Source organism: Arvicola amphibius, chromosome 6 (genome assembly GCF_903992535.2).
Source record: "Arvicola amphibius chromosome 6, mArvAmp1.2, whole genome shotgun sequence".
NCBI classification, from domain to species: Eukaryota; Metazoa; Chordata; class Mammalia; order Rodentia; family Cricetidae; genus Arvicola; species Arvicola amphibius.
In genome coordinates this window covers 19,430,500-19,548,431 of record NC_052052.2, presented here as the reverse complement: position 1 = coordinate 19,548,431, position 117,932 = coordinate 19,430,500, and the positions used below count along the sequence as shown (strand labels likewise).

Below are 117,932 nucleotides of genomic sequence, written 5' to 3'. Positions count from 1 at the left end.
TGAAGGGACACAGCTGGGCTTTGTTCCCACCATTGGTCCTCCAGAAGAGTTGAAATGCCAAGTGTGTTCCTGTGTTCCCTATGTCTGAGTTCTCCCATTTGCCTGCTGTCTATCTGGGCATCCCCCTGCCCCGCCCAGATGCTGTGCCTCTCCCACCTCTTCAGCACCTCCATCTCTAGAACTTTAAAGATGTATTTATGTTATTTATGTGTATGAGTGTTTCGGCTGTATGTATGTATGTGCACAGCATGTGTGGTTGGTGCCTTTAAAGGTCAGAAAAGGCATGGGATACCCTGGAACTAGAGTACAAGCAGTTATAGCCTACCTTGGGGATGCTAAGACTCAAACCCAGGTCTTCTGAAAGAGCAGTAAGTGTTCTTAACTGCCAAACCATTGTTCAACGTTCCCCATTTCTATCCTAAATGGGCTCCTGTGGCTCCCAAAACCAGGTTTCCTCTCCCTGAGGAGTTCCACGATAAGCCTGGCCTCCATCCTCTTCCTCTAGATTCCCTCACGCCACCCTAGGACCCTAAGCCTAGTCATTTGTCCTGTGCCCTGTCCATTAGGCCTCAGGGTTCTATGGTGGTTCCATGATGCTAATATTTATTTTTATTGAGGTAGAGTGTCTCTATGTAGCCCCAGCTGTCCTGGAACTTGCTATATAGACCAGGCTGGCCTTGAACTCAGATCGGCCTGCCTTCACCTCCTGGAATGCTGGGATAACAGGCATGTGCCATCACACCCAGCAATACCAATCTTTGAAGCACTCCATAGTAAATTCACAAGCCTTTGGGACTAGAGTACATGACTTCCTTGCATGACTGAAGGAGCCCCTGCTATGTGTTGTCTATCCACCCCAGGTCCTGAGTCTCCCCTATCTCTGGCCCCTACCCCCTCATTTACTATGAGTCACCTATCTGCTTTTGTGACCGACCGACACTCCAGTGTCCCTTCATGTTCCTCTTTCCTTCCATCCTGAATTCTAAATGCTATCTGTATGTTTCCTCCCAGCTTTGGTTAACAGAAGAACTAACCAGATTACTTCTTATTCCCTGACCATGGCCAGTCTGGCTCTCCATTACTTAACTCCACAATGTCCACTTTGGCTTGGTCTTTAGGGTTTTCAGGAACATGTTTTCCCGTGACCCACTTGACATTGAAGCTCTGTTGAGTGTGACTTCCCCCTTCCCTCTTCCTTAGTGACAGAGTGATGTCATGCCCCCACCTTCCCAATACCTGCCTGGGAGAGGCAGAAGGATTCACAGGTCACCATCCCTGAAAACTGCTTCCTCTGCTGGGTGTAAAAACCATCTGCTACACAGCCCCCCTCCACACAGCCTCAAGATGCAGACCTTGGCCTACCCTTCCTGCCTGCTGTGGAGAGACAACACCCCTCTCAAGCTGACAGTCCCCTGTGGAGCTGGAAGTGGGGGCAGGAAGCAGTAAGACCTGCTGAGAGGTCAGGTCATGGAAGGGGCTTTCCAGAGGAGAAAGCTTTTTAAAAGCCACGCCTAGGGTGGCAACAGAAAACTCAGTGATTTCCAAAGCAAGAAGACATGTCCAAAGGCCAGAGGTGGGAGAGGATAGCAGAAGGCGGAAGCCCCGGGGAAGGCCTAACTTCACTCGACAGGACTCGTGCTTGGGAGAGCCTAGTGGAAGACCTGGCAAGGTCACTCAAGCAGGAGTGGAGAGGAAAATGGTAGAAATGGATTGGGCATCAGAAAAATGCAGACAAGAACTGCATTATTTAAGTAGCTCAGTGAGGGAGTACAGGCCCGGCCCTAGGTTCAATTCCCCACTCCAAAACAAAAAGCAAAGTCACTCTAGGACTGCTGGGATAGACCAACCCCAAAGAAGCCTTTTTGCTGCCTGAAGAGAGAAAATGCATGTATTAGTGGCTGCTGAGGGGCAGAAAAGGGGAGTCTAGCCAGGTGGAGCTGGCAGGTGAGGGGGGCTGGGCTGAATGGGCATCTCTAGCAGTCAGGGTTTATAGTTAGAGGGTGAGAGCTCGGCACAAGATGGATCTCAGGGAGAAGGGGGGGCAGTGAAAGGTTGTGTATATAGTAACTAAAGGAACTGGAATGGGGAGGCCCTCAACAATACAACAAAAAGAAGTATCTGTGGGAAGGAGGAGCTAACCAGCCTGGGTAGGCTCTGCTGCCCAGCAAGGGCTCCAGGGTGTGTTTCGGAGGTCTGGAGATGGAATGTCTTTCAGGCCCTAGAATCCCCGAGGAAAGGGCAGCAAGAGACCCTGCCTAGGTAAGTGAGGAGTGATGGAGATCACCCTGTTTTGTTCTGTTTCAGAGGTTAGGGCTTCACCACAGCCAGAGCACCACACCTGGTTCCAGAATGCATCCAAACCACATGATTCTTATTTGGGAGAGTGAGACAGGAGGATCTCAGGTTCAAGGCCTAGGCTATAAAAGAATTCAAGCCAAAAGGGCAATTTAGCAATACTTAAAAAAAAAGTGGCAAGGTGACTTGCCCGGTACAGAGATGCTTGGTGGCAAGCCTAACTACCTGAGTTCTAGCCCTGGAACCCATGTGGTAAAAGGAGAAAACCTATTCCTAAGAGTTGTCCTCTGGCTCTCACAAACACACCATGGTATAAATAAATAGATAAGGGCTGGGACCAGGTAATGGTGGCACATGCCTTTGATAGCAGCTCTCGGGAGGCAGAGGCATGCAGATCTCTGTGAGTTCGAGGCCAGCCTGGTCTACAAAGTGAGTTCCAGGACAGCCATGGTGGTTACACAGAGAAACCCTGACTCAAGAAACTAGAAAAGATAAAAGATGGGGACCAGCAGAATTACAACATAAGCATGAAACCCAAGTTTCATCTCCGGAAGACATTTGGGGAGATGTCAGTGGGGGTGGGGGGAATCTGAGCACAGTGGCACATGCTTGTCATCCCATCATAGAGGGACAGGGAAATCCTTGGGGCCTGCTGACCTGCCAGTCAACCCTACTTGGTGAGTTCCAGGCCAGCGAGAGGATCCTGTCTCCAAAACAAGATGGATGGCACTGAAGAGAGACACCTGAAGTCGCTGCCTGGCCTCTAGAGACAGATTCTCAGATGCAGGCACACAGGAATACCCGGGAAGAAGAATGGGAATATAATGTAGCTCAGTGGTAGGGTGCCTGGCAGGCGGCCTGCGTTCAATAACCAGTGCCAATCAAATAGAAAGATGGTGCCTGCATGGTTTGCACTTGGCTGCCATTACTAACACTGCTCAATAACCAGCACCAAATAAAACAATGAAGACGGTGTCTGCACGTTTGCATTTGGCTACCATTGCTAACACTTGCCCAGGGTGTCCATTCTTCATGGTAATCTGGAATTGAGAAAAGATCTTCCCATCATTTATAGATGACAAGACAGATTCTCAGTGACTTGCCCAAGGTCATAGGGAAAATGGCAGAAGTAGATCAGCCTGAAGACTGACCAAGCCTTTGCTTTTTTGTATAGACTTAATGAAAAAACAAATCTGAGCAAGCAGTGGTAGCACATGCCTTTAATCCCAGCACTCGGGAGGCAGAGGCAGGCGGATCTCTGTGAGTTTGAAGCCAGCCTGGTCTACAAGAGCTATTTCCAGGACAGGCTCCAAAGCTACAGAGAAACCCTGTCTTGAAAAATCTGTTCAGCCCCGAACATAGGAGGACACATGGTTAGTATGCATGAGACGGGGCCAGGGCTTGAGCCACAGTACAGGGAAGGGCACGTTTAAAAACTACAAATTAATCCATTCTATAGTAAAAGGTTTTAGGCCAAGATACAACTTAGTGATGAGCTGATAAAAATTGAGTGTGTGTGTGCCAGCTTTTCTGAGTATTTATATATATACACATGGTTTCCATACAGTGCCATGAGGTTTCACTGTGTGTCCCATCTTAAATACAGGGTAGGGTATACCTCAGCCATATAGCTCTTGCCTATGCACAAGGCATAGGTTCAATAAATATAATTTTGAAAATAATGGTAGGGTTAGACATATCAGCATAATGCTTCCCTTGCATGCATGAAGCCCTAGAACAATTGCCAGCACCACATAAACCCGGTGTGGTGTCACATGCCTGAAATCTCAGCAGTCAGAAGGTTGAGGCGGTGATCCTCAGATGCATAGGGAATTCGGAGCTCGAGGTCAGCCTGGGCAAAATGGTCGTGGAAAAGAAACCCAGGCCAGGGAGATGGCTCAGTGGTTAAAGGCTTCTGCCGCCAGGGCTGACAGCCTAAGCTTGATCCCCAGGATCCACATGGAAGGAGAGACAACGCCTGCGAGCTGTCCGCTAACACCTTGACAAGAATGTATGTACCCAAGAAACCCTCCAAGTACAGGGACGTAACTTGCCACGGCCAGGCAGAAAATGGTGGCAGCAGAATTGAGCGATCTGGTGGCTCAGGAGTCTACAGTTCACTGTGCTCTTAAAAGTGAGAGCCCAGACGCTGGCTCTTTCTCATTAGCAGAGTGCTTGCCTAGCATAAGCAGGGCCCTGAGTTCAATCCCCAGCACGGAAGAGGCCCCCAGACTGCTCTAATTAGACCTCTCAAGACTATCACCGTTCTCCAGATCAGTGTTTCTTGACCACCTTTGAGAGAAGCCACCTGGAGAACATAAAATGCTGATTGTGCTCCTCCATATAGGGGCTGGTCTGTAATACTAGCACTGAGGAGGTCAGAGGCAAGGTGATATCAAGTTCAGAACCACTGTGGGCTGGTTTTTTGTTTATTTGTTTTTTGTTTAAATGAATAGCAAAAAATGCTGGTGGTCCTCAGAACTAAGAGACACTGGATCTGTTTCCCTGGGGTAGGGTCTGGCTGGGCGTGGATTTTCTTTTTTTAAAGCTCCCCCAATATTCTCAGCGTGCACCAGAGTTGATAGCCTCTAGTCTAGCTATTGCACTGAGTATTTGCACAAGCATTCACCTGTGCACACACACCCATACTTAATATGTATTCCTATGTGTGTTCGGTGCTCTCCTGTGTGTACATGGTCCAGAGCATCCTTCACTCTTGAGTTCCCGGACACTGGCTGAGGTTCTTTTTTTTTTTTTTTTTTTCTTTTTGAGACAGGGTTTCTCTGTAGCTTTGGAGCCTGTCCTGGAACTAGCTCTTGTAGACCAGGCTGGCCTCAAACTCACAAAGATCCACCTGCCTCTGCCTTCCGAGTGCTGGGATTAAAGGCGTGCACCACCACCGCCCAGCCTACTGGCTGAGGCTCTTAAGGACACAACACACAACAGTCAATGAGACAAATGGGTTTTTTTTCCTTTAAACATACAGTCTGGAATCATTATGTTTAGTGTTGTCTCTTCCTATGAATGGCAGGAATTTAGAATCCCATAAGGATTGACTGACAGAGCTTTGGACATGAGAGATTTGCTCTTGTGGCTGTGTTCTGCCCATTGTACAGATGTGAAGAGCAGGATGTTGTGGTGCAGAGACAGGTGGATCTGTAAGTTCGAGGCCAGCCTGGTCTATATACAGCAAGCTCCAGGCCAGTCAGTGCTACACAGTAAGACTCTGTCACAAAGCAAACAAACATGTGATAGAGACAGGCACTTCATAGTGTCTGCCTGGGTTTGACTGAGCGGCTCTGTGGTGTCTGTGCGTGTGAAGGTGTGTATAATCTGGACCCTGTAAGAATGTGGATAGTGGGGAGGGGTGGTAGAAAAGGCACCAGCCTGGAACACTACAGATCACACACACGCACACATACGCACCTGTGAGGAGGCTGGGTTCCAGTCAGAACCAGGAGAGCTATGCTTTGGGTGTGTGGGGGAGGCATAGCTGGGGCTGGAAACTGGAGAGTGGGAGGGAGGAAGGGAGGGAGGCTGGGGAGAGCCATATCCTTGATCTCTGTTCTGTTTCAGTAGTTCCAGACTTGTGCTCTGGGTCTCTGTGTGGCTCTGGGTGTCCCTCTCTGTAATGTCAGGATCTTGGCATCTGTTTCTCTTCTGGGTCTTGGGCTAGGAGGCTGATCATGTGACTGTGGGTCTCCACCTCTCCAGTCTACTTGGCTCTGTGTTCCCCTTCTGTGTCTCTGTCTCTGCCTCCATGTCTGCCTCTGTCCTTCCTTGTCCTTGCCAGGTTGGGGGGAGGGGCCCAGTACTCAGAGAGCAGGTGTGGGCTCACTCAGGCAGCAGGGAGAGAAGCCCAGGAGGGCCAAGAGCCAGCCAGCAGCCCCTGGACACAAGCACACTCCAGGGTACATATTCTGAGTGCTCACGGGAACACACAATGACCTATAAGTACAAGGATGGTTCCTGAGGACTTTCACAGGTACAAAACTAAGCAGTTCCTTTCGGAAGCACACAAGGATGCCAGACACAGTGGGTCACATGCAAGCTATCAATGGCTCACACAGACATGCTTCATGAAAAACCCTCAAGGCAAAACCTCATCCAGACACACAGAAAACCCCAGAGCCACAGATAAGCCCAGGGACCCAAACACACACAAAGACACACAGATAAAGAAGATGCAGGCACACGGGCTCACTCAACACTCAGAATCACACACTCAGGAATAAGGAGGGAAAAGCAAGGGTTTATGCAACCCTCAAGGGCAATCAGAGACAGAGACACACCAAGGGACCCACGAGGGACCCAGACAGAACAGTCTCAGGTACACACTCCTCCCCGAGGGCTCACTTTGAAGTACTTGGGGACACGCCCATAGGTGACAGGGGGTGACATGGGCCTTAGCGCACCTGGCGCCCTCGGCGCGCCCCCAGGCGCCAGGCAGCCCTAGCGTGCGTGCCCGTGCCTGCGTGCGTGCCCGCCCCTGCGCGCCACCACCTGTGGGAGAGGTGCTCACTGCGTCCCAGGCCGCGGTGGGGGGAGCGGTTGCCATGGCACGCCGAGCGCGGCCGCATACTAATGGGCGGCCACGGGCGCTGCCCCCCACTGGCCGTTCTCTCCTCCCACTCCTTCCTCCAGCTTCCGCCGTCACTCGGGCGCGCGCCCTCGGCCCACGCGCTCCACACGGATCCTGAGCCCTTGGTCCCAGGCCACTATCGCCTCATCTCTCCGGCACTGAGTCAAGCCAGACCCAAGGGCGAGATGGCCTGACTACCTGCCTGGGCGGGCGCAGGCATCAAGCAGACTTTGCCACAGGAGGAAGCTCCGGTCAGCCTTGGAAATAAGGCGACCACCCTTAGGGAAGGCAGGACAGGGCAAGAGAAGGGGAGACTCAGGCCCTGCAACCTGTCTTGCCATGCGACCTGATTAAAGGCCAACCATGTGGCACCTTTCCCCTGCTTCTAGCTCCTCTCCAAGTCATGCGTGACTTTGGGCTAGGGGGTAGCTAGTTACCACCACAACTGGGTAGGTCTTCCATCTCTCAGGACCAGCCCCTCGGCCCTCCAGTTCAGCCCTAATAGGGCAAGGTGGGAACTGAAGAGAGCCAGGGCCTGGGCAGAAAGCACACTGGAAGTATCACACCTCCTGCTGGATTCTCCTCCCAAAGCTGCTCTGACTCTCTACCCCACTGTGTTAACTGCCTTGGGGGTGACCGGAGGCCCTGTGGGGTGGGGGTGCCGGCAAAGAATTTGCAGGTAGAGGCAGTGATAGGGGAGCCTGATTTGGGGGGGGGGGGGAGAGCCAGGCGGTTGCCTAGCAACCCCACAGCTGTCTGTTGACCTAGAAGAAGCTGCGCTGTCTTGACACAGCTGGTGTTTACATGTAACCGAGGCTCTGGCTTAGCGCTTGCTTGGAGCAAAGCTGAGGCAGGGCCCTTGCGGCAGCCTGGCCCCAACCCTGCCTGTCGTGGGTTCGTGGGCTCCATGACTGCCTGCCCTGTTTGCTTCTCTCCCATCTCAGGTCTCTGGTCCCACAGAGAAGGAGCAGAAGAAATCTCAGGGCTGCGAAGGGCAGAGGTACTTGCAGGTTCACAACCCTGAAGCCTCCAACCCAGAACAGGGAGAGACTAAGGAAAGCACATTGGGGCTTCAGGTATAACGCAGCAGTGAAGAGCATCTGGTGCTCGTCCAGTGGACACAGGAGGGATAGTTCCCAGCACCCACATGGCAGCTCACAAATGCCTGTAATTTCAGTTCCAGGATGTCTGACGACCTCTTTGGCATGCCTTCGTATGCTGCAGCTAAGAAACGCATGGGCGCACACATGGTACAGATACACGCATGGTGTGCAGACACACATACACACACATTTAAAAACATGGATCTTTAGAAAAGAAAAACAGAAGGAAGCTGCATGCCAGTGCCGCAAAGAACACTGAAATCCACGGGGACACCTGGTCACAGCCTCTCCAAATCGAAGTGATACAAGCACATGCCAAGAGGTGGCATATGCCTGTAAATCCTGGCATTTGGGAGGTGGAGGCCGTAAGGTTGGAAGTCCATGGTCAGCCTTTGCAATATGGAGGATTCAAGGCCAGCCTGAAGTACGTGAGACCCTGCCACAAAGCAACGTGCAAAAAGTGTGGCATAGGAAAACAGCCCATCACAGAAACGCCTATAGGCACAATGACACACACACAAACACAGGAACGCAGTCATCAAGTGGTCGAGACATGGACGTAGAGATGCCTGCACATATCTTCACACCATGTTCACACCAGCAACTCCCATGTGCACACAGCTCATAGTGTCTCTGGGTCTGTGTACCTTGTCACCCACATGTGCACACCAGCACCCAGGGAAACACGACCCCCAAACGTTTACTGCTTGCCCACAGCGCCCAAGACGGACAGTGACTGACACCACTGACACAGGAAGACACACCCAGGAGCCAAGCGTATGAAAAGACATGGTCCCCAAAGGACCACAGGCCCCGACACGTCCCACCTGCACCCACACAAGTCCTCAAGGCACAAACATGTGCCAGCCCAGGGTGTGGTGTGGACAAAGTTGAAGCTCCTCCTTGCCCACAAGCTCTTGGTAGCAGCACATCTGCCTTAAAGTCAGAAGGTTCTGGTCCCAGGAACAGGGCTGGATGAACTCATGTATTGACTGCTGCACCCCTAATCCTCAGCCCTAGGGAGCAGTGACATCAATTCCCTTGGGGGCCCCCTATCGGGATAAGGAGGCACAACCATATCCTCTGAAGTCCTAGGACTGACAAAGGAAGCCTGGAGTCTGAAGAAATCATATCTCCCTCCTGCATAGCTTGGGATACCTCAGAGAGACACACATGTGGCCGTACTGAGCGCCCAGAAGGGCTTCCTGAAAGAGGTGAACTTGGGATCTGACTTTGGAGCCTCAAAAGAAGCAGGAAGGATGAGTACTCTATTGAAAGGGCCTCCTGTCCTTCCCTGCCCCAACCCCTCATCCAGCAGTTCCTCCTCCCCCAGGGCCCAAGGGGCCGGCTGGGGCCCCACAGTCCCATCAGCCCCAGCAGTGAGCAGAAGGAGGAGAGAGGATATTTTTAGCTTCTCTGCCACTGACATTTCACAGCCGGCGACCTGGGGTGAAGCTGAGTGAGTGCTGAAGGCTGGGAGAAGCCGACAGCGACTTCCCGCCCCCACGCACAAGCACACAGAACTGTGCACACACAGCCATATCCCCAACACTAGCAGCGCTCACGCGGCGGCACAGCTACAGGGATGCAGTCCACTTTGAGACACACAGAGGCATCCGAGCACAGATTTGGTTCACACGCCACACAGGACAGAAACCTCACATATCTGGACACCTACAATGAAGTGGCAGTTCACACACCCAGACACACAGTGCGTGTGTATTTCTCACACCTAGCCAAGCACATGCTCCATCATCCTCATCCATTCAAGAAGTTTGTGCTCAGTGCCTACTATGAATTGGATGCATTCAAGAGTGAGTGAAATGTTAAAATTGCAGTCCTCATAGTCTGAGTCGATGATAGCGGGAGGCTGACAGTAAAAAATAAATAAACCAGAAGGTGGTGGCGCACGCCTTTAATCCCAGCACTCGGGAGGAAGAGGCAGGCGGATCTCTGTGAGTTCGAGGCCAGCTTGACCTACAGAGAGAGTTTCAGGACAGCCAGGGCTACAAAGAGAAACCCTGCCTGGAAAAAACAAAATGAATAAATGAATAAATGAATGAATAAATAAATAAATAAATAAATAAATAAATAAATAAAATATGGCTTTAAAAGCCATGCATATGCCAGGTGGAGGTGGCTCATGCTTTTAATCTCAGCACTCGGGAGGCAGAGGCAGGCAGATCTCTGTGAGTTTGAAGCCAGCCTGGTCTACAAAGGGTTCCAGGACAGCTGGGACTGTTACCCTGTCTCAGAAAACAAAGAGCCATATCTGTGCCTGACCTGGCAATTCAGAGCTGTAATTCCAGCTCCTTGGAAAGCCGAGGCAGGGAGACGGCAAGCTGAAGGCCTGCCTAGGTACAGAATGTGCTCCACACTACCCTAGGCAATTTCGTGAGACCTGGTCTCAAAATAAGAAGTCAGTCTGCTGGGGAGCCAGTGAGATGACTCAGCAGGTAAAGACACTTACCACCAAGTGATGACTAAACCGGATCCCAGAACCCACATGGTGAAAGGAAAGAACTGACTCCCGAAACCATCCTGACCTCTCCTGATGCCCAAGAGCACATGCGTGTGCACATACACGTACACATACACACAGAGACACACACATGCACACACATGCACACACATGCACACAGACACAGAGACACACACATGCACACACATGCACGCAGACACACAGAGACACACACATGCACACACACGCACACACATGCACACAGACACACAGAGACACACACATGCACACACATGCACACACATGCACACAGACACACAGAGACACACACATGCACACACATGCGCGCACATGCACACACACATGCACACAGAGACACATGCACACACAGACACACACATGCACACACATGCACACACGCACATAAATGCACACATGCACAATGCACACACAGACACACATGCACAGAGACACACATGCACACATGCACACACATGCACACACATGCACACGTGCACACACATACACACAGACACACACATGCACACACATGCACACACATGCACACACATGCACACGTGCACACACATACACACAGACACACACATGCACACACAGACACACATGCACACACATACACATGTACACACAGACACACACATGCACACACGCATGCACACACAGACACACACACTTTTTTTGGTTTCTGAGACAGGGTCTCTCTCTCTATGTAGTCCTGGTTGTCCTGGAGCTAGCTCTTGTAGTCTAGGCTGGCCTCAGATTCGCAGAGATCCACCTACCTCTGCCTCCCATAGTGTTAGTATTAAAGGTGTGGGCCACCTTGCTCTGTCTACATGAAAACAAAAAACAAACAAACAAACAAAAGTTGCTGTGGTATAGCTCAGTGATAAGAGCACTTGTTTAGCGTGCCTGAGGTGCAACAGGGAATCCACAGGACTACAAAAAGAAAAGCGCCACATGTCCACACGTGACTCGGACCTCCAATATACAGAGCCATGTGTGTGAGCAACTCCTTTGTACTCAGTACCCCACAAACATGTATGAGCTGCATTCGCGGCCCATAGTCAGGAACTACAGAGCGGTGGGTGAAGAGGCTGGTGGGTGAAAGCATTTCTGGGAAAGTCTGAATACCTGAGTTGGATCATCACATCCCAGGGAAGGAGGAGCGAACCAGCTCCCAAAGTTATCCTCTGACCTCCATATGGCACGCAGTGACACAGGCACAGGCCCAACACACACAATAATAAATAACATACTTGAAAAAGAAATGTAATGACTCACATTGACAACACATGTGTACCTCAGACTCCTGTACACCACCACACGCATACACAATTGCATGCTTTGCATGTACTCATGCAGGAGACGTGTAGACCCAGCCACGCGTGCACTTTTGTAGATGGCTTTCCAAATTACTCGTGCACAGCAGGAAAACACACAGCCATTCCTCACCTGTTACCAACAGTGCCAAAGTTTTCCTCCCTCCTTTGTAATCCCAACCTGTTTGTCCCATGCTCACAGATGTACACAGAGTTCTTTCTTTTCCGTATATATAATTTATTTAAATGTATTTTATGAGTATTGGCGAGCTGTCATGTGGGTGCTGAGAATTGAACCCGGGTCCTCTGGAAGAGCAGCCAGTGGTCTTAACCACTGAGCCATCTCTCCAGCCCCACAGAGACCTTTCAAAGTCCCCACCTCACATTTCCATGACCAGATTCCAAGAGGCCACACCCCTAATCAGCACAAGCCCACCACAGCCCCCCTCCCTCATGGCAAGTGGTCAGCATACAGCATAGGTGTATACCCGGAATCCTGCCCTAAGATTCTAGCTCTTCTGTCCCTAGGACTTAGGGAGAACTCCCCACCCCCAAGAGGATGCTCTCAGAAAACAGTGTGATCTGGTGACTGGTGGGAGAGCCTGCTGCTCAGGTCAGCCCTCAGCTCCTCTGCTCCATCCTCCTCCCTCTCTTCTTGAATTGCTCCACCTCCTTACTCCACCCCCCCCCCCAGTAACCTGGGTGCAGCACCCAAGCTTTCTGTTTAGAAAGTCTGAGAGCCACTGTGATCAGCAGATGGACGAACAGCAGACAGACAGACAGACAGACAGACAGACACATCACTTGATACAACAATAACAGCAAAGTCATTGCCATAACCTGGAGACCCGAGGGGGAGAACGAACTAAATGAGCCATGAGAAGAGTACACAGCTCCATTGGAGGAGCAGCCCTGGGTTCCGATCCTGCTTCTGTGGTGCGACCCTGGGATCAGTTGCTGACCTTCCCTGGTCCTCTCCGCTTCAGTAAAACAGACAGTAACAGACAGTTCCTGAGGCGCTGGCGTTCTGAAACAGTGCAGCAGTTGTATAAGCAGGGGGCAGGGCTAGGAGCCTGGCTTGAGCCATAAAAGCCCCCTCCCCAGAGACTTCCTCCAGCACTGAAAACCCCCACCAGGCCTGCTGGTTTAGGTTAAAGCACCAGAGGCCAGCAGCACCCCCTGTTCCCCAATACACATAAACACATGTACTCTTCCAAGATTTAGCCACTTCCTCTGCTCTCTCTGGACCTCCGTATCCAGGCTTGTGTATTTAGGGGCTCGGGTTTGGGCTCTGTGCCATGGAGCCAGTCTATGTGTGCACTGTCTGTCTGTCTGTCCGTCTGCCAACAGCCTTCAGGCGCCAGGAGGGGAGGCAGCAGCAAGGAGGTGGGGGCAGGGAAGGAGGTAGCGTTGACAAGTTCCAATGTCTGGCTTTCCCTCCTGGAAACCCCAAGCTGGGCTGCCCCCCCCCCCTTCCCTTCCTGTCTCTCTCGCTCAAGCACGTCCCTTCTAAGCCCCTCTCTGCAGACACCCCCAGTGGAACCAAGCCCAGATCTGCTGCCAAGAAGGCCGACATTTCTTAGACTTGCCACGTTAAAGGGGCCCGCACAGGCACACACTCAGGTCCTCCCACCACCATGTCCTCCTCCTGTGCAGATTCAGGCAACCCGAAACACACAAAGGCACGGTTGGACACAGCAGCCACCTGTGCACACAGGCGGTAGGAGCGAATCTGACCTCGGGCGCACAGACAAATACAAACCCAGGCATGGACTCCCTCCTTCTCCAAGCTCAGCTCACCACAGACCCACGTGGTTTCCATCACACGGTACATAGAGACTCGCACACACAGGCAGATACAGGCCCTGCCATACAGAGAAACAAGTGCGAATCGCCCAGCAAAGCACCACCAACCGTCATGCCCACCACTGCCATCACTACCGTCCTGCCTCCTAATCTTCTCTGCACAGAGCCAAATATATACAGACATCTAATGTTCCCCTATGCCGCCATCAATAGCCACAGAGATGCTGCATACCTACCCCTGGACATTTGGTCCAGCCCACACAGCATTTCTTAATGCAGACATCCCGGCCATGCCTTGTGCATAATTACCTCATTATTCTCTTGTCAACTGTAATGAGTTTGTAGGGACGCTGACACACCCTGACATGGCATACATAAAGTCAGGCACATGTACTGACCCCTTTGTGTGCACACCTGGATTCCTTGTCGCGATGTGTTATACACTGGTTTGGAGGGACACACGCTGCTAGACACAGCATTTCTTTGGACATAGCCCGAATTCAAACTCAAGACACCCACGACTTTCCCTTGGGCCTATACAAACACACAGTGGGTCTCTGAGCAACACAAATGTACACACAGCAGAACATGCACACTTGAAGCAAATAAATTCACCTGCAGTGTGCTTTTTTATGCTGTATATGTGTATGCGTGTGTGTGCATGTGTGCATGTGTGTGCAGGTTCGTGTGCATTTGTGCAATGTGTGTATGTGCTCCTGAGGGGACAGACCCAGCTGTCTGAACCTCATGGTCAGATACTCCAGCCTCCTAGCCCCCAAACGCAGCCTTCTACCTCCCTCCCTTGGCTGGTGAGAGCAGAGGACTCAGCTCTTGTTCCCTCCCTCCACTGGCTGCCTCGCTCCCTCCCATCTGGCAGAATCAGCCAGTCCTGCCCCAGCTCAGGCTCAGGCAGCCCTGGCTGCTCTGGGCAAACTCTCGGCTGGTTGGTCTCGGCTGATGCCGCATCAGCAGCAGCAGCAGGGGCGAGAAGGCTTCAGGCGGCTGCCAACGTGGCAGACGGCGGGCAGGGCGGCAGGAAGGAAACTGGGCCCATTCTGCGCCCACTCGCTGGGGGAGACAAAACCAAGGGGCTGAGTGAGCAAGCAAGGCAGCTGGGCAGGGGACCTTGTGCACAGCTTGGGCTCTGGGCCCACATTGGTCTCACAATGGCTGTGTGACCTTGAGCAACTTGTTCCCCATCTCTGGTCTCGTTTCCTCCTTTAGCAAATGAACAGTTTGGACTGGACAAATCCTTGCCTTCAATTCTACAAAGGCAACTCACAGGATGAAGGTAGAGGCTCACTCTGTGACCTCCAGCTCTTTCAGCCCCCAAATAAAAATCCCTTACCTGCCAGGCGGTGGTGGCACATGCCTTTTAATCCTAGCACTCGGGAGACAGAGACAGGCAGATCTTTGTGAGTTCGAGGCCAACCTGGTCTGCAAGAGCTAGGTCCAGGACAGGCCCCAAAGCTACAGAGAAACCTTGTCTTGAAAAACCAAAAAAGGAAAAAAAAGAAAGAAAAAGAAAACAAGTTCAAGCAGGCATGGTGACTCATGCCTGTAATCCCAGGACATGGGAGAATGAGGCAGGAGGATTGCCATGAGTTCAAGGCCCAGTCTATCTCAAATAAAAAGGAAAAAGGGGGCCGGGCGGTGGTGGAACACGCCTTTAATCCCAGCACTCGGGAGGCAGAGGCAGGCGGATCTCTGTGAGTTCGAGGCCAACCTGGTCTACAAGAGCTAGTTCCAGGACAGGCTCTAAAAGCCACAGAGAAACCCTGTCTCAAAAAACCAAAAAAAAAAAAAAAAAAAAAAATGTTTTAACTAAAAAAGGAAAAAAGAAAAAGGTTACCTGGCCAGTGCTCAACAGAGCTGAGACAAGATCTTGGTGCCCCTGTTTTGGTCTTCAGAATCAACAATGTTCGTTATCTTCCAACCATCCCATGCCCTTCCTGCTCACTCTCTATCATCCCCTAACCCCCACCTCCTCACCCTGGGCCCCAACAGAGCCACCTGGTTCTGCCCTGGGGAGTCAGGGTGTAAAGGTCAGACAAGGCCTCCCACCAGCATTCCAGCTGCTGCTGGGAACACAGCTGTCAGCAGGGTCCAGAGAACCAAAAACTACCTCCTAAGCAGGCCCACATTGTCAGCTTCAAAACGAAGCTGCCGTGGGATCATGGGCCACCCTGAGTCTTGGGTTTTTTTTTTTTTTTTTTTTTTTTTGGTTTTTCGAGACAGGGTTTCTCTGTGGCTTTGGAGCCTGTCCTGGAACTAGCTCTTGTAGACCAGGCTGGTCTCGAACTCACAGAGATCCGCCTGCCTCTGCCTCCCGAGTGCTGGGATTAAAGGCGTGCGCCACCACTGCCCGGCTGAGTCTTGGGTTTTCATCCTGATGGCTGCCATGAACTGGACTAGATGAGTTCCCAGGCCCCTTTCGGCTTGCAGTATCACCGAAGGAACGAACATGGAAAACCACGGTGTGGGGAAGTGGCTGTATCCAGGACCCCAGCCAATCGTGGGATGCCTGGTATCTGGGAACCTGGCCTCTGCTCCGTGGGAGACTAAGGTGGTATCTGCATCTCTGAGGCCCCCATATAAAGGAGGGGTTCAGTCTTTGTTTGTGGGAGGAGTGGGTAGACAGATTGACAACAGTATGGGGGGGAGACGGAAAAGAGGCCTCCATGGAGTGCTTAGCGGAATGAAAGGAAGACAGAAAAAAAATGTTTAAAAGGCGAGAGAATGTCCCTTCTCCCTGCTTGCTTATTTCACCAGTTTTGTCCCTGATGCTCACTCTACCCAGCCCAGTCTATGGGGACCACAAATGTGGGACAGTTACAGGAGGGTGGAGCATCTGTGGATCGTCCTGGGAAGAGTGGAAGAGGACCCAGATGGTCCATGGTGGCAAAGAAAGGCCTGGAGTTGCCAGGCGCAGCAGCACAGGCCTTCGATCCCGGCACTTGGAAAGCAAGAGGATGTTGAGTTCAAGGTCATTCTTAGCTAGCTCAAGATCAGCCTGCGCAATGTACCCTGTCTCCAAAACATGTTTTTAAGAAGACAGAAAGGGAAGAAAAGAAGAGGTAATAGGAACGGCTCGTGGAGGGGAAGGCACCGGGTCTCTAGGAAACGTCCGTAGCATTTCCTGCTGTGCACGTAGACACTTGCGATTATCGTCCCCATCCTGCAGATGGGGAAATCAATGCTCAGTGGGAGGGACGGAGCCAGGCTTTTATACCCAGGCTGGGCTGGCCTGACTGCAAAGCCAGTGTTTTGTGTGCTAAGCCGTGCTGCCTCCTGATGGAACGAATTGCTAATGGTGGCATTTCCGTTGTAGCGACAGTGCTCTGGGAAGAGGTTCTGGACAGATGGTTCCCAATTGGGCCCCTGCCTCAGGCTAGCGGAGCAGAGGGTTGCTGGTGCAGGAAAAACTCATCCCCCTCCGTTCTGCTGTGTGTGGGATGCAGGCAGGTCCCCTCCGGACTCCTCACCATCCCCCGCCAGCCCTTTGGCCTTGCCTGGGTGACCTGCATGAGCTCAGCTTCCCAGCAGCCCTGCGGAGGAGTCAGCCAGGGCAGAGACTGCCTCTGCCCTAGCTGTTTGGCAGTGCCAAGGGAGGCGGGGCCGCAGAGGGGTGCAGCATCTCCCAGCCACCAGACCTCCTTCCTGTGCCCCAACTCCGGCACCCCTGGGGTCTTCTGCAGAGGCCCAAGCTGGGATGAATGGTGCAGAGCTGGGCACACTGGTCAGGCCCGTCCCCATTGCTGCAGCCTTGTTGAGTTGCCATTAACAAGTGGCCGGAGGTTGCCGTGTCTCCATGGAGACCAGACAGTCAGTGCAGCTCTGGGGTGAGGGCCGTGATTAGTGAGTGTCAGTTTTGCCAGCCCTGTCCTTCCCACTGCTGCTCAAGACAACAGGCTTGGGGGGTGGAGGGGAGGGTTGGGAGGGGGTTCAGAGCCTCACAGGCAGGGGGCTTTCAGGCCTAGCCTCAGGTGCTGTGTCTTTGTCTCCCCCAGTGGCTCCTCAGTTCCTCCTCCTCTTGTCGCCTGCCTTCCCTCCGCAATCCATAATCCATCTTACACACAGCCACCAGGGTGAGTTTTCTAAAACACGAGCTGAATCCTGACACTGTCTTGCTTAAGAGCATTCCATGGCTCCTGACACCCTGGAGGCTGAGTTCAGTGCTCTCTCTCTCTCTCTCTCTCTCTCTCTCTCTCTCTCTCTCTCTCTCTCTCTCTCTCTCTCTCTCTTAAAAAAAACAACAAAACCAGGATCCTCTGTGTCACAGTCACATAGTATCCCACGATGTCCTTGAACTGGATATGTAGCCAGGGATGATCCTGAGCTGTTTCTCTTGCCTCCCTCTCCCAAGCGCCTAGAGTCCAGTCACTTTAGGCTAAAGATGTACACAAACACTCCCAGTTTATGTCGTGCTGGGGATTGAACTCAGGGTTTTGTGCATGATAGGCAAGCACTATACTAACTGAGCTACACGTCAACAAAGGGTTTTTGAGCATCCTACCATGGGTCAAGGAGCCTGCCAGGTGTTCAAGGTCAATGAGACAAACAAGTTCTCTGTTTTTATGGAGGAAGGCAACCTGTCAATCTTGTGAAGGGGATATATTATAAATAAAATACAGGGCTGGAGAGATGGCTGAGCAGTTAAGAGCCTAACCGTTGCTGGGTGAGGGTGGCACATGCCTTTAATCCCAGCATTTGGGAGGCAGGGCAGGTGGATCTCTGTGAGTTCGAGGCCAGCCTGGTCTACAGAGCGAATTCCAGGACAGGCTTCAAAACTACAGAGAAATCTTGTCTTTTTTCTCTTCTTCTTCTTCTTCTTCTTCTTTCTTCTTCTTCTTCTTCTTCTTCTTCTTCTTCTTCTTCTTCTTCTTCTTCTTCTTCTTCTTCTTCTTCTTCTTCTTCTTCTTCTTCTTCTTCTTCTTCTTCTTCTTCTTTTGTAGCTTTGGAGCCTGTCCTGGAACTATCTCTTGTAGACCAGGCTGGCCTCGAACTCACAGAGATCCGCCTGCCTCTGCCTCTGGAGTGCTAGGATTAAAGGCATGCACCACCACTGCCTGGCTTTTTTTGGGTGCGGGGGGGTGGCGGTTGAAACCCTGTCTCAAACAAACAAACAAACAAACAAAAAAAGAGCACTAACTGCTCTTCCAAAGGACTCCAGGTTCAATTCCCAGCACCCACATGGCAGATGGCAGCTAACTGTCTGTAACTCCAGGATCCAACACCCTCACACAGACATACACGCAAGCAAAACACCAATGCGCATAAAAATAAATCATGCTTTTAATCCCAGCACTTGAGGGACAGAGGCAGACGGATCTCAGTGAGCTGGAGGCCAGCCTGATCTACAAAGTGAGTTCCAGGACAAGCTCTAAAGCTACACAGAGAAACCCTGTCTTGAAAAACATAATAAATAAATAAATAAATAAATAAATAAATAAATAAATAAATAAGATCAAGAGCTTTTTGCCAGTCCAATCTTTGTGAGTTCAAGGCCAGTCTGGTCTACAGAGTAAAATTACAGGGCAGCCAGGGCTCCACCGAGGAATCCTGTCTCGAACACCCCACCACCACCAAAAGAGCTTTTGGCAAGGTGGCATAGGCCTATAATTTCAGTACTTGGGAAGCTGGGGCAGAAGGATTTTGAATTCAAGACCAGTCTGCGTTATATAGTGAAACAAAACAAAATAACGGGAGTCAGCCTACTTCAGGTGAGCAATATAAAGGAGGCAGTTTTGTATTCGAGTGTATGCATCTGTGTGCCCACACATACATCCACATGTGTGGAGGCCAGAGCTCTGCCTTCAAGTGGCTTTCTCCATCACTCCCCACCTTAGAATTCTTTCCCCCTTTTGGAATGCTTCAAGGGACTCTGAGTGTCATCCTTGCTTAGGGGCGTGCTAATCTTCTCCTTATCATTCCAATTTTAGTGTGCTGCTGAAGCTAACACCGCCTTATTTTCTGACACAGGGTTTCACACTGCGTCTGGAGTTTACCAGTTCACCTAGACTGGCTGGCCAGCAAGCCCCAGGGCTCCTCCTGTCTTCATGTCCCTGGGATTGTAGACTCATGTTGCTCCTTGTGTGGCAAGCATTTTATCAACCGAGCCATCTCCCCACGTCCCACTTTTCAAGTATTTCTCTATGATTGTGTGTATGCTTGTGTACATATGCACCCATATGTACAGAGGTGCCCACAGAGGTGAGACGGGGGCATCAGAGCCCTTGTAACTGGAGACAAAACAAGTTGTGAGAACTGAGTCCTTTGGAAGATCAGTAAGTGCTCCTATTTATTATTTATTTAGACATGTTCTCACTATGCATCCCCTGGCTGGCTTAGGACTACCTGTGTAGACCAGGCTTGCCTCATATTTCTAGACATAGACATCTGCCTTGCCTCTTCCTCCTGGACACTGGGATTAAAATTGTGTGCTTCCACATCTGTCATGACTTTTTATTTTTCTGTTTTTTTGAGGCAAGATATAGACCAGGCTGGCCTTGAACTCAGAGATCCAGCTGCCTCTGCCTCCTCAGTGCTGGTTTAAATTAAAGGAGCATGGCACCATGTTTGACTTGGCAAGTTTTTTGTTTGTTTGTTTGTTTTAGATGTATTTTTATTTTATTGTGTGTGCATGTGCATGCATGTGTGTGTGCATGCGTTCATGTGTGCATGTGTGTGCGGGTATGAATGTTTATCACACCTGTGCAGGTGCCCAAGGAGACCAGAAAATGGTATATCAAATCCCCTGGAACCGGTGACATCCAGTTGTGCGATGCCTAATATGGGTACCGGGAACTGAACTCAGATCCTCTGTAGAACACAAGACGGCTCTTAATCACTGATGTTCTGTATCAGCATGTTGGCCTTTAAGTGCACCAGTAGCTGAGGCTAACCTTCAACTTCTAGTTCTCCTGACTCCACCTCAAGAGCACTGGAATTACAGGAAGACACCACACACACCACCACACTCAATTTAATGATGTGCTGGGGATCAAACCCAGGGCTTCACGCATGCTAGGGAAGCAGGCCACCAACTGATTAGATCCATAATGCTGCAGAGATTTTCAGAGTGACAGGACTGATAGGGTCCCCCACCAGTGAGCAGACAGGAACATTCTAGAGAGCATGCACCAGGGCCCCAGCCTCCTGCCCCTCTGGCTGCCTCTCTTTTCTCTCCCTGGTTGCCAACCCCTCCTTCACGCTTCCTATCTTGGTGAAAGGCAGGGCTTATCCAAGTGAGTGGGGGTGGGGACGACAGGACGACGGGACAACCCAAACCTCTGAGTCATTCTCCGCTCTTTCTCCCCTGTGCGTGCCTCGCCTTAGTCCCTCTTCCTGTCCACCCTACCCCATCTCTTTTCACTGTCACTGCCCACCTTCTCATGTGCACTACGACTGTCACAGCTGTCCCCAAGAGGCTCAGCCACTCATTTCTTAAATCCTATATGGGGTACTGGGTGACAGGCAGTGAGCCACAGCAGGCCGCGTGGATACGGTAAAGGGCAAGTGTGTAGTCCCTGCCCTAAACCAGAGTCCAGTCAGGAAAGCCACAGGTCTGTAAGCGCAGAGGAGGACCTCACCTAGGAGGGGACGTCTAGCAGCATTCCAGGAGGGCAAGCTGCTGAGCTGGGACCTGAAGGGCAAGGAGTGAGCCAGGCAAAGGGAGGAGGAAGATGTTCCAGGCACGGGAACAAGTACACGCTTGGGACGGCAGGAAGTAGGAGAGGTCAGAGCTGAACCAGAGGTTGGGGGAGGGGGCCCCCACCGGGAGTCTGCTCAGATCTCCCAGCATGACCTCCAGCCTCTCCCTTCCGGTTCGCTCTCCGCACCAGCACCACAGTTAGTCCGGGCTCTCAAAAACAGTCGGAGTCCCGCTCTGCACCCACAGTCGAAGCACGGTAGCACGGCCCTTGAAGCATCCGAAAGGCTCTAGCAGCTGCCTTTCTACTTGCTCCTCCCAGCCAGCCACACCCAACACAGGTCATTTTCTTGGTCTCCCGGAATGTCCTCCCCTAAAGGCCCAGCATGGATGCACCTCCCTCAGGAAGACTTCCTTATCCCATTTTGCCTACCCCAGTAAGTTTCTCCTCTCTGCCTTTGCCCAACCAATTGGAGTTATGTGCACAGAAGAGCTGACAGCTGACGCTCACTGGCTGCTTTGCGGGAGACTTTATAGATGTGTTCCACAGAGATGACCTTATTTTAACTCTTCCAGCCTGTGGGGCTGAAGAGATGGCTCAGCAGTTAAGAACGTCGGCTGTCCTTCCTGAGGCCCTGGGTTCAACTGCCAGCAACCACAAGCTAGCAATGGTCTCAAACTCCAGTTTGATCTGATGCCCTTGGCTACCCTCTGTGGGCATACATACAGAATAGATACCCATACACATAAACGGAAAAGTAAAATAAAGGGCTGGAGAGATGGCTCGGAGATTAAGAGCACTGGCTTCTTTTCCAGAGGTTCTGAGTTCAATTCCCAGCACCCACATGGTGGCTCACAACCATCCATAATGAGATCTGGTGCCCTCTTCTGGCCTGCAGGTATATATGCAGGCAGAACACTGTATACATAATAAATTAAAAAAAAAAAAAAACAAAAGTAAAATAAAACTCTGCCTCCTTGTGAGTGTCACCTATACTTTACTCAGGTGACACTGAGGCTCAAAAAGTCTAGAGGGACTCTGCTGGTTACCAAGGATGATAAGTGGCAGAGCTGGGACTTGAACCCAGGTTGACTATTGCCACTAAGACCTGTGGCAATGTTTTCTAGTACCTTCTACCAAACTAGCAGCACTTGGGAGGGCACAGTCCAAGTCTGATGCATTTGGGCTCCTGTTGGTTCCTAAGAGTAAAGAAACACCCTCTGCACCCTGAGTGAATCTGGTCATCATCCTGGGATTGACCCACTGTCTAGCCCAGGATCTGGCCCCTGAGTCAGGCCCCTAAAGACCTGCTGGCATTTCCATCCCGTGTCTAGCAGCTCCTTTGGAATCAGACAGACTTGTTTTGAACTTTAGTTCTGCCCTCAGATGGATGTAGCATTGTAAGTGAGTACCTTCAGCTCTCTGAGCCTCCAGTTCTCCATCCTTAGATGAGCTGGAAAGTATCTGCTCCCCAGGACTCCACAGATGTAAACAATGTAGCCATTCATGCTGTTTCCCAAGTGTCTATGTGCAGCGCTGAGCTTGCGGCTTTTTGTTTTTTTTTTTTTTTTAATGTGTATTAATTGTATTGTTTATTTATTTATTTTCTTGCTTGCTTATTTTGAGAGAGGTTCCCACTATTGTAGATCTGGTTGGCCCAGAACTCACAGAAACTCCTGCCTTTGCCTTTGCTAAGATTACATGTGTGAGGCCTCATGCCCAGCTTATTTCCTTTTCTGAAGTTGTGTGTGTTTGTGTGAGTGGGGATGCACATATGTGAGCACAGCTCTCCATGATGGCCAGGAGAGGGCGTCAGATCCCCGGCAGCTGGAGTTACAGGAAGGTTGTGAGCCTCCTGACATGGGTGCTGGGAGCTGAACTCAGGTCCCCCACGAGAGCAGCGCAAGCTATTCACGGCTGAGGCATCTTTCCAGCCTGCTCATTTACATTTTTTTAAACTAGTTATCGTTATTCTATTCGGTATTGCATTTTGCCTGCATGCATATCTATATGATTATGGCAGATCTGGAACTGGAGTTATAGACAGTTGTGAGCGGCCATGTGGGTTCTGGGAATTGAACTCAGGTCCTCTGTAAGAACAGCCAGTGCTCTTAACCACAGAGCTATTTCTCCAGCCCTTATTTGTCTTTTTAAACAAAAGCTTCAAGTTTATTAATTTTTACGTGTAGAGGTGTTTTTCTTTCATGTGTGTGTGCACCACATATGTGCCTGGTGCTACAAGTTCAGAAGAGGGAGTTGAAGCCCCTGGAACTGGATCACGATCACGTGGGCACTGGGAACTGAACCCGGGTTTTATGGAAGTGTAGTCTGAACCATCTCTCCAGTCCTAATTTTTCTTTTGTTTTGTTTCTTTGTGTAGCCTTGGTTGTCCTAGAACTAGCTTTGTAAACAGAGTTGGGCTCGAACTCACAGAGATCTGTCTGTCTCTGCCTCCCAATTGCTGGGACTAAAGGTGATTGTTACCACTGCCCAGGTTTGTTGGTTTGTTTGTTTTTTGAGAGAGAGTTTCTCTGTGTAACCCTGGTTCCTGATTGATTCTTAATTAGTGCCACCCTTAAGTCCAGGCAATCAGGGACATGGGGCCTCAATACTTCAAAAGGTCACCCCAGCCCTCCTCCCCTGGTCCCTCCCCCACAGAATGAAGAATCAGAGAGGTTTGGAACTCATGCCCAGCCAGAGTCCACCCCCACTCCCTTCTGAAACAGCTCTGGATACCAAGGATCTTAGAAACCCTGAGCCAGCTGACAGGGCGTGGGTGTGCCCTTCCCTAGTCCAAACCACACTGCCAGGGTAGATTCCTGGGCCTAAGGGGTAGCCAAAAGCAGCTGTTCACCAGGAGGGGGTGCTGAGGAAAGCCACTGGGTAGGTAGGCGGGGCCTAGGAGAAGGGCCTCCAGTGTGCTCTCCGCAGGAACACGGTGTCCTTCTGAGTGCCTCCGAAGGCAGGAACTACCAGCTCCATTTTAGAGATAAAGGAACCTGTGCTCCGACTAGAGTCACTGGGAGTCTGTTTACTGAGCTGCCACTGAGCTGGTCCTGCTTCCGTACAGCTCAGTGTCACACACCCAGCTCCTAATGTAACTCTTGCAGTGCCCCGTGAGGAAAGTGAGGAGACACAGCAAGGTTGAGAGACTTGCCTAAGGTTGCAGTTTCTAAGTAACAGCGTCAAACCCTGGCAGTCAAGTTTTTACCTCTCCTTCTGGTACCCAGTACCATTATTGTCGTTAGACTGTCCCCTAATCTGGCTAACGCAGCGGCAGCGGCTGGCCTCAATCATCCGCCTGAGGAATGAGACACAGACATGCCCTGTGTGGCCTCTGTTTGGAATGCCACAAAGGGTCTGTCATCCAAATTGAAGGTGTCTCCATGGTCGCTATAGAAGGAGCTAAGGAGGGGCTGGGGACCAGAACTTAACCCTGCTTCTCACCTTTGTCCTGCAGGCCTAGGACAGCCAGGCGGGGCCCTAGGGCTGTCCAGAGAGAGGCCCCCTCCAGTTCGTAGCTGGATCTGTGGCCTGAGAAGATGGTGCTTTCACAGAGCCCAGGCCAGGCCCTCCCCTTTCCCTCTGTGGCCCAGCTGTGGCTGTTGTCCAAGCTCCCACAGGCAAGCCCCACCTCTCCTAGACCAGGCCAAACTGCTGCTCTGTGGTCACCTGGACCCAATTTCCTTCTTCCTGCCTCCTCCCATCTCTGGGAGGCACCACTGGACTGAAGGCCCTGCCAATTTCAAAAATCTTCTCCCCCAGGAAGCCATTTCTGTCTCTCCCACAACCACCCCTGGGGTCTTCTCACTCAGAACCCCCCAGTGCATCTCCCTTTAGCCCCCCACACTGAGAATCACTTGGATTTGGACCATCAGTCCATTTTCCATTTGGTTCCTGGCTGAACACTGGGTCCCTGGCCAGGCTGCGAGTTCCCTTCCCCTGGGCAATATCATACCATGTGTTTCTCTCCCTCCCCACTCCCAGTTGCCTGGCAGAGTTGAACCCAGAGCCAGAAAGCTGCCCTACCCCAGGAACCAAGCCTTAGAGGTTAGAGGCCTGGAGCCAGCTCAGCCATTCTCCCGTAACCCTGTCTGTGCCAGGTGAAGTTCCCTGGGAGGTCCAGGAAGGGGAAGGGACTGAGCCAAGATCACCCAGAGACCCATCCAGCACTCAAACCTCTGTCTCCTGACTCTCAGGCCCAGGTTCTGACCCTGTACATAGATCAAGTTTCCAAATCCCTCAAGGCCTCATTTTCAAGCAGGAAACTGGAATGACTCCCAATGGTATATGGTCTGAACCCCAGGGGTTAATCTTGCTCCAGACGCCACATCTGGAAAAGCCCTAAGGAGATCATTAGTCCAGCCTCCTTCTTCCCCACACTGAGGCCCGGAAAGCAGAAGAGACCTCCTTGGGGTCACACCAAGCTAGGAGTACAACTGAAGAACACTGGATTCCATGTGGCCTTTGATGAATTGAGTATCAAGGGACCAGGAGTTAGATGGAGTATCTGATAGGCAGACAGTCAGGGCTAGGGGCATGACTAAGTATAAAGATGGTGAATTTCCAAGATGTCTGACTTCTTCTTCACCATCTTGTCCTGAGACAGAGGCTTAGTGGGCTTTTTCTCCACCCAGTAGGGTCACCTGTAGAGACCTCAGCCTATGGGATCAGTCTGTCAAGTTCAAGGCCAGAACAGGATGTGGTTACCACAAATTTTCAGACCTATCACCCTCCCTGTGTTTTTTCAAATTGGCCAATCCTAAATTGGGGAAAGGCAGACTGCACCCCTCCCCCCCCATCCCTTGATCCCTTTAAAACACCCAGTCCTCAAGGAGAGACCAGGCCTTGGCTTCTGTAGTCCCTCCTGTTTGGCAGATTTTCCTGTTTTTTTTTTCTTTTTTTTCTTCTTTTCTTTCTTTTTCTTTTCTTTTCTTTCTTTTTGTTGTTGTTGTTGTTTTATTTCTTGATTTGCCTGTTTTTTAAATTCTTTAAATGGCAGAGAAAAGTTACTGATTCAGATCCCTAAACAGAGAAAGGCATGGTGGTACACGCTTTTAATTCCAGCACTTAGAAGGCAGAGGCAGGCAGATCTGTGGGTTCAAGGCCAGCCTGGTCTACAGAGCAAGTTCTAGGATAGCCAAAGATACACAGAGAAACGCTGCCTCAAAAAACCACCACCAACAAAAAACAAAAGATCCCTAAACAAGGACAGGTTTGGTAGCATGTACCTTTAATCCCATTATTGGGGAGGCAGAGGCAGGAAGAACTCTGTGAGATCAAGGCCAGCCTGGTCTACAAAGCGAGTTCCAGGACAACCAGAGAAACCCTGTCTGGTGGGGGGGGGGGGAGGCGAGGCCCACAAAAACAAAAACATCCCTAAACAGTAACAGTATCTCCAACTCATTCATTCATCCAAGAAACCTACGGAAGACTGCTAATTCCTGGCTCTGTGCTGGTACTGAGAAAACAAGAATGAAAAAGACTGGAATACGGACCAGGCAAAGAGCTTGCCTAGCATGCAGGAGTTCCTGGGTTTAATCCCCAGCATTGCATAAATCTGGCCTGGTGGTTGGTTGCACAGCTTGTCAGTCCCAGACCTTAGAAGGTCCAGGAGGCAGGAAAAGGAGTCCAAGGTCATTCTCAGGTACCTAGTCATTTCTAGGCTAGCCCCGCCTATGTGAAACCCTGCCTCAAAACAAAACAAATTATAAAAACCAAGACAGTCAAAGCTGAAAGGGCATGAGAGGGCTTTTGGGTACAGGAAGTGAGGAAAAGTATCTTGGTCTGGCTTCTGCCTTGAGGTGACAATTCATCAAGATTTGTATTGATGTGTATTTGATGTGTACTTTCTTCTGTACATATCTTTCCCTCAAAAGTGTTTCTGAGGCCTGGAGACTTGGCTTGGTGGTTAAGAGCACTTCCTACTCTTCCAGAGAACCTAAATTTAGCTCCCAGCGCCATATTGGGTGGCTCACAAATGCCTGTAGATCCAGCCCCACGAGATCTGACACCTTCTTCTGGCCTCCACAGGTACCCACACACATGGCATACACTTATACAAATGCACGCACCTTTTAATTTTCAATAAAAATTAAAAATAAAGCCGGGCTGTGGTGGCGCATGCCTTTAGTCCCAGCACTAGGGAGGCAGAGGCAGGTGGATCTCTGTGAGTTCGAGGCCAGCCTGGTCTACAAGAACTAGTTCCAGGACAGGCTCCAAAGCTACAGAGAAACCCTGTATTGAAAAACAAACAAACAAAAAATTAAAAATTAAATCAAGCAGGGTTCAGTGACACATGCCTTTAATTTCAGCACTCAGGAGGCAGAGGAAGGCAACCTCTGTAAATTCAAGGCCAGCCTGGTCTATAGAGTGAGTTCCAGGACAGCCAAGGCTATACAGACAAATCCTGTCTCAAAATACTACAAATCAAGCAGGTGTATGCTTTTAATCCCAGCACTTCAGAGGCAGAGGCAGGTCTGAGTTCAAGACCAGCCTGGTCTATGGAGTTAGTTCCAGGACAGCCAGGACCACAAAGAGAAACCTTGTCTCAAAATAAAATAAAGTAAAAAATAAATCATTTTTTAAAAGGCTTTTTTTTTTTATTTGCAAAAGACAGTTATAGGGGCTGGGTATATAATTCAGTTGAATCGCCTAGCACACACAAAGCCCTGGGTTCCACCTACAGCACTAGGGGAAAAAAACAGGCAACCATGGAAACTGAGCTTCAAGAGATAAGACACTGAAAACTGTCTAATCACAGCTGGGAGGAGGACAGCTGTAGAGAAAGGGCAGGGCGTGTGGACTGTGGAGCCAGGGGACCTGCTGCAGCAGGGAGGGAAGGGGAAGCGTGGTACGGGGAGGTGATGTACACTCAGAGCTTGGAAGAGATGAACAGGTGGGAAGAGTAGGGGTGATTTCCAGCTCCTCCCCACACTGCACCAATGGAAAGTCGCCATGAATCACGGGTGGAAGCGTGATATAGCTGCTACAGGAGAACATATGGAGTCAGGCAAGGTGGTGCATGCCTGCAGTCCCAGCACTCAGGAGGTGAAGACAGGATTCTAAGTTTGAGGCCAACCTGGACGAGATAACAAGATTTCATCTCAAAAACCCAAGGGCTTGGTGATGAGGTCTGCACCTAGCATGCGCAAAAACTTAGGTAAAGGTAAGCGGGGGTGGGGGGGTAAGCTGGAGAGACGAGGGAAGGAGAGAGAGGAAGAAAGAAAAGGGAAACCTGTGGGAGCACCTTCATGGCCTGTAATAGGTAACGGGTTTTTGCAGGTTTCCAACGCACTAACCACAATCTGACACAGAGGCACAAGCCTGCTACAATCTCGGTATGTGGAAGCCAAAGATCATGAGTTTGAACCTAGCCTGGATTACATAGCAGCATCCTGTCTCAGAAAAACAAGAGCCAGGTATGATATCACATGTCTGAAATTCCAAAACTTGGGAGCCCAGGATGCCCCTGAACTCATCTTCCTACAAGAGACCCTATGTCAAAACAACAAACCATCCAGGTATTGCCTTTAATCCCAGCACTTGGGAGGCAGACTCAGGCAGATCTCTGTGAGGTCGAGACAAGCCTGGTCTACAGAGCTAGTTTCAGAACAACTAGGGCTACACAAAGACACCCTGTCTTGGATAAAAACAAAACAAAACAAAAACAAAGAAAATTACATTAAAAAAAAGATGAAGCAGCTGGATGATGGTACACACCTTTATTATAGTATTGCAGAGACCGAGTTCCAGGTCACCTGGTCTATATAGCGAGTTCCAGGCCAGTCAGAGTTACAGTGAAATCCTTGTTTCAAAACAAACACAAGCAAATTAGATGAAGCAAGAAGCAGACCACCCTGGACTCTGAGGGCTGATAGGAGTTGATACTTCATCCTGAGGGAAGTGGGCCATCAGAAAAGGCTCTAAAGAGCTGGCTGGACATGGTGGCTCACACCTTTAATCCCAGCACTGGGGAGGCAGAAGCAGGAAGATCCCTGTGAGTTTGAGGCCAGCCTGGTCTACAAAGTGAGTTCTAGGACAGCCAAGGCTACACAGAGAAAAACTCTGTCTTCAAAAACAAAGAAAGACCTTTAATCCCAGCACTCGGGAGGCAGAGGCAGGCGGATCTCTGAGTTCGAGGCCAGCCTGGTCTACAAGAGCTAGATCCAGGATAGGCTCTAGAAACTACAGGGAAACCCTGTCTCGAAAAACCAAAAAAAAAAAAAAAAACCAAAAAAAACAAAAAAAAACAAAAAAAAACAAAGAAAAGGGTTTAAGAAGGGGTGACAGGAACAGCAACTGAAGCAAAGGCTGGGGCTAAGGTGACCTCACACAGACTTTATGAATTCTCCTTACCTTCTCTGTTGGGTGAAGCATTGCCTAACACAAAGAGTACAAGGAAACCCGCCCCCTTCTCCTTGCTCAGCAGAGACAGGGCCAGGCTTGGGTTCTACCCCTCTGCAATCAAGATGCAGTTTACAACTTGAAAAGTCACTTAATCCAGGTGCCAGGATGAGGTGGGGCACTGGCTGTGAGGCCCGGTCCTGCAGGGCCTAGCCCTGGTCTTAGAGGAGCTGCAGCCTGCCAGCTCCTACCCACGCCCCAACTCCTGCTCCAGCCCCACCTGCTGTGCTCAGCACCTGGGCTCCCCCTCCTCTTCCCCCATCTTCCTCTTAGGGAAGAGAGAGCTTGGCAGAGCCGGGGAGCCGGGAGTTTCCTCCACCTACTCCCACTCCCACACAACAGAACCTGCACCAGATTCAGAGGACACCAGATTCCTGCAGAACCCCCTCCTCTGCCAGGCACTCAGGAACGGCACTGGCAGAACCAGGTGAAGTGGTGCAGGCCTGTGATCCCAGCACTTGGGGTGCTAAGGTAGGAGGATTCCTAAGAGTTCAAGGCCAACCTGGATTAGATAACAAGACCCTGTCACAGAAACAGACACATAAAAAAACAAGGCTAGCAAGAACTCATCCTGGAAAGGTGCTTGCTATGCAAGCCTGGCCAGCTGAGTTCAACCCCCATAATTCACATTAAGGTGAGAAAACCAGTCAGGCATAGTGGTGCACACATTTAATCCCAGGGTTTAGGAGACAGAGACAGGAGATCTCTGTGAATTGAGGCCAGCCTGGTCTCTATAGTGAGTTCAAAGCTAGCCAAGGCTACACAGTGAGACCCTGTCTCAAATAAACAAAAAACAGTAAAGTTAGTGTTTAGATTGGATGTACCCAATCCATCTAGCATCTATGGAGTACCTGCTGCATACCAAGCCCTGTGTCCTTTGGGAAGGACAATACCCACAGTCAGCAACATCCCATGTGTTTTACAGAGGTACAAAGTGGAGTCTAGAGAGCAAGGCTGATTTCATCTGGGGAGGGAGTAGTATGTGGACACCAAGGAGAATTTCCTACACAGGGGGCCATGTGAGCTGGACCATAAAGAATGAGGAAGAGACCAGGCATAATGGCTCACAGCGGTAATCCCCATCAGTTAGGAGGCTGAGACAGAAGGAGCAGTAAGGTTTCAGCACCTACATGGGGCACCTCAATTCTACTTGTAACTCTTGCTCCAGGGGATCCAATGCCCTCTTCTGGACTCTTCAGGTATGTACGCTGTGCGTGTGTGCGTGCACACGCACACACGTGTGTGTGCACACACATGCACACATAAACATATACATACACACAGTTGGTTTTTTTTAATCTTTAAAAAAAGAAAAATGCTCTCTTGGTCATTTTATCGTGGATGAGGGATCGGCTCATGAGGCCACACTTGGAAGGACTTCCGACAATTAGTGGTTGATGAGGAGAGACATCATCTTCTTTAGCAGCATGGCCCCAGTAAGCAGCCTCTCCTCCATGCTCAGGTAAGCAACTCTAACTAAACGCAGTGGGTCACACACACACACAAGTCCCGAGGAAGTAGGGAGGGAACTTTTTAGGGACGGAAGGCCTCAGCAAGAGAGGGAAGGAGAATGAGAGAGAATGATAGTGCTTGCTGAGACCAAGGTAGCCACTGAGTCTTCACACTGACTCTGTGAAACGGTTTGACGTCATCCATGCCCCAGAGGTGGTCACAGTGGAGCAAAAACCCCTAAAGTCATCATATACATGGGCAAAAATGTCAAAGAACAAAAGCAAATAAGTAAATGAAATGTCCTTGCTAAGTCAGGCCCAGTAGTTGACATCTGCGCTCTCAGCGCTCAGGGGGCTGCGGTGGACTACGGTTTGAGGCCAGACTGAACTGCATGGTAAGCTCTAAGAGGTCAGCCTGGGCTACACAGAGAAATCTTGTCTCAAAGAAATAAATAAACAAACAAATGAATGAATGGGTAGGTAGATAGATAAATAGATAAATAGCTGGGCAATAGTGGCACACTCCTTTAATTCCAGCAATTGGGAGGCAGAGGCAGGTGGATCTCTGTGAGTTCAAGGCCAGCCTGGTCTACAGACTGAGTTGCAGGGCAGGCTCCAAAGCTACACAGAAGAAACCCTGTCTTGAAAAGCCATAAATAAATAAATAAATAAATAAATAAATAAATAAATAAATAAATAACAGGATAAGGATGTGCCTCAGAGAACAGAGTGCTTAGTATAGCATAGCCCCGGGTTGGATCCCAAACAACATATGAACTAGACATGGCAGCACTCACCTGTGATCTCCATACTTGGGTTTTGGATCCAGTTTCAGGACAGCATGTGCTACAAGAGACCCACATGGTGGAGAGAAAAAACAACTACCTCAAGTTGTTCTCTGACCTCCAGTCGAGTCCTCTGGCACACCCTTCACAAGCAGACTAAACACATCAAATGTATAAGAAGACCTACTCTTGGTGGCAGAGGGAAGTCTAAGAATATAACGACTCCTTAGGGCTAAAGCAACCATGGAGCCCTCACACTGACCCTGTGAGATGCTGTGCTTTTATCCATGCTCCAAAGGGTTGAAACTACAGTTGGCAGGTTGCTGGAGTGGGATTTGGACCCCACTTTGTCTGTTTCCCTGTTTGTACCTTATAGGAGCTTGGGCAAAGGACGTGTGGAGCCCTGAGGAGATTTGCAGGAGGTAGAGTCAGAAAGAAGAGGAGTTCAAGGTCACCCTCCCTCTGCTACTAGAAAATTTGAGCTGGTTAAGATTTGGGGAGGAGGGACTAGAGAGATGGTTTAGTGGCTAGGAGCACTGGTTTTTCTTCCATAGGACCATGCTTCGATTCCCAGCACCCACATGGCAGCTCACAACTGTCTATTACTCCTGTTCTAGGGGATCTGATGCCCTCTTCTGGCTTCCCTGGGCACTGCATGCACATGGTGCACAGACATACAGGCAGGCAAAACACCCACAAACATAAAATAAAATTAAAAAGGAGGGGGGAAGAGGTACTCTGGGAGATATCAAGCTGACACTGGGGTTCTGGTGGGGACTGGTTGGCTCTGGCAGATGAAATGGAGGGAGGTGTCAGAGGTGATGTCTCAGGTGGCTTCCATACTGCAGAAAGAATCTTGTAATTATTCTTTACAACAAATGGTCCAGAGTGGGGACCCATACCCGCCACCTGCCCAGCTCACCCAGGAAGATGCTTTATTCTCCAGACGTTCGTGCACATCCCACAGCCATTTGTGTATGCATTCAGCCAACTTAATGGATCACTGAGTGGATGCTGGCTGCTGGGCTGGGAGCTGGGGAGACATCATTAGCGGTTCACTGCAACAGCCTCGGGTATGGATTGGAAGTCTGGGTTTGCAGCTGACTTGCCGTGAGTCCCGGCTCGACCTTCAGCTTATTGTGACTTAAGGCGGGTGTTCGGACCTTTAATGGTTTTTTTTTTTTTTTTTTTTTTTTTGGTCATCTGTAAGATGGGAACATTAACGGCACCTACACACCTGGAATAGTGTGAGCACTCGGTGTTAGCTACCCTTGTTTCCCTTTCACGAGGAGCCAGGTCCAATACACAGTTTAACTACTTCATTACAATAGTGATAAGTTATCCTGCTGCAGCCAGGCGGAGGCTGGAGGTGGGGCAGGCTTCCCAGACTGATAACCAGTTGACCTAGGCTAGACTGCGGGGAAAGCAGAAGAAGGGCACAGGTCTGGAGGCAGGAGAGACGGAGAGGAGGTAGGCCCTGGAGGAAGAGCGACAAGGTCAGGGTTTCTGTCACTGTGACTCTGTGAACCTCCTGAGAAGTAGGTCAGGGAGACATCCTGGCCCCATTTTACAGAAAGCACTCTGAGGCCTCCAGACAACAGTGACTTAGCAGGTCTGTCTGTGAGGAGGTGGCTTAGGGGGCCCGGAAGGGACAGGCCTGAGAAAAGGCCTTTGTCCCTGTGCCTGCTGGGAGAAAACCAGCAAGAGCTGAGACTGCAGCTGGTCACCAGCAGCTGTGGTGGCCAGAGCTGCATTCCTTCCCTGCCAGCAGGGCAAGTCCAGGCTTAAGCAGGGGCCTGGAATTTTCTTCTGGTCTTAAACAAAACAAAGTAAAGCAAAAAAGAAAAGCAAGAAACAAAAACAAAAAAACCCTACGTTAGGTTAGTCAACATTAAGTTGTGCTGTGACTTCAAACAGACACAGCTTTGAACTGTCCCTCCTGGCCCCAGAGCCTCCAAGTCCCCGGGATAAACCTCCCAGCCGCAAGTTTCTGGAAATGACAAGGAAGTCTGGAGTCAGAGTCTGGACTTTGTGGTGAGTCTTGGCTCAGCCCCTCCGACTTGCTGTGTGACCTCATACAGGTCACCAGCCCTCTCTGGGTCCTCCAAACTGAAGGAAGGGAGGGTGGGATGATATAAGTAGGGCGGGGAGTCCAGCAACTAGCTCCAGCCAGCTGCAACCAGCCTCACTGCTCTCCAAGTTGGAGGTACTTGGGTTGCGGGTGGGGGGTGGGGGGTGGGGGGCGGTTAGTGGGGGTTGGTGGTGGTAGTAGTGGTGTCTGGAAGCTGGAGACAGGCAGCCTTTCATCTTTAGCTGGCCCAGGGTCGGGGCAGGTTGGCAGGCTCCACATCCCGAGATCACGTTTCAGGCTAGAAGGGGCCTTCCTGTGACCTCAGCCGGCCAGCCTCGTCCCTGCCTTCCTCCTCCATCCACACCAGAGGGAAACAAGCATCATCCCACCCAAGGTCACTGGCCAGCAAGTGGCTGTCCTTCGGCCTGCCCTTCCCTCCCCTCCTACTGGAGCCAGCCCCCACCCCCGCAGCTCCCCCCGCAAAGCCCTGGTCTCCTGGGCCATTAGGAATCTGCCAGGCGAGGCGTGGTCTTTTTCCTCCCTCTTGCTTCTTGGCTGGTTTTCCCAGCTCTCCAAAAGCTGCCTCCTGCAAAAGCCTCGGGTGCCTGTACAGGAACATTTTTCTTTAAAAAAAGAGGAGGGGCTGGGGGGGACCTCAGAGAGAGAGAGAGAGAGAGAGAGAGAGAGAGAGAGAGAGAGAGAGAGAGAGAGACAGAGAGAAATGCAGCTATGGTTTGGGTAGAAAAGCAACCAGCTCCTTAATCCTTGCCTGCAACCTCTGCCTCCCCAGCCAGCCTGTTGGCTCTAGGCCCTGGAAAGAAGCCGGTGCTCCAGCAAGAGGCCTAGACCTGTCCCCCGCCCGCCTGCCCGCATCTGCACCACCCCTCTTTCTTTCTGGGTTTGGTGTGTCTTTTTCAGAACCTGGAGATAAGCTGCAGAGCTCAATAGGGCTGAGAAAATGTGGGAGCTGCAGAGGGGTCTGGTGGGGGAACCTTACTGCCCTGCCCTTTAGGCCATTTTCTGCAGAGCAGAAGTTGCAGGATCTGGATTGTTCAACCCTAGCCACCCCTCCTCTTCCTGCCGTCACCGGTTTTCTTGAATCACTGGTCTCTCCAGTGCAAGCTCCCCCAGGGCCATCACCCGTATCTTCACTATTGACTTGTATAGGACTTGGCTTCTTCTTCTTTTTTTAAGAGCCATTTACTTTTGCATTCTAAGTCTTTATTCATTGGAACCCGCCACAGTGGTGGCAGCCAATGTCCCACCCTTTGCTCTGGCTGAAAAATCTTTAATTATGTGTAGTTCTCATGCCTGCTTCCGCATCTGACCATAGCTTAGCTATGTTGCTGGAAGTGTGTCTTTTTTGGGAGGAGGGTTGGAGACAGGGTTTCTCTGTAGCTTTGGAGCCTGTCCTGGAACTAGCTCTTGTAGTCCAGGCTGGCTTCAAACTCACAGAGATCCGCCTGCCTCTGCCTCCCGAGTGCTGGGATTAAAGGTGTGCGCCACTAGAAGTGTGTCTTGAATGAATGAAGTGTGTCTTGAATGAATGAATGCAAACCATAAACAGATCCCCCAAAATATTGAGAGACATCCCGTGAAGGGCCATTTGGCAATGGCACAACCCTCTTAAAGGCCTTTGCGAGCCAGTGAGTGAGGTCGTGCTCACACACAATCCCGACATTCAGGAAGCAGAGGTGGGATTGTCCAGCCTGCACTACATAGCGAGTAGCAGGCCAGCCAGAGCTACACTAGTAATATTCTTTTCTCAGAAACAAACAAACAAATAAAAAAACAAAACAAAACAAATCAGGCCAGCAGTCTGACTCAGTGGGTAAGGCTGCTTGGGGCCAAGCCTGAGGATCTGAGTTCAATTCCCACATGATAGAAGGCTCCTAGCCACTCCCATTTATGATAGATAAATACATGTGAGACAAAATAAAAACTAAGAGAAATCTTGCACTCCTGCCCATCAGCTCATACCTTCATTCCCTTCTCTCTCTATTTACCAGCCCCTAGGGAGGCTTTCTTTTCCCCTGGAAGCCATCTTTCCTCTTGCCTCTCAACCGCTGCCTATGAAATTCCCTGTGCCGCCCCCGTTGTTGTGTGTGCACCCGTTGTTGTGTGTGCACGTACTAGGGACTCAGGTATGCTAGGCAAACTCTACCACTAAGTGACATCTCCACTCTTTTTCCTTTTTATTTTGAGCTAAAGTTTCATTCAATTGCCTAGGTTGGCTGTGAGCTTCAGCCTGTAACTTGGCCTTGAATTTGCAATCCTCCTGCCTCAACCCTAGCTGCTGGTCTTGAACCAGCTGAGGTTCAAGGCATTCTCTGCTGTGTTGCCTATTTATTTATTGTGTGTGTGTGTGTGAGTGTGTGTGTGTGGAAGGGGCCTGGGTGGAGAGCAGAAGCTACCTTGCAGGAGTCCTTTCTCTCCTCCCACCATGCAGACCCCAGTGATCAAACTGAGGTCCTCAGATTTGCCAGCAGGTCCCTTTGACCACTGAAGTACTCCGTTTGGATTTTGATATGGGTCTCTGGTAGCCCGGGCAGGTCTCAAATTCGCTATGAAATGGAGGAGAATGACCTTGAACTTCCTGCCTCCACACACCAAGTATGGGGATTTCAGGTGTGAGTTACTGCACCCATCCAGCGCCATGTCAGTTTTTATGTATGGCTTCTTTCTCATTAAGAGGCACTTGCGGGCAGAGGCTGGGTAGATTGATCCTAGGTCACTGGTGCCCTGCATCAGCCTCAACAGCAGCAGACAGCAATCTATGCTTATTAAATGAATAGGAGGTTAAGTTCAGGCAGAATTTGGGCTTTTCGGGGAGGGGGGGGCAGGATAGGAACTGGGGAGTGAACTCAGGCCTTGCTGGGGTTAAGTGCTTTGTTTACGCGATAGGGCTGGGTTATACCTCAGCCGCATGCAAGCTTTGGAAGGCAAGAAGAAAAAGCATAGCATGTTGTCGCCAAAGGTACAGAGTCAGGACATGCAAACACACGTCCTCCTCGGCTTCATCAAGGCACGTGTGGACATAGTGTCAACTGCTGTCGCTATTGTTTCCGTCCTGCGCCTTTTGGTCGTGGTCATGCCCGACATTTTTTATCTGCCTTCTCACTTAGTTCTTACCACAGCCCAAAGGACCAGGGTATGTTTGTCCCTTTTCCTAAAGAAATGAGGTAGAAACAGGCCGAACAGTTTGCTGGGGTCACTTCCTGAGTAAGTGGCAGGAAGGGGATTTGAACCCAGGTCTCTCTAACCCTGCCGCCCACCCGTGTTCCCTGACTGCAGCACCTGCCTGCAGGAGGAGGAAGAGAAGGGGGCAGAGTGGCATGGTGGGAAGGCAGGGGGGCTCCGCTGAGCTGGGGCCTCAGAAGCTGAGCAGCAGGCAGCTTCTTTCTAGACCTTTCATTTCCAGCAGTCTGTTCCAAGCAGGTGAAAAACCCTACAGAGGGCCCTTCTCTCATTCCCCACTTCCCACCTCCTCCCAGCTGCCTCTTCCCCCACGCTGGGAGGGGGAGGTCAGGTATGCCGCTGGGGATGCAGGGGGGAGCAGAGTGAGGAAGGTAGGGGAACGTCATTCCAGCTCCTTCCCCTTCAAAGGCGCTCGGGGAGGAGAGAGCATTCCAGGTGGAAGGAATGGCAAGCGCCAAGGCAGCGGATTAAGGATGTGGAGGCGGGGAAAGCCTGTGAGCCAGGCTGGGACCGAGGTTTGGGGCCCCCTGGGATTGCTCAGTGAAGAAGAACTTGTTTGGAAGAGAGAGAGGGAGAGAGAGAGAGAGAGAGAGAGAGAGAGAGAGAGAGAGAGAGAGAGAGAGAGAGAGAGAGAGAGGCTGTGTACCCAGCAAGAGCTGAGGAGCTGAGGATGCCAGAGGAAGGGGAGTGGCAGGGACTTTCTGGCTCTGAGCACAGTACTCTCCACCCACTCCCCACAGATAGGAGTGGGGATGCAGGATGCGGAGAGGTGATTCGTTTTGATGCCTTCGTTTTGTACCTGGCTCTGCTAGCTCGGTACCAGACCCAGGCTCGCAGCTCTTCAAGCTTTCTCATGTTTTCTCTCACTTCCTACAAGATCCATATCATTCGCCCCATTTTATAGACAAGAAAACTGAGGCTCGGCCAGGTTATATACCTTGGTCGAAACCAGAAATCATTGGGTTATCTGGCTGGTTAGGTTTGTGGTTATGTTTTTTTGAGACAGAGTCTAACTAGGTAGCCCAAACTGGCCTCAAACCCTTCATCCTCTTCCCTCAGCCTCTGGGTGCCGGGATTATAGGTGTCCCACACCTAGCTCAGAACTGTTGGAAGAGGCACATCTAGGAATTGATCCCTGGTCTGTTTCTACAGGTGGCAATTTTGCTTGTCAGCCTGATGGGCTGTTCTCCCAGAGGGTTCCTGTCCCCATAGCAACGATGACAGGAACTCCCCGGGTGGACTGCACTTTAGAGTTTGAGCAGGCCTTGTTGCTCGTGTGCCTTGAAGCTTTATCATCTCCCCTCCCCCCCTCAGAGATAAGGAAACTGAGGCTGAGAGAATGGGTGTCGCCACCCAGCTAAGATTGCAGATTCATTAAACTGCGAAACTGGTGTTCTAACGGAGGAGTACGGTTTGAGTCCCAGCACGCACGCTCTTCCCCTCCCCAACCCCACCCCCCACCCCCGAGGAAGAGGGTCTGCTGTTTCGTGTTCTTCTCAGGAAATGGACAGTTGACTGTTGTTTTTGGAGACTGGGTCTCATTAGATATCCTAGCTAGTGCTACCACTCCCGGCCAGAAAGGCTTAGGGTGTGGCCTTTGCAACCTGGGGATCTGCCTCAGGCACTGCATACTTTCAAACAGATTCCCTGGGTAGAAGAGGAAAGGCTTGGCTAGCCCTGGCTGGGTTCAATTCCAGCTAGTGCTTCCTGACTGGATGTCCTGGAGCTAGGCCCTTAGCACCCCTGTTCTTTCTTGACCTGTGGGTCACAGGAAGCTAACAGGAACAAGCCCATAGGCTTGTTGTCAGGGTTGAGTGAATACATACATGGAGAGTATTAGCACATGCCCAGCATACAGTAAGTGCTCATTAAATTGGTGATTATTAATATTTTTAATGTATGTAACATCTTCTCAGAAAGCAAGCTGTCTAACTACATCGCCCACACGGGAGATATTAAGTTTGTTATTGGATTACCTGTCAGCAAGGCCCCAAATCTTAATTTCTAATACAGGTAGAAACTGAGGATGTCAGCATGTTAACAATAATTTTTACTTGTGCCTGAGGCAGTGTCTCATTGTGGAGTTCGGACTGTCCTGGAATTCTCTAGGTAGACCAGACTCAAACTCACAGACATCAGCCTGTTGCCCTCCTCTGACAGATACCAGATTGCCTGTCTCTGGCTGAGTTCTGGGATCAAAGGCCAGCCACACCAGGCTCACAAAGTCTTGCCCAGGTTGTCCTTGAATTCATTCTGTAACCCAGGTGGTGCTCCTGTCTCAGCCTCCCGAGTACAGGGGTTGCAATAATAAACCACCGCACTGGGCTTAGTAACCAGAATCATTGTTACATCCATCGTCGCCCCCAGTAGCTGCTGCTGGATGCCAATCGCTGTGCCAAGTGCTTCACATCTATGGTCCCACTGAAAAGTTTTTTGAGACAGGATCCTGTGACGTCCAGGGTGGAGTCAAATTTGCTCTGTAGTTGAGGGAGACCTTAAATTTCTCATCCCTTTACCTTCAGCTTCTGAGTGCTTGGATCACAGAGGTACCCCCATGTCTACTTAAATTTATTTAATTTTTTTTATTGATTTTAGACACTGTCTTTTTGGGGGGAATGGGGTTTCAAGACAGGGTTTCTCTGTAGCTTTTGGAGCCTGTCCTGGAACTAGCTTTTGTAGACCAGGCTGGCCTCGAACTGACAGAGATCCATCCGCCTGCCTCTGCCTCCCGAGTGCTGGGATTAAAGGCATGAGTGCGCCACCACCGCCGGGCTAGATACTGTCCTACAGTGTAGCCCAGGCTGACCTCAAACTACTGATCTTCCAACTCCAGCCTTCTGAGTGCTGCAATTTCTAACCTAGCTTAACCTCATTTGGTTGGTCTTTGCATCTCTGGGAAAAAGAATAAGAATTATTTTTTTTTACTCAGTTTTTTTGATACAATTATAAACAACAATTTAAAACAATTTACTCAATTGTTTTTTGAAACAAAGTCTCACTATGTAGCCTGGCTAGCTGAGAACTCACTATGTAGACCAGAGAGATCCCAAACTCAGAGAGACCCAATTGCCTCTCCTTGCTCACAAGGCCAAAAACAATTCTAACCCTTACTTTCTGTTTATTCGGAAACAAGGTCTCCCTGTTTACGCCAAACTAGATTCAAACTTGCTACATAGTCCAGGTTGGTGGTACATATTGGTAATTCCAGGACTCAGAAAGCTCAGGCAGGAAGATTGCCTTGAGTTTGAGGCCAAACAAAATAAATGACAATACCCTCAAACAACAATAACAAAATCACAGCAGTGATTTGTTATTTTGCAGTAGTGGCACAAGTTTTTAATCCCAGCACTTGGGAGGCAGAGGCAGGTGGGTCTCAGTGAGGAACTTGCCTGGTCTACAGAGCAAGTTCCAGGAATGTTCCAAAGCCACAAAAGGTTCCAAAGTCTCAAAAAACAAAAATAAGCAAACGAACAAAAAGCCCAAAAGCAAAAAAAAAAAAAAAAAAAAAAAAAACCCAAATCACACAATGAGAAAGTTGCCAAAGAATGATTTAAAGTCAGTTTGTCTGGCTCCAACATCTTTGTTTGCTTGTTTGTTTGTTTTTTTGTTGTTGTTTTGCTTTTTTTTTCCAAGACAGGGTTTCTCTATACATAGCCCCTGCAGTACTGGAACTCACTCTGTAGACCAGTCTGGTCTTGAACTCACAGAGATCCTCCCGCCTCTGCCTCTTGAGAGTGTTGGAATTAAAAGTGCACACCACTACTGCCCTAGTTCCAAAGTCTTAAGATCAGACAGCAACACGATGATGGCGCAGATGTCTATATCAGTTCTAGCCCCTCCATTGACTGGATCTGCTGCTTCAGACTTACCTTCCTGGATGCCGGGCCCACCAAACACCATTTATACAGTCTGTTATGTGCCAAATCAACTTTTCCTCATTAAATCATCACCCTTGACGGGCTGTAGTGGTACACGCCTAGGTGGTACACACCACGTGATATAGTAAATTTAAGGTTCAAACCTAAGAGAGTCTACATTGAGACTGTTCTCTCCGAACAGTGCAGCGATCCTTGGCGAACACTTCCATTTTCAAAGCCAGATTTCCTCCCCTGTAATAAATATCCTTATTCATTTAGAAATAATAGGATCTGAAGGTCCTGTATGCTCTTCCCTGCCTCCCCCTGCCAGTAACCTCATTGGCTTTGCTCCTTCTGTGCCCATCTTTTGACTTGTACCACTTTTTCCAACTCTGAGTTCATTTTTGGACAGACATTCTCCCTTCTAGTTTTCAATTCACCCCAGATACCAGCTGTTCAGGATGCGTCCTCTGACCCACTGTCCTGACATTCATTCTGGTAAACACATTGCTCCTTGCCTTTCTGCTCGTCTATTTAACTCTAAGCTCCGTGAGGATCCCGGCTCCTTTGCTCACCACTGCAGCTGTCCGTTCCCAGGGTGCTCTACATATTGTAGGTGCTTAGCATTTTTTTCCAGAAATATTTATCTATTGAGTGCGTGTGCGTGTGTGAACATGTAAAAGAGCACGGACATACCAAGGCCCATGTGTGAAAGCCAAAGGACTGTGGTTCTCTTCTTCCACCAAGTGGGTTCTGGGGATTGAACTGAGGTCACCAGGCTTGGTGGCAAGCATTTTTACCTGTCGAACCGTTTCAGTAGTGTTTATACTAGTGAATAACTTGCTGCTGGGAGCTTTGTGAGCTCATTAATTCCACCATTAACTCTGAACTCTCACAAATGCTCCATTGTCTACATCAAAACATCTTTTCGTCTTATTTTATGTGTGCGTTTTCTTCAGCGTATACATGTGCGCCATGTAGATGCAGTGCCGTTGGCAGTCAGAAGAGGGCGTCAGATCCCTTGCAACTGGAGTTACGGGTGGTTGTGAGCCATTTGGTGAGTGCTGGAACTGAACCTGGATCCTCTCTCTATAAGAGCAGCAAGTGCTCTTAACAACTGAGTCATCTCTCTAGCCCCTGTTGTCCATGGTTCTGGTCTGTGAGGCACAGGCAGCCTAAACATGGCGGAGTAGAGAACCAGTCGGTGAAGTACAGGCAGACTAAAAGTGGCGGAGTAGAGAACTGGTCCATGGGGCACAGGCAGACTGAACGTGACAGAGTCACGCTTCAGTTTTTGGTCAGTCTCAGCCCAAAGCCTTCCTTCACTTTCTGGTCATAGCGGGATTTAAACAGTCACAAGTCAGATTGAGCGTCCCAATCCAAGCCTGGGAGCCACCAGTGATCACTGAGGCCCTGTTGGCACTGCTTACTTGGCAGTGTTGGCCTTTCTGAAGTCTTAAGCTTCGGGGAGGGAAAAGGACTTGGAAACACACCCAAAGCAGTCCTTGATGGCCAGACCTCTGCTCGCAAGAGTGGACAGACCTGACCTGGAAACACCAGGTGTGGTGGCAAATGCCTTCAATTCCAGCACTGGAGAGGTATGGGTAGGGAGATAGCTCTGTAAATTCAGGCCAGCTTGGCTCACACAGTGTTCCAGGATAGCCAACGGCTACATATAGACAGACCTTCTCTCAAAACAAACAAACAAACAAACAAACAAACAGACACGGACGGCCCCCAATTGTAATCTCATTTGGCTTCTGCTTAAGTTGTTCATCTCTTCTCGCTTGACCCCTAGAATGCTAGGAAAATATTGGCCATATCCCTGGGGTCACTTTTCCACAAGTATATTGTTCTAGCTGGTAGATAGAAGGATAGAAGGGGGCCCAAGTTTACAGCGGCCAGAGTGGAAAGAGCATTGACCTGACACCCTTAGGACTATCCTGGCCTGCCAAGAGGAAAGCTGTCAGGTGACAAGAGTAGGAAAACAGGGATAGATGCTAAGTGATATAGGTTCAGTCCTGGGGTCATTTCTAATTACCTGGTGACTATGGGCAAGAGTTATTTCATGAATTCAGGGTGTTGTGTGAGTGTCTGTGCATGTTGTGTGTCAGGATGTATACATGCAGGCCGGCCGGAGAATCACCTCAGGGGCTGCTGTTCTTGTTTTTTTTTTTTTTTTTTTTTTTTTTTCAACCTGGTTCTCTTATTGGCCCAGCTTGGACAAGGATGCCTGGGCCTGTGAGCTCTAGAGATCTGCTTGTCACTGCCTCCCCAGAGCTGGTTTACAGACCTGTATCTGTGGGTCTGTTATATTTTTTTGTTTTGGATCTGAGTTCTAGAACGCAGGTCCTTGTGCTTTACTGACAGCTGTGTTGTCATCCCTACAACTTCCTCCCTCCCTCCCTCCCTCCCTCCCTCCCTCTCTCTCTCTCTTTCTTTCTTTCTTTCTTTCTTTCTTTCTTTCTTTCTTTCTTTCTTTCTTTCTTTCTTTCTTTCTTTCTGTTTTTGAGACAGGGTTTCACTGTAGCATTAGAGTCTATCTTGGTAGACCAGGCTAGCCTTGAACTCACAGAGATCCACCTGCTTCTGCCTCCCGAGTGCTAGGATTAAAGACATGCACCACCACCATCATGCGAGACAGGGTTTCTTTGTGTAGCTTTGGAGCCTGTCCTGGAACTCTCTCTGTAGATCAGGCTGGCCTGGAACTCAAACAGATCTGCCTGCCTCTGCTTCTGGGATTAAAGGCGTGCGCCACCACCGCCGGGTCACGACTCTCTTTTTTAAAACTTTAAGTTCAGCACACTGCCAAGAACACAGCAGACATGCCAGTAACAGAGCAACTACCTGCCTAAGATTCATTCTTCCGTAAGAGGCCTACACCTGTTACACAGACTTGCTCTAGAACACCAAATGAGCTAAACTGGATCCGTCACATTGTCACCCAGCTGCAGCATTTTGTAGTCACTAAGCCACTGGGCGTGCATCCCCACAGCTCCCACCTAAATGGGCTGGAAGCAGATCTGCTGGGTCTACTGCCTCTATTTTGAAGAACAATTGAGAGCCGGGCGATAGTGGCGCACGCCTTTAATCCCAGTACTCGGGAGGCAGAGGCAGGCGGATCTCTGTGAGTTCGAGACCAGCCTGGTCTACAGAGCAAGTTCCAGGACAGGCTCCAAAGCCACAGAGAAACCCTGTCTCGAAAAACAAAAAACAAACAAACAAAAATGAAGAACAATTGAGAACTAGGCAGGCAGGAGTTGTCTGAAGTTGCAGAGCGAAGTGACAGGTGTCAGTGGCCTCTCAGAACTAGCTTCCAATACCAGCACCCCAGCTTCACCAGGACACCTAGCCTTTGGGGTGAGCTGCAGCCTATGACTCACAGTCCCCACCCGGTTTTCTGTCCCGCCTGGAACAAGGCGTGAAGGGACGTAACTATTTGCGACTTGAGGGGTGTTCATAGAAAGTTCATAGGCTCGGCCTGTTCCATCCACCAAAAAGCCTGGGTTTCTGGACTTTAATAAAAAGAATTCATTTTTTAGAAGATGTTTGACGAGGTCTTGCACTTTCTCAGCTGATGTTTTTCTATTCGGACGTGGGCGTCAATTTCCCTGTATTTCCACCTCCACTTCTCTTGGTTTGCCCTAGCCTCTGTTTACTCCGATTGCGGAAGTCGCTCGGGTGGAGTTCCCGGGACACTACCTTTGAATACGTCTTTTGCGTACTTATTTAATTGGCATTGGATTCGAACCAATGGGATAGCTGGAAGCCCAGGGCGGGTGGGACAGGGAGCCAATCAGAACGGTTGGCGGGGTGTGGCTGCGTCCCGGGGCGGGGAATCACGTAATGGCGGACTCGGGCCGGTGGAGTGCGGCTAGGGGCGTAGCGCTCTGAAGTGGGGCTCCGACTGTGTGGCAGCCCGCAAAGCGGTGGGCTGGAGCGCACTCCGTGGGGACACGGACCGGCCGGCCAGCCCTTCATGTCTCTGAGTGCGACTGCGCGAGGTCAGGTGAGCAACAGGTCCCCCCTGGGCGCGCCCGGCTGTGAGGCGCCAGCGCCGGCCCGGCGGCCCCTGCAGGGTCCCGGGGGGCAGCCAATGCCCGCTCTGGCCGCCGCTGCCACGGTTCGCGTGCTGTCAGCGCTGTGGCGACACTTCGGGGGTGGTGGTGACCCAGAGTGCCCTTCGGACACTTGGGAGGGCCCGGCGAAAGTGTTACGACCTGTGGCCCGGCCTTCGGCACCCCGTGTGCTCTTGGGCAAGTCACGTCCGTCTTTGGGCCTCAGTTTACCATTTGTCAAAAGACTTGGCAGAAGTGTGCGGATTGGGTCTCAGCAGTTTCCCGAGCTCTTGGACAAGTTCTTCTCCAGCCTGAGCCTCAGTTTCCATATTTGGGCCATGAAGTGATTGAGCTAACTCTTGGAGGCCCCTGGCCTATGAAGCTGGGGAGTGGGTTGGGCACTGTGTGTGTAAGTGTGCGCGCGCACGTATGCACAGAATGAGCTGTAGAGAGAGGAGAGTTGGCTTCCGGGGACCACTTGTCCCAGTGCGTGGGAGCCACCAGATCGTGACAGGGTAGGGCCAGGTCCCTTTGATCCTTGGAGATGAGGAAGTTTTATCCAGTCGTTCAGAGATTCAGAGATGACGAGGAAATAAATCCTTGGAGCCTTTGGGGCTACTGTTGGCATTTAAGCCCAGCACTGAAGAGGAGGAGGAAAGCCAAGAGAAACGTTGATGGTTGCCCTACTGTGTGCCAAACTTTAGGAATACATTCTTGTTTAGTTTTCCCAGCTGTCCTTGCCAGTTTGCGGGTGAGGAAGGCAAGTCTCAGAAGTTGAGTAACTTGCTCGGGTCGACACAGTAATATGTGGCCCTTACCAGCGTGAAGGTGTTTCCTCTGGGAAGTACTGGGGCAGGGGGGCAGGGGTAAGTCACTGCTCACTTCGAAGGGAACTTTGCTCTGTCGGAAATGGAGGGAGGGGTGTAACTCGGAGATTTGATTTCACTTCTGGTGTGCGGACAGGCTAGGTTTTGAGCTTAGGGTTATTCGTTTTAAGTCCACCCCCCTTCTCACTCTGGGACTTAGGAAGGGCCATTCCCGAGTGTCACTTCATGTCAGAACAGCAGAGAATTCAGGTTGAGTCCATGCAGAAGAAAGTTCACCAGCTTTTGGTGTATAGACTTGACTTCTGGTTCAGGGTGGTGCCATCCCAGTCCCGTCTCTCTGGAAGAAGGCTGCCTTTTATTGGGAGAAATCACCCATCTGTTCCTCTGAATTTCTTTGGGTTCCTGAGGGTGAGGTTCCAACAGCCTACCTGTGTTTAAGTGTAGCATGTCTCTCTTTGTAGTTCCTTATCTAGCAGGTGAGTGAAGTCAGTGGACTTTGGAGGGAGTTGGGTACCCTAGCCCTTGAGCTTTACAAACGTCGAGAGCCTTGGGTTAATCAAAATAGTCGGTCCAGCTGTGGGTATTGTCCTCATCTGTCAGTGGTAGGGAGGAAAATCACAAGAGGAAGTTGCTGAGAAAGAGGGCGTTTCTTCGCTGTGGAGCCAATATCTATTTTCTTTGTTTGAAATTCTAAAACCAGAAAAGCAGCAGCTAAAGGAGGAAGGAAGGAAAGAACTTCTAAATGCTGCTTCCTGTCAGGGAGCTTTGAGGGCTGTCCTGGTGGTGTGGGAGGCACTGCTTGCCCAGGAAAAGGCAATTGAATTGCCTGGACTTTGAGAATGATCTTGTAGTTTCTAGAATCGAGAATAAAATAACTTTAAGTCTTAAATCCTCTCAGAAGACTGTTTAAAGAACATTTTAGTGAGTTATCACTGTTGATTCATTTGTTCCCACCGTACTTGCCAGTCTTTGGCCAAGTTTTAACTATGATTTAACTCTGTGTTTTAACATAATCTGACTTTGCTATCAGAGGATACAGAGCCATCATCACATGAAAAAATATGATATGTTTCGACATTTATTTATATCTGTTATTATTGTCTCTTTAATGTTACTTATTTTCTGTCAGACGAGTCTGAGTCTTCTTATGTAACTCAGACTTATTTGAACTCAGTATCTTCCTGCATCTGATTCTCCAATGTTGGGATTACAGACTTTGGGCACTACCATGTCCCGCTTGTTTTGTGACATTTAAGTTTTTTTTTTTTAAATTTTTTAATGGCTGTGAATCACCATATGGGTGTTAGTAACTTGGGTCCTCTGTATGAGCAACAAGTGCTTTTAACTGCTGAGTAATCTCGTCGGCCCCTTAGCCTTTTTTTTTTTTTTTTAAATAAGTTACCAGTGTGTGTGTCTGTGTGTGAGTATGTGTAACTCCAGTTCCAAGGAATCTGATTCCCTCTTCTGACCTCAGGCAGCAGGCATGCACATGGTGCATATGCATACATGTAAGCAAACCACTCATACAGTCAACATTGTTTAGCAGAGTGGATTTCAGAGTCCGGAAATCGTGCTCTATGGGAAACTTTTTTCTTTTCTGTTTTATAAAACTTTTACTTCAGTTAAAATATAGCTGCTATGTGTTTTCTTCTAGGTATCAGATATTATCTCTTAGTGCGCTCTCTGTACTTGTTTTTAGATGCTAAATGACCCCCTCCACCTTTTTCTTTATTTATGGTGCTGATAATGGAACTCCTTTGTGTCTGCTAAGCAGGTGCACTTTACAGCTGAGTTACATCACCAGCCCTTTTTGCCCTCCTTTTATAAATAATAGTTTATAGGTTCTCTGCTCTTTGTTTTCTATAGCTATTGAGGGAAACACTCCCCTTTTCTGTACACAGGAGAGAAAGATTTGCTTGCAGGATTTTAGAGCTGATTTTTTTTCCTCAGGGTAGTGCTGAGTGTAATATGGGATAATCACTAGTAGGAGGAATTTGGGTCAAATTTTCCTTTTTTCTTTTTCTTTTTCCAGTGCTTTGAGACAAGATCTCTTTTCCATAGGTTTGCCTGAAACTATCTGAGGATGACCTTGAACTCTTGATCTCTGTACCTCCCAAGTGCTGGGGCTAGAGGCTTGTGCCACTATACCCAGTTTTTGTGGTGCTGGGGATTGAACCCAGGACTTCAGTGCATGCTAGGCAAGCACTCTTCCAATTAAACTACACTTTCAGGCAGGCTATAGCTTTTCTGAGCTACCTCTACTATAGAATGAAGTTCATTGTTTCACAGTGAAGGATTTCTTCTCTTTATAAGAACACCCATGGGAACATAGATTTTAATAATTTTGTCCTTCAGAAGACTATGGGACCACTGTGTTTAAAGGCTTAGGTCATTCTATTTGAATGGCTCCACAGTGTCTGATAGTAGCTCTTTCGCTGGGAGGGTGTGGAATGGTGGGCTGGAGGTTGCAAGTGAAGTAATGGGATTGGACCAGGAAATAGAAGTGATTCTTGCCTAGACCACTATTGAAAATAACTGCAAAATAGCAACCTAGTGTGCTACAGTCTAACATATGCTTGGGATTCTGAGTACATTCTATATGTCAGTCAGGAGTAGTGGCAAACACTGCTAATCCCAGCACTCTGGAGGCAGAGGCTGGTGGATCTCTGTGAATTCAAGGCCAGTCTGGTCTACAGAGGGAGTTCCAGGACAGGCTCTAAAGCTTACAGTGAAGCCCTGAAACAAACAAATAAAACAAACAAACAAAAGTCCAAGCAAACAAAACAAAAAAACTTCACAAACCTTTTGATACCAAAATCCAATCCTTGGATAGCAGAGTGGATGGAGAGAACTAACTTCCAAAGCATTCCTCTGCTCTCCACACCTTGTGTAGTGCGTGCATACACACACACACACACACACACACACACACACACACACTTGAGAGATATATAAACAAATCTATGTATTGACATCAGAGCTCCTGTGCCACTTAATAAGGACATTTTTCATGAAGAATCCTGATATGATCAATTTGAAGCTCTGGTCTTTAGGAATTACAAACACCAAAGAAATAAAAGACACAGTTACCCAACATGAAATTTTTGTTGTTTGTTTTTTTTTCAAACCAGGGTCTCATTATGTCACTCTGGCTGTCCTGGAACTCCTCTGTAGACCAGGCTGGCCTTGAATTCCCAGAGATCCACCTGCCTCTGCCTCCTGAGAGCTGGGCTTAAGCCTGACTTGCTTTTTGCTTATCCTTTAGAGCAGATCTAAGATGTCATCTTTTGCTTTGGGAAAGGCTCACTGACTACTCCCCTCCTTTTTTTGTTTTTGTTTTTCAAGACAGGGTTTCTCTTTATAATAGTCCTGGCTGTCCTGGAACTCGCTCTGTAGACCAGACTGGCCTCAAACTCAGAGATTTCCCCTGCCTCTGCCTCCCGAGTGCTGAGATAAAAGGTGGAACATTACCTTCCCCCCCCCCCCCCCCGTTTTTGTTAAAGCACTCATCAGAGAGTCAAAACTAAGTCAGACAACAAAAACTAAGGAACACTGAGAGCAGGAGAAATGTCTTCTCCAGGGAGGAGCACACCAGTTGGTTATCCAGTGCCAAGTGGTCAGCTCTGAGAACACACAAAGACAAGTAACATGCAGACTGAGCAGATTGTATTTTTATATTTAGGAACACAACACAGGCATACATATGCACACATATAAAGGCAATAGAGAAAAAAAGGGAACACAATAGGAGTGGGTACCTTGGAGAGTTTGGAGGGAAGAAACAAAAGGGGAAATGATGTAATTATATTATATCAAAAAATTGTTAGAAATTCCCACAAAGTCAGATAAGTTAGAAAATTGCTTTCCCTGACTCTGCTGCTGCTGCTGCTGCTGCTTCTTCTTCTTCTTCTTCTTCTTCTTCTTCTTCTTCTTCTTCTTCTTCTTCTTCTTCTTCTTCTTCTTCTTCTTCTCCTCCTCCTCTTCCTCCTCCTCCTCGTCCTCCTTCTCCTCCTCCTCCTCTTCCTCCTTTTTTTTCCTGATATAGGGTTTTTCTGTAGCCTTTGGCTGTTGTAGAACTTGGAGATTCAACTGATTCTGCCTACCAAGCACTAGGATTAAAGGCATGCATCACCATGCCTGGTTTACTGTTCTTTTTCTTTTTTTAAATTTATATTTATTTTATTGGTGTTTTGCCTATATGTATGTCTGTGTGAGGGTGTTGGATCCTGGATTTACGGACAGTTGTGAGCTGCTCTGAGGGTGCTGGGAATTGAGCCCAGGTCCCTTGGAAGAGCAGTCAGTGCTCTTAACCACTGAGCCATCTTTCCAGCCCCTACACTCTGTGTTTCTTAAAGACAGACCTTAATGCTATTCTTTTTTTAAATTTTTTTTAATGGAGATTAAACCATATGTTCTAGGCAAGTATCATGCCATGGAGCCTTATTCCCAGCCTTTTTCTTTTTTCTTACTGTGAGACAGGGTCTCACTATATAGCTCTAACTCTCTAGCTGTCCTGGAACTCACTGTTCACCCAGGCTGACCTCGAACTCACAGATTCACCCTCCTCTGCCTCCCAAGTGTTGGGATTTAAAGGCATGCACCATCACACTTGGCATTCCCTGCCTTTTTTGGTTGATTTTTGTATGGTCAATGTACAATGTACCATATAGGCTTCATAAATGGTAACAATGCCCTTGTTTTATACTGTTCTTGTGGTTTTGTTTTTGAAATAGAATCTCACTTTGTAACCCAGGCCAGTCTTGAATTGTTGATTTTTTTTTTTTACCTCAGCCTTTTGATGTCCTGTACTGCCATGTCTGACTTTTCTAGGTTCATTTGTGTGGGTTTCTCTTAATTCCATTCCATAGTCAGATTAGAAATTTAAACAGCCTCCTGTTTGCTTGCTATCCATCAGGAGCCAATAGTAGTGTGATATCCTCCCCCAGTGTGACACCCAGAAATATCTCTAGACATCGCTACATGGACATTGAGGAGCTGGATTACCCCAGTCGAAGACGCTGATTTAGCAGGGGTAACCCATGGAAGGAAGTGAATGCAGATGTTCTGAGATGGATGCTTGGCTTCTGTTCTTTCTGGTCTCCTGTCTTTGAGGAGAAAAGAAATGGTGGGGAATCAGGAAATGACAACTTTAAAATAGCCATGTTATCTTTATTCTCTTCAGATTTTATTTTATCAAGTTAAAATATATTGGAGCAGTACAGATAGCTGAATTATTTATGCAGATCTACGTAAATTCAATTTCTTATCACTGATTAAGATTAGATGGAGTCAAGAGCTAGTAGACTATTACTTTCCTGACTCACAGAAAAGCTTTAGGCCTACAGATCAACCTGCATTGTTCCTTTAAAGAACTTGCTGGAACCTGTTAGGTTTCTCTTAACTGAAGTTTGAGCTTTATGGTTAAAATGTATCTTTGCTGTCCCTACTTAAATACTTTATAACTTTAAAAACACAGGTTTAGGGCCTTCCTGGGGAAATGCTCTTGCTACCATGTCTGAAGACCAGAGTTCAGCCTCTGAATGAAAATGTTTCATTTCTGTTGCTCTAATGAAATACCCTGACAGAAAGTGACTTAGGAGAGAAAGGGTTTAAATTCCTCTCACAATTCCAGGTCATAATTCACTGGGGCAGGAATTTGAAGCAGCTAGTACATACATAATCAAGAGTAGAGAGAGAATGAATGCATTCATGCTTCTGTTGCTTAGCTCATAGTCTCTACTTTCTTATACAATCCAGGACCCAAAGCCAAGAGAATGTTGCCACCCACAGTGGGCTGAGTCTTTCCACATTAGTTAATGTAATCAGAACTATAGAAGGAGAGAGACTGCTTGTTGGTTCCCGGCCGCTTAGTCCCGAAATAATCACACAGCAACTGTATTAATTAAATCACTGCTTGGCCTATTAGTGCTAGCTTCTTATTGCCTAACTCTTATATTTTAATTTAACCCATTTCTGTTAATCTGTGTGTGGCCACGTGGCTGTGGCTTACCAGCTAAATTGCTGGCATCTATCTCTGCCTCCTTTCTCACAGCATACAGCCTAGCTCCCCCCCTCCCCGCCTAGTTCTGTTCTTTCCTGCCATAGGCTCAAAGCAGTTCCAGAACAGTCCCTCACAGACGTGCTTACAGGCCATCCTAATCTAGATTGTCTTTCATTGAGATTTTCTTCTGAGGTGATTGTACATTGTGTTAAATTGACAATGAAAACTGACTATCACAGGGACCCACTTGGGGGAGAGAATTAACTCCTACAGGTTGTCCTTTGACCTCCACACACAAAAAGCATATAATTAGCTCAGGCTATCCTGTAGACCAGACTGGGCCTCAAACTTACAGAGATCCACCTGCCTCTGCCTCCCAAGACAGCCAAGGCTATACAGAAAAACCCAGTCTCGAAAAAACAAAAAAAAAAAAAAAGTGCTCATTGCTCATCAAGAGGATGGAGAACACAGTTTAATTCCCATCACCCATATCCGGAGTTCATACTGCCTGTAACTCTAGCTCCAAAGAATCTGATACCTTCCTTAAGTGTCTTTGGGTATTTACACACAATTACAGACACATACATACATACATACATACATACATACATACATACATACATGTGAATAAAAATTAAAACTTTTTTTTTTTTTTTTTGGTTTTTCGAGATAGGGTTTCTCTGTGGCTTTGGTGCCTGTCCTGGAACTAGCTCTTGTAGACCAGGCTGGTCTCGAACTCACAGAGATCCGCCTGCCTCTGCCTCCCGAGTGCTGGGATTAAAGGCGTGCGCCACCACCGCCCGGCCAAAATTAAAACTTTTTTTTTTTTTGTTTTTCAAGATAGTTTTTTTTTTTTTTAAAAAAAAGCCTGTTCTGGAATTAGCTTTGTAGACCAGGCTGACCTCAAACTCACAGAGATCTGTCTGCCTCTGCCTCCGGAGTGCTGGAATTAAAGGCTGCGCCACTACCGCCTAGCTAAAAATTAAACATCTTAAGGAAAAAACCCGAAACACTAAGTAACAGATCTCAATCTCCCTCCTTCCCTCCCTCCCTCCCTCCCTCCCTCTCTCTCTCTCTCTCTTGCACGCACACACACATGCACTCTCTCTGATGTTGTAATTGTGTCTGTGATCTTGTGTTGGAATGCTCCCATAGCTGTCCTGGGGCTGTAGACTGCACTCCTTGCTCTACAGCCCTGTAACGTCAGCATCACTCATGCCTTAGTCACCATTAAGGTAAAGTTGAATGAATGTTTTTTTTCCTGTTTCATTTGAAGTTATGAATGGTACTCTAGAGAATTCAAATGTATAGTCATGAATAGTATCTCAGAATAGTTACCATTTATGCAAATGAAACACACTTCTTAACTTAGAAACCAAACAGAATTGAATTAGAAAAGAGAAGAATAGAAAACGAGGATTGTACAGAGGGAATGCTGTTCAGATACAGACGTATCTTAGAACAAATCTGCTTTTCATAAGGATTTCTAGATACCTAAAATAAACAGTTGGAGAATGATGGACGAGGCTATTAAGCTTTGCTTATGATATTTATTTTTGAGCTCTGATTTTCCTTCTCTGGTGAAATATAGGAAAATCTGAAGTGTATTCTCTTAGTTGTAAGATTAATTCCAGTTGAATAAATTAAGTTTCCTATTTTAGGGTATAGATGCCTTTTTTCAGAGAGAGTTATGGTTGATTTTAGTTTCAATTTGGGTGTATGCACACCTGTTTATTACACACATATATCTCGTATAGCTTAAACTAATTTAAGCTCGGTAGTTGACACAATCGAATAACAAGAGCAATTCTTTTGCTCTCCAGTGTTTAGAATTATCCCCTCTCCCCACGATGTCATTGTTGTAGCGGGTATCAGAGACCCTTCTCAAACAGATTTTTCTCTTCTCTCTCTTTGTGGTACTAGGATTGACCTAGAGCCTCATTTATGTGGGGTAAGAGCTTCACTACTGAACTGAATCCCAGCCCTCCTTTTGCTTCTTCATTTTGTGGAGTCACTTGAGTATCCTAGGCTGGCCTTGAATCCACTGTGTAGCCCAGTTTGGCCTTGAATTTGCAGTTCTCCTGCCTCAGATTTCCACAGAGTTGGGGTTAAGGCCTGTACCATCAGGCCTGGCTTCAAAGAAAATCTTTTTCTTTCTTTTTTTTTAAAAATTTTTTTCAAGACAGGGTTTCTCTGTGTAACTTTGGAGCCTATCCTGAAACTCACTTTGTAGACCAGACTGACCTCAAACTCACAGAGATCCGCCTGCCTCTGCCTCCCAAGTGCTGGGATTAAAGGTGTGCGCCACCACCACCCGGCCTCAAAACAAACCTTAAGAAGGTGTCTGTGTAGAAGGTCTTGGGTCATACTTGTTGATATGCCCTTCAGTTCACATTGAGAACTATAGATTCCTAAAATCAAAATTGAATTTTGATTAGAAGATCCACTTTGCCCCTTTCTAGCTTAGGTTCACTGAGCTCCTACTTTGATAAATTTTGTTATGGTCAGTCCCCAGCATTTGAGATAAATTATGTTAGTAGCTACCTTTTATATTTTATGAATAAAGTATATGGTTTAGCGATAAACTTTTTAAAAATTTTTATTTATTTCATGTACATTGGTGTGTGCCTGAATGTATATCTGTGTGAGGGTGTTGGATCCTCTGGACCTGGACAGTTGTGAGCTGCAATATGGGTGATAGAAATTGAACCTGGGTCTTCTGGAAGAGCAGGGAATGCTCATAACTACACCATCCTTCCAGGCACAAAATACATTTTTCAAAAACCACTCTATTCATGAATAGCAATCTTCAGACTGAAATGCCCCTCCTCCCTTTTTATTTTTTTCTTTTCTGACCTTTGGGCCTCATGTAACCAGGCTGGCTTAGAACTCACTGTGGAGCTCGTTTGCTCTGTGGCTCTGTGGCCTTAACTCTCATTTTCCTATTAGCATCCTGAGCAGCTAAGGTTATTAATGTTTTCTACCGTATTTATCTATTATCATCATTATTTGGATTTTTAAAAAATATTTCTTATGGTTTATTTAACTTTATCTTATGTGCATTGGTATGAAGGTGTCAGATCCCCTGGAACTGGATCTTCAGACAGTTGTGAGCTGCCATGTGGGTGCTGGGAATTGAACCTAGGTCCTTTGGAAGAGCAGCCAGTGTTCTTAACTGCTTGAGCTATCTCTCCAGCCCCCCACTTTTTTTTTTTTTTTAATGTTGTAGAAAGTATAGTTAGGATTAGCCACCTAGACTCAATTTAGATGATCCTAGTTTTGCTGGTAACATCCAAAGTGCTGTAGTCAGGAATTCACTGATTGTACCTTTCCACCAGGCCTGATTGACTACTTGAGCAATATTCAGTTTCTTTACAGCCTGCTTGTCGACCTTGAGGTCCATGTGTTACTCTCTGCTGTCTGCTCTGTAAAGGACTCTGTGGTCAGAGTGGACTTGATGGCCTCGTGGTCAAGTTTTTTTTCTCTTGAGTTTGGTCTTCTGAGGATATTTGGAGCCGCATTGCCTTGGGCTGCCGGAAGTGGGTGATGTCCAGATCTTTAATGAGGATGTGGCATTCAATGCCTTGGAGTATATCTTCCTTGCATTTACTATTTTTGTCTCTGCTTTGGGGTGAGGGTGAGGGTGACAGAAGTTTTCTTACTTTCCTTTGGCACCATTTCGCTAAAAATGGAAGACTTCCACTTAAAGCTCACTCTAGGATTTTGTAGGGAAGGCATGAAAATGCCAATTTCAAAAATTAAGGCTTTGTTGCCTAAAGTTCATAATTTCTCTAGGAATTTCTTTTCTTTTTTTTCTTTTTTGTTTTTTGAGACAGAGTTTCTGTGTAGCCCTGGCTGTCCTGGAACTAGCTTTGTTGACTAGACTAGCCTCAAACTCACAAAGATCCACCTGGCTCTGCCTCCCAAATACTGGGATTAAAAGCATGCTGAGATTAAAGTTATGCACTGCCACTGCCCAGCGGAATTTCTTTTGGAAATGTTACCTATGAACTTATGTCACCTTTGAATTATATTTTTCTTACATTCTTATAGACAGAAGTTTCTGTTCTGCCCAGCCCCATAGCTGTTCAGTTTTAAAGAAACACACAGAGGCTTATATTAATTATAAATTGTTTAGTCTGTTAGCTCAAGCTTATTATTAACTAGCTCTTACAACTTAAATTAACCCATAATTTCTTGTCTATGTTTAGCAATGTGGCTTGGTACCTTTTCTCAGTGTAGCATTCTCATCTTGCTTCCTCTGCATCTGGCAGGTGACTACTCTCTGCTTTTCCTTGTAGAAGTTAACTTCATTTGGGAAATAACCAGGCTAGCTAAAAAATAAAATAATTATATTTTAATTTATTATAAGGGGAAAACTCACGAGACAAGAATGAGAAGTCCACGCTCAGCTGTGTGAGGGAACCATACAGAGAGAGGGCACCTGGGTCTTGACGTTTTCCTCTGGGTCCCAGAAAGCCATACCCTAACTTGGTCCCACCTCTTAAAGATAATTGGTTGGCAAAGATTCCCCGTCACCTCCCCCTTTTGTCTAAATAAGAGCAATCTAAACCTGATACAAAACTATATACAATAGGAATAGATATCAAGTATAAAATTACAGCCAATAGAAACAATATTAAGCAAGGAACACATGACAAATGTTTTAGTAGACATTTTATTCCAAAGAGTCTAAGGCTTGCATCAGAAATAGGCTTGGCTAAACCATAAGAGGATGGTATCTATGACTATTTTTTCCTTTTTTTTTTTTTGTTTTTGTTTTTTCAAGACAGGGTTTCTCTCTCTGTAGATTTAGATTTGGGGCCTTTCCTGGAACTAGCTCTTGTAGACCAGGCCGGCCTTGAACTCACAGAGTTCTGCTTGCTTGTCTGTCCCCCCAGTACTGGGATTAAAGGTATGTACCACGGCTGCCTGGCTTGGCTTTGACTATCTAATCAATCTTTAACCCCAGGCCTGAGAAGGGAGATAATATTACTTGAGTAGGCAGGAAGTGCAGTCAAGCAGTTTCTAAAGTGAGCAGTATAAGACAGAGACAACTGGCTACCTGAAGTCTCATTTGCAAAGTGGAAGCAACCAACTTTGGCTAAGATGTAGCATAACTGACAGACCATTATTTAGAGGCAGGAAATTTTTTTTTATATTTTATTTTGTTACATTTTATTATCTCTTAGAAGCCTTTTCTAACTAGAGAAGGGGAGTAGACCTGAACGGAATGGGAAATATAGAGAAGGAGGAGAACCATAATCATAATATATTATTTGAGGAATAGAACAAATTTTCAATAATAATCGAGGCAGGAAATTTTTTAGAACTGTCTTACCCTGTCATGGCAAGGTTTGGCCGTCCTTTTCTTTGTGTCCTATTTATTATCCAGTCCGGACACCATGTACTTTGTCAGTGGTTGAGGCATGGGCAGTTCCTTAAAGGCCAGTTGTGCCAAGAAGAAAACGAACTCCAAGTGGAGGGTCTTCAGTACTCAACATCCTCTCGGGAATAGATTGGTGCTGTCAGGAACAATCATGTCTCATGTCAACAGAACCGTAAGTTATTTAAATGCCGTGTTCTACAGATCCTTGAAGTGGTTGAAGATTATCTATCCAGGTGCTGGAGAGATGACTCAGAGGTTAAGAGCACTAGCTGTTCTTCCAGAGATCCTGAGTTCAATTCCCAGAAACCATATGGTAGCTCACAACCATCCACAATGAGACCTAGTACCCTCATGTATGGCCTACAGGCATACATGCAGACAGAATACTGTATACATAATAAGTAATCTTTTTTGGTTTGGTTTTTCGAGACAGGGTTTCTCTGTGGCTTTGGAGCCTGTCCTGGAACTAGCTCTTGTAGACCAGGCTGGTCTCGAACTCACAGAGATCCGCCTGCCTCTGCCTCCCGAGTGCTGGGATTAAAGGCGTGCGCCACCACCGCCCGGCTCATAATAAGTAATCTTCAAAAAAAAAAAAAAAAAAGATTACCTATCCAGGCAGACTACAATATGTTTCTAAAGAACCTCATTAATCTGAGTATATGTATAACAAACATGAACAACTATGGACCTATAATATTAATACACATATAACTTAAAAACTAAGACTTCATGTCAGAATATTAAATAATCGGTAAACAAATGTGCAGCAAATGAGGACACTGACCTCAAAATGTAAACAATGTATAAGTATCTTGATCAGAATAATATATAATGCAATATGAAAATATATCCTAAAAGTTGTATCAATATACAAAATATCCTAAATAGAGGTAGAAGCATGCATGTATACAGTCTGACAGAATAACTATGCATAGGTGTACAAATATTGTAAACAGAAATAACTAATTTGAACTTGTATTAATATACAAAAAGCTATACCAGTGTAAATTATCCATAAATAATAGCTCACAAGTATTTACTCTATTACCCACTATTATTATTAGTGTGAATAGCTAAAATATAAAACAATTATATTTTTATTTATTATTAGGGGAAAACTCATGAAACAGGAACGAGAAGTTCAAGCTCAGCTGTGCTGCAAGGGAACCACAGAGAGAGGGCACCTGGGCCGCACCACTTTTCTCTGGGTCCCAGAAAGCCACACCCTAACTTGGTCCCACCCGCCTATACTTTCTGCCTGGCTACTGGCCAGTCAGCATTTTATTAAACCAATACAAATCTTTACAGTGTACAAGAGCATTATCCCACAGCACATTCTACATTCCCTACTTCAGCAGCGAGTATTTTACATTCTGAATTGGGAAGTAAACTGTTAGGTTTTTTTTTTTTCCTTTTTCTTTCTTTTGGTTTTTTGAGAAAGGGTTTCTCTGTGAAACAGTCAAGCTGCCCTGGAACTGACTCTGTAGACCAGGCTGGCCCTTGAATTCTCAGAGGTTCACCTCCCTCTGCCTCCCAAGTGCTGCGATTAAAGGCGTGCACCACCACTGCCTGGCCGAACTGTGTTTTGTTTTGTTTTGGTTTAGTAAAAGCAATAGCTATTAAATACTAAAATGTTATCTTAGAATTTCTGTGTTCTCATAGCAGTACTTCAGAGTACCATAGATAAGGATCAAAAACCAGGCATTGAATGTGGTATCTTAAACAGAATCAGGAGTTCCAGTCTATCCTTGGCTACATAGTGAGCTCAAGGATAGTTTAAACTGTGTGGATGGCATCCTGCTTCAGACACATAGAAAGAGAAAGGCAGAAAGAGAAGAAAAGAGTTTAAAAAAAAAAGGTTGCCTACTAAGAACAGAGTTTGGAAATTCTGCATAATCGAGCATGGTGGTACATACTTGTATCCTGCTAATTCCAGGATTAATTCTAAAGCTAGAGGATTTTGGGTTCAAGGCTAGGCTGGGCTACATAATAAGACTTTACCTCAAAAACCTGTTGGGTCTGGGCTTAACCAGCAATGATAAAAATCTAAAAACATTGTTTCTTGCCTTCTGTTTTGTAACTTTTGCGATTTGATATCGAGGTAGGCAGCGGTGGCGCATACCTTTAATCTCAGCACTTGGGAGGCCACGGCAGGGTCCTGAGGATCTCTGGATTCAAGGCCACTTGGTCTATGTAGTGAGTTCTAGGACATCCAGCACTACATAGTGAAACCCTGTCTTGAACGCCCCCCTAAAAAAAAGGATTTGATGTAGAAATATCTTCCATTTATGACTTTACTTCATATTAAAGTTGCTTGTAGATGTGTCTATTCTTTTTAGGAAAAAGTCTTCCTTTCTACAGAAGCATTCTATCCTTTGTTTTTTTTTTTTTCGGTTATCTTCCTAGACTGTTTTTATTTTACCTTTTCTGTGTGGCAAGCACCACTGCATGTTCTATTCTAGGTACAGCCATACTGTGGCTTGTACAGGAAGAGTAATGTGTCCTGTGTTTCCCAGGCTTCCGTAGTGACACCCAGCATTTCGCTGGCCTTTCGCAATCCCTTCCTGTGTTGAGCAGCTAGCTTTAGAGCTCATCTTCTGATAATTATAGTTTTGACTATTTTCCCGTTATTATATTACCTTATTTTTATCTACATGGAGGCTGTTTTCCACAATTCCAAATACATCCAACCTTGGCCCTTCATATCTCTCTAGCACTATAGATTTCAAGCTCAGTTCCAGGGATTCTTAGTCTTGACTTCTGAATAGGCCCAGAGATGATGCCCAGACAGACATACAGGCAGACACCCTACACACAACATAAAAAGTTACAGAAATAAGCAAAGCTTTCGTGTTAGCCTAGCCATGAACTCCTAATACATATTTACTGAATTAATGCATTGACCTCTACCTCTCAGGTGCCTTATAATAGGTGTGCAACACCATGTCTAGCAGTGTTTGTTTTTTTTTTAATATTTATTTATTTATTATGCATACAATATTCTGTCTGTGTGTATGTCTGCAGGCCAGAAGAGGGCACCAGATCTCATTACAGATGGTTGTGAGCCACCATGTGGTTGCTGGGAATTGAACTCAGGACCTTTGGAAGAGCAGGCAATGCTCTTAACCACTGAGCCATCTCTCCAGCCCCAGTGTTTGGTTTTATAAGCAGCTGTCCTGTTGAGTTACCAAGAGAGGGCTAAATTATATTTACGGTCCTCTGTTTAAGAGACAATGGAGCTCAGTCTGTGGAGTGTTTGACCAGCATGCACAAAATCTTGTAAATACTAAGTAAAACTGGGTGTGGTAGTGCATAATCCTAGTCCTTAATCCTATGCGTGAATGTCTTAACAAGCAACAAACAAAAATGTGTATATGCAGTATGTTTTATAGATATAGTAATTAAAAATGGCTTTGGAAAATACAGTGTATAGAGTTGCTCCCGTTATCTGACAGGTTTTCTTCTGTGTAGTCTTCTCCATCTCTAAAAGCAGTTAATGCTTACACTAAGTGCCCGCAAGCTTCTGAGTTTTCTGTCTTATTTACTCTTTAATCTTTCCCACGAATCTCATGAGGTGGTACTGTTATTAATTTCCATTTTACAGATGGGAAAGGTGGTTTTAAAAAAAGAGGTTAAAACCTGGCCGAGAACAGGTGGTTATACATACCTGCTATTCTATCATGGAGACTGTGAGACAGGAGGATTCCTGCAAATTCAAGGCCCACCAAGTTAGAGAAAAGAGTAGTATTTCAGCCTATTATCAAAATGTTGAAAGCAATAAAATTGTGTGTGTGTGTAGAAAACAAGTGTGACTTAGTACTAATCAGTGAACCTAGGAAAGGATGATGGGAGATCTTTCTACTATTTGGAACTTTTCTCCAAATTTGGAATTACATTAAAATGAAAAGTTAATCTGTTAACCCAACCTTTTTATACCCAAAACTATTATCCCATTACTCCTGAGGCAGAGAGAGGCAGGAGGACTAGGCATGCAAGGTTTCATGTCCACAGAAAGATTGAAGCCAACCCTGGCTATGTGAGACCCTGTTTCAAAAAACAGAGTAAACACAATGTATTTTTTAAAAAGACCAAATGAAAACTTTCTTTATGTCACACAACTGTGATTTGAACCCAGACCATTTGTTTCCAGAATCCATGTTGAATGAAAAAATAAATAAATAAAAAGGAAAGGGAAGGACATGATTGCTCCTAGGTATGGTGGAGGAGAAAGCTTATTGTAGGTAAAAGGAGCGCAATAGCCAGAGGCACTATTCATTCAGTTCATTCATTCATTGTGTGTTTGTGTGTGTGTGTGTGTGTGTGTGTGTGTGTGTGTGTGTGAACGCAGCATGGTATATGTATAGAGGTCAGAGGACAAACTTGTAGGAGTTGCCTCTTCCACCATTTTGATCCAAGGGACGGGTGTTGCAAGTGTCTTTACATAATGAGCCAACTCTCTAGTTCTAAGACTTGTTCACTTTAAAATTTTATTTTAAAAAATTAATTTATCTTTATGTTTATGGGTATCTTTCCTGCATGCATGTTTGTGCACCAGTAGATACACTGGTGCCTTCAGAGGTCAGAAGAATGCTTGGGATCCCCTGGAACTGGAATTGCAGGGGATTGTTAACCACTGTGTGGGTGCTGGGACTGGAATCCAGGTGCTCTAGAAGAGCAACAAGTGCTTTCAGCTGCTGAACCATCTCTCCAGCCCTTCGTTCACTTTTAAAGGCAAGAGAGAAGGGGCTGGAAAGATTGTTTAGCAGCTAAGAGCACTGGTTGCTCTAGCAGAAGACCTGTTTTTCTTTCCCAGCACCATGTGGTGGCTCACAACTTTCTATAAAATGTTTTCTTCTAACCTCCTCAGGCACATGGTATACATACATATATGCATGTAAAACACTCATATATGTCAGGCAATGGTGGCGCACACCTTTAATCCCAGCACTCTGGAGGCAGAGGTAGGCAGATCTCTGTGAGTTCAAGGCCATCCTGGTATACAGTGCAAGTTCCAAGACAGACTCCAAAGCTACACAGAGAAACCCTGTCTGGAACCTTTTATGAATATGGCTGATTTGGGACCTTTAACTGGTCCCATGGCAGGCGGAAGAGAAATATGCAGACAAAGCTTGAGTGCGGAGTTTATTGAGAGAAGGGTAAAGGGCAGGGAGAAGGGGAGGAGGAAGGAGGGAGGGAGAGAGGGGTACAGACCTGCTTGCCTCCTCAGAAGAACAGTAAGAAGGGAGTGGGAGTGGGGGGGCTTGTCTCTTTTCTTTTTGGTTTTTCGAGACAGGGTTTCTCTGTGGTTTTGGAGTCTGTCCTGGAACTAGCTCTTGTAGACCAGGCTGGTCTTGAACTCACAGAGATCCACCTGCCTCTGCTTCCCAAGTGCTGGTATTAAAAGGCGTGTGCCACCACCACCTGGCCAGGGGGGCTAGTCTCTTAAAGGGACCTTGTACCTGCATACAGTCAGGGTACTGCTTACCATGCTCAAAGGGATGACACACTGTGCCAGGTTCCCAAACATAAAATAAATCTAAAACTTTTTTTTGTTTGTTTTTGAGACAGGGTTTCTCTGCATTGCTATGTCTATCCTGGAACTCACTCTGTAGACCAGACTGGTCTCAAACTCACAGAGAGCCACCTGTCTCTGCCTCCCAAGTGCTGGGATTAAAGGCATGTGCCACCACTGACCAGCAAAACAATTCTTTGTTTAAAAAAGTCAGAGAGAATACTATTAGGAATCCTACTGGAACCATTGATGTGAACCAAGATGAATGGGTACCCTAGAAGGATACCTGTTGGCAAAGATCAGTTTTAATGTATTTGACAAGACATGATAAGTTTTAATTATAATTGAATTTTGTTTGCCATAGATTCTTGCTAATACAGTACAGATGCTTTTGTTTTTCTCCTGCCAATAGAAGTCAGGCCTTTACCTGATACATTTCATATTTTCTTGTCTCAATTTTGTTAATTCGTTTGCTGCCTATCAGACCACTTGGGAAATACTCTTTGTCAAACTCTATTTCCTCCAAATCTGAAAATATACCAGCAGGAATTTTTGTAACACTTGTCCTGTTTTTTAAAAATATTGGCATTTAAAACTATAAATCCCAAAACATCTTTATTAACCTGATTTCTACAAGTAATGGAGCTGGGAAAATCATCCTTATTACTAGATTGTTAGAGAATTAGTGCTATTGTCAACTTCTCATAGATATTTGGAAATAGCCTTATTGTATGGTTGTGAGACTGTGTAAATGTTTGTTAGAAAGGATTAAACCAGGCTGGAGAGATGGCTCAGAGGTTAAGTGCACTGGCTGCTCTTCTAGAGGTTCAGAGTTCAATTCCCAGCAACCACACGATGGCTCATAACCATCTGGAATGAGATCTGGTGCCCTCTTCTGGCATGGAGGTGTACATGCAGGAGGAACATTGTATACATAATAAATAAATCTTAAGAAAGAAAGAAAGAAAGAAAGAAAGAAAGAAAGAAAGAAAGGATGATACCAGTCTGGAATCTCATATGTGTGCGGTCCCATTGATCTGTCAGCCTAGTGGTGTCCACTGCTATTCTTCTAATCCTAGTTATTTGTAATAGTACTCTGCTAAATGAATTCAATTAGATGTTGACCCTCACTAAGAGAGGAATATTGTGTTTTGGTCAATCACTAAACAAACTTTGAAAATTACTCTAGTACAAAGTACACTGAATTAAAAAATATTATCTTAGGTATACGAGTGTTTTTCTGCATGTATGTATGTATGTATGTGCATCTGTTACCCAAGGAGGCCAGAAGAGGATGTCTGATTCCCTCAACCTGGAGTTACAGATGCCTTGTTTGTCCTGGGAACTGAACCTAGGTCCTCTGAAAGAGCAGTAAGTGCTGAGCCATCTCTCCAGCACCCTTCCCAAGCCCCACTTCACTTTGAGACATAGTCTCATGTAGCCCAGATTGGCCTTAAACTCACTATATATAGCAAAGGAAAACTTGGGACATCTGATCCTTGTGGAAGTGATTACATTTGGAGTAGACAAGGAAGGATTGAAAAATTTCAAGAAACGAGGTTAGAACACACCACAAAAAGGTTAATCGTTCAGGAAATAGAAAATGTTTTGTGTGAAATCACAGACTTGGTAGAGTACATGTGATGGGTAGTGGCTGGAGGGTATGGCTCATGAAAAGTGTGGCCATAAAAGAGGCTAAAATAAGCTGGGCAGTGGTGGCACACGCTTTGAATCCCTGCACTTGGGAGGCAGAGGCAGGCGGATCTCTTAAGTTTGAGGGCAGAGCAAGTTGTACAGTATAGAGCGAGTTCCAGGACAGCTAGGGCTACACACTACCTAGACAAGCTGGCTGTGAGTTCTTAGACATCTACCTGCCATTGTCTCTTGTGCCACTGTGCCTGGTCATTAATTCTTTTGCTGCCTTCCAGATAATTTTTTAAGTTTTATTTTATTTTAAGTGTGTGCCTGGTTTTACACTTACGCAGCATGAGCATTCAGGACCTTGGAGGTCAGAAGTATTGGATCGCTGGAGCTAGAGTTAGGCTGTGGTGAGCTGCAGCGTGGGGCTGGGAACTAACTTGCATCCTCTGCAAGGTAAGTAAATACTTACTATTAACTGCAGAGCCATCTCTCCAGCCCCAGTTTTTGTTTTTTAAAGAAAGTCTCTCATTACCCAGTGACCTGGCTGGCTTGGAAATCTATATGTAGAAGAGGCTGGCCTTGAACTCAGAAATCTACATGATATTGCCTCCTGCATTGGGACTAAAGCCATGTGTCACCATGATCAACCGGTTTTGGTATTTTGAGCCAGGGTCTAGTATAGCCCAAGCTGGCGTCTAGTCTCTGCATGGTTAAGGATGTCCTATTGCTCTTCCTGCTTCCTTTACATGCGGCATATGCCACATATATGTCTAACAATTGTGAGTGTTCTCTGTCTCTGTCTCAATTCTTTTTTGGTTTTTCGAGACAGGGTTTCCCTGTAGTTTCTAGAGCCTGTCCTGGAACTAGCTCTTGTAGACCAGGCTGGCCTCGAACTCAGAGATCCTCCTGCTTCTGCCTCCCGAGTGCTGGGATTAAAGGCGTGTGCCACCACCGCCTGGCTCCGTCTCAATTCTTTAATATCCTGATCCACCACAATTAAACATTTTCAGGTTTGCCCTTTTGTTGGGTTTCAGTAAGATTTAGATTTGCTCATATGGTTTTCCATTATTGTTGAGACCAGATTTCTGGCTAATTATTGGGAGGCAGCTGCTGCCACATTGTCATAGTCCATGACTTTCTGGGTTTTCAAGGGTGCTTACATTTCAGTCTCAGCATTTTGGAAAATTTAAAAAGTAAGTCATTGAAAAAGAATGGGGGGGGGGGGACGCTGGAGAGAGATGATTCAGTGGTTATAAGAGCACTGGCTGCTCTTCCAGAAGACCCGGGTTCAATTCCCAGCACCTACATGGCAGCTCACAACTGTCTGCAACCCCAGTTTCAGGGGATCTGACACCTTCACACCAAAGCACAAAAGCACAAAAAGGAAAGTTAAATAAATTATTTTTTAAAAAAAGAATTGGGGATATCATGCCTCATTAGTTACTAGGGAAGTACAAAATAAAACCATGGAAATGTTGGTCAATTGTATTGGCAAAAAATAAAAACAAAAATTGTTATCTGAAAAAGTGAGCATAAGCAGGAAGATTAAAAATTTAAGGTTGTTCTCAGTTATATAGTGAATTCAAGGCCAGCTTTGGCTATTTATGATCCTGCCTAAATAAATAAATGAATGAATGAATGAATAAATAAATAAATAAATGCCGGCAAACCATCTAAAACCTTAAAAACAGGAGTGTGGCGCTCAGAGATGTATCTCAGTGTTAAAATATCTGCTTAACTTGTGCAGCACACTGGGTTTGCACCTTGGCATTCCATTCCTAGGTGTCTACCTTATGGAATTCTTTCTTTAAAAACTTATTTTGTGTGTCTTTGAGTGTGGACGTGAGGTCAGAGGGTAACTCTTGAGGAGGTTTTCTTCCTCCATCACACGGGGCTTGAGATTGAATGCGGTTCATCAGACTAGGCAGCAGGTGCCTTTACTTGCTGAGCCATCTTGCCAGCCTTGTCTTAAAGAATTCTTATATTATACAAGTGTACCAGGACGTATTTACAGAAGCGTCCGTAGCAACAACTCTATTGGCAATAAACTAACAAAGCTAATAAAAATTGGAAAAAAACCCTGTATATTATTTTGAGATTGGTAAGTAAATCATTGTATGTTCATATAATGGGATACTATATATCAGAAGAAACAAGAAAAGTATAAATTATATAAATTATAGCAACATTATCTCAAGAAAAATTACAGAGTGAAAAAGAATGCATTCATTTAGGACTAGGGATGTGGCTCAGCGTGCAGGAAACTTGATTTGATTCCTATTACTACACAAACTGAGTATCATGGTACACACCTGTAATCCTTGCGTTTTGGAGAGGCAAGAAGATCAGAAGTTCAAGGTCGTTCTTGCCTGCTGACTGTGTAGGGAGCTAGAGGCCAGTCTGGGCTACATGAGACACTGTCTCAAAAGAATAAAGGAATATATACATTAAAATTAGAGATACTTGAAATTCAGGAATGTAAAATAAGTAATGTTTAGACACAGAAATATGATAAAACCATAAAAAAAGCAAGAAAAGAAAACATTTCAGGATAATTGTTATTGTAGGGTAAAAAGATTTGGAAAAGGCATGCAGGGATAGAAGCACTATCTACTATATATCATGGTTCTTTATACCATGTGTATGTATTTATTCATTTCCTACGGTTTATTTTAATTATGTATATGAGTATCTGTGTGGGAGAATATGCACATGACTGCAGCTGCCTGTGTAGGCCAGAGGCATCGGATCCCGCTGGAACTAGAGTCACAGGCACAGGTGGTTGTGAGCTGTCTGTGGGTGCTGGGCACCCAGCTTGAGTCCTGTAAGGACAGTGTGCCCTTTTGATTGCTAAGCCACCTCGCTAGCCCCTTTATTAAAAAAGTGGTGTATATTTGTATGTATTTGTGTGTGTATACAAATATATATACTTTACCTAGCAGGGTAGATATCATGATCACGAAGGTGGTTTCCTTAGGGCAAGGCTCACACACACAAACACAGGCAAATTTTGTCTGTATGTGCATGCTCACACTCAAACTATGGTGTGCAGAGGTCAGAGGACATTTTTGAGGAGTCATTGCTTTCCTTTCTCTATGGACTGAGCTCAGGTCATCAAGGCTGTTAGTGTATTTTACCCACGGAGACATCTCACTGGACCCTGTCATTTTTTTGTTTGTTTGTTTTGTTTTGTTTTGAGACAGGGTTTTTCTGTAGCTTTGGAGCCTGTCCTGGAACTCTGCTGGCCTTGAACTCACAGAGACCCACCAGTCTGTCTCCGGAGTGCTGGGATTAAAGGCATGCACCGTCACTGTCCTGCTACCTGTCATTTTGTTTTTGTTTGTTTTGTTTTTGAGACAGAGTTTCACGGTATAGCTCTGGCTGGTCTGGATATCTTTGTAGACCAGGCTGTCTCAAACTCAAAGAGATCTGCTTATCTTTGCCTTCTGAGTGCTCAGATTACAGTTGTATGCCATTAGGTCCATCATTTATTTGTTTGCTTTTTAAATTATTTTCATTTATATTTATTTATTTTTGAGACAGTCTCTCCATGTAGCTCTGGCTGACCTGGAACTCATTCTGTAGAATGTCTAGAATGCAGAGATCCTCTTGCCTCCACCTCCCAAGTGTTGGGATTAAAGGTTTGTGTTACCACAATGGTTGCTGGCCCTTTAAAAAAGTTTATATCGATAAATAGTTGCGAGTCATTTAAAAAAGCCAGAACTTGCTGGGCAATATTGGTGAATACCTTTAGTCTCAGCACTCAGAAGGCAGGCAGAGGCCGGGCCAGCTAAGGCTCCAGAGAAAAACTGTCTCAGAAAAAAAGAAAAGAAAAGAAAAGAGCCATGACTCTTGACAATACTCAGTATTCTTTCTCATTCTGCTTTCATACATTAGTAAGTTTTTCAGAATATAAAAACTGACACACATAAAAGCATACATGCCTATGGCTGCCGATGTAGTTCAGTTGTTAGAGTGCTTGCCTAGCTTACATAAAAACCTGGGTTTGATTCCCAGCTCTGCATAAACAAACGGTCATAGTGGCACTGCCTGTAATTCCAGTCTTCGGGGAGGTGGACGCAAGAGGATAAAGAATTTAGGTCATCCTCCACTGTGCTGAGAGTTTGAGGCCAGCCTGGCAGTGTGAAGACAAACAAAAAACACCTAAAAATTACTACTCAGAGTAGTGTACTTTAACTGTGAAAGGAAGAGGCTTATCAGTGGCAGAAGCTGGCTTCCTACTAAGTGTGCTGCAGTTTTCCTGTTATGTTATGTAGATCCTATCAGTCAATTAGAAGTGCTTCTGCCTCAGTCTTTCACCCCTTCATGTACATTCTCCACACTGCTGCCAAAGAGAGCTTTCTAAATGCAAATCTGATCATGTCACTCTCTGTCCTCAATTTTAAATAGCTCCCAGTAGCCTTTAGCAGACTCCAAGTGCTATAGCCTCACATGTAAGGCCTTCGTGTCTCTGTTTCTGTCTGCCTTGTTACGCTCATCACTCATTATTTCTGTACTTAAGCCCCTCCAAGCTGCTTGCTTCTGCACTTGCTGCTCTGTCCACCTGAAACTCTCAAAGCTACACTTACTTGTTATTGAAGATACCTTCCCTCTCCCTCCCGTCCCCATAATCTCAGAATTCTAGAGGTTGAGGTGGAAGATTCAGGAATTTGAGGTTTAGGGTGGTTCTGGTGGTGTACACCTTTAATCTTAGCACTGAGTTCAAGGCCAGCCTGGTCTATATATTGAGTTCAGGACAGCCAAAAGGTACATAATTGTGCCTGTCTCAAAAAAAACTGGCCAACAAGAAAGGGAGATGGGAGAATCTGAATTTAAAGCTTGAACTAGGCGTGGTGGCATGTGTCTATAATCCTAGCACTCAGAGGCAGAGTCAGGTAGGTAGTCAGTCTACATAGTAAGTCTTGGCCAATTGGATACACAGTGAGTGAGACCCTGTGTGCTGCAAGCTTCTGGGTTTGATCCCTAGCACCACATGAATGGGACTTGTTATCTTGGATGTGGAGATAGAAAGATTCCAGGCCATCCTTGGCTGTTTAGCAAATTCTAGATCAGCCCTGGGTTACTACAGGAGATCCTTTCCCAACAACATAAATGCCCACAAAAACTAAAACAGATGCTGTGTGGTGCGCCCACCTTTAATCCCAGTGTAGGTGAAGGGCAGAGACCAGAGGTGGGGGATGTGGAGGGGAGGCTCTCAGGAAGAGGGAAGGCAATGGCAGCCTTATATATAAATAGCCACTCTGACCAGGTGGTGGTGGCGCACACCTTTAATCCCAGCACTCGGGAGGCAGAGGCAGGTGGATCTCTGTGAATTCGAGGCTATCCTGGTCTGCAAAAGCTAGTTCCAAGACAGGCTCCAAAGCTACAGAGAAACCCTGTCTCGAAAAACAATAAAAAAAAAAAATTAGCCGCTCTGACCAGGCGGTGGTGGCGCACACCTTTAAGAGGCAGAGGCAGGTGATCTCTGTGAGTGTGAGGCCAACCTGGCCTACAGAGCGATTTGTAGGACAGCCAGAGCCACGTAGTGAGACTTTGTCGAGAGAGAGAGAGAGAGAGAGAGAGAGAGGAGAGAAGAGGAGGCCTTGTCTCAAAACAAAACAAAACAAACAAAAAACCTAAAGCAGGCTGTACACACTTTGGGTTATGAAAATTGGCTCTCTCTGTCATAGTGTTACAGGAGCAGATGTCCAGATGTTATCCACATCCTTATCTTTGTGGGAGCTTCATTCATTTGCTCAATTCCTGCTGTCTCTTGCTTTCTAATATGGTCGCAGGTACTAAGATGAGTCAGTCGTATTGTCAGCCTCAGAGAACCTCTTGGGTGATCAGGACAGCAAGTAAGAAAGTCAGTGTTGTAACTTAGTGATGGTCTGATTAGGACAAGGATAGTGAAATTTAAAGAGCCAAGGTGGACCTAAGCCTGGTGCTACAAGCCTGAAATCGTACTTACCCAGAAAGCTGAGGTCAGACTGATAGATGGAGTTCAAACTAGCCTGGCCAACTTGACCTTTTTTTTTTTTTTGAGACAGGATTTTTCTGTAGTTTTTGGAGCCTGTCCTGAAACTAGAACTCACAGAGATCCACCTGCCTCTGCCTCTTGAGTGCTGGGATTAAAGGTGTGCACCTCCACTGCCTGGCCCTAGACCCTATCTTAAAACAAACAAACAAACAAACAAAAACTGGCTGAGGTGTAGCCAGGGATAGAGTACTTGCCATGTGCTTAGAAGGCCCTAGGTTTAACCTCTAATTCTAAAAAAAAGAGAACCAGTAGGAAACGAGAAGAGGACATCAATGTCCTTGTCGAGGCCTGTGGAGATGCTTCACTGGTGCTCAACCTCAGAAGACCTCAGAAGCTGGTAGCAGTGGTGTGGGAGGTGGTCAGGCATAAGCACAAGTGTGAGGAAATGGTGCAGCTGGATGGACAGCGGCCCAGTCGGTGTGCGCCATGTAGAGCAGCTGTACTGTGATAGTTTCTGCTTTCGGGTAAAGCTGGTATTATCGATGAGTTCATTCTCCCTGTCTCACTGCATAGCCCGCACTGCCTAGAGCTTGCTGAGTAGACCAGGCTAAGGCTTGCACTTGCAGTGACCCTCTAGTCTGTGCCTTCCAAGTGCAGGATAAAAGGCATGAGCCATTTCAACTAGCCTACTGTTGTCTCTTTAGTAACTGTGTTCTATGGTATTTTATTTCTTCAGTTTGTTCTTTTTATAATTTGTTCATTTATAATTCATATATTTGGAGCTCTCTTATTCTGCAGGTGATTCTCTGAGCACTGTGTCAAATCCTCAGGCATTGTAGAATGGATGATGCATAGCTTTTAGGGCTGCTTGGAAAGACTTAAATGACCTTCAAAGGCTAATGTCAGGCCTCCATGTCAGTGTCACGGCAACTCATGCATGCATGGAGAGTGAAAAGGGAACTTAATTATGGAGGAGGGGAATTGTAGCCCTGCTTGAATGGGTAGTTGGAAGTCCTGGGTCCGCCCCTTAGCCTCAGAAAAGGGCTTTCTTAACATTTCCTGCCAAGAGGTCATAGGGAGAGCCCACATAAATACCACCCTCCCTTAGCGATGTGCGAGCCAGTCTTATTTTACTTCTACAGGTGCAGAATAGGCTCACCGAACGGTGTTCTGATCTCCATTGAACAGAATTTGGCATCTTATTGTCCTGCACAGAATCAGTCCCTTTAAAGTATGGAACATGGCAATTTTAGGTCAGCAGGCTTTTAAAGACACCTTTTTAACTTTCAAGAGCTACCTAATAAGATATATTTTGGACAGAAATACCAGTGTTATCAAGATGAAACTTGAGTCATTGAAATTTTGAATGGGGCTTAGTTTTAGCTGCTGATGCACCTTTTATCTGTGAAATGACTTTTTGTAGTGTTTTAATGATGCTGTCCTCTGGAGCACTGTGGTCATCATCAGATATCAAGACCCCTTTACACCCACTAACTTTCAGTAACTGTTAAGACTCTATTATAGGGAACATAGTGATGGCTCAGCAGTTAAGAACACTGGCTGCTCTTGCAGAGATCCTGAGTTCAATTCCCAACAACCCCATGGTGGCTCACAGCCATCTATGGTGGAATCTGATGCCCTCTTCTGGCATAAAGTTGATGGAGCTCTCATATGCATAAAAAAAAACCCATTATGGTAATTTAACTGAGTCCATGTGTAGAGGTCAGAGGACAATTTGCAAGAGTCAGTTTTTGTGGCTGGGAAGGTGGCTCATTAGTTAATAGCTCTTGGTGTTCTTTTGGAGGATCTGGGTTCAATTCTTCACACCCATACAGTGGCTTGCAGCTGTCTGTTGTAGGATTCCAGCAGATCTGAAGCCCTCTTCTGACCTCTGCAAGCGCCAGGCACATACATGAAGGTAATATACTCATATACAGAAAATTTAAAAAGAGAGAGAGAGAGTTGGTTATTTTCTTCTACCATGTGGGGGGTCGGATTATCAGGTTTGGTAGCAAGCCATCTTCGTCCGTTGGTCCATCTCTCCAGCCCTCAAACTTTTTAAAATAGTGTCTCATATAGCTCAGGCTGGCCTCAAACTCCTGATCATCCCTCCTTAGCTTTCTGGATGCCTGGATTACAGGTGTGAGCCACAACATTTGACTCAGGATTAGACTTGTTTCTTTTTTGTGTGTTTATGATCCTCTTTCCTCTGTTCTAATTGATGTTTTTTGAAAGTATCGGAGCCCACTTTCAAAGCAGTTCATAGAGGCTTAGCTATACAGTTTATTTATTGGAAAAGAGTAAAAACCAAGAACCAGATGGCTGTTCAGAGAAAATGTGATAATGGCAAACCCAAGGGTCTAGAGCCCAGAGAGTAAGAAGAGTGCCTGGGGTAGTCCCAGAAAGCTGGAGAGCACAGAGCAGGAATCCAGACAGAGAAAACGTGCAGCACTGTGCTCTCACATTCTGATAAGAGATTCTGATTTGGATTATCTTTTGAAGTAAAATTTTTGTGATGATTGGAATACTACACAGTTTATCTTTTGGCTTTTTGTCCCATTTATACATTGGAATTTTGCTCAGACATAATTCATGGCAGATAGGAAATACCAGTTAAGTTTGGGCAGGTAGGATATAATTAGGCCTGTCTGAGGGAGTGAACTGTTCCTGACAAAACTGTTCGTGGGTAAAACTAACAAAGCCCAATAAAGTACAGCTTTACACACATACACATGTGCTTAGAGAGAGACATCTTTTTACGTTTTTCCAGAGTCAAAGGTTAATTTAAAATATTAATGCTGAAAAGATTAATTTAAGATATTAAATCTACGAGGCAAGAATACATGTACATACTGTGATTACTTCCTTTTTTACAATTAAAGTAATTGGATTATATTTAATGAGCTATTTACATTTAGTAATTTAAAAAGACATCTTTTAGTATGCTCTATAAGAAATCAGGTAAAACTCATTTCTGATATTAGTGTTTTGACTTGGGCTAAAACAACTGCTTTTAGGAAAGTTGCATATTATTTTAAAATATACATATGTAGTTTAAGAATTACTCACAGGAATATGTTTTTATTCATTGTTTTAAAAAAAGATGAGAGATTAGATGCGTTTTAGAAGTCCCTGGTGAAAAGATGAGACAAGTTGACCAGTGGACAAAGATAGAAGCCTAAAGTGACTCTCTGGGACCCGCAGGTAAAAGTAGCCAGTAGCAGCGACAGGGCCCGACAGGGGGCTGTTATTATTTACTTATTCTGAAAAGCGGTGCATCTGAGCGTGTCACCCGAGGCTGGCACTGTAAATGAGCCGGTGGTCACAGTGTGGAAGATGGGAAGCCCTGAGCAGCTGGCTGAGACTGGGTGCGTGTTCTTCTATCAGCACTGCTTTCCTTCTAGGATGAGAGTGTCAGGAAGCTCTCCTGTGCTAGCATGCAGCCTGAGTTTCAAAGGAGGAGATTCTAGTCTGGGCTTGGGGCACTTATGTTCTGCAGTGAGAAACTGGAGCATGTTTGTCTAGCTGTTGGCTCTATGTAGTTTGTGAGGGGTTAGCAGTGTGTTAGCAGAAGAATGTGAACTTTGTACACAGATGGACATGGATTTCTTTTCATTCTTTATTTTTTTAAATATTTATTTATTTATTATGTATACAATATTCTGTCTGTGTGTATGCCTGCATCCCAGAAGAGGGCACTAGACCTCATTACAGATGGTTGTGAGCCACCATGTGGTTGCTGGCAATTGAGCTCAGGACCTTTGGAAGATCAGGTAATGCTCTCAACCTCTGAGCCATCTCTCCAGCCCCCCATTCTTTATTTTTTGGTTTCTCAAGACAAGGTTTCTTTGTGTAGTCCTGGCTATCCTAGAACCTGCTCTGAAGATCAGTCTGGCCTCAAATTCAGAGAGTCACCTGCCTCTGCCTCACAAGTTCCTAATTAAAGGTGTGCACCACCACACTCTGGTGGACCTGGGATTCTTCCCCCCCCTACCCCCCCTCTGTTTTTGCTTTTAGTCCAGGCTGGTGACAGCTCCAGATCCTCCTGCCTGCAGCTCTCCATACTGGGATTATAGTCATAAACCATGTGGCTGGCTCTAGATTTGAGAATAAAAGCTGTCTGCTTGGACTGGGTATGGTGGTCAGTCCTTCAGTCTTAGCAGTTGAGGCTGGAGGGCAGAGCTGGGCAAATCTGTGAGTTCCAGGCCAGGCAAGGCTACACAGTGAGACCATGTCCAGCACCAAAGCAATCAAAAAACCAAAATTATGTCTCTCTTGGGAGACATGAGTGGCAAATGTGAGCAACACACAATAACATGCATGTGTGAATGCTAATAGTGAAGCCTCTTGGCTTGCATGCTAACTGAAACTGTCCATCGTGAAAATGTTTAGCCCAGCAATGGTGGCAGATCTCTGAGTTTGAGATCTAGTCTACGGAGCAAGTTCAGGATAGCCAGGGCTACACAGAGAAACCCTGTCTCAAAATCAAAAACAAATAATTAAATTAAAATGTTTGTATGATTTTAGGTTATAAAACTACTCAGAATTTTAGTTTTCTTATCTTTAAAATCTGAATACTATTATTTTCCTTGCAGGATTATTTTTGAGAGTTTGAGATACTCAAGAAAATGAGTCAGGTTGGTTTCTCATGCTTGTAGTAAGTTGGGAGGCCTAGGATGGAAGATTGTTACAAATTTGAAGGCTAACTGAGCTATAGTATCAGATCTTGACCCTAAAGTCAAAAAAGCAAAAGAAAAGAAAAAGAAAAAAAAAGACGTACCTTAATATATGACACATTTTTATAGATCTAACAAATTTTTAGTGTTCAAACACCATATACTGGACTTGTAATCCCTGCAGTCCCAGCAGCAAGTGGCCGAGTCAGGAGTGTTATTATGAATTCATAGCTAGCCTGGTCTATAAAGCAAAACCCTCTCTCTTAAACAAACAAAACAAAAACCCAAGCCTAATAGAAGCAAACACACTTTCTGCTGGGTTTATGTGCATACCTGTAACCCTACGACTAAATAAGCTGAGGTTGTAGGGCTATGGATTCCAGATCAGCCTGGGCTACAGAGAGACTTTGTCTGAAAATAGAGGAGAGATCCCATTCTTGCCTCCAGTTAGCTGTCAGGTTTAGAGGTGTTTTGTTTTTCAGTTGCAGTACTCAAAATTCCAAGGCATAATATATATGCATGAATATATCACGCTCCTAAATTCTCCTCAACGGTACCTCTTTATGATGGGAGCATTGCAGAACTGGAGTAGAAATCATTCGTGCCTTAAACAGGAAGCACAGGTCTATGATACTGAGAAAGGGGAAATAAAGATGAACCCTTGTTGTCTGATGTTTTACTCTTTTGGCTTTTTGAGGGGCCCACCACCCAGCTCCCAAATAAATCACACATAGATTCTTGTTCTTTTTTATAATTGCCTGGCCTTAGCTTGTCTTGTTTCTTGCCAGCTTTTCTTAGTTTAAATTATCCCAACTATCTTTTGCCTCTGGGCTTTTATCTTTCTCTATTTCTGTATACACATTTCTTTACTTCCTTCTCCATGACTGGCTGAGTGGCTGCCCCTAATATTCTCCTCTTCTTTTCCCTGTTTCTCCTTCTGTTTATTCTCTCTGCCTGCCAGCCCTGCCTATCCTTGCTCCTACCTCATTATTGGCTGTTCAGCTCTTTACTAGACCATTAGGTGTCTTCCTTATGTCTTCCTTCCTTCCTTCCTTCCTTCCTTCCTTCCTTCCTTCCTTCCTTCCTTCCTTCCTTACTTCCTTCCTTTATTGTTTTTTCAAGACAGGGTTTCTCTGTGTAGCTTTGGAACCTGCCCTAGAACTCTCTTTGTAGACCAAGCTGGCCTCGAACTCACAGAGATCTACCTGCCTCTGCCTCCTGAGTGCTGGGATTAAAGACTACCACAGCCCGGTCCATCAGGTGTTTTAAATAGGCAAAGAATCACAGATTCACAGAATTAAACAAATGCAGCATAAACAAAAGCAGCACATGTTAAAATAATATTCCCCAACAAATTCTGATTGTTCTGTTAATTCAGATGCATTTTCTGAACCATGGAGCAGTGAGAGATCTAAAGCAAAACAAGGTTTTGCTGTACTAAAGAGACAGTGACTGTAATTTAAGGGAAGTTAAGGTAGCTGGGAGCCATTCACAGAGTCTGTTAAAACAATCTTTTTTTGTCTCTTTTTTTTCTTGAGACAGGGTTGACTGTACTAGAACTAGCTCTGTAGACCAAACTGTCCTCAAACCCAGAGATCTGGCTGCCTCTGCCTCCCAAGTGCTGGGATTAAAGGAGTACACCATCACCGCCAAGTTAGAATAATCTTTGTAGGGTTCACTTGGGACTTTGCTGACCATATATGCTTATGTAAGGCCATTTGTGAAATAGTAACCAGGAAGCTATAAACAAAATTGTTCTCAGATTTATTAGCCAGTGTACAGTCCATGTGACCTACTGGGGGCATGAAGTGGAGCTCCCAGAGGGCCCTATCTTAGTACTGGGGATAGAATATCTTGAAAGACTACCCTAATCTTGGCCTAACCAAGTTGAAAGATATTCTTCAGAATAAAAACTTAATTGGCTAAAAGGCCAACACTCTGAAAAGACTGCCATGTTGGCTTCTTAGCAATGAAAAACCACAATGTCTAGTGTCCAACCAAAATTATGCAGGGGCTGGAGCTCCGTGCTTAAGAGCACTGGTTGGCTACTTTTCCAGGTTCAATGCCCAGGACCTACATGGTGGCTCACAGCCTCCTGTAACCCCAGCTCCAGGGTATCTAGTACCCTCTTCTGGCCTCCTTGGGCACTAGACACAAATGTGGTGCACACACACATTGCAAGAACTCAAATTCTATAAACACACACAAAATAAATATGTTTTAAAAATAAGTTGGAATACACACATTGTAGAAAATGGATGAAACTGTAGGTTATCATGTTAAACAAGTCAATTCAGAAAGACATGCCATATTTTCTCTCATATGTAGAATCTAGATTTAAAGTATGTGTGTGGCATAGTTTAACTGGTAGAGAGTTTGCATGAGGTCCTAGTTTCAGTTCTCAGCCCTAAACATTCTCAGCATCCTTTAAAAAACAACTTATTTATTTTTATCTTATATGTATTTTTGTTTTGCCTATATGTATGTTCGTGTGAGGGTATCAGATCTTGGAATTACAGACAGTTGCTAACTACCATGTGGATGCTGGGAATTGAATACGAGTCCTCCGGGAGAACAGTCAGTGCTCTTAACCGCTGATCAACTCTCCAGCCCCATTCTCTGCTTTCTTAAGCTATGCAAATTCAATGCCAGCCTGGGATAAATTAGATAAAAAATAAAGTTAAAAAAAAAAAAGTGGCCGGCTGGTTGTGGTGGCACATGCTGGTAGGATTTGCTCAAGGAGGCAGGAGGATCACGAATTTGAGGCCACCCTGGGCAACACAGTTAAAAAGCCATGTGGTGGTGGTGCATGTCTTTAATCCCAGCACTCGGGAGGCAGAGGCAGGTAGATCTCTGTGAGTTTGAAGTCAGCCTGGTCTATACCAGGACGGACTCCAAAGCTACCCAGAGAAACCCTCTCAAACAAACAAACAAACAAACATAAAAGGGGGGTGGCTGGAGAGGTGGTTAAGTGGTTAAGATCACTAGCTGCTCTTCCAGAGGACCTGGGTTTGAGTCCTAGTTCCACATGGTGGCCCACAACCATCTGCAACTTCATTTCCAGGGGATCTGATACCATCTTCAGACCTCCACAGACACCAAGCATTCATGTGGTACACACTTATATGCAGGCCAAACACACAAAAATAAATTGAATAAACTCAATAAATTAAAAAAGAATGAGATATAAAAACATAAAGAGACGAGGGAAAGGGGGAAAGGGAAGGATAATGGCATATGATACGTATTTATGAAAAAGTCACAATGAAACCCATTCTCTTGTAAAATGGATACATGCTACTTAAAAATTATATAACATTCAAGAAGATACTATCTATAATTGGAACAAGTTAAAAAAAATCAGCTAGTTGCCAGACGGTGGTGGTGCACGCCTTTAATCCTAGCACTTGGGAGGCAGAGGCAGGTGAATCTCTGAGTTAGAGGCCAACCTGGTCTGCAGAGCTAGTTCCAGGACAGCCAGAGCTGTTAAGCAGAGAAACCCTGTCTCAGGGAGAAAAAACAAAAATACCTAAAAAGTCAAATTAAAAAGTAACAAGAAGACTAGGTATATAATTTAGTGGTAGTACTCTTGCCTAGCATGCAAATGCTCCTAGGTTCAATCTCCAGTACTACCAAGAGAAAAAACAGAGGAGAAATGATAAATTAGCAAACAACAATATTAAGACAGCTATTATATATAATCCTAGCACTTGGGAGGTACAGGCAGGAAGATCAGGAGTTTAAAAGTCATGTTTAGTTACATAGAGAGTTCAAGGCCACCCTAGGTTATGTAAAGTTCTGTCTCAAAAACAAAAACAAAAAACTTCAAACCTGTATTTTTATGTGTATGGGTGTTGTGCCTACATGTATTTCTGTGCACCATGTACATGTCTGGTGCCCTTAGAGGCTAGAATAGGGTATTGGATTCCTTGTAATTGGAATTACGGGTGAGTATAAAATGCCATATGGGTGCTAGGACTCAAAACTAGGGTCCTCTGAAAGTGCAGCCAGTGCTTTTAACTGCTGGGCTATCTCTCCAGCCCACAGAGCAGCGTCTGAATGGAGAACTTTTAGATGTCATTTCATAACCGGACAGCAGTGCCGCACACCGTTACTCCCAGCATTTGGGAGGCAGAGGCAGGTGGATACCTGTGAGTTTGAGGCCAGCCTGTTCTAGAGAAATCTAGGTCTGTTACACAGAGGAATCTTCTCTATCTTCTCATCTATAATAAATGTGTCAGTGATTATTTATTTTTTTAAAGATTTATTTATTTATTTATTTTATGTGCATTGGTGTTTTGCCTGCATGTATATCTGTGTGAGGGTGTCGGATCCCCTGGAACTAGAGTTACAGACAGTTGTGAGCTGCTATATGGGTTCTGGGAATTGAACCCAGGTCCTCTGGAAAGAGCAGCCAGCGCTCTTAATCGCTGAGTCAACTCTCCAGCCCCAAATAAAGCATTTAAAAAAGTTTTTTAATGTATGTATTTATGTGTGTGTATCTTCTATGTGTGGCAGAGCCCGTGAGGCCAGAAAAGGGTATAGAATCCCCTGGAGCTAGATTTTATGGGAGGTTGTGAGCCTTCTTACATGGGTGTTGGGTTCTCTAGAACAGCAACCATATTTTTCTTTCCAGCGCCATATTTCATGCATTCTTTTATGTGTACTTTTAGCCACATTTTATTGTTTGTTGACTCGTGATGCATTTTGCCATAAGTAGCCTCAGATTTGAAGTTCCCTGAAATAGTTACTTCCCATATTTTTCATAATTAATTTTAGTATGAAGTTCAAAGCTGTTTTCTAATGTATTACCTCTACTTGTTTGTTTTTGCTTTCTAAGTCAGGGTCAGCCTCTCATGTGCTATAACTACAGGAACACACTATGTCTACCCAGTTCCCTCTTTCTTTATTTTTATTTCTTGAAGATTTTTACACTTATTCGTTCATAATTGTGTTTGGGCACACATGTAGAGGTCAGAGGATAACTTTTGGGACTTGGGTATCTCCTTTCATGGTGATTCCAGGGTTCAAATTCACATCATCAGACTTGGTGAGTCATTACCAGATGAGCCATATTGTTGGTCTCAATTAATTAATTATGTGCCTGTGTATATGTACATGTATATATGTACATGTATGTGCATGTGAGTACAGGTACCCTCACAAACTAGAAAATGTTGTTGGGTCCTTTGGAACTAGAATTACAGGGAGTCGTGAGCTGCCAAATGTGGGTGTTGGGAGCCAAACATGGGTCCTCTGCAAGAACAGTAAGTGCTCTTAACCATCGAGCCATCTCGTTAGCCCCAGAAGCTAACCATTCTTCCACTGCCCCAGTTACTCCTGTCTACTACTGCTGTCATTTCAGTGGCCTATTTCGTGTCATACATTATGTTTTGTTTTGTTTTTTGTTTGTTTTTTAATATTTATTTATTTATTATTTATTCAATATTCTGTCTGCCTGCAGGCCAGAAGAGGGCATCAGATCTCATCTCAGATGGTTGTGAGCCACCATGTGGTTGCTGGGAATTGAACTCAGGACCTTTGGAAGAGCAGGCACTGCTCTTAACCGCTGAGCCATCTCTCCAGCCCTTGTTTTGTTTTTTTGAGATAAGTTCTCATTGTGTAGTCCTGGCTGGCTTGGAATTCTGTGTAGATTTCTGGCCAAAAACTCCGAGATCTACCAGACTCTGCCTCCTGAATGTGAGGATCAAAAGCATGCACCACTCCATCTGACTAAAATTGTGTGTGTGCGTGCATTTATATTCATGTGGGAAGGTATATATGTACTTGTGTGCACATAGAGGCCAGAGGACAGCCTCAAGTATACTACCCTTCTCCTTCCTTGTTCCTTCTCTCTTTCCTTGGAGCTCACCATTAGCCCCAGGGAATCCTGCTGTTTCTACCTCCTATCACTGGGCTGTCACTGGGGCCCAGGCTGCACTGTAACACCAGGCTTCTGTGTGAGTGCTGGTGGCTGAGCTCTCTCCCTAGTCCTGCTTCATGTGTTGTATAACTGTTTTCTTTTCTTTCTTTCTTTTTTTTTTTAATAACACCGCATTTTGTGTGTGTTTATGTGTGTGTACAAGTGCATTTATTTGTATGTGTATGTGTGTGTGTACAAGTGCATCCTTGTAGTACTTTTATGTCAACTCAACACAAGCTGGAGTCATCTGGGAAGTGGGCGCCTCACTTGAGGAACTAACTGCCTCTATCAGATTGACCTGTGGGCATGTCTGTGGGACATTTTTTTTAAAAACTATTTCATGCGCATTGGTATAATGATGTCAGATTCTCTTGAATTGGAGCTACAGACAGCTGCAAGCTGCCATTTGGGTGCTGGGAATTGAACCCGGGACCTCTGGAGGAGCAGTCAGTACTCTTAACCATTGAGCCATCTCACCAGCCCCCTGTGGGACATTTTTTTGATTGTTAAATGATGTAGAAGGGCCCAGCCCACTGTGGGTGATGCCATCCCTGGGCATGTGGTTCTGGGTATATAAGAAACTAGCTAAGAAGCCTTTAATCCCAGAACCCTGGAGGCAGAAGCAAGTGGATCTCTGAGTTTGAGGCCAGACTGATCTCCATAGTGAGTTCCAAGACAGCTAAGATTTTTCATGAAGACAGCTAAGATTTTTCATGAAAATCTTAGAGAATACGAATATATCAGGTTAGGAAACAGAGTGAGAGGTTAGACCAACTTGCTGTTTTAGCCAAAGCTAAAATGTGGCGGAGTGTGGTGGGAATGAAGTGAATCACCACAGACACACACGCACATGCACACATGCATGCTCACACACACACCTGACTCTTAAGGTTCTTGTTCTTGCGGCTTTGCCCCAGTGTTATTAGGTTAGGTTACTTCCTAGTAAACTGAGGGCAGAAGGTATTTATTTTTTCTTCTGCTCTTAGAATCGCTATGCTTTGAGTGGTGGCTAGACCTTATGAGGGAAGTAGATGTACAGCTGCCCTTTGCTGACCCTTAGTCGGTTGCTGGCAGCTTAGCTGTTTGTGACAGATGAGTATGTGACACATCTGCAGGAACGAGTTCTTGTTGCAGCTGGCAGAATGGAGTCATTGATAATGGCGGTTTGCACCATAGTTCTGCTCCCTGTTGCTCAGCTATAGCTGTGATTGCTAGGTCTCCCCCTCTCCTGGTGTACAGTCGTATCTCAAGACTGCTGCATCTGCTTGCTCCATGACCACACGGTGTGTTTGTGTATTGCCTGAGCTGTCAGCAAAACATTTTGCTGAATTTCCTTTTTGGTTGTTGCTCTGCAACCTTTTCCGTGGCCTTTCTCAGTTGTGTAAAGTCAGTTACTTTTTTGGCTGCTCATGTCCAGAGAGGGAGTAGTTGCTGCATAGAGAAGTCTGAAATACAAAGTGAAGCGGAGGTTAAAGTGAGTGCTTAGACCTTGGGTGAGATGAGACTCAGTGCCTGATGAGCAGTTCCGCCCTGATTAGCTCCTTCCCTCTAGTTTTGCACGCCTCCACACCTTACCCACCAGTGGGCACTTCAGCGTCTTGTCTACTGTCCTAACTGCCACTTGTGTGAGCCGAGGTAGAAAGGTTATATTTAGTCCCACTCTCTCTAGCTCTGAAGTGGGAAGTGAGATGAGTCCTGTGTAAACACCGGCTGTGGACTGGAGATGTCACAAGGTTGGTAGAGTGTCTGCTTAATATGCACAAGACCCTAGGTTCGATCCCCAGCACCACATAAACCAGACCCAGTGACATGCTTAGAATCCAGGAATTTGGGAGGTGGAGGCAGGAAGATTAGAAGTTTGGGTCATCCTCACTTCTATCTCCCCAGTGCTGAGATTGCAAGAGCTCTTGGCCCCACCGATCATGTGGCTGTGGGGGAACTCAGATCCTCAGGTTTGAGCTTTATAACTAAGCCATCTTCCCACTTTCCTCCCTACATGCATGTCATGGATTTTGATCATATTCACCTCCCTGTACCCTTTCTTATTCCTCTCCCACTTGAATTGATTGCCTTCCTATTTTTAATTAGTTCTCCTACTGTTCTAATGTCTTTTTCTTTTCCCAGCTGAAGCATGATGTCAAATTTCTTTAATCCCTGCATTCGGAAGGTAGAAGCAGGAAGGATCTCCATGAGTTTGAGGCTAGCTTCGTCTATATAGTAAGCTTCAGGCCAGCCAGGAATTATGTCTCCTTTTTTTTTTTTTTTGGTTTTTCGAGACAGGGTTTCCCTGTAGTTTCTAGAGCCTGTCCTGGAACTAGCTCTTGTAGACCAGGCTGGCCTCGAACTCAGAGATCCGCCTGCCTCTGCCTCCTGTGTGCTGGGATTACAGGCGTGCGCCACCACCGCCCGGCAGCCAGGAATTATGAAGAGAGAAACCCTGTCTCTAAAAAAAATTTTTTTTTTGCATTTAATTAGATTGGATGGATGAGTGGGTGGGGACTTGTGCGTGCCATGGCACACATGTGGAAGTGTCTGTGGGTTTAGCCTCCAGCTCAGATAGTAGATGTGCTGGTCCAATTTCAGTTGCTGTTTGTTCAGAGTGCATTGGACAGGTTATTCTTGGAAGTCAGCATTCCATACAATTTCATTCTCCCTCTGGAAACATTCTTTCTTTTTTCTTTTCTTTTTTTTTTTTTTAACTTGATTTTTGAGACAGAGTTTCTCTATGTAGCTCTGACTGTCCTGGAACTCATTCTGTAGACCAAGCTGGCCTTAAACTCACAGAAATCTGCCTGTTTCTGCTTCCTGGGTGCTGGACTTAAAGGCATGTGCCACTACTGCTTGGTGCTTTAATGTTTAAGTGATGAAAGAAATCTGATCACTATGAATGTTAGGAAAAAGACTTCGTTGATGAGGGAAATTATTTATAATATGTATTTATTTAATTAAAACTGATTTGTGGCCTGGCATAGTAGTGCATTACTTTAATCCTAGCACTCAGGGCAGAGGTAGGTGGATGTCTGTGAGTTCAGGTAAGCCTGGTCGACATAGTGGGTTCCAGGCCAGCCAAGGCCAGCATCTAAGGGTCTCACACAAAGCAAAAAAAAGGTGCTAATTTAGGTGATGGGTAGCTTTAAGTATTTCAGACCATACCATTTGACAATATGGATTTTACTGGAAATTAACATTAGTTAGGAAAGTAAACTGAACTTTGTAACCGAGAATCATTTTGATGTTCAGTGGCTCTATAAAAGGGAACTGGGCCAAAATGGGGATATGAGAAATGTTCTGTGATCAGAACCCTTTACAATTAATAAAAAATAAAAGAAGTGAGAGAAATTCTTTTTCCAGAGCTGAGAATACAAGTCTCCATCCCATATAGCATCTCCTGAACATTTTTTTAGTGTACGCTACAACTAAACTAACCAGACAAACTAAAATTTTATTCCTAATTTCCAGTCATCATTAGATTAAGAACTGGGATCCAGGTTTCTTTTTTTTTTGTTTGTTTGTTTTGTTTTTTTGTTTTTGTTTTTTCGAGACAGGGTTTCTCTGCGGCTTTAGAGCCTGTCCTGGAGCTATCTCTTGTAGACCAGGCTGGTCTCGAACTCACAGAGATCCGCCTGCCTCTGCCTCCCGAGTGCTGGGATTAAAGGCGTGTGCCACCACCGCCCGGCTGGGATCCAGGTTTCTAACTCACAATTTCAATGCATTATCTTTTGGGATACAAGGTGAATCCTATTTTTCTGAAAATAAAGTCTAATTTTATTATGAGAAAATTCACTTATGAGAAAATTTCTAGACGAAATTAATTTTGAAGAAGGTAATCCGCACTTTTAGTTTTGAGAATACAGCTATGATGAAGGTGAGGCTGAGAGGTGGACTCGCCCCGAGGCTGGTGGGAAGTTCTGGAATCACCAAAGATGATCTTTGGTGGATTTGCAGTGTGCTCAGGCATATGCTAGAGATTCAGGAGTTATTTCCTAAGTGGTGTCTCAGCCAAGTTAAAAGACAGGAAACTTCTTTACATTGACTGCATACTGGCCAGAGGTCATTCCTCTATCGAGTGGGAGATTTCTCTTAGTTTTGGATCACACGCTCCCTTGCTTTGTGTTTACAGTCATGTTTTCTCTGTCCACTGCAGGACATTTCTGTCCTGCTATCTCTTTTGGACGTTGTTTTAGTGACCTAACCTGATTTGTCAGTAATGCCTCGTGTTTGGAAAGAGTGGTTATATTTGTCTGTTCAGCTCCACCCTGTGTTTCAGCAGGAAGGGGGTGTATGCTTAAGCCTTTGAGGAAGCTTTCTTCCTTGTCCTTGCTGCATGATAGTGAGGACTGCTGTGTCAACAGTTGTTGTACTTTTAAGATTTTGTGTGTGTGTGTGTGTGTGTGTGTGTGCATGCGTGTGCACACATGCAGTTACAGGCAATTGTGAATTATCTCATGTGGGTGCTGGGAATCAAACTTAGGTCTTTTGGAAGACTTAACCACTAAGCCACCTCTCCAGCCCATTGTCATATTTTAGATGCTTTATTGTACCAGCTGTGTACTATCATAAGACTATTGTCTACCAACTTAAAGTCAGATGATTATTTGTTTTTTCAATAAACTTTGGTTTTGGAAGGGAAGGTGTTGCAATGTCGTAACAAGGTCTTAGGTAGCCAAGGACAGCCTTGAATTCTTACCTCCACCTTCTGAGTGCTGAGAGGATAGTCATGCGCCCACATTCAGCTAATAAAGCATAGCAATTCTGATTGAACAGATTTAAACATTTTAAACAAGGAAATTTGCCTTTTGCGAGAGTTAACTATACAAAGTAAATGTCTTGTTTGCCCGCCAGAGCACCGTTAACTGTGGACTGTGGGAAAAGTAGAAGTGAAAGCAGAAGTTCTGGTTGCCTCACACAGCAGCCCCGCATGTCTTGTCCCGACTGCTGACCAGGACCAAGGACTGATTCAAAGAGGAACTGCCTTGAGAAGCGCTTCCTTGTGATGGTTATGGTTGTGGCTCACTCGTACTTGACTTTTGGCTATGCCTGTAGAAATCTGTAGTGCTGCAGTGACCTTGGCTCTCACAGCAGCATTGTTTGTCTATCATATCAGCTCAGAAGGACTGGCAGTAATTAACAGGAGTTCAGAGTATGGAATACACACTGTTGCTTCCTCTTCCTCTTCTCACACGGAGCTCTGCCCCTAACCGCTGCATCTACCAAGTGGTGTGGCCAACAGAACTGTGGAAGATCAGAAAGCAGATCTGGATGTTTTCCTGACCAAATGTGATATGTAAATATTCCATGGTATTCTCTAGTGTGCACACTTGAAACTTGCTAGGGGTAGATATAGGGATAGCTTCTAGATCTGTCCTGAATATCTGGAACTGGTCCAGAGCTACCTTTTTCTTTTGGACTTCAGGTATTATTTTGTTCTCTCAGATTGGTCTGGGACCCTCCTAGAGTATAAGTAGCTTAACCCCTGTATTCTCTTTAGAATACACCGCACCAGTTGTGTATCTCATAGGTCCTGGTCACAGCATCTAGACTCCTCTTACCTGGTTTAGAGCACAAGTGGATGTTAGAACAACTGAGAAGCAAATCCAGACATTCTCGAAGTCAGAGATCTATGGGAGCAGGGGTTGGTGGGACAGGGTCTTGCTTTATAGCCCTGGCAGGCCTTCTATTACATTGTTGCCCAGGCTGACCTTGAGCTCTCCTTTATCCTTGCCGCCTCCATCTCCCCTGGAAATTGGCGTGTACATGCCTGGCCTCGAAAATTTCTCAAAGATCATTTGTCTTAGTTCTTTATTTTGTAGTTGAAGAGGAGACTGAAGCCTACAGAATTACAACTTTGTGTGTGTGTGTGTGTGTGTGTGTGTGTGTGTGTGTGTGTGTGGTGATGGGGATTAAACCTAGTGCCTTAGGTACATACTATACCAGTGCTTTAACACTTTACCACCGAGATATATCCCCAACCCACATCTTTGAGAGTGTTTTTGGGCTTTCTAGCAGGGAGGTGCAGCTCATATAGTCCTGGTGCTTATCTGTGTGGTAGGAGGGAGCATACAGCTTTGGTAGGGACAGGCATGAGGCTGTGATGGAGTAAGGGGGCACCTGCCCAGCCAGCCTGATCAGCCAGATCACCCTGGCAATCAGTGGGGAGACTGACAGATGTCTCAGCCAGACTGCCCTCACATGCTGCATCTTGACTTAGATGCACCGTAGATGTTATCCAGTTTGACCTCTCAGTTCCCTTTCCTCCTTCCCTTTTGTGAAGCTGGGGATGAACCATATTTTAATTGAAAAAAAAGTATGTGTTTGGGGGTTTTGCCTGCATATATGTCTGTGCCCTTTATGTGTGCCTGGTGCCCTTAAAGGACAGAAGAAAGCATCAGATCCCTTGGAACCAAAGTTACAGATGATTAGGAGCCGCCACGTGGGTGCTGGGAGTTGAACTCAAAGTCCTCTGGAAGAGCAGCTAGTGTGCTCTTAACTGCTGAACCATCATCTCTCCAGCCCCTGAGTTTTTGTTTTTAATTATATACGAGGGTGTAGGTGGGTATGTGCATATGTATATATGTGCATATAGATGCCCACGAAGTCTAGAAAAGGGTGTTAGATCTCCTGGATCTGGAGCTGCAGGTGATTTTGAGCCCCCTGATGTGGATGCTGAGAACAATTCAAAGACCGCACATGAGCAGTACATGCGCTCAACCTCTAAGCCGTCTTCCAGCCCAGCCTTGTACGTGTTATCCCAAACTCCTCCCAGTTCCTTCTCATAGTCTAGGAATTCCTCCCTCAGCATGCCTGACAGCTGGTCATCCGAAGGCCGAAAGATCATAATTTTATCAAAAGAGTACTCATATATAGAGCAGCTCTAGTTATAAAGAACTAGATAAATTGAAATTTACTTCTCTGTAACTTTTATATTTTTGGCAGTTCTAATTCACTTTTTATGTAACAGCTCTCAAGATAAGACCTTCTCAAATCCCCAGATTAGCAACACTGCTATGTCATGAACTTTTCCTAATCAAAAGTAATATATGACGAAGGACTGGAGAGAGGCCTGCTATGCAGGTGTAAGGACCCAAGTTCAAATCTCCAGCACCCATGTAAAAGAGCTAAGGTATGGTCATGTACACCTATAACCCCAGCGATGGGGGGTGGGGACAGGATCCTGGGATGCTCACTGCCAGTCTAGTCACAACAGCAGGCTTCAGGTTTGATGAAACACTCTCCAGGTACTAAGAAATAGAGGAGAACAATAAGGGAGGATACCTCCTTTAGCATCTGTGTATACACTTGTACACTTACTTGTGCATCACACAAACACCTCCACAATAAAGAAAACATCAAATATGATTGGAAAGGACATTTACTGTTTCCATTAAAAACAGAGTATTTCGGGAGGAGGAGGGGAGGAGATGGAAATTTTTAATAAAAAAAAAATGAGAAAAACAAAACCAAAAAAACAAAGTATTTCACTTTTTCCTGTATTTAGAACTTTAGCTTTTTTTTTTTTTTTTTTTTTTTAATGATGTTGGGGTTAAAACTTAAGGTCTAGTGCATGCTGGCCAAGTGTTCCACCTCTGAGCTGTATCCCCAGCCCTCATATCTTTTTCCTGACTAAGAACCACTTTTTTGGTTCTCCTTACTTTGTTTACATTTCTCTCTAGCACTAGCATTTAAGGTTTTAATGACACCTTTTACTGAAGGCGCATACATGTTATCACTCTGTTACTGTGACTGTGCGGAACAGTACAGAAAGAGCAACAGGTGAGACTGATGAGCGGCTAGACTCACTCCTGCAACCTCTCTGGCTTCTCAGTTCATAAGCGCTAGCTGGGGTGTGATGGGTCTCTGAGTCTACTCTCCTGATCCTGTGAAGTATCTCAGTTCATCTTCTACCTCCAGCCTTCTGCCTGCGTAGCCTTTGCCCTTATATTTGAACAATCTGTCTAAAATGCAGATTAGAACCTTCGTCTCAGAGGTTCTTCAACACACAGTGTTCTCCCAGTTCCCCAGTAGAGCAGGACTTCTGTGGCAGAGGAGCCTCCGTAACTAGATTTCCACAAGAAAAGGGAGAAGGGAAGCCCGATGCCGTGGGCACCTGTTGTGTGTGAGCTATTAACTTCTCCAGGGCATCTACAGTGGCTCCTTATGTGCAGTCTTGAGGAAAATTGAGAAAACAGTCGCTCTAATCATTTCCTTTGTTCTGTGCTTCAGATGAGGAGCGCAGTTGTGAGACTGGAGGAGAGCGCTGTACTTCAGGAGGTCTGAGAGTATAGCTGGGGGCAGCTTCAGGGGAAAACCCATCAAGTTCATTGAAGTCTAGGGTTTCATCTTTAAATTTTTTATGTGAATGCTGCATTCAACTATCTAATATGTCCATGGTTTAAAGTGTTTTAAAATATTTATCAATGAATAGAATTCATTCAGTAAGAAGATTTGCCTAGGATCTGTGGAACTACAAATAACTGTCCCCTTGCTTTAAGCTCTATAGAAGGAATTTTAGATAGATTTTTCAGTGTCTATAGAAAAATCATTGAAGCTACAGAGAAACCCTGCCTCAAAAAAAAAAGTTTAGCCAGGCAGTGGTGGCGCACGCCTTTAATCCCAGCACTCAGGTGGCAGAGGCAGGCGGATCTCTGTGAGTTCGAGACCAGCCCGGGCTACAAGAGCTAGTTCCAGGACAGGCTCTAAAGCTGCAGAGAAACCCTGTCTCGAATAACCAAAAAAAAAAAAAAAAAAGAACCATCATTTAAAAGAAATAGCAGACCTGCTTTTCTGATTGTTTGATGGATATTAACATACTTTTTCTCTTACTCTGTCCTTTTTATATTTACTTATTTACTTTTGTTTTTTCGAGACAAGTTTTCTCTCTATATCCATGGCTATCCTGGAACTCATCCTGACCTCAAATTCAGAGATCTGCCTGCCTCTGCCTCCTGAGTGCTGGGATTAAAGGTGTGCGCCACCACTGCATTAAGTGCTCTTAGCCACGGCACTACCACCTCTCTAGCCCCAGAAGTTGGTTCTTTGTAGTATGTGGATCGGATCCTGGGGTTGAATTTAGGCTGTCACGCTTGGCAGCACGTATTCACTCACTCAGCCATTGCACTGGCTCAGCTGTGTTTAACTCCCGCCTCCTTTCCTGTTCTAGATTCTTTTACCATGGTTTAGATTCATTAGTCAACATGTGTTAATAAGTGTAAGTGTGCATCTATCTTTGCATCTGATACCATTTGCTTTAAGTAAAAGATGGAAAGAGTTAAACTCTAAAGTCTGGAGTTTGGGTTAAAAACCTGGTGGGTCTTAATAGAGATATGGAATGAAGTCATTTCCTAAGACAGTGGACAAGTATTCAGGAAACACCTCTGCACCCCAAAGATAGGCACAGCTGCCACACAGTGACCGTTAGGGAGGTTCAAAGTTAGAAGCAAACAGCTGGTTCTTTTAGTCCCTAGGCTATTGCTGCTGGGACAGGAAATCTTGTTCCCCAGGCTGCTGGCTTCCTGTTTTATTTTTACTTGTAGAAGACCAGAATGTCCATAACAAGGAGCAAGCAGCCTGTTCCAGAGGGTCCCACTGCCTCTGTGTACTTGTTAGTTTGGGGTTTTTGTTTTGTTTGGGTGAAACAATATGTGGGTTTTCTTTTCATCTCTGCAGTAATTAGCTTGCTGTAAGCATTTTGTACTCACAAACAACTGTCTGGTGATGAGCTGGTGTTTTAGGATTTGAAGTGAGTAAACCTGACTCTTCCTTTTCCTCCTCTTCTTCTTAGGAATTTATGGTTGAGGAGTTTCTGTAGTTGCCTCTCTTTGTGCCTTTTCATTTGATGTGAATTTTCCATTTCCCCTTGCACAAAAACTGTTAAGACATTTTAGATTTCTTTATATTTTCCTAAGATATGAAAACAAGGCCTGTCTGCTGTGACTTGACTGCTCTGATCATAACCATTTTCTCCTTGAATTAGTAATGTAGGAATTTGGTAAATCTAAATAATAGCTCCATGTGAGCCTAAAGTGCTGGCCTGTCAGGTGGACACCTTGGGAAAGGGCTCGGCTACCAGGATGAGAAACAATAATGGGAAGGTTTCTGCATCTGTTCCAGACACACGCTGCAGGTCTTGGCCCAGGTGTATAGAATTTAGTAGAGGAGCATTGAGTGGAAGAGAGGGTCAGGGAGTCTTAAAACACAGACGGTTCAACATCCTGGTTGACATATTGAACGTTTAAATTTTTTCTTGATTTTCCTTCGTTCTGTCAATTTACAGACTGAACTTTGGTAGTATTCATAGATCCTGGCAGCCAGTATTTAGTTGTATGTGACCAGTCGTTATCCAGGAAGAGCTAGAGAAGTTACCTACAGAGGCTTATCTGTGGAATCACTGTTGGCAGCTGAATTAATTGTGGGGATTATCAGATGAAGGTGAGGAAGGATGCCTTTTTTTTTCTTTTTTAAAATTTTTCCTTGAGGAAAGGAACTCATGTAGTTCAGTCTGGCCTTGGAGACTCTATTTAGCTGAGAATGACTGAACTTTCATACTCCTGCTTCTTATGTGCACCGCCACATCTAGTTCAGGCCATGTTGGGGTTAGAGCTCAAACCTGGGGTCTCATGCGTGCTAGGTAAGTACCATGGTTGCATCCCTTGCCATAGGAGGATGTTTTTGAACTTTGTAACTGGTGGCCTAGAATCTGATCTGTATTGGTTGCGGATACCCCAAGGATAGCATCTGTACCACTCACTGTCTTGTACCTGCTATTTTCTGACCGAGCCTCTTTGTCTGGAGGGCTCCTATTGGTTAGAGCAGTAATTGCTACTTGAAGGTTTCCCTTGCCTCCATGACGTCACCAGTTCAGAATTTCTAAACTTATGGTAAGACTCTTTAGTAACCCTTGAAAAGAAGGTGAGATGCTTAAACTAGAAGGCAGACAGGAGAGTAAAGATTTAACAAACAACAGCAAAACTGTTTAGATCAGAACAATACTGAAAAGGGAAAGGAGAAGACTCAACATGGCCCAGTGTGCCTGAGATCTGTGGTTGAGTACTGTTTTCCTGTTATTTCTTTTTAAGGTTGTTTTTCATCATTGAGAACATTGCCTGAAGCAGGTCCACCATGCCGTTAGTAACCAGGAACATCGAGCCAAGGCACCTGTGCCGTCAGACGTTGCCTAGCGATACAAGCGAGCTGGAATGCAGGACCAACATCACCCTGGCAAATGTCATCCGACAGCTGGGCAGCCTGAGTGAGTGCCTTGGAGAGCCTGTGCTTTGCCCTCAGGGGTCGTTGGTGCTCTTTATTTAGCTTCCCTCTCCTCCATGTTCCTATTTCTCCCCAGCTGCCTTCCCTAGGAGATGTGAAAATACACCCCTGCTCTCTCCTCAAAGAAAGGCTCATTTCTGGTTATCTTCTTCCCCTCTACCGTCTCGTCATCTACCACCACCTTCTAGGTCCTACCTTCCCCTCCACCTGCTTCAAAAAGCATGTGAGAGAAGGGTGGCATGCAGGGGCTGCAGCAGAAATTGCAGATGAAGTGACAGAGCAGAAATTCTCCGTGTGCAGTGGGAGGTTGAGAGCAGCGTCTTGGGTCGAGGAATGCTTCTGTAATTAGACGATCTCTTCCGCGGAGCCCGACTTTGTTGAAGCCTCACACGTGCCAGTAGTCTGTCTACCCAGCACCCCACCGTGATCTTCCCAAAGGGAAGTAGTGCAAGCATGCACTCAGAGATTCTGGCTGACGTGTCTACCCTGGTACACATTTAATTGTGCTGCAAGCCCCCAGGTCCAAGATCAGGGTACAAATTGCTTCTGCAGTCTCTGGAGCATTAAGAGTTCTGCAAGCTGTGTGAACACACAGCGACACAAATGGTAGCTGGAGCCATTCTTCTCTAGGAGGAAGACAGGAATTAGCCCAGTCTGTTCAGAGTTGAGCTAAATCCATAGATAGATAGATAGATAGATAGATAGATAGATAGATAGATAGATAGATAGATAGATAGATAGAGGCTAAATTAACGAGACTACTTTGGGTGGGGTATTTGCATGTAGTTTGGATAATTCCATTCTGAATCAAGCTGACATTTCCTTGAAGCTGAGGTATGGAAAAGGCAGATGCTTGGACTAGCCCTGCATTGTCTAGTGCTATCCCAGCTCCCATAAGCACCTCTGTCGGAATGCCACTTTGGTGATCTTCTTTAGCAAATGCATTTCTTGCGAATTATTTCCAACACTCACTGCTCCTAGTGACAGCAAAGAAATATCAGAAAGCCTGGATTCCCCTGGATAGTGATATGCCCTACCTTTAAAGTAGGAACCCAAGGAGACACAGCTCTGTGACCAGATGATGTATGGAGTCTGAGACCCCTGAACCTTCAGCTAGCACAGGGCCTGTCTCAGTTGAGTTGACCCAAGGCTTAGTGAACCCTGGATGGGACATCATGGAGAAGGAACCTGTTGCCACTGCCTGCCTTACACAAAGACACCACCAGCAGCGCAGCAGCACTGCAGGAGTTCTGCAGCACAGGAAAGCTGCAGAGCCTCACTGCTTCCTTCCCCACAGGACCAAGATCAGCCACTCAGCACGAGTCCTGCCCCTTCTCAGTGTTTTCCAGCACTAGTGGAGGCTGTTTTGAACTTTCCCACTTGTGATTAAACCACTCCTATCTTGGAGGCTGATCTGAGGGCCAGGGTCAGCTTTTACCTAAGGAAACAATAGTTCATCACATTAGGATGCTAACTGACCCTTTATTCATCCATCGAACATGGATTGAATATATTTTATATGCTGGATATTGTGAAGATACAGAAACAAGAGGAGAAGGCCCCTGATTTCCAGGAGCTGAAAATCTACCAAAAGAGATAGGAAGAACTAAGTTTTGAGTGGACATGGAGAGAGCCTGAGAGGGGAAGTCATACTTGTTGATTACCTGTTTTATGCCAGTTCTCAGTGAAATGTTGAATAATTTCATTTAATATCACCAAATACTTGTACATGTCTAAGAAGTTATAGTCCCATTTTTCAGATGAACAAATGAAAGCTCAGAGACATGAAATAACTTTCCTGAAGAAAAGTCAGTAATTCTCAAAGTACTCATTTATTACTTATTTTGTATTTACTTATCTTAAAGGCTCAAACCCAGAGCCTTATGCATGCTAAGTAATGTTCTACCACAGAGTTACATCACCAGCCCTAAAAGTGAATATTTAAACTTAGCAAAGAGTTATTTGCTCTGTCACTAATTCTGATCCTACCAATTGTGTCCTGGTTCGGGATTTTGTTGACTTAGCCTAAAATATTTTAATTAAATTGAGTTAATTATTTAACTTATTTTTTGAGACAGGGTTACACTTTGTAGCTCAGACTAGCTTCAAATTTGTGATCCTCCTGCCTCAGCTCTGGAGTGCTAACATTATAGCTGCCATGTGAAGTCTCAGGTGAACTACTGCCCAAGCCTCCCTCTGGCCTCCTTTCTTTCAGTGTCTACTTAGATATGTTCTGTAACCAGCAGTGATATGCCTAAAACATACATCTCACTTTTTCCTTCTGTAATTCTGAACTTTGAAGTAGTTCAAGCTGGCTTAGAACTTACTGTGTAACCCAGGCTGGCCTTGAGCCTCCCAAATGCTGCCACCATTCCTGTTTCTAATTTGGAATTTTTTGTTTATTATTGAGATAAGGAAGATAATGTCTTCCTCAGCGGAGGAGGAGGGGATATAAGGTGCAATGTCAACTTCTCAAGCACTGGGAATCAGGTAGAAGGTATACAGCAGACTCAACAATGGGGAAAAAGTTTATAAACCCTCCCAGCACCCAGGCATTCTGACCTGTTGACAGTTGACATCGCATGGTTGTTCCTCATTGGCTAGGCATGATCAGGACCTCTTGAGAGCTCTGGGCAGTCTCTGGGTTTCTCCTTTTGATCTGATAGGCCTTAACTTCCTACATATCCACCCTTCTTATTTATTTATTTATTTATTTATTTATTTATTTATTTATTTATTTTGGTTTTTCGAGGCAGGGTTTCTCTGCAGCTTTTTTAGAGCCTGTCCTGGACCTAGCTCTTGTAGACCAGGCTGGCCTCGAACTCACAGAGATCCGCCTGCCTCTGCCTCCCGAGTGCTGGGATTAAAGGCGTGCACCACCACCGCCCGGCAACCCTTCTTATTTATTACATGGGTGCTCAGCAGGAGTCATAGTTCTTTGCTCAGGCCTTGTTGACCCTGTCTCAGGAAGGCTCAGTAACTAAACTGTGCCTCTCTTAGGTTGCCCTGCCAAACAAGCTCTTACCCTTCTTTAACTGCCATCCCTAGAAAAGCATACATTCCTGGAGAGCTGCCAGGATTAGGGGAATAGGCAGTAGCCATTTGAATTACAAATAACCAGGCATGTTGCTGGGTGGTGGTATCTCACGCCTTTAATCCCAGCATGCAGAAGGCAGAGGCAGGCGGATCTCTGTGAGTTCAAAGCCAGCCTGGTCTACAAGAGCTAGTTCCAGGACAGACACCAAAGCTACACAGAGTAACCCTGTCTCGAAAAACAAACAAATAAACAAAACACCAAAAAACTAAAACAAAACACAGACACACAGACACACAGACACACACACACACACACACACACACACACACACACACACCAGGTATGAATAACCTTCTGTAGAGGACTGCAAGAGAGCCATTAACACCTGAAAAGTCTCCTTAGTTTCTGTCCCCTGATGTTGGATCTGCATGAGACATTTAAAGAGAATAAGAATTAACAATAACACCCCACCAATAAATGCATATGTGAGCATCCAGGAAGGATCCAATAGCCTTTTTATATTATGCCAAACTTTTTTTAAATGAGGAATTATTTTTTAGTTATTATTTAATTATTATTAAAATAATCAATTTGTTTGGGGGGCAGTGAGAGCAAGAGAGGGGAGTATATACATTACCCATTCTGGGTTATTCCCTCCTTGGTGGAAGTGTGTTGATCCATGACTGGGTGTATATCTCTTACTGGGACCTGTTGTGACAGTCTGTATACATAAGCATACCCTCTCCCACAGGTTAGGGGGGTTGGCTGCTGCCATTGAAGGGAGATATCTCTCCATCTCACCAGGGGCAGGGGTGTGATCCTTGGCAGAGATGCCCAGTGCTTGTAAACTGGACTGAGTTCCCTGTCATCAAATCTAAAAGAATTCATATAGAAAAGGACCTCTGTTGAGGACAGATGAGGATCTCTCCTAGTCTTTGGCAAGATAGTCCTGGCCAATAGCTCCTTGGGAGCTCTGTTGGTCTCTCCACAGTGGCTTGTGCCTATGGATTGTAGGGTTTGCCAGTGGTGTGGGAAGTCTTCCAGGAACCCAGAAAGTTATTGAATTGTTGAGAGGCATAGGTAGGGCCATACATGTAGACACATAGACATATTAAAAATGTAATAATATTCTACTGAATATACATGTCATCTACCTGCTTATCTACCTACCTATCAGTCTGTTAATATATACTTAAATTGCTTAACCAAAGAAAGATACTAAAGAGTCAAAAATAAAAAGAGAAAAAGAATTTTGGGGAGATAACAGTTTTGACAACAATAGTCCCTAGATTTTTGGTTTCTTCTGTCCCACACCAGGTGGCTCTTCTGATATGAAATAGAAACTCTGAATTTTTCTTCTAACAACATATTGGGTTTAGAGAAGAAGAGAGCCATGCTCCAAATCTAAAGCCAGCTTTGATTTTTAATTGAGTCGGGACTACGACTTTTTTGAGAAGTAGAGCTATAGCTGTTTAGTGAGATCTAATATGTGACAGGTACCAGGGCTCAGTCCTCTGAGTGTTTGTTAGAATCTGAAAAGGCCAGGGTGGCATGAGGGATGGGAATGGAGGAGGGGGCTGCATGGGGCTGTATCTTTATTGGAAGTGCAGGGAGCCCTGATAAGATCTTGTTTTTTGGCAAGTGATTGTCAGTTTGATATTATATCCAAAATGATAGTATCTGATAAACCATTCAGTCCAGGAATGTCCAGAAGATTAGTCAGTCCTGTCCAGTTGATCTCTGAGAATGGTTTCCTAAAGAAGACGGGCAGCAGTCCGACTCAAGCATGTCACCAGTCAAGGGTTCTAGGGTCACCACCATTGTCCCATGAATCTGAACACTTTTCACTCCAGCTCTACAAATATATCATTTGATCTCCAAATCAGTTTCACAATTTCCTACAATACTAATCTGAAGGTCAAGAATAATTTTTTCTTTGTCTACATTTTCATTATAAACCTTACATTATTGAACTCTGGTTCTATGGTTTCTCGAAAGAGCATCTCTATAAATTGACCACTAAAGGGCCACGTGTGCTTTACCGTCTTACTTAGCCATTCTATTCTTTCGGTGTCTGGAAAATGAACCCAGGCAGGCAGATTGCAGGCATGCACCCCAAAGCATACGGCTTGATCCTCGTCGTCCAAAGGTGCCAGCACACGACTCAGGAGGCTGGCCTTTAGGCCACAACTCTGGTGTCAGATGAGAAGCCCAAGTGCCAGAAGCACCTAACTGAAGATCAGCCCCAGGAGCAGCACAAAGCTGTGGCTACTGCTGCAGCCACCTATCAGCTGCCGAGAGTCAAAGGGGATAGGAACTATGAGGACACACCAGAGCAGCCTTCTGCAGCCTCTCTCTGATGGCCAGGCCCAAGCTGCCCCCATTCATACTACCCACTGAAGTCCCAGCAGGCCCCGCAGAAGCAGCAGGAGCTTGGGATGGTTCCATTGGCTTCAGACCCCTGGGATGATTCAGGCCTCAGGCTCTGGGACCCAACTTTACCAGCAATATGCTGCTATTCTTGGACAGGCTGCTGAAACCCAAGGCCGGCCTGAGGCCTCCCTCCATGCACTACTGTGAGGTCTGCAGGGTCACAGACTTGTCAGGACCATCTGGAAGCACAGAGGCACTGGAAGAAGCAGCGGCTAAGATGATAGGCACACAGCCCAGCAGAGGTCCAAGAGGGGCTGAGAGCCTTCACTGTGGCCTGTGTGCTGTGGCCTGCTCCAGGGAGGATGCCTATGCTGCTCACATGTGGGAAGCCAGGCACCAGAAGGTCTTGCACACCAGGCTAGGGAAGCCTATTACCTCTGAGGCCACACCTAGGAGTGTCACCCACACCCATGGCTCAGACAGCACCCCTGAGACCTCAGGCCTGGCCAGCACCGGCCTCTGGGCCCTCATTTCTCATGCTGCGCTGCAGCTCACTTCTCCCTGCGGAGGTGAATGTGGCACTTCCACAGATAACAGGTCACTCTGTCCTGCGTGTCCGCATCCCTCTGAGGGGGACAGCAGGCAATCAACAGTGAACAGGGGTGGGAAATTGTATCAGACTTTTATATCTAGTGATAGTGGGGGACTTCTGTGGTTCTTTAGGCCACAGCTGCATGCCCACACTGTCTCCAAATGAGGGACAGTGTTCGGGAGCCAAGCCTTGCTTCTGCATCCTAGAGGTCAGCCCTTATTTGGAGACACCGAGTGAACCAAAACAGAAAAAAAATGTGCCTTCCTAACCGAATGGGCAGACAAAGATGACAGACAACACGAAAGAAGGGAAGGTTGGGGGTCCCAGTGCATACTTGCCAAAGGGACCTTTTTTGCCAAAACACACTGTCTTGGGGGCACTGCAGAGCTGCGAGTGAGGAAAGGAAGATGACTAGACCCTGTTCTGGGCAAAATAAAAATTACAGCTGGAATGAAAAAGGACTCTGACCAGGCGAGGTCAGACCTATGTTAGAAGTCCCTGTTTCGGGTGCCAGATGTTGCTGGGCCCTAACATCTTCCTTGGGAGAAGATGAGAAGGTGCAGAGTCAACTTCTCAGACACTGGGAGTCAGGTACAGCAGACTCGTTTATTTAACAATGGGGGAAACTTATAAACCCTCCCAGCAGCCAGGCGTTCTGATCCGGTGACAGCTGACATCACATGGTCGTCCTTCAGCGAGGCACGATCGGGATCTCTGACAGCGCAGGTCTTCAGGTTGTCCTTCATCTAGATGTGTAGCCAAGGATAACGTTATACTCTGGATTTTCTTGCCTTCACCTCCTAAGTGCCAAGACTGCAAGCAAACCACCGTGCCTAACCTAGCCTTGGAATTTTAAAAGAAAAGTTGTCCATTAGTATGTAAACAAAATTTTCCCTGCTCATTTTCATCCTCCTCCTCCTCTCTCCTGCTCTCCTACTACCACTAAACTGTATACATACATACATACATACATACATACATACATACATGAGCTGTATCCATACATAGCTCTTTTATTTTTACCTTTTTGATTTTGAGACAGGGTCTTGTTAAGTTGCCCAGGTTTACCTTGTCCTCCAAATAGGATAGTATGTAAATTCTTTGGCCTTGTGTAAAGGCTTCTTCAAGTCCTGTCTTTCTTTCCATTCTTCTGTATTCATCTCCCATTTTACAATATTCAATTAAAATTCTTTTTAAAGGAGATAGGGGAGGACCAATGAGATGACTCTATGGGTAAAGGTGGTTGCTGCCAAGACCTGAGACTAGTTCCTGGAACCCTTATGATAGGAGAGAACCAACTCAAAGGTTTTCCTGTGACCTCCACAGGCAAAAGTTCTCTGCCTTTGCCTCCTAGTGCTGGAATTAAAAGCGTGTGCCACCATGCCTGGCTTCTAGACCACATCCTTTGGTACTTCCACCCCGTTGTCATTGGTGTGGTATTGGTGGTCCCCATCCGAGTACTAGATGCTCTTGCTCTTACAAATAATAGTTTTAGCTCAGGGATGGCTGCACATGCTTATTACATACCTGCATTATTACACTCCCCATAATACAAATTATCTGTGTTTCTTTTACTAAATTACATTTTTTTACTAGAATGTCTTTTAATTGACTGGGTAGTGGTGGCACATGCCTTTAATGCCAGCACTTTAGAGGCAGAGACAGGTGGATCTCTGAGTTTGAGGCCAGCCTGGTCTACAGAGTGGGTTCCAGAACAAGCCCCAAAGCTACACAGAGAAACCCTGTCTTGAAAAAACAACAACTTCAACATCCTTAGTCATCAGAGAAATGCAAATCAAAACAACTCTGAGATTCCATCTTACACCTGTAAAAATGGCCAAGATCAAAAACACTGATGACAACTTATGCTGGAGAGGTTGTGGGGAAAAGGGAACACTTCTGCACTGCTGGTGGGAATGCAAGCCGGTACAACCCCTTTGGATGTCAGTGTGGCGATTTCTCAGAAAATTAGGAAACAACCTTCCTCAAGACCCAGTAATACCACTTTTGGGTATATATCCAAAGGATGCTCAATCGTGCCACAAGGGCATGTGCTCAACTATGTTCATAGCAGCTTTGTTTGTCATAGCCAGAACCTGGAAACAACCTAAATGCCCCTTGATCAAAGAATGGATAAGAAAAATGTGATACATTTACACAATGGAGTACTACACAGCAGAAAAAAAATAATGACATCTTGAAATTTGCAGGAAAATGGATGGAGCTAGAAAACATTTTAAGTGAGGAAACCCAGACCCAGAAAGACAATTATCACATGTACTCACTCATAGGTGGTTTTTAAACATAAAGCAAAAAAAGCCAGCCTACAAACCACAGTCCCAGAGAACCTAGACAACAATGGGGACACTAAGAGAGACTTACATAGATATAATCTACATGGGAAGTAGAAAGTATAAAAAGATAAGATCTCCTGAATAAATTGGGAGCATGGGGACCTTGGGGGAGGATTGAAGGGGAAAGGGGAGAGGCCAGGAGGGGAACAGAGAAAAATGTAGAGCTCAGTAAATATCAATAAAGTAAATAAACAAAAATAAAGAAAAAGCAAAAAAGTCTTGATTATTTTTTACAATTTCATGTATGTAAACAGTATATCTTGATCACATCGACTATGCCCCAGATTCCCCCTCCCACATGCCCCAGTAACTCCCAGCATATCCCACAGACCAGGTCAGACTCACGGGGATTCCTGCTGGCTTAGATAGTTGAACTCTTAAAAATCGTCTTATATCATTGGCTGAATGATATAAGGAAGAAGTTCATTGTAACAGTTTATTTAATCTTTCTAGTAACTTGGTGAGGAGAATATAATCACAGTCCCCAGCACACAGGTGAGACCAAATTTGAGAGGTTGTGACTTCCTACAAAGTACACAGGGGCTGGAGAGATGGCTTGGTTCTTAGGAGTGTTTGTTGCACCCAAATCTGGTGGTGTAGCCCTTTAATCCCAGCACCCTCAAAGCAGAGGCAAGTGAGTCTTTGTGAATTTGAGGCCAACCAAAGCTACACAAATAAAAGAACGAACAAAATAGAACACTTCTGGTTCTGGTTTTGGTTTTGTTTTTTGAGACAGAATTTCTCTGAACTCATTCTGTAAACCATGTTGGCTTTGAGCTCACAGAGATCCACCTGCCTCTGCCACCCGAGTGCTGGGGACTAAAGGTGTGCACTATCACCACCTAGCCTGCAGTTGCAGTTCTTACTGAGAACTAGAGTTGCTTCCCTGCACCCATGTGGTGGCTTACAACCTCCTGTAGCTCCAGTTCCAAGATAGCTGGTACCCTCATCTGGCCTCTGTGGGTACCCACAAGCCCATGTGCAATACTAACATGTAGAAACACATACACATGAATAAAAATAAATATTAAAGAGAAGTACACTGGCATAGGCCAGGTATAGTGGTGTGCACTAGTGATTGGTCGCTGAGGAAGAAAAGGATGAGCTCTTGGCAAGTTTGAGGCCAGCCTGGTCTGTTACGTGAATTTGAAACCAACCAGGGGAAAGCAGAGAGACACTGTCTAAAAATAAAATTCCGAGACATAACAATCCAGGTCTTCTGATTTGAAACCCACTACCCTTTCCATTTCTCAGAGTGTGATTCTGAGTCTGCCCAGGGCCTGACCTGATGTTACAGTGGGAAAGTCTTTACCTTACCTATCTTACTTGCTTTTTAAGAATGGGAAGAAGAGCACTGGGTTTGGTGCCACACACCTTTAATCTCAGCACCCAGGTAGCAGAGGCAGGCAGATCTCTGAGTTCAAGGCCAGCCTGGTCTACAGCGTGAGTTCTATGATAGCAAGGGTTGCACAGAGAAACCCTGTCTGCAGGTGGGTGGGTGGGAACAGGAAGAAGAGAACTGGGCACGCACCTTCAGTCCTACCACCGGTGTAGTGATGAGGAGCAGGCAGGCCTGCCTTTCGTCCCGCCCAGCTCCCGGCCGCCTGACTAGCTTATGCCCAAAAATAACAACACAAATAGTATTCATTTAAACACTGCTTGGTCCATTAGCTTCAGCCTCTTACTGGCTAACTCTCACATTTTGATTAACCCATATTTAGTAATGTGTGTAGCACCATGAGGGGTGGCTTACCGGGGAGATTCTAGCCTACGTCCACGTTGGGTCAGAGCTTCATTGCATCTGACTCACTTCCCGTCTTCCCAGCATTCTGTTCTGTCTACTCCACCCACCTATGTTCTAACCTATCAGGCCAAGCAGTTTTCTTTATTAATTAACCAATGAAATCAACAGATTGATAGAAGACCCTCCTCCATCACACTTGGAAAGCAGAGACAGGCAGATCTCTTGAGTTCAAAGGGACCTTGTACAATGGCTCTGCAGAGGAACAGCCTTCCTTGTGTTGTCCATGGATAATACACTAGATGAGAAACTGCTTAGTAGAACTTCAAACCAAGATAGGGCATCTCTCAGGCGCCTGAACTTACCCACTTCTGACACAGATGCAGAACTGCTTCTAGTGGTGAAAAGGCCATTTTCTGTTCTCTAACTCGGGCTTTCAAAGTTCTGCTCTACACAGCAAGTTCTGGGCTAGCCAGGGCTACGCAGTGAGACCCCCCATCTCAAAAAGAGGAAAAAAAGAATTGCCAATTTTGTATATTGAGGTCCTTTTTGAGATTTTACTTGATGTCCCCCTCTACTGAGGAACAGAAATTCTGAGTCCTCTCTTGGAGACAGAAAGACAGATTGACTTGTTTTTCCTTTTCTGCCAGAGCGGTTGAATTTTTGCTTTTGTTTTGTTTTGAGACAGGGTTTCACTATGTAGCCCCAGCTGGCCTTGAACTAACAGCAATCTTCCTTAGCTTCTCAAGTGCTCAGGTTACAGGTGTAAGCCACCATTGTTGGATATTTTTAAGGCTGGTCTATGCATAATGTTGTATATTTCTTTGCTTTTTTTTCCAAATATACTTTTCATTACTTGGTGGAGCAAGAACACTGCCATATCAACAACGGAGATCAAATAGGATCCTCTGTGTGCAGAGCAGAAATGCAGCTTGTTGGCCATTCTGAGTCCTTTGAGCGCAGGAATTTGCCTTTGTTGTTGCCGCATGGGACCGTGCAGTATACAGGGTTAGAAACTCCTCATCGGCTCGAATTCACCACCAGTTCCCCATGCCTTGTTCTCTGGGCTCCACTGGGAAGGCTGGCTGCAGTTCACCCTGAGGGTGTGGTTTTGGCCTTTCAGACTGAGTTAGCTTAATTCCCCCCTCAAATATGTACTGAGCTTAGAAGCTTAGAAAAAAGTGAGATCTTACTTTAAATAGGTCTCAGAATATCTTTAGGTTGGGCAGTCACTTATGTCCACCTTTGCTTTGTGAGTAAAAAAAAAAACCTGAGAGGATAATTTATCCATTGCTTCCTCTTTCCATCCTATTGAGAAAGGACCTCGTGGCTCGGAATAACAATATGGAGGTGGTGCCAAATTGCTATTTCTCCTTGCATTCAGGGTTGAAAGTACAGAACTCTTTCTTGTTTTAAAAAGCGAGACGTGGAAAAAGACCAGTGGTATGTTGTTTTTTAGGGAGGACCTGAACATTTCAGCTTTTCACTTGTTCCCTGGGGTGTAGATTTGAAGGATTGTAACCTAGAGCAAAGACTTTGAAAGTTGTGGGTTAGAAGACGTAAGGTGACCTTTGCACCCTTAGAAGCAGTTCTGCATTTCTGTGTGGGGTGCAGATCAGTTCGGGCTCCTTAGAGATACCCTCATCCTGGTTTTCAGTGGACTTTTGAAATCCTACTGAGGAAGTAATTTCTTATCTAGTATATTAATCATGGACACCTGGTAGCTCCTCTTTTTTTAAAAATATTTATTTATTATGTATACAATATTCCATCTGCGGGTATGCCTGCAGGCCAGAAGAGGGCACCAGTCCTCATTTCAGATGGTTGTGAACCACCATATGGTTGCTGGGAATTGAACTCAGGACCTTTGGAAGAGCAGGCAATTCTCTTAACCGCTGAGCCATCTCTCCAGCCCTTGGTAGCTCCTCTTAACTCTGCTCTCGAGCCATTTCACAAGGTGCTTTGCAGAATAGGAGGGGCTAAGAGCTGGGGACAAATGTTTGCATATACTGTCTGCTCTTCCAGGACTAATTTGTTGACATTATACCTTTTGATTTTGTTCAGCCTGCTTTGAAGTTCGTGCTTGTTCAGAATTTGCTAAGAAGGTTCTATTAGTTATGGACTATATACATGCAGACTGCCAAGGCCATGGCGAATGTCTCGCATGTGTGTTTGGTGGATGACACACTCTTTGGTCACTGGTTTGTGTTTCTGTCATTCCTATGCACTAGTGACTCTGTCTCTTTGCTCTTCTAGGTAAATATGCAGAGGACATTTTCGGAGAGCTTTGTACTCAGGCAAGTGCCTTTGCCTCCCGGGTAAACTCCCTTGCTGAGCGGGTTGACCGAGTACAAGTTAAAGTCACTCAGCTGGATCCCAAGGAAGAAGAAGGTAAGGAGGCTGAGCCAGAGCTGCAGGCTCTGCTGAGCAGTGTCTGAGAATTCTGCCCCTGGTTTGTTAAAACGCAAGGAGCGAAATCAGAGAGACTGGTGCAGTTCTGCTTTGAAGTGACATCAGCCTAGGTGGTGTAAAGATACCTTTTTAACTCTGCCACACTCCCTTTCTCCCATTCCCCAGTTCCCTTGTTCTCTTACTCCCTTTCCCTCTATACTGTTTGTTGCCTTAAAAGTACGTGGAGGATTTGTTCACCTAAAGCTAGGCCTACGAGATCTGGCCACATAGTAAACCTTTGTGTTGCTTCATTCTGTTCAGTCGTGAAATGGCTGGGCTGCTTACAGCCTGTGGGGCTTCCCCAGAGGGGGAGGGAAAAACCTGGCTGCAGATGGCTGCAGCCAAGAAACGCAGCCGCTGAGGCCCTCCGACTGCTGTGACTCAGGGTTGGCTCAGCCTGTCGTCCATTTTCTAATGCCTTCATCTTCTCAGTGTCGCTACAAGGAATCAACACTCGGAAGGCCTTCAGAAGCTCTACCACCCAAGACCAGAAGCTTTTTGACAGAAATTCTCTGCCAGTGCCTGTTTTAGAAACCTATAACAGCTGTGACTCTCCTCCACCTCTCAACAATCTAAGTCCTTACAGGTAATAGCTCTCCCTTGTCGGGGTGTCTGTGATTAAAAACCCTACATTGTCTAAGATATCTAAACAGAATGTTTATATCAGAGAATCTTACTAAGCTGACTGTCTACCCCAGTGGTGCTTATGGCAGCAAAGACAGAGCTCACTCGCTTGCTTTCTGAAAGTCATGCTGCATCTACTGTATATTGAAAGTTTGCCATAACAGTGCATGCTGCAGACTTTAATTTGGTAAAAGCTAGTCCATCTGGATTCCATCCAAGGAAGTTAGTTATTCCAGAAGCAAAAGGACTTGTTAGCAGGCAGTCCTGCAGCATGGATTCCCAAGGGCTACATTCTAGCAGGGCTTCTACTTACTGGGAAAACTGTAAATTCCCAGATGTTTGGGCAAGTTGGTGAAAGCAGCCTCAGATTGGCTGCTCTAGGCTAGAGAGGGCCTTCCAGAGCGTGGGGAGTAGGTGGCGTCCTTCCATGTAAGTGTCAGTCCTTCATTTTGTACACCCTTTAGATATTTTCTGCAAGGACCTACCTTGTTGTAGATAGACACAGGAAAAGGAAGGTAGCCTTAAAGATGGCTTTAAGTCCTCCCCTCTGGTGATTTGGTAATATCGTCATCATACACAGACCAACTAAACAGAAGTAAAAGGTGAATATTTATTTTGCTTGTATCCATAAATAAGTTTGAAACAGCTAAAAGTAATTACAGGTAGCTGGAGGTGGATGTTGTCTGTCAGACATGGGTACACTGCAAAACAGCGTGCGTGCGTGCGTGCGTGCGTGCGTGCGTGCGTGTGTGTGTGTGTGTGTGTGTGTGAGTGAGACCTCTGTGAGTCAACACTGGCCTCTTCAGAGAGCATCAGATAGGAACTTGGTAGCTTCTCACGCAGATAGAGAAGAGGCTCAGAGTATCTGCCCTTTGTTACTCTTTTTTAAAATATTTATTTATTTATTAGATACACAATATCCTGTCTACATGTATGCCTGCAGGCCAGAAGAGGGCACCAGGCCCCATTACAGATGGTTGTGAGCCACCATGTGGTTGCTGGGAATTGAATTCAGGACCTTTGGAAGGGCAGGCAATGCTCTTAACCTCTGAGCCATCTCTCCATCCCCCTGACTTGATTTTTTTAAAGATGTGTTTTATTTTTTAATTGTGTGTATGTATGTGGGAACTGAACTTGGTCCTCTGGAAGAGCAGCAAGCACCCTTAGCAGCTGCCCAGTATCCAGATATCTTTAGGGAGCTGTCTGTGACCCTGCAAATGATCGAAATAATCAGAGTTCCTGCTGCCCTAGCCTGTTCTCACTCTGACCATGCACATTCCTGTATGGGAATTGAAGGTACAGCAAAGGTCTGTGAGGAGTTGAGGGACACCATTCGGGGCCATTGAGAATCCATGCGGGAGAGAAGATATGCAATCAATGTGAATGGTTTCATGATTCTGTAGCATAAAAACTGCTAACTGGTTGGTGTTGGAATATTGGATTCGGGTGGGAGCTCATCTCTCTACTGACTGCTACTTGTCTTCGTTTCTACCCAGGGATGATGGGAAAGAGGCACTCAAATTCTACACCAACCCTTCCTACTTCTTTGATCTTTGGAAGGAGAAGATGCTGCAGGACACCAAGGATATCATGAAAGAGAAGAGAAAGCATAGGGTGAGGGGAAAGGGGCCTCTGTTCTACACATCAGTAGGCACGATTGTGGAGGGGGATGAAAAGGAAGCCAGTCTTATGTGAAGTAATTCCAAGTGGCTGCTTGCTTGGATGCCCGGTAAAACTCTTAAAAAAGAAAATGAATATGTCCACACCAAACACCACCAGGATAAGAAAGTATAAATCACACCAAAAATATGCTCGTTCCCCCGGTACTATTAACAATTGAATATATTTGAACTGAGTTTTAGAAATTGACTTTTCTATTCATCATTTTTTTTTCTTGCAATTTGCACCTGACTCTGCTGGACACTCTGCTAGCCTGGTCCCATCCCTGCCGGTTTTGCAGCTCATTTCTCAGTGACAAGCCTCAGGTTCTGCAATATTTGGTTTACAGCAGAAGATTAACCCCTTCACTACTGTGTGGGTGAAGCCAGGGGCTGCCTGGTTTGTAGAGATGCTTCTCTCTTTTTAGGCTCCTGGTGCTTTGTGACCTACCGGCACTGACCTCACAATCCCATTAGCATGGCTGTCAGCAGGCCCAAGAGAGTACTGGAGGCTAGTGCAGCTGCGGGAGCTGGAAAATCCTTCATTGGTTTTAGTTTTGTTTTTTAACTATTTCCTTCTGTCTGCCCTGGATCTCTAGAGCAGTCAATCCTCGTCCCTTGACTGACCTTTGTGGCAAGCAAATAACAAACAAGTGTTTACTAGAGTGCCTGAAGAGGTGGGGCCGCTACCGGGAGGTGGCTGGCCAGCCCTCCTTTCTGCTCGGGGTTCCTGTGTGAGAAACTGAGCAAATGTTTTGCCTGGGAAGTGGTTTGAATTAGACGGCCTCAGGTCACTGCAAACCTGGTAATTCTGTAAATTCTGCTGTTATCATGTGTTGTCTAGGCAAATCATCTCATGAGTGTGTCCACGGAGATGGGTAGAATTTTAATGAAGCCCTTTAGAAAGTGTTTTACAAAGGCTTTCTGTCCTTTTTCATTATAGAAAGAAAAGAAAGATAATCCGAATAGGGGGAATGTAAATCCACGCAAAATCAAGACACGTAAGGAAGAGTGGGAGAAAATGAAGATGGGACAAGAATTTGTCGAATCCAAAGAAAAACTGGGACCTTCTGGGTAGGTGATGGGTTTTCTGTTTTGTTTTGTTTTTGTTTTTTTCGAGACAGGTTTTCTCTGAGTAACAGCCCTGGCTGTCATGGAACTAGGTCTTGTAGACCAGGCTGGCCTCAAACTCACAGAGATCCGCCTGCCTTTACCTCCCGAGTGCTGAGATTAAAGGTGTGCGCCACCACGGCCTGGCATGATGCCTTCCACACCCTTTAAAACCCAGCTGTAGGTTTAGGCCAACACCACTCTAAGTTAACTACTCTTTTTAACTAGTCAAGTGCAGTAGTGAGAGGGGAGTGTACAGCAGGAGTCAGTCTCAACTGACTGTGAGCAGTCAATGGCAGTAACTCACTGCCTTTAGACCAGCCATGGCCGACTACTCAGAGTGGCCATCTGGTGATGAAATTCCTAAGTAAGGCAAGAGACCCGGAGATTTAGATGAGGTGACTGAAGTGGGCTGAAAAGGAGGCCCACACTTTGTGCTGTTATTCCTAAGGCCTCGGGGGAAGAGAGTCCTTTGCTTCCAGAGCACACAAGAAGGTTGTGCCGAAGAGTTGAGTACGGGGGTGGGGATGGGGGTGTAAGTAAGCTGTGCTCGTTACCAAAACAGATTTTCAGCCGGTTTTTGTCAGTCTTGGGAGAGAGGCTAGCCAAAGGGACTGAACGCAGACTTCAGAGTCAGTGCGGGAAAGGTTGCTGGGCTACTGTGAAGGCTGTATTTCTCTGTGGGAAGTGGGGAATATCGTCCTAACCCACTTCCCAATACCAAATCACACTGGAGGTTTAAAGGGGAGAATGGATTAAAGCTTGGTTTGATGCTTATCCTGATGTCTGACCCCTGTGACATTCAAAGCCAAGTCACCATGACTGCTTGGCATGAGTGTCACCCTGGCTTTTCCTCTAAAGTCATTGCATTCTGGCTGTCAAAGAACCATGCCAGCCCATACTGGGTGTTGGGGAATGATAAAAAGAAAGAGTTGAGTTGTTCTTGCTTTTAGGAATAACTCTACCATGAAAATCTTGACTTTTAAAAATCTTGACACTTGTGACACTTATTCTTCCTGGATTCAGAGATTTGTTTTATGAGCATGATGAAGACAGTGAGAGGAAAAATGACCTTTCTACAGAGAAATCGGCACTAAGGGTGCCTTCGCTGATCTCACTACCCAGTAAGAGGCCATTTTGTTCCCCAGTCCCACCCCATTGTGACAGTCACACGACATAGGATTACTGACTCTGAGGCCATAATGCCAACTGTCAAAAATGTGTGTCTCCCAATCTGGTGTAGGGAGCTAGTTCCAGGACAGCCAAGGCTGTGACAAAGAAACTGTCTCAAAGGACAAAACAAAAATATGTTTCCTTTTGAGACTTAGGTAGTAAGGATTGGGAGTGCTCTCCCCGCCCCCATTTTCCTATTATCCAAGAGGTTTAGAATTGGCTGTTTGGCCGCTCTGTAAGAACATGCTTGTGGGTGAAGTTGTCAAAGAAATGCGCCCAGGTTTGGAGGTTTTCACAGTAGAGCATCGTCTACCTTAATTCCATCCCCACAACTCTTCCTGGGACCTGTTGGATAAGCTCTGTAGAACTCGGCAGTGCTGGGAAGGAGAGGAAGAGAAGGCAGAGCGGCCAGCTTTGCTAACTGGTGCCCAGTGTACTTATGCTAATGCGCAGGCTTCTTGCTTGGTGTGTTCATGCTTGTATGGAGTTTTGATGTTTGTCCAGAGCCAACTCACCCAGGGCCCAGTGCTCAGAGAAATAGATTTTCATGCAGCTAGCTCTAGCACCCTGCTTAAGCAGCCACTCATCATGTGCTAGAGGATATGGCAGAGAAGCCACATGTGCTACCACATGGCAGCCTGCATTCATCTTTGATTTGATTTTGCAATCAAATGCGTGCTTAGCCTTTGAACTCCATGGACTTGCCTACTTCAGAATCAGGCTGCATGCCAGTCACGTGTTTGCAGCTAACCTCTGGAACTTGGCTTCATTCTTCACCTTAAGGTTTTGGGATTCAGGTTTAGCTGTACCTAATATTTGGGAGAGCATTTAAAAGAACTGCTGGGTTTGATTTATACACACACACACACACACACACACACACACATGTATACATGGAGAGATAGCGAGATAAAGAGATAAAGTCTCATTTGTTACCCTGGCTGGCATGGAACTTGGTGTGTCTACTGCCGCGCTGGCCTCATAATCACAGAGATCACCTGTCTTTGCCTCCCCAGTGCCGGGCCTAAAGTATAATTTTGGTGTAACAGGATATACATAGGGAATCTCCTTATTTTGTTCCTCCCTAATAACTTTTTGTTGTTGTTGTGTTATTGGGTTTTTTGTTTGTTTGTTTGTTTGTTTGAGACAGGGTTCCTCTGGCCTGGAACTCACTCTGTAGACCAGGCTTGTGCATGCACCACTACTGCCTGGCTCCTCCCTTAATAACTTTTGTGTTAAATGTTTTTATGTGATATCGTTTAGTAAGAAAAGAGAGAGCCAGGGACTGGAGAGATAGCTCAGTGGTTAAGAGCACTGACTGCTCTTCCAGAGGTCATGAGTTCAATTCCCAGCAACCACATGGTAGCTCACAACCATCTATAATGAAATCTGGTGCCCTCTTCTGGTGTGCAGGCAAAAAAAAGAAAAGAAAAGAAAAAACACTGTATACATAATAAATAAATCTAAAGAGGGTTACTCAGGCTCTATGTGTTTAAACACAGCTTGGTGCTTTGGATGGAAACAGACTCTAAACGATCACTCTGACATTGGTTATGTTATCAGATACTCATCCACCTTGGTCTACCAGAATGGCAGCATTGGCTCTGTTGAAAATGTGGATACAGGCAGCTACCCACCACCACCACAATCAGACTCCACCTCCTCACCTTCTCCTTCCTTCTCTGAAGACAACTTGCCTCCCCCACCAGCAGAATTCAGGTAAATGGCAGAACCTCTGCGTCCATCCTGGGTAGTAGAATACTCAAGAACAAAGTAAAGAGTTGAGAGTCTAGGCCAGGACCACCAGGGTGACCTGAGGCAAGTGTGTGTAAGATAATAGGAATATCATTTGTCAGCTGTTAGCAGTGTTGTTACCTCATGGACAGGAGGAATGACTTTTTTCTTTTTATTTATTTATTTTTTATTTTTTATTATTTCAAGACAAGGTTTCTCTTTGTAGCCCTGGTTGTTCTGGAACTCACTTTATAGACCAGGCTGGCCTCAAAGTCTCAAAGATCTGCCTGCTTCTGCCTCCCAAGTGCTGGGAGTAAAAGGCATGTGCCACTGCCCACACACACCAACTTTGATGAAATAGCAGGATGGGGGACCTAGTAGACCTTTGTCTCACTTCTGTCAGCCCAGCAGAATTCAAGGCTAGCCTGGACTACGTGTGAGTTCTAGGCCATCAGGACTGTATTGCAGGGGGAGGGGAACAGCCCGCTGGAAAGGGAGACACGACTAAGTGACTTGCAGTCTGTCCCTTCGCTTGTTTGTTTGCTGGTGTCTTTGGCCAATGTGCACAAAGGATTGCCCGTGGTGGCTACACGGGCCTGAGGGTTCTTTAGGCTCCTCTGTTCTCTTAGTTCCTTTTCTTCCCTATGCCTGGGAAGTAGGTCTGCAAAGGCGCTATTTTCCCCCTGGATTCTGCTTGATTCATGGCTGGATATGTTAAGGATCAGATGGAGACCTCAGACAGTGCTGGTCTCTTCCTCTTTTCCTGTTCTGGGCCCCTCACATCGCTAAAACCCAAGTCTTCTCCCTCCAAAGTCATAATTTTCTTTTTTTTTTTTTTAATTTATTTACTTATTATGTATACAATATTTTTTGTGTGTATGCCTGAAGGGCGCCAGACCTCATTACAGATGGTTGTGGGCCACCATGTGGTTGCTGGGAATTGAACTCAGGACCTTTGGAAGAGCAGGCAGTGCTCTTAACCGCTGAGCCATCTCTCCAGCCCCCAAAGTCATAATTTTCTTTCTGTTTTTTTTTTTTTTTTTTTTTCTTCCCTGAGACAGGGGTTCTCTGGGTAACAGCTCTGGCTGTCCTGGCTGTCCTCAGACTCAAAGGACAGAGATCCACCTGCCTCTGGGATTAAGGGCTCGAGTCAGCATTCCTGGTAGTGTGGTGATATGTGCTTTGATCTCAGTGTTCAGGAGGCAGTGTTCAGTTGGCCAGCCAGCCAGAGATAACATGCATAGTAAGACCCTGTTCCAAATAAACAAAATCCATAATTTTAATACATGGAAGGCCAAGACAGAAGATTGTCGTGTGTCTAGGCCAGCCTGGACTACATAATATCCTACCTCCATGTGGCCAGCTCCAAATAGATTTTTGCACCCACCAAATCCAATGAGTATTCAGAGCCTAAGAAACAACCCAGTAGACGGATAGGGCTTGAATTTTTTTGTTTGTTTTGGTTTTTCTAGATAAGGTTTCTCTGTGTAATCCTGGCTGTCCTGGAACTCATTCTGTAGTCCAGGCTGGCCTTGAATTCAGATTCTCTGTCCCCCAAGTGCATGGATTAAAGATGTGCACACCCACCACCCAGCTTTGAATTTTTGTTCTAGCTCTTTCCTGTATGTATTTAGGTCTAGCTCTAGGCTTAAACTGGCAACCACCCATGGGCCCCTCTCTCTAAGAGGGTTCAGAATAGAGCCATCTCCTGGAAAGCTAAGGCTAAAGGGACCTAAGAGATGTCTGTTGGTCCTACCAGCCAGGGCAGCCCTCTGATAATCTGCTTCAGTTTCTGGAAAGTTCTTTCCCCACAGTGCTGCTCGTTTCCTTATGTTTGAGCCACAGTGAAATGAGAGAGTCAGCTTAGGAGGGCCTGAGCTTATAGATAGGCTGCCTCTGGGCAGGTTGGTGTCGTGAGAATGATGGTGAGTCTTGTCTCCTTGGCCTTTTAGCTACCCTGCAGACAACCAAAGAGGATCTGTCTTGGCTGGACCCAAAAGAACCAGCGTGGTCAGCCCAAGCCATCCACCCCCAGCTCCTCCTCTGAGCTCTCCACCAGGCCCCAAACCTGGCTTTTCTCCACCACCTGCTCCTCCACCTCCACCTCCAATGGGTGTGCCGCCTCCACTACCACCTATAGGATTTGGGTCTCCTGGGACCCCTCCGCCACCATCACCTCCATCTTTTCCACCTCACCCTGATTTCGCGGCCCCTCCCCCTCCCCCTCCCCCACCAGCAACTGACTACCCAATGCCACCACCTCCCTTGTCCCAACCAGCTGGAGGTGCTCCTCCCCCTCCCCCTCCTCCTCCCCCTCCAGGGCCCCCACCTCTCCCCTTTAGTGGTGCTGATGACCAGCCTGCTGCACCACCACCACCTCTTTCTGATGCCACCAAGCCCAAGTCCTCTTTGCCTGCTGTGAGTGATGCGCGTAGTGACCTGCTTTCCGCCATCCGCCAAGGTAAATCCCTGTGGTGGGTCTGAGACGCGCACCCTTTCTGAAGCTGGATGGGGTACAGGATCTTTCCTGAACAGTTGAGCAATTGGGACCTTGGAGGTGGGGGTGGGGCTCTCTAAGATAGTAAGATTGAGAGTTCTTTCTACATATGTTGAACGTGAATTATTTTTAAGCTGGGATCCTGGAATTCCTTGAAATGAGCATGTTGAATGTGTTTACGTACATGCTTTTTCTTGGGGGAAAGATCCCCAGAAGAAAATGAATCACTGTCCCTGCAGGCTGTGATTTTTAACTCTGCTTCCTCTCCCACCAGGCTTTCAGCTTCGAAAGGTTGAAGAGCAGCGGGAACAAGAGAAGCGTGATGTGGTGGGCAATGATGTGGCCACCATCCTGTCACGTCGGATTGCTGTTGAGTACAGCGACTCGGAAGACGATTCCTCTGAATTTGATGAAGACGACTGGTCGGATTAACTTTCTGCCTGCTGCCCACATTCCTTTTTCTGTCCTTTCTACCTGCCTTCTTGATGTCATAACAGTCTCGTGGGGGAGCAAGGGAGGATGTAGAATTGCAAGGGCCAAAGTCTTCCCTGGAGCAACCAAAGATCTAACCAAGTGTTTCCTCCAAGTCCTCATGTACGTCTTCCCCTCTTCCTTGGCTGTGGACTCTTGAGGGTCCATAGCTGAGCTGATCCCTCTTCTCCTCAAGTGACTGTTAACTATTGAAAGGAAGGAAAACCCTACAGCATATCCCTTTGGTTGGGTTTCAACTGGAGATAGTGCCTTCTCCTAAGAACCCTTTTAGCCCATGGCCTTCCTCAGAACCCTTCCATTTGGCTACTTCAAATAATGCTGTCTCCTGGTCTTAAAGCAATAGGTACGGCCTGTGTGGATACACACGGTCCCTTTTCTATACCTGAGAGTATAGGACAGGCCACATGCTCTGGCAACCAGACTGTCATCCCTTCCCCCACCCGACACTCAGCCCTCTGCAGCAGGTAGGGCTGCTTCTGTTCAGCCCTGTCTGGATGCCTTTGTTCCAGAAGGCATCAGGCCCCTAAAGAATGTCTCGCTCCTTTGCCCAGAAGTGATGCCTTCCTGGAGGCTGGGCTGCTGCCTTCCTCCCATGCTCCTTAGTGAGCGTGTTCAGGCGTCCTTTGCATGCCCCTCCCTCACCCTATGTGCCTTTAGACTGCACAGCCCAGTTTTAACCTCTGATATTCATGACCAAACTAGCCCTGACGCACAGGGACCTGGGCCTCTGCTGACTGTCAGGAGCACCGCGGGACTGGAGGAGAAAGGAATACCTTGGCTCCTACCCTCAAGGTCACACAGATAGTGACAGAGCAGAGCCCAGGCTTCCTGTTTCCAAGTCACCTGTGTTTTCTGGGACCAAATAATGAGCACCTGCTGGAGTGTGGGCAAAGCAGCCCTGGCTCCATTCTACTCCAGACCTCCCGAATGCAGGGCTCGCAGTCTGTGCCAGCCCAGCTAGTACAACTTTGACACTCACAGCCTCTCTTGTAACCGTTTATTTCCCCCTTCTATCTCCAGCCAATCATGTGGCATAGGAGCTATGCTGGGGAACCAGAGTAGAGAGGAGGAGTGGGGTGGCCAGCCTTGGCAGGTGCTGCTGCTCCCTTCCCCTTTTGTTTCTCCAGTTTAAGCATAGGTACTGCCAGCTGTAGAAACTTCAGTCCCTCAGGCTGGCAGCCGCAGCAGGTACCTGCCTGGGGGTCCTGGCAGCCATGAAGGCTGAAAGGCAGGAGTATTCTTCCTGCCTCCTGCCTCACTGTGCATGGTGATGTTGACGCCCCGTATACCCCCCTTCCCAGAACTAATACACAGGTGCTATTATTCAGGAAAATACTGGACAGCTCTGGCCAACAGCAAGCTTTCTTCTCTCTGCCCCAACTATTGTGTGGCTCTTGTGCTGAAATCGCCTTCTCTGGCTTCAGAGCCTGAAACAAAGAGAAACAGGATCTGTCTCTACCCAGCACAGCAAATGGTTGTAGTAATTGCCAAAGCCCTCATAAACCCCTCTGGCTTGAGGAGAGCGCAATCACGGGCATTGCCGCCTGCACTTGCTGAGGACCTCCTCTCTGCCTCCTTTCTTGAACTCTGAGGTGGTGAGCATGCAGGTGCCAGCAGGCCCCCTGCTGTGGCTACTCCAGAGTGCCCTGTCTGTCCCTGTCCCCTCCCCCAGCCAGTGTCTGGCACAGAGCTTGGCACTCCATGCTGCGTATGTTTCCCACCCTGTGTCTTAGAAGCCGAAAGGGGCTTTCATCAGAACCTTAAAATGGCTGTTGACCCTGCTGCAGCCCAGCAGGGGCGGGAGAGGCAGGAGAGGGCAGTGGTCCTTCCAGATAGAAGTCCTGGGGCCTGGCCAGAGCAGGGCTTGTGCCTAATGGTTTTGACTAAATTACTCCCTCCTCCTGCTCTCCGGGAAAGGGGAGCCAGAGCCACTCAGTATGGTTCTGTTCCGACCTTGAAGGGGCGGTATTGGCCTGGCTTCTGGAATGGACAGAGTCCACCAGGAAAGACTGGGGGCGGGAGGAGATGGGGAGGGGCCCTGTCTGCGGAAGGTAGGATTAGATCATTAGCTCAGTGACCTCCTAGGGTTTCGATGTGCTGTGTTCTCATCCTACAGCTGGTTTGGTAATGATCTGCAAGTCCCGGAGAGCAACAGCACAGCTCTGCCTGACGCTCTCATTAAAATCCATGCAGCCAAGCTCTGCGCTTTGTAGCAGCCGGCCTTGCGGAGCCTCCTCGGCTTGGGGGGCTGGGGACCCAGTCAGCTGAGAAGTCCTCTAGGCTCTACTTAGGCGTATGTGCACAGAAAAATTAAAACCAGAGCCCTTTCAAATAAGAAAGGACCCAGTGCAAATAGGTGTGTTCATGGAATCCTGTAATTGTAGAATATAGGGTTTGGTGATTATTTAAGCTGGGCTGAGGCTGGTAAGCATATAAAGCGGTGTCCCATAAGGACTCTTAGTGCTGAAGCCAGGGAGCCACTTCCCTTCCTGGTCTGCCTGGCCCAGGGGGCGTGCCCCCATTCCTGGGGCCCAGGGGCCCAGCTTGCAATCCGTAGTGTCAGAAGTGACTTGTGGCTTTGCCTTGGTCCTGAGATGATTTCATTCCGGCGGGGAGGGGGTCCCTTGGAGGCTCAGAGCAGCTGGCCCAAGCTCCGGCTCGCCTCCAGTGGAAGCTCGAGCGCCCTCAGAAACGACCCTGGCCAATGTCACCGCAGAGCTGAGGCAGTGCTGTCAGGGCTAATGTGAAATCTCTTCCCGTGGCGCCGATGCTCCGACTGTGCAGCGCCAGCTTGGACAGATTGAGGTCTCTGTGGCTTTGGTGACCCTGCTTAAGCATTCCCACCGTGTCCTGCTCTGCACTAGGGCTACCTCCTGCTGCAGCCCCTTACCTGACCTCAGAGCCTGGGGAGGGAGGCAGTGTGCCAGGGCCAGGCGCTCCAATTCAGGAGATATGTCAGCCCTCTTGGGGCAGCAAGCTTCGAGCTTGGCCCGTGCCCATCCGACCTGGGACCAGATGTCGCACAGGAAGTGCCCTCGGTGCTTCCCACCATGTCCACTTCAGTAGGGCCTCAGCGAAGGCCGGGAACAGTTTTGTTACTGAACTTTGCTCAGTTAATTCACTTGAGAAACTAACCAATTTTACCTTCTGCCTAGAACAATGTACACATAGGAGAGAAAGCTGCCATGCTCCCAAAGTGCCTTGTTTTCTCTGATATAAATATATTTATAAGGACATACTCCAATAGGTTCCTGGGTGTGTTTCCCACATCAAGATTTTGTGAGCTAATATATAGTGGGGTATTGTCTGAAAATAGACCCTTTCCCTAAGGGTAGGGAAGGGTCTGGGTAGTGGAATAAGGCCACCATCATGGTGGCCCCTTTTTCTGCTCTTTTCATACCGGTGAAAGAGCATCCACAAGCCATGCAGTGGTGGCGCACACCTTTAATCCCAGCGCTTGGGAGGCAGAGGCAGGCAGGCCTGTGAGTTCAAGCCCAGCGTGGTCTACAGAGCGAGTTTCAGGACAGCCAGGACTGTTGTTACACAGGGAAGCCCTGTCTCTAAACAAACAAAAAGAACAGCCACCCAAAAAAGAAAAAAAAATTGTGTATGACAATGTTTCAGGTAGATCAGGCTGGCCTTGGGCTTGCTGAGTAGCTGAAACTGGCCTTGAACTCTTGATCCTCCTGCCTTAACCTCCCATGTGCAGGAATTGTAGGCCTGTCATGCCTGGCCAGGACAACCAGGTTTTTTTTTCCAAGTCTGGTTTCATTTGCTTCTGTCGGATTCATTGTGTGTGCCATGTTTGCGCTCCAATGAC

At 46.3% G+C, this 117,932-nt stretch overlaps 1 protein-coding gene and 1 non-coding gene across 4 annotated transcripts; one reads left to right on the top strand and one right to left on the bottom strand.

Annotated features, from left to right (window-relative positions):
• Positions 1–19,445: 19,445 nt before the first annotated feature.
• LOC119818105 lies at positions 19,446–19,549 on the bottom strand. Its single transcript, XR_005286017.1, has one exon. It is a non-coding gene; the product is annotated as a U6 spliceosomal RNA (small nuclear RNA).
• Positions 19,550–34,067: 14,518 nt separating this feature from the next.
• Positions 34,068–115,341, top strand: Wasf2 (WASP family member 2). 3 transcript variants are annotated; one of them, XM_038334731.1, is made up of 9 exons: positions 34,068–34,087; positions 92,087–92,259; positions 104,630–104,764; positions 105,257–105,410; positions 106,945–107,062; positions 108,050–108,180; positions 110,953–111,108; positions 113,076–113,584; positions 113,895–115,341. In XM_038334731.1, the coding sequence occupies exons 2-9, from the start codon at positions 92,130–92,132 to the stop codon at positions 114,050–114,052; spliced, it is 1,491 nt and encodes a 496-aa protein (XP_038190659.1). In that variant the 5' UTR covers positions 34,068–34,087; positions 92,087–92,129; the 3' UTR covers positions 114,053–115,341. The 3 variants fall into 3 exon arrangements, with proteins under 3 accessions (XP_038190659.1, XP_038190658.1, XP_038190657.1); XM_038334730.1 differs by lacking the exon at positions 34,068–34,087 and adding an exon at positions 44,846–45,011; XM_038334729.1 differs by lacking the exon at positions 34,068–34,087 and adding an exon at positions 44,846–45,016.
• The last annotated feature ends 2,591 nt before the right edge of the window (positions 115,342–117,932 follow it).

What these genes read in the sequence shown, in the direction of transcription:
- Wasf2 (XM_038334731.1), top strand. Translation starts at nt 92,130, where the DNA reads ATGCCGTTAGTAACCAGGAACATCGAGCCAAGGCACCTGTGCCGTCAG. An exon ending in CCGACAGCTGGGCAGCCTGA is followed by an intron (nt 92,260 to 104,629) that starts GTGAGTGCCTTG and finishes TTGCTCTTCTAG; the next exon opens with GTAAATATGCAGAGGACATT. An exon ending in AACAATCTAAGTCCTTACAG is followed by an intron (nt 105,411 to 106,944) that starts GTAATAGCTCTC and finishes GTTTCTACCCAG; the next exon opens with GGATGATGGGAAAGAGGCAC.